Genomic DNA, 121896 nt, shown 5'->3' on the forward strand with positions numbered 1-121896 from the left:
GAGCTGAGGATAGCCCAAATTCACAGACCCTGGATATTGGAGGTATGAGGGGCTCAGCTATGGGGAGCTTAATATAGCAACTGTGATGACCTCAATACTCCTGGTGACAGTTGTCATTGAGTTTTTTTTTTAAATAGCACCTCGAGATATAATTCACATACCATAAAATTCACCCTTTTAAGGTGTACAGTTAAGTGGTTTTTAGTATATTCACAGAGTTGTGCAGCTCTTCTCCATTAGCCCGTTTGGGGAAATCAATTTTTTTCTATTCGTGACAGTAGTCAAACTTTGATTAATGGCTTATTGTTTGGCCATCTCTGCTCCCAAAAGTCAAACCCTGAATGTTCCATCAGCTTCCTCCAGCTTTGGTCTTTGTGGAAGTCATTCAAATGAGCATTTAGGGTGGCTCCCTGAAACATGAGCATTCTTTCATTTTTCTTTTGTCAGCTATTAACTAGCCCTGCCCAGACCTCCTACGGAAAATACATCTGTGAGGTACATGGGCAAGGCTCCACCCTACCCTGCTGGCACAAAAGCATCTTCAGTACGAAACTTTCAAAGAGATTAAACTTCCTGCTTCAATCACTTCTTCTAGTTAAGACAGTTGTTCTTAATCTGAGGCCACAACCCTCAGGTTAACCAAGGAGTTACTGTGAGGGACCTGCAAACCTGCTTGTGAACAAGGCGTTCCCTTTATTTTGAATAAATATGCCTTAAACATATATTTACTACTATTTCTCAAACATACATGGCTGTTGTGATTAAAAAAGCACACAACCTTTTAAAAATGTGTCTGAATTCCTAGTAACTTTTTTCATTATATATTTTCTCAATGAGCAGATACTAAAAATACAACGATTATGTGAGATAAACAAAAAGAGAAAGTTTTGATTGACAAAAGAAGTCATGTGGACGCAAAAAAGTTTAGGAACCACTGAGTTAAAGACAGACCCTTCTACATAGGATACAAATTGTTCATTTGGTAGGGCATCAATTTATCAGCAGCCATTAACACAATAGTCTGAATTAATTGGATTGCTTCAGGGTAGGCCATTGAACAATTCCATACTAAAGGCAGAGTAGGGATCAGAAATGGTCCCAAGCAGGTCTAATGGGCTAAAAGGGTCAGCCTTTGGGGTGCTACATGTGCTTGGGGAAACTGATTCCTTTTGTATTTGTGACAGTAGCCAAACTTTGACGGATTATTGTTTGGCTGGTACCACTCCAAAGAGCCAAACCCCAAATGTTCTCCAGCTTTTTCCAGTGTTGGAAGAAGACACTCAACAGGAAACAAGAGAGTGCTGAGCACCAGGGATGGAGACTAAAAGGGAGGAGGGGGCTGCCAAATACATGAGCAAGACCAAATCTGCCCCCTTCTTAGTTTGTTGGGAGGACAATGGAATAGTAATGTTTACCCCAAAACTTTAGTGGACTACTTTAAACTTCCTTTCCTTTTGAGCTTCTCCCTCCCCTTTGTTCTTTCCCACAATCTCCTTCCCCTATACTTGCTTGGAAACCTTCCCCATCCCATCCAACCCAGAGTCCCACTTTCTATCCAAAGTCATTCAATCAGCTCAAATTGTCTTGTGTTTTTCTGGAGGGGTTCCCTCTCCAAAGTTGCCAGAATGTCTCAATATTCTTGGAGCTTGTCCTCAGTTTCCAAAACTTCAGGGCGTCCCATAGGCCGCAGCTCTGCCTTCAAATGCACACTGACCTTTTCCTTTCAACCAAACACCCTCCTCCTTCCATGTTGCATTGCATCAGAGCCTTCTCAAGCCTGTTGTCTTGCTCCAGGCATCCCCCTGCCTGCGGCTTGGGGTTAATATCTGGTCCTTTCCAATCCCACCCCATGTGATTGTGTCTTTGTTTCAGATCCAGGACAGTAATTATACTCAGACTGGGTCTCCACTAGCCAAAGCGAAAAAGACATTTGAGGAAACAATTGGCCAGTCCCTGCAGAAGAGGTTGAGTTGCCTGACAACCAACTGATTGCCTCAATTCTCCTCTCTGCCTGACATGACCTCAGGGCTCATAAGTGGCTACTTTCCTTGGCACTAACAAGGCAAGTGTACAATGACTTCAGTTGCTTTAGAAGAGGCGATATCCCAACAGGTACTCCAGAGAGCTGATTTTCTTAGAATTACAAGGCTCCTGAGAACTGGGCTGAAAATTTTGTGTCTGCTTTTCTCCAACTCCAGTCTGACTGCCAACTAGTGGCAGGGGTGGGTGGAGGGTAGGAGTAGTCCACAGGGTGCAGTCAATAAGTAGGTACATTCTCTGTAGAGAACTTAAAAACAATAGAACTCACTAAAAATTGGTCAGACATTTATTATCACCATGCTCTGGCAATTCTAAACAATGTCAGTCATAAGATACTTCTCACTTTGGTACACCACTGCCTCCACTCCAGCACCCAAGTGGTTGCCTCATCCCCTCTGGAGAGTCATACTTAAGGCTGACTTTTCAGGTTCATATCCCTTCCCTCCATCAAAATTTTCCGGTCTTGTGTTTGATCCCCTTAGGGCTCTGCTCTTTCCTTTCCTTGGTGGAATCTTTTTATAGGGGAAGACTTGTCATGAGTACCCAGCTCTCCCTACCAGGAGCACCTACGGTGTAACAGGAGTCACCTGAAAAATCAATGCTTTGGTCAAATGCTTGTTCAAACTCTTAAAGCAGTGAAACCCTGTTTTCAAACAAAATATGGTGTGGAGTGCCAACTCCTAAGTCTTCTTTAAGCCTCATCTTCAATGTCATTTCCTCAGGGACATCTTCCTTGTCCTTCCATGAGGACAAGTCCCTATGACCTACACTCTCATAGCACCTTGGACTTGCCCTTTCATACCAATCACCACACTTGCAATTACTCATCCAGTGTCGGTATTCCCTGGGAGACTATAGCTTCTGTGCAGGCTAATACCAGGTCTGTCTTGTTCACTGTTGGAACCCCAGAACCAAGCATAGTACCTGGTTCTCTGTAGGTGTTCCAGAAATGAATGAATGAATGGAAGCCTTTCAGTTACTACAGCCTATAAGTAAATGAACATTGGAAATAGCCATGTCATATGTCACACTGTGAGCTTTTATTGAAATTATGGTCAACAACAACCCTCAGATCATTTTTCAGAACCAAAAAGGTGGTCAACCAGGTTTTCCCACCTTGTAGTCTTGTGATTGCATTTCAAAACTAAATGCAATGGCCACAATTCCCAGTTTCTAGTGGGTAGATTTATTCTTCCTCTCCTTGGCACTAAAATCAGGTCCTCGCTCTTACTAAGACCCGGCTGAAGTCCTGTGGGGACATCCTCTCTCCTTTTTTATACTAGGACCTCCTGCTTTTAGTTATCCCAGGTTGACACTTCCTTCAAAACCAGGCTCAGGTACCACTTCCTGCCTGAAATAATCCAAGCACAGACTGCTTTCCCCCCTTTTTAAACTACTAGAGTTCAAGAACAAACGGTTCACTTAATTAAAAAAAAATGGAATTTACTGTGCACTTGCTATGTGCCTGTCACTATCACGAGCCCTTTACATTATCTCATTTAAGTCTCACAACCACCCTATGAGGAAGGGGTTATTCTTATCACATATTACAGATAAGGAAACTGAGATTAAGAGATGTAGGAAACATGGAGAAAGAGAACGAAATGTGAATTGTTGGCATGCATTAACTCCCTGTCTTCTCTTGGTTTCCTGATGGGAGTGGACTCCTCACTAGGTTTGACCCCAAACTTATTTTATTTTGCTGATTCTTTGAACAGAGGTGAATGTCTTGATCACAGGACTGAAAAAGGCTAAAGCCCTTCCACAGTGTTTCCTCTTCCCCTGATTACCTCTTGATGAAGCCATTTCCCTACGCGGATACATTCCTGAGTTTCAGAATGCCTTTCTGAGCCCCCTCCTAGGGCTAGCCCAGGGCCATGGCCAGGTGGGTGCCAATGCACAGCCGCACAGACAGTTCTCAACACTGGTAGACAAGCAGCCCCTCCTTCCTCACTAGGGCCTTTGCTGCCATGGAAGCTGCCGCTTCCCAGTATAAACAAACCCAAACCTGGGCATTTTAGAGAGGTAGCAGGTTCGGAAGTGAAAGAAGGAGAAAGCTGGAAAAGCAGGAATGGCATTAGTGCTGTTTACAAGGGGCAGAGGCAGGGATTTCAGGTACTCAGGCAGGACAGGTAGGGATGGCTTGCTTACTTGGTGCTGCCTACTTCTTCCAGCTTCCCCAATAACAAACCCCACTCGCCACCCCCAACACACACACACACCCCTCCCACCTACTACCTCCATTGCCAGAGGTTGCGCCCTCTGTCTGTAATTTTGTAATTGGGGAATTCATTTTGAGGGTAATAAAGAGTAATAAAGTCTTTAAAAGTGAAAAGTATCTGAGGGTTAAGCAACTCTCATTCACTTCACTAAACCTGCTTCCTTCCTAAGGCCCAGAGAGCTGCCCCAAAGGGACTCAGGTTCTAATTGTTAAGTGAGCTGCAGAGCCTGGGGGTTTTGCAGAGCAACGCAGGCTTGGGTCTGGGAAAGCTGGCTGTGAAGGGTGGAATGACAGCACCAGGGACCGTAGAGTGCGTGATGAAATGGAGAGAGGAGGCTGTTCAGTACCAACTTTGTCTTCTTTGAGATTTTGCCTAGAGCCTACCCCTCACCCCTCTCCCACCCATCCGACCCAGAAAAGTGAAAGGAAACTCCCTGCCCACTCCTCTCTCCTCACCACCTGCCCTTGCCCCAGGACCAAGCTTAAGCAGGTAGTAATTAGTACTATTTATAACTTGGCTCCACTCAGGGTTCAAGAGGCTTGTGTGGACTGGCCTGGGAATCTGAGCATCAAATGGAATGATGTTTCTATAAGAAAATGTATGCTGAATCCTAATTTTTTGGCCAATACTTCATTCCTAGATTGGGAACTACTTATACGTGGGGACAACTCAGAACTCCTCTGATCTATATTAACATAAAGCCAGGCCTTGGGTCTCTCATATCATCCACTTTGTGAAGGTTCCACACACACGATGTTGAAGCCTAATGATTCACACACACACACACACACACACACACACGGACAGATAGAGATATAAGTATTTTAATATGTACTACAGCTATTCTAAATATTACATTACAATATAGATAGTATATGTAGAAATAGAAATACTACTTATCATCCACAATGTTGAAGTCTCAGCAAGAACTCGTCACAGCCGAGTGTTGCTGTGGGACCTATGCCACAAACGCAGAGACACCGTGCTTTAAGCACACACAAAAATCTACGTGTAAACCCAATACTTATCAGTTAAAAGACATCTCATGGCAAATCATTTGCCAAGAAAACAAGCATTTTTTCATTTGTATTTGTTAGCCCAGATTTTATTAGTTTTCCTTGGAGTGGGGTACAGAGAAAATATCCTGAAGGACTGCCTAGCCCCTGGATATTTAAGTAATCCCTGAACTTCTTTCTTTCCCAACTTGAGAAAGAATCTCATCAGATTGACTATTCACTTGGAAAATATTTATTGAATGTCTGGCAGTGCTGGGCACTGGGTCCCTGCCCTTTCAGAGCTCTCTAATCCAATCAGGGAGACTGTGGCTGAGCAAATACTTCACATTTTTACATATAATGTCATGTAAAAGCCATTGTCGTCATCAATGTCCTCATCTCTAAAATAGGGTCAATAATGGGACCTACCACATAGGGCTGTTGTGAGGAATAACTGAGAAAACATGCATGTCAATTGATTACTTCAGTGACTGGCACAGGGTATGTGCTTTGGTTGTTATTTCCTAGGAGCATGGGGGAGAGAACTAACCGCACCTGAAAGAGATGGATGGGGTCTGAGATGAGCAATGTGAGTTTTAAAAAATGAGTAGATGTTCATTGAGTAGAGACATCAGAGGATGAAAATTCCAGGCAAAGGAAGCTGTGTGCAAAGGCACAAAAGTACTAAGGACATGGTAAGTTCCAGGAGCACGGAGATGGCATGGTTGGAGGATACAGTACATAGGAAGAAAGGGAAAATGGCCACAAACTCCGAGGGGAGGAGGCAAGGCTCCACAGAGGAGGTAACACTTGGACTAGGTCTTAAAGGATGAGTAGGAGTTTGCCAGGTGAAGAAAAGGGAAGAACATTATAGTGGTGGGAGAAGCATATAAAAAGCAAAAAGTTGTGAATGCGTATCAAATGTTTCGGAGGCTGTGTGCTGTGGCTGGAGCTCTGCCTTCAAGGAGTCATCTTCTCCACTTGGAGGTTTCAGAAGTGTCTGAGCTTGTTTGGCAGACTGGTGGGGTGGGCCCCCTCAATTTGCATGAGGGATGTGGTGGGGAATGGAAGCAGTACATGTGCACCAAAGGAGAGAGGGATGAGGAGGACAGTCTCATGTCTGTCTTGGAGGCTTATAACCAGCACAGCCTCTGCATACTAGCAACTGAGCCCTGAGAAAAGAGCTGGAAGTGGAACCTGAAAGACTGGTTGCCACGAAAAACTCCAGGAGACTCTTGGGCGCAGGAAGACCCTGCTTTGGTGCATATAATATGCACTCAAGAGCTATGTGTTAACTGGCTTAATGTAAGGTGGCAAAATGGAACAATATGGGCCAGGAGGGAGTACGGTATTCTCTCCACTTGCTCACAGGATACGGTGCCACGGGGGAACACTGAGGATTCCAGAGCACCACCACCATGGTGGCACTTCTAGGTCAGCAGAAGGAGCACTCACCAGCAATATCACAGCTGGCAAGAGAGGTGACTGTCAGAAGTGTGGTGATGGAGGCAGTCGATGGCTGTTTTTTCTACCAGTGCATATCATAGAGGAGGGCCAAAGCAAGAAAGGAATAAAAGGGTGGGTAACATGTGGTAGCAGGCAGGACTTGTCCTTGAGCCCAAATGGGACGATCTTTGGGGCTTCCTGGGAATCACTGGGGGGTGGAGACCATAGAAAGGAAAAGATTCTGCAAGAGGGGATAAGAGCAAAAGCCAATAAACATGGTCTACATTTAGGAGACCAAATCGATAGGACTTGCTGAAATCTGGATGTGGGGGATCAGGGAAAAGGAAGAGTGTGGACGGCGCTGAGGTGTCTGGTTTGAGTTATGTGTGGTTCCCCCAATGGAGGTGGAGTAATATTGGGATTTATAGCCCACCATTCCAGAAGAAAGTATGCTGGGTGTAAAGGGGGACCAAGCTAACAGAGATGAGGGGAACTAGGCACAGCTAATTCACTGTAAGGGGTTGGCAACCGAAGGCCAAAATTCTGTCCTGGTTGTGGGTCAATTATTGTGTTTCAAGGCCTCAGCATGGGGGCATGGCTTCTCACGAATCTCACTCAACAGGCTAACCCTTTTTTCCCCATTACCTTCAATCTTTTCTTTTATGTAGGAGTCCTCCCTTCAGTATTCAGATATGGCCAAATATCTCCCATATTTAAGACAAAAACTTTCCTTTGACCTCATATCCTCCTCCAGCTACTTCCTTCACCTCTCTCAACTCTCTGTAATTAAGCTCCTCCAAAGAGTTGTCTCTAACTGCTGTCTCCAATTCCTCATCTCCCCACTCACTTCTGGCCTCTGCTCCTATCACTCCCCCAACATTTCATCACCAATGACTTCTGTGTGCTAACACCAACGCATACTTTATTGTCCTTATATAATTTGACATTTCTGCTCTCTTGTATCAAGGCTTCTGTGATAGCACAAATCTAGCTGGTATTAGGGGTTTGAGGGAATTCAGTTTGGATCAACGTATGCGACAAAACTCTCACCCCGCCCCCTATACAAATCTGCCACTGAGCCGCAGACCAAAATCGAGGGCCTCTTGAAACCCAAGTCTGGCCTTCTGTCCCCAATCTCTTAAACATTTTGGCCTAAAGGGAAGCCAGAAATCAATGGACATTTTCAGTGCCATGCCATCTTTGAATATCCATGGTCGTAATCGACCACTCACTATGCACCAGACACTATTCTAATGACTTTACATGCATTGACTAAATTAAATCTCACTGCAAGACTGCAAGCAAAAGGCAATAGTACCAGTAATTATCCCCATTTTATACTCGAGGAGACTGAGAAACACAGCTGGTAAGTACAGAGCTTGGATTAAAACCCCAGGTAATCTGACTGCAAAGTTCCCACTTTTAACCACGATGCTATAGTGTGAGAAGTGTGTCAGGCTGAGTGTCAAACAGTGAGGCCCCCCATCACCTGTTACTAGTCCAAGGTCCATATTGACCAGAGAGTCAATCACTCACACATTACTGCAGATGATTTTTCAAAATTAATTTTTTTATTAATTTAAAAATCCAGAAGTACAGTGACTACATAAATAAGTACCATATTTAGGTACATGTCCTGTAAGGAGAGTGAAAGGGTAATACTGTTATGTTACTCTTACTTGTTTACATGAGTTAACTACAAATGACTACAACTGCTAAATGGTGCTGATGGTCTTTGTTGTTCCAAGTGTTTATGACACAAATAAATACACAAGAAGAACCACATCCATTCCTTGCTACCAACTACAGGCTGCTTGGCCTCTTCTCCCTATGTCCTACTCCCTACACAACACCAAGCACTGGAGGGTTTCTACGTTGGCCTAGCACAGCTCCCTAGCTCCTGCTTCACACAGTACTTTGTAAAGGTGTGTCCTAGCACCTGGGGGCAGGAGTCTATCTAGGGAAACTCTCTGGGTGTTCCCTTAAGGTTGAGCTTTCAGAGAACACCTGGGTGGGAAGGCTTTGGGGTGAGTCATCTAGAAGGGGAAATCAGCTTTTGCTTCAGGATCCGGTTATTCCCACACTATGGAAATACTGCCACCTCGGGGCAGGAGGCAGCAGCTACTTAACACCCTTTCCCCCAATAATGCTCCGTAGCCTTTCAACCCTGGATGTCCTACTTCCCTTTCCCAAGGAGAATGGGTGTGAGGGAGTGAGAGGCTTGTCCCATGAAGGGCCTGGCCACAGGGCTCCAGTGTCTCCTTTATGAGAACAGACTCCTTTGTGCCAGGTTGCCATAAAGACTGGACCTTTTACATTTTTCCCTATTGGTGTCAAATACTCGAGGAAAAAAATGTTCCTCTCACCTATGGTCATGGAGTGGGAAATACAGGAATTCTGGGTCCTTAATATTTCTAAATACTAGACTTCATTCACGCTCCTCAGAGGAGATACATCTAGAAGGTAGGCTTGAGATCCTTGCTGTGGAAAATTTATAGTTGTCCCACCAAGATGATTTCTAAAGCCAGGCCACAGAATGAATAATTTATGCTCTGGTATTGGGCTGCAAATAGACATTCTTTGGAGCAGCCTTCTCTAGGATCCATGATTCAAATCTATGCTTGGTGGATGACAAGAGAATGGTAGGAAGGCTTAGGATAAAGATCTTCATCAGAATTCCCAACTCCCCAAAAGAGCAATACTTCTCCTAACTAAAGAGTCAACATTCAGAAGCTTGTGAGGACTGAGTCCCTTTGCAAAAGTAAAAATCAACTCCTATGATTGGGGAAGAAGGGAAACTGCCCTTTTAAGGAGCTTCTAGAATTTAATCATTAAACCTAAGTGTTTGGACTAGAAAACTACGGCCCCAAGAAAATTAGTGAATATTGAGCTATTAATTGGTGAGTTTTATTGACTTGAAAACACAAAGATGGCCTTGTTGACTTCTATCAACTCCTTTCTTCAACAATTTTCTTATATGGATTCAGTTTCTGCAAGTTTCATCCAATATTAACTTCTTGATGGCAGCCCCATTGGTTCAGGAAAAAAAGAGGAGCGGTATCATTAGGGAAAAGTTATTTACCACTTCAAAGTGAATGCAGCCATCAAATGGTGTTCTTATTCTTCACCCTGCCACTATAGGTGGTGACTTCAACAGTTACACCAAGACCCCAGGGCAGAGCCTTCTGCTCACAATTACTTATTTATCTTCCTGGGTGCCAACAACCTCCAAGCTACTTGGGAGCCAGACAAGGGAAAGAAAGGGAGAGTCTACACTAGCCTTGCCTCAGAAGGAAGGCTGTAGTTTAGTGTGTGTCTGTGTATGTGAGGATGGGGAGTTAATTTTTTAAAAAAACACAAAACATTCTAAAATTCAAAGAGTATCATTTCATACAAATATTTTCTCTGTACTACAGAACTCCTACTAAGCAATTCCCTTCTCTTTCTTTCATTGGAATAACTTTCTAGAGAGAAACCCTGGGGTTTTGTTTACTCTTTAACCTGCAAAGAAATGTGATTCGCCCAGAAACTAGAGCAGTGTTGTGGTGTTCTATCCCTCTTCCTCCCACAAATAATTCAAGACTCTTCTAGCCTCTTTGGAGGAGATGTTTAAGGGCTGACACACCACTCCACATAAAGGAGCAAGTTATGCTGTGCATAGCGTGAATAATTAACTGCATTTGAGTTTGGGGTTTTAGGGCACTGTTGACTTAAGCAAAATAAGCCTGCAGTCCAGCTGCAGCTAGAGTTTTCTTGCTTTACCCTATCCAATACTGTCTGTCTCGTCTAACAGTGGCCCTTTTCAGACCTTTCCAGGTACAAAACCTTGACCAAATCTTCGAGCTCTGTTCTGCACACACGACTTGAACACATTTGGCTGATCTGAGCTTCTCCTTCGGTGAAGATCTTCCACTGGCCTATAAGGCAAACACAAAGTGGCCCAGAGATGTAAGAGGAGAACAGAGCAAATTAGGAGTATCACCAATATACCCCATCCTTATCCACCAACTCACGAACCCACCAGGGGAGTTGGAATACAAATATAAGGTGGTTTCAGCAAAACAGCCCCCAAAACACTTTTCTGGGGACAGATATGGAAAATGGGCCATGGAGTTTTCATTTCAACAGACAGCAATTTGTAAGAATCCCAGGAATAATACATAACTGCCTCCTCATGAGTAAAACCTAAGCATTATTCTTGGAATTTTTAAGTATATTTAGCATTTGCAAAATGCTCCATTATCAGGTTGTTAGCTATTTAGGTGGCTCACTCGGCCCCAATTCAGAGAGGGCACTTTGGAAAATAGTACTTGCTGCATACCGGGGCTTCGCTTACTTTGGGGCGTCCAAATATTGGTTTGGGTTATTTGATTATTTACTGCTCTGCTCTCTTCCTGCTACCCTTTGTTAAAAACTGCTCACCTCTGCTTTCTCCTATGCCCACATACTGTCTTTCCACCCTCTTTAGCAGCCCTCAATTCCCTCCTATGGCTCCTTATAGAATTCCATTCTCATATCCCCCATGTGCTCCCTTTCTACTCTGAGTGAACACGGCTGTATCTCTTCCCTTCCCTGTCGTCTCTGCTCGTGTCCCCTTCCATTCCCTGTTTTCTCTTTTCCCGCCATGGACTCTCCACACTTCCAATGTGTCCTTACCAACTTCTCTATTCCCCATTCTGTCATGCTAACTGAGCATTTTTGAGTGCACACTCTGTGCTGAGCACTGGAAACCACCCCATGTCCCTGGACCATCCCTTTTCTAACTTTCCTGGTCCTTGAGTGGCAAGATCTTCCTTCTCCTGCCCTGTTAAATAACCTGCATAACAAACTGCCCACCCTAGATACCCTCCTTAGGCTTTTTATTCCTGCTCTCATGGTGTTGCAACCTGGAGAACTCCTAGTCCAAGGTCAGCAAGCTCCTCTTAATCCAGAACCTATTTTCTTTCTCTAGCCACATGAGAACATGACCCCCTTCCTTATGGACTCAATTTCTCTCCTCCTTTCTCCTTTGGATTCTTCACTTTCTCCTATTCTCTCTGACTCGATGGGAGAGGAAAGAAGAGTTGGGCAAAGAACCGGCTTTTACTGAAGCTCTCCTGTGTGCCAGGATCTGACAGGCACATTTTACAAACGGGTCAGGCTTCTTCTTCTTTGTCCCCAGGTGACCCTGAAAGATCATCTCATTACCCAGTTCCTTCAGTTGCACACAGTCAGAGGCACACATCATCTACTTCTGTTACACACCCCAGATCCTAACTGCTATGGGCAGAGAGTTTGTTTAAATCATCTTTCAAGTCCCTGATGCCTAGAGCAGTGTGTTGATAACAGTACAAACAAAAATACGTTCTTTGAAATTAATTGTTAATTTAAAAAGTTACATCATTGATCCTGAGATTCTAGACTCTGCCTCTTTTATTATCTATTCACACGTAAGGACTCCTGACTCCTCTATTTGAATTCTCCTACTGTCCAGTTTATTGTCTATCAGTCTCCTGCAGAACAACTCACCTCATCAACCCTATTTTCAGGTGCTTATTGGATAACTCTGCTCAGATGGCCCTTAGGCATCTTAATCTAAACATTTCTCAAGTGAAATTCATTTTTTTACCAATCCCTGCTTATTCTCCAGAATTTCCCATCGGTGAATGGTATTACTATTCACCCAGTCTATAAAGCTGTTAATATTGGAGTCATTCCAAACTCATTTCTCTCTTTGATACTGATCTTGATGATTTAACCTCAGAGATGTGCCTCATGTCCCTCACAGTGACCCCTCCTCCCCTGTCTAACCAACTTAATACAGTAGAATAGCTTCCTAATTCAGACTATCACCAGCTGCCTCACTAATAATCCACCTTTCACTCACACAGCAAACACCTCTTTCTAAAAAACAGATCTGAATGCATCATTCAGTTGCTTGAAGACCTCCACTGGGGTTCCCTGGTCTGGAGATCAAGTCCAACTTCTTTGCATGGCATATTGGGCTCTTCCGAATATGGCTTCATCAAAGTAGGTGCTTAATAAATCCATCTGACAGCTGAGAGACATGTTTCCCACAGCACCATTTTGATATCACTACGCTGATTGTAAATTTGCAGCAAGTACCAAGGCTACCTGCCTTCTATCTGAACTTCTCTCTGGCTTCTTCCAGGCACTCTGACTACTTCCTACCTCCAACTCTTCTCATCTTTCAGTGCACCCTATGTGGCCTTTGTAATTGTTCCTCACCCACACCCACCCACCCACCCACACCTACATTTCTTGTTTGCTCCTGTCTGAGTCTTCTCTTAGGCTGCACCCTCTCTCTGGACTGATTTCCTGACCTGTTGCCCAGTCACACCCTTCTCTTTCAAAACACACCTCCTCCCCGAAGCCTTCCCCGACTAAGCCCACCTGGCTCTCATCTCATTGTTCTTTGCAGATTCCCCTGAGCACTTAGGTATTTAAGTCCCCAGAACTAAACTAATTCATAGTGGAGGCATTTTCATGTTCTGTCTCGCCCATTAGAATTCCCTGTGGATAGAAAGTCTGTGCCTTTTATTCCTTCAGAAGTGCTCCCCCCCACCACCCTCCAGTGCCTAGCAGTCCCTAGGCTCCATCTAGCGTAGAAAGTGGGACAGCTGCAAGTTATGCTTGAGTGCCTGAATGCTTTTAAAGAAACATGACCACCCAGGGGCAGTTTCAAAGAGGCAAACAGAACTTTGATACAGCACGGGAATTGATATGCATCCATTTTCTGTCTCTCATCCCCACCACCAAAGGACATATCCTTCCAGATATGAAGTCTCCACAAATGCACCAGACCTAGAATCTTGTAAGCTTTCTCCAACCCTCTTGAGACTCTGGGTTTAGCAGTTTCATTAAAGATGTTCAGGAAACTTTGACCTGAGGTGGCTTATGCTCAGACTACATCTGGATTTGTATTCACCAGGTCCAAGCTTTTAAGTTCCCATTCAGACACCCCATTCACTGCTAAGTCACCCGGAGAAGAGACAAAACAACCTCTAATGTTGATATTGAGCATTGAGAATGTGCACTGAGAATACAGAGGGACTTTATTTGGGGCTACACTATATTGAAAACTGGATGCATTTTCCACGGAGGAGTAAAGAAAGAGAGGTGGTACCACTTACTCAGGGTTGTCCTGGTCACCAGCTTGAAGTGATGGAGCTCCTCAAACATCCTCTTGGAGATCTTCTCAATATGAAAGTGCTGGAGGATGCCTAGGGCCAAGCAAAAAGTGGGGCAGGTGGTCAGGCACTCTCTATCTGGAACCACCAACTCTTTTTCTCTGCTTGGGCTGAGCATATCATCTCATTACTGGGGCTTAGGAGTATCGAACTGGGCTGTGTAATGTGCTTAACCAGGAACTTGGATGGCTCAAGGGTTATAATTGACTCCATTTGTTTCCTTGGCTCACTGGCCTCCCCCTGGTTCTCCAGAGGATGGAGATAAGGGAGACAGTGCTCCTGACCATGGAACCCACTCCTAGGGAAAGCCACATAGAATCAGGCACGGGTGCTGGCTGAAGCTTCTGTAGCCAAACACAGTATTAGAAATTCTGCCCTTGCCCCAAGTATGGGTAGGCTATGTCCCTGCCAAACCACTGGGCTGCCCTCCTGGCTAGGCAGTGAGAGCCAGCAATGGGATTGCAGGCAGGTTGTTTGTGTAAATGGAGAAGCCATCCCTGTTCCTGAACTCACCCAAAAGCCATATTTTCCTTTGGGAAATATTCACAGCTCCTTTAGCTTTCCCTTATAAAAAATGAGGAGACTTAAAATGATGAGGCTCCCATAGTCTCAACTTTGCCTGAATAGCTTTTATCAGAATAACACAAACAACTGAAAACTGCCCTGTAGTTAAGGAGCAACATGTTACTAGCCCACTTCAATAATCCCCAAGAGGTCTACAGGGAGCAACATAAATGAAGCCTGGGTTTTTCTCTGCCCACCACGCACAGACCTGGATTACGCAGCACCATGAACAAGTGGCTATTTAGACGCTACACTAGCAAGTTGAAAAACATCCACACATCTCTGTGGGGTGAGAGATATGGGGCAATGAATAGTGGGCCCACTGCAAGGGAAGCCAACAGAAGAGCGCTTAGTCCTAAGTGACCAGTTACAGAGGAGCTAGGGAGTTAGAGATGGAAAATCAACATTTGTAGGCATAGAGCAAAAATAAACATTGTGAGAAACATATGTGTGTTCCAGCATATTTTTTAAGGGGTGGGGAAGAGCTCATTCTTTCGAGAAAGAAAAACTGTTGTGAAAAGAGACGGAAAATAGCCCCACAAATACTAGGGCAGTTGGTTCTCAAAGTATGGTCCAAGGGCCACCTGCATTAGAATCACCTGGCTATCCGTTAAAAATGCAAATATTCAGAACCCACCCAAGGCCTACGGAATTGGCATCTCTTGGCTAAGGCCAGGTAGCTGTGTTCTAAACCAGCTCCTTGTGTGATGCTGAAACATACTAAAGTTTGAGCTCTCTTGAGCCTTATGAGGGAGTCAGTAGAAGAGGATGTGCTTTATTTTCCAACTGAAATCTCACCTTGGATTCCTAGAAAACTTGACCAGACTAGATCAGCACTAGGCTGGTATCTATGGGATGGTTTGAACAGCTGTAGGGTCGCAATGAACACAATGTGCCCAGGCATTTAGTATTTTGAAAACCCAGATGATTCTGATGTGCAGTCAGGGTTGAGAACCACTCCTCCAGCCTTTGGTGGTATGAGAAAGAGAACAAACCCAAGGGTCAATACTTACTTTATAGCCCAGGCCATGATTAAAGTTAAAGGCCATAATAACAACTGTGTTACTCCTGCATTAGCTTCTAAGCAATCAGGAGAACTTCTGATGCAAACAGAGGAATAGGAGAAGCAAAATTAGGTGAGTCTTCTCCTCCTTCCCTGTGCCCCCTTACCAAAAAAAAAAAAGAAATTACTGCTCACCCTTTCGAATGGTCCAAACATGGACCTCTACCTGAGGTGGTCTCTCGGTCTCCAGCGCTATTTTTCTGATGGTCTCCCCATCCTCCATGAACACAGACTCATATACAGGCATCGTTTCTTCTCCACAAAAGTAGCTTTTGTTGTCAAAGCTTTGGCCTGGAAGTTCTTCTGGAATCAGGAAGCAAGTAGAGTTCTGTCATGGTTTTCCAAAACTGGAAGCAAACTTCTGCATTTATGTATCTTATTGTTCATAACACCTCACACTCATCAAAAGTGCACAATCAACAAGAACATTCTTACAGAGATAGAAATTCCACCCATATTTAATTGGCTCAGCTTAGGCTGCTCCTATAACAGCCATCAAATCACAAAGGAGCACATGACCTTTATTTTAAGTCCACGTGATAAGAGAATCCATAGTTCTTCAGAACACTGGCCCACAAACTAAAGTGGATCCACCCACCACCAAATAAGTGGACCTTCATGAGGAGGAAGAATGTGGCCAGGTACAAATCTCTTAGGCACTTAAGGGAACATGGGATTTTCCATACTGCATCAGGATCACGGTCTGTCTAGCTCAGTGTTACCAACAGAGACCCAGGGAATGGGCTGACAGAAGGTCTTGGTTAACTTCCCTGACATCACTTAGATATACTTTGAAAACATTTATAACACTCATTTATGCACATATACTTGCCCAACGGATCTATCCAAATTGGCTTGACATTTCTGAATGCTCACTGATATGTTTGTAAGGGGGACGATAATATCAGACCAACACCAGTGCCAAAACCTAGATGTCAGATTAGTCGTATGTATTCTATGCCAAACGAATGGTTGGGAGACACAAAAAAATTGGTCAAATCCCTCAACTATGGATCACTTAAATTATGAACTGTTGGATTTCACTTCCAGGTATAAAGGTACCAACCCCCTGATAGTCTCCACTCTGCTCCACCACCACCCCTTCCCTCAGCTCCCTACCAAAAAAAGTTTCTCCTGGTTGGTTATCCATGAGTTAAATTTCTTTGCTGGCCTTGTAATCAGCACCCTCTTCAGTGGTGTATTTAAAGTGGACACTCAAATCAGAAACAACAACGAGAAGCTGTGGACACCCTGGAGCCATCTGTTGAAACTGTTGAGTGTTGAGTGCTTTGGATCTGTGACTCTGATTAGGGAGACTCAGCGTTAGCCAATCAGATGCCTTGGACCAGATGTAATCAAATGGCTATTTCATGTCTCTTGCCGACCTGATTAGCCTTCAAACCCCCACCACCATTTTGGCACTGTAAGGACAAAATCGATGTCTTCTCTTCATGATTCCCAGTTGGATTACTCAATTTGTAGATTATCCTAGAATCAAGCTTCCTTTATCCTTTTGCCCTTCTTTTTAGTGATTTAATTACTCAGTGGGCCAGTCTTTTTTGGTGATGTGTTAGGTAACTAAGTGATGTGTGCTAGCACTTTTCAAATGGTTGGGTGGGTGGGAGGTCACTGAGTGTACCTCTGTGTATTTAATTATCACCTTTAGAATGAGAGCTGAGTTCATTTACAAAATTTTGCTCACCAGCTTAATATTGGCTATGGCTGTAACTACCATATGAAATCCATGATGGCACTGGAAGTACCTGTAACATGCTAAAAGTCCTCCCAGTGTCCTGAAGAGTTATCCTGCACCACCACCCTTTCCCTCTAAGAGCTTAATTTACTCACCAGAAGGGATCTACAAACGACAAAATCCATTAGTGACTCAACCCTGGCTGGCACTTGAAAATATTAAGAGCAAACAAAGTGTCTTTCAAACTACCTACTTGGCAACATCCTCCTCATTCCACACCCTCCACCTTTCTGCTCACTCCACGTTCACCTACTTTCATTTCTCTTGGAGGAAGCATGCCATCCTTGAAGTCATTTCTGGCCATTCCCACTTCCCATGAGAATGCTCCTGTCCTGAGCCCTCTAGAACTAAGAAATTGAAAAATCATTTCCTTAGGAAGTGGTGATGACTGATGAAAGAGATGTATTACCCCAGCCCAGGGAACTTTTAAGTCTTCACAGGGGCTTTTTATTATATAATCCAAAAGGAATGTGTAATTATGGGAACTCCAGGTACTGGCGTGGTACGGTAGGGGAGAGAGGTGAGTTGGGGAACCTTCTGGAAGTGGAAGTCCTACACAACCCTATAAGTGGCCACTGATATGCAAGGCAAAGCCAGCCTCTACCAGAGCAACAGGCAAGAGAGAGAGGTGAGACTCATACCCTTTATTTTGGCCCTAGTTTGTTCCTGGAGGAGCCTGTAATCATTCGTTATAATGAAACTTTTGGCTGGATCATCAGTGAATTTTATTTCTCTCTTTTCCCTTCTCAACAAGAATAACTGAATTTACTGTTCTTTTTTTCCCCCATCCATCTTCTTCCCTCCTCACCTCTTTGTTCCTTTTCCTCTGTGTCATGTGTTATTTTCTAAGAGGCCGATGATGTCATGATCTTCCCATTTCTCACCCCTTCACATCGTTCAGGACTCTACCCAAATATTACTTCTTCAGAGACGCCTTCCCTGACCACTCTTTTGAAAGTGCCCTCCCCACAATTCACTATCATCTGATCCTGTTTGTTTTTTCTTCACAGTACTTATCACAACCTAAAATTACCTTATTGGTTTGTGTTCATTATCTTCTCCTACTAGAATGTAAGGACCACGCTGGCAAGTAGCCTTTGTCTGTCTTGCTCATCTCTCTATTCTCAGTGCCTGTAACCGTGTCTTGCACACAGTAGGCACATAGTACATATTTCCAGATGGAATGCATAAGCGAGTGCATGTTGCTTGATGCTCGGAAGTTTCTGAGTACCCAGAGCAGGTGCCCTGTCCTTTTTGGAGAGTGACTCTTGTTAGGCAATGTGACTATGAAGAGTCGTTAATTTTGCAGACACCCATGTCTGGCTCACTGAGAGACAAGTATACAGAATGGAACAGAAACTCTGTCCTTCCACGTTGCCCAATAAGTCCTCTATCTCCACACACCTGAGCAGGGTGAGGAAGCAGCTGTTCCAGAGAAACAGGTTTGGTCAATCAGACTCTTGGGTACATTGCCAATTGGATTCTGGAGGGCAGTTTTTTAAATAATAACTTTTATTATTTTTTTTCTAATTACAAAAGGAATATATATTGTTGAAAATTTAGAAAATACAGATAAACAAAAAGAAGAAAATAAGAATTACCCATAATTCAGTCACCCAAAGATAGCCACTATTAACATTCTGCTATATGCCTTTCCAGTCTTTTTTTTCTCTAAGTGTTTTATGAACGCTGTCTTTTTTTAACATAAGAAGTGGGATCATAATATACATATTCTTTTGTAGCTTGCTGTTTGTACTTAATATATTGGAAACATCTTTACATGGCATTAAATCTTGGTCTGCAATGGCTTTTACTGGCTGTATAGTATACCACAGTACAAATATACCATAAGTATTTATTCCCATATCGGTGGACTTTCAGATAGTTTTCAATATTGTAAACAGCATTACAGCAAAAATCCTTGTTTGTATATTTTTGTATCTCTCTGATTACTTTTTTGGGATTCCGAGGAGTGAAACTGCTTAGCCAAAAAGTATGAATGCAAAGGTTTTAATAAATACAGTCATGTGCCACATAATGATGATTCAGTCAACAAGGGTGGTCTCAAGATTAGTATCATCTAGCCTAGGTGTGTAGGAGGCTATACCATCTAGGTTTGTGTGAGTACACTCTATGATGTTCGCACAATGATGAAATTGCCTAATGATGCATTTCTCAGACTGTGTCCTTGTCGTTAAGTGATGCATGACTGTATAACCAACCTGAGAGGCCAATTATTTAAAAAATAATGCCATTTTTGGTGTCCTGTTCTCACACCTTTTCGGTTCGTTCACTTCTTATTTGAATCACTTGCATGAATAAAATCCTAAGCACACAATGAAATGGGATTTTGTCTGAAGGTCTGAGATTCAAATTGGAATATTATATAGTGGAAGGATTGATCTCACCTGGGGTAGTGTAGGTAACTTTCAGTTTTTGTCTGAAATTACCATGCTGTATTACTTATATGACCAGAGGCTTTAGACTCTTGACCAAAGGGAAAATTGTGTTTGTGGAATTACTCGTAAGTGTCACTAAAAGCTTTGAGGATCCAGTGAGATCACAGACTTGGAAGTGATGATAGGTTGTTGTGACTGGGTGGCCCCGTTGTTCATATCATCTTCAGAATGGGCTCTCTCCCTATTCCTAATGAGTACGTTTCCTCATCAATTTTAATGCCCCAATTCTATACTCCAGATCAGATAGCTCCTGTCCTTCCTATCCACACCCTGCTCCATGTTTACTCTGGAAGATGACAGTCATTACATTAAGAAAGATTTTGTTCATTGATCACTTGGAAACAACTGGTCCCAAATGATCGAGAGCAGTTGTTTCCAAATGTCATTCCTCCCTCAACAGAGGGAAAGAAACTTAGCCCACTTCTGTTTGTCTGCCCAACAAAAATGGGAATTATTTTCCAAGAAGGAGAGGGGAAAAAAGGCATTTTTAGACAACCCAAACTGAGTTTGCCACCAAGCTGACCACAACTCACTTCAGACAGAAGTAACAAGATCCCAGAAGAGGAAGATCTGAATACAAGAAGGAATGCTGAATATACACAATGATAAATATGTGGGTAAATCTAAATAAAAATTGATGGTATAAAACAATCAAAAACAGAAAGATTTTGTTTGTGCCATAAATAAATGCTTCTCAAACTTTAAGGCAAATTGGAACCAACTGGGGGATCTTATTAAAACACAGATCCTGCTGCAGGAGGTCTGTGGTGGGACCCGAGAGTCTGCAGCTCTAACTAGCTTTCAGGTGCTGCTGGTCCACAAACTACTTTGAGTAGCAAGACCATAAGCCACCCTGGGCCTACAGCAGTGGTTCCCAAACTTGTCTGCACATTAATATCACCTGGGGATCTTTTAAAACTTCCAAAGCCCAGGCCTACATCTCAAATCAATTAAATTATAATCTCTGGGGATAGGACACAGGTATTTTTAGAAGCTCTCTGGGGATTCCAATGTGCACACAAGTTTGGGAACCATTGGCCTACATGAAGATGCTCAAAAAATATACATTAACTAAGTTCACATTTGCCTGCTACTCATGAGGAGTTGCCTAAGTTGAAGGAATAAATGATTTATTTCTCTGCCTACATTTAAAAATGTTTGGTGTCTCGTCTGTGTTTACAAAAATGCTTTGCAGGTGGGCATATGATAAATTCATGTGCCTGGAAGTGACTCATTCATTCACTCCTAGAATGCTGGAACTGGAAAGGCCATAAGAAATCATCTCCTCTCACCTTCTCATTTTGCAGAGAAGGAAACTGAGGCTAAGAGAAGTCAAGTGACACGTTCTAGGTCACACAGGAAAGCACTGGCAGAGCCAGGGCTAGAATACTTGATTCCCAATCCCATACTCTGTCAACTCCAGTACTACCAACTATATTTTTATCTAGCTCATGTGCTAAAACTACCATCTAAATAATTAATTTGCCTTTTTATATCAGTTAATATTTTCTACTTTCCTGGAAAAGACAATGGGCTGCAAATGACCTGGGTTCCAGGCCTTGGTTTTATTATCCATTTATATGACTCTTGGCAAGTCATTCTACTTTATATTCCTCCATTTTCTTATCTTTCATAGAGAACTGAAAATATCATTATAGGATTTTAGTCTTAGAAGGGAGCTTGGAGATCAATTATTCCAAACTTTTCATTGTACAGATAAGGCTGATGAGGCCCAGAGCAGACCGCCACATTTCCCAGGTCACACAGCAACTTAGATTAGGACCAGAACACATTCTTCTTCCACTACACCTCACCTGTCTCTCATCCTGTCTCAAAAGGGTAATATATGTGATTGTGCTTTCATGAGTTAAATAATGATATAAATGAAAGGTGCCACTATTCTTCCTACTAATCATTATAACCTAATTTCTCTACCATTCAGAAAAGCAAGTTTTAAGTTTGGCACTTGGGACTACATGGGGTCAAAGGTGTGGTAGACACAAGCAAATCCCCAGTCTATTTCCGAGTAGTAAATTTCTTCCAAGCAACCATCATATCAGCCTTTCAAGAGAGGAGAGAATGAAGTTCATTATTAGTAGAACTAGCATCATTACAATGATATGGCAGGTTGATTATGTTTCTGATGTTCAGAGAGCATTGAGAATGACTATGTGGGGATCTCACTCAACCAAAGGCAGGGCTTCCAACCAACGCACCTTTTGCCTTTTTACCTGGACACACCTTGCAGCACTTTCCATCTATTTTTTGAGGATACTTGCAGGGGTATCGATTGGGGCAGTGGATTTTCTTACACTCTTGCTTGGTGACATTACAAGTGCACAGCACACACTCCACAATGCCAAATGCCCGCAGGTTCGGGTGCCAGGACTCCCCATGGGAATAGGTCTTTCCATTGGAAACACACACTGGAAGAGAACAGAGGACTGGAAATTAAAGGCTAGGAAGCTGAAAATGGGCCTCTGAGCTCAGAACCAAAGCCCTGAACCCCTTAAGACATCTAGGATCCTTTGTTCTTCTGATGGCCATAGAGATACGTTTACAGAGCAGCTTCTGTAACCAAAAAAACCATTTGGGCCTTGTTAAACCATCAGCAACTACTCAGGTTCTTCAGCAGTGGCCTCTGGATGCTCACATGTGCCTGGCAGATAGAAGGCAGTCAATAAATAGTTTTTAAAATAGAGGAATGAGGGCCAGCCCCATGGCCGAGTGGTTGGGTTTGCGAGCTCCGCTTTGGCGGCCCAGAGTTTCGCCGGTTCGAATCCTGGGCGCAGACATGGCACCACTCGTCAGGCCATGCTGAGGCGGCACCCCGCATGCCACAGCTAGAGGGACCCACAACTGAGAATACACAACTATGTACTGGGGGGCTTTGGGAGAAAAAGCAAAAAATAAAATCTGAAAAAAATGAATAAAAAAAATAGAGGAGGGGGCCAGCTCCGCGGCCGAGTGGTTAAATTCGCGCGCTCTGCTGCAGCGGCCCAGGGTTCAGATCCTGGGCACGGACATGGCACCGCTTGTCAGGCCACGTTGAGGCGGCGTCCCACATCCCACAACTAGAAGGACCTGCAACTAAGATATACAACTGTGTACAGGGTGGGGTTTGGGGAGATAAAGAAGAAAAAAAAATAGAGGAATGAATGAAATGCATGGGAGCATATCTGTCCTCGGTATATGATAAAGAACCTCTAGTAGAATGTAGCATTAATACCTGCAGTTCCATAGAGGATTTGTAATGGCTCAAGTGGATGTGCTTCTTGCCATGAAAATTTCCCAGAGAGATTTGCTGCTCAGGGAGGCTAGATGACAAAAGTACTGCTCTTTCCAAAGGGCCAATTTTTTCCCCAGATCCTGAAGCAAATCCATTCAGAATATCAAATGCTATGAGAATCTGATCCACCAGCATAGAGGAGTATAAAGCTTAATGGCGCTGGCCTACCCTTTGGCATGGGAAGGAAGGCGCTAAGACAAGATTGAGAGGGAAAGGACCCGCACTTCCCTGGTAAGTGGTGAAAGGTAGCTTATGCCTCTAATCTTCAGGCAATGTCCTCTGTCCCCCACCTCACCATGGCTGTAAAGATCGGGCTACGGTGAATCACTGCCTGCCCTACAGATATCCTTTGGTGGTTTCACATTTGTTGAGTGGGAAATAAAGTCACTGGCTCCATGTTTCCTCAGGGGCCTTGCAAGAGCAAGCATTTGGGCTGCAGGCTGAGGGGCCTATGAAGGGAAGGGACAACAGGAACATCCTTCAATGCAAACCATCCAACACATATCTGGCTCTTACTGTAAGGCATAGAGCTAGGCTCCAGAATAAGAACTGCACAGGGCTGCGAATGGGGAGGTCTGAGAATGAATTCTCTCCTTTTGAAAGTGCTGAGACATTCTGGAGATTTCAAGCCATGACTGGGACTGGGTGTGTTTCTCATTATTTCCATCACCTCATCATACCCAGGGAGACCTGTCGACATCCCAGTAAACAACATCTCTAGGGTGGGTTGTATCACTTAAGGCGGGGCTAGGGTGAGGGAAATAGCCCCACTTTGGGCGTTTCTAGGAATAGACTGATTTGGCTGCAAGACAATGGCCGCAGAAGGATGAATCATTGGGCTATTTCTTTCTCCTCAAGTCCACTGGGTCACATTAGGAAATATGCATGATGTTGATTGCCTTTTCCTGTCCTTTGCAAGAGCTGCTACAGTACTAGGCACTCTAACAGGTCAATCTATGTAAAGATTTCCAAGAACCTGAGAACCTAAACAAGAGAAGCTCCCAACCTTACAGTGAGATAGAATAGGGACTTGATATCTAACTGTGAAGCTCAGGGCTCTGGATAGAATGACATGACAAGACAGGCCAGATGTGTTGTTCTTTCTCCTGCCGTTATCTCTTCTCTCTCCTCCCCAAACAGTGACACTCCTTTCTAGACAACGTGATTAAGTGGGTACATAGTCTGCTTCAAGACAATTTAGGCTGAACTCAAGTTCAAAATGGTGGAGTCCTATTGTCTCTTCTTGATTCTAACAAGGGACTAAGTAGACGTATCTCAGAGGAGCACATCATTAGCAGGAGAGCTGAGGAGAAGGGGAGACATGCTAAGGAGCAGTACAGGCAGGACTCCTAGTGTATTACAGCTAGGTTCCCTCTCCCTAAACATTTGGAATAAGGGAACAATCCAGACTGGGTGAGAGACTGCACTCTGAAGTGCAATAGGGTAAGGTCAATTTTCTAGAGGGAAATGCAGCCTTCTCTCCACCAACCAATTCTCAAGATGATTTTGAATCATCCAGCTGGGGCTTCAGGAGTCGGGGGTGGGGACAAGTGATTTTCCAGTGAATGATAACAGAAAGGTCAGGAGAGAACTGCTGTATCCAAATCAATAGGGGCAAATGAATAAATGTAAACCAGCTGGCCTTTTGTAGGATGTGGAGAAAATCAAGGGACGAGCCTCTGTCCTGAAAATGAAGAGGCCTGTGGACATTATGGGATTTAGGATTTTCAAAGGCCATTTCCCCAGACGTTTTTTAAGGCTTTGAAATACTTTCAGAGCAAATGGAATCTATTGGAGGCAATTTAGGATTGCAAATCAAACTCCATCTTTACCTCACTCCTCCTCTTCATTTCATAAATTCATATCAGAATGCCTTGGAATTTAAAAATAATAAATTTCAAATCAAACCCAGATCGATAGTAAATATTTCCAAGTCTTCTAATACATCACCATTTTTTACTAAGAGTTTTATTTTGAATGTTCTTCTTTTAAGCCTGTTAGTTTCAAAAGCAATTTAATTTTTTTATCTGTAATCTGAAATTTACATCTAACTAGTAACAGATGTGATCAACTAGCTTTGGCTTGACTAGCCTTGTTGAGATTTATAGTAGGAGTCCTTTGTAACGGATTGTTTTTCACCCGTGTTATTCAATCATTTGGTTTAATAATTTATTACTTTTAACCCATTCAGGGAACTGCCTTTGATTTGTTTGTCCTTTAAAGGAAACAAAACATGTTTGTGGTTTCATACAAAGGAACCAGCTGAGCTCTTGCTCTGAAGAGCTGGTTGACACAATGCCTAAAAAAGTAAGAAGCAGTCAATTGTTTGATTGAATTTCTCCTCCCCTCACCCCCGCTACTGGGGGGCGGGGAGTGGACGCCAGAGAACTCTGTGCAGGAAGGACCAGGGCTGTGGACCTGTGTGGGTGCCTTCTGCAGCCAGCTGGTCGGCTGAGTGGGCTGCATGTTGGTGTTAACCTAATCAGTCCTCCTGGTACTCAGCCAGGTTTCTGGAGTTCTCACTGGATCACTCATTTCTAAGGACAATCTCCTCATGGGAATTACAATCTCTGAGAGAGGAGCCTGGAATATGTATCTTTAAGAAGAGCCCCAAGAGACTCTGAAGTGTGAGCATGGCTATTTCTAAAGTATGTATAAGAGCTTCAGAAGCATTTGGCACTGAATACCTTTGAATATTGGGTGCCCTGCTGGAAAACAAACAACCTCTCATTCTGTTAAAGACCCGAGGAATTTTCCCAAGGACCTCCAACTCCCAGGGGCAACTAAGAAAATGCTGGAGGCTGCATTAGATTTACTCCTTTCTTGTCTTTTGTCCTAAATAAGGACAGATACACCTGAAACATAACCTATGCTCTTTAGTCTGTATTTAAGGAAGTCCTAAGAGGCCCCTGGAGTCACTCGTCCAAGTCCATCGCTACTTTCTAGACTTGATGGTGAGTGATCCACATGTGAATGTATGATATGCATGGGAGAAAGGGTCCTTTCTCAGCTCTAGCCCTCCGATGACCAGGGCTGCTGAAGCCCTGACGTGGATAGAATACAAAAGGAGCATGTCCCTTACCTTGTCCATGCTTGTGTTTGTTATTGATGACAATTTGCACGATGGTTCCCGATGCTTGCTGGGAATCCATAAGAGCTCCCCGGTGACTTCTGGCCCCAGGAAAGCGGGGCAGACCTCCAGCCTGTCGGCTTGGTGGAGAATCATAGTGAGAGCGGTGGTAAGAATGTCTCTGTAAAATGACAAGGACAAATTCAGCCCCCAAAATTCACCAGTGAGAAGGCAGAGATAGACTTACATACATTAGAAGCTATTTGATGATTTTTAGTCATGAGCTCTTCTTAGCTGCAGGTCCACCCACACCAAAAGAGAAATAGGGACGTGAAGTAAGAGCAGCACTGGCGACGTGCTGAGATTTCTCTCTCTCCCTGGAGAAGACTGGGTTAGATTCACAGACAAACTCCTGAGGGAGAAAACAACCAAAATGGGTAAAGTGTCTTTCCTGCCCCCAAGAATCTCACATTCGGGTTTAAGAATTAAGGCACTAGCCTGCAACACAAGGCAGAATATGACAGAGGCCACAGGAAAAGTGTAAAATGTTGTGCAAATTAGGATGAGAAAGAGAGCTTCTAGTCGGGGAGGGTTTGTGATCTGGGCTATGAAGGGTGAGGAGACTTTTTACAGGCAGAGTTGGTGAGGAATATTCCAGGCAGAGATTTCCAAGTTAAGAAGGTGTAGCAGAGAACATAGAGACCATAAAAGGGAACAGTTGAAGGATAACATTCCAAAAGTGGGTTGGAGCCAGATCATGGAGGACTTTAAATGACAGGCTAAAGGGTGAGGACTTTATTTGGTAGGCAACACGGGCGAGGGTGTAGACGTCTTTGAGGTTTTTTTTTTTTTAAATAGAGAAAAAATCAGAACTGTGTTTCAAAGCAATGAACCCTGATAATGTGCAGTGTGAACTGGATAGGAGGAAGAGACAAACCAAGCATAGTCTAGATAAGATGTACTGAGACTGGAAATGCAGGCAATGACATGAGATCATAGAGCAGATACCCTAGACGTTTTATAGAGCACAGACACCCTCGACATTTTAGAGAGAGAAGAACTGACTGTGCATGACAGTACTAGAACGTCAGCTCCGCAGAGGTGAGGACTTTGTCCTGTTCACTGCTATGTCTCCAGTGCCTAGACCAGTGTCTAGCATCTAGAAGGTGCTTACCAAATCCTTGTTGAATGAATGAATGAAAGCTGTGATCCCTAATGAAAGCTTGGAGTCTTGTAGTACAAGTAATCCAATCATTGCTCTTTCAGCAAGGGCTCAAGACACATGCTGAGCCCACTATTCTGCTACCCACCCCTCTCCCAGGAGCTGAGGTAGAATAGGGGCAGAGGGGGTTGTAATTAATGAAGAATAGAACCTCAAGGCTTAAAGCCAAGTGACATTATGTTTTAGGGGCATTTGTTAGGGGTAAAGGAGGGGTGAACCCATTAAAAAAATCTTTCACAGGCAATTAAAAAGGAAGATCCTTATACTCAGTGATAGAAATAACAGGGAACAATGAGAAGGTAGTTATAGGGTCCCCTGAACCAACCATCCCATAAAACATTTATTATAGTTATGTTCCATAGACACACATGTTGCAAGTTTAGCTTTGGGAATTATTATCACTCTCTTGGTCGGGTAGAGGCATTGCTGGGAGGAGAGTGAACAGGAGCTGGGGTAAGAGAAAGAGAACATTATTACCTATACTTAAGAAGAGCCCAAGCTGGTGCACCACTATAAAACCTCACACAAATAAGAATTTGCATCAATTTATTATCATGCACACAGATGGGATTCTCAGTGCAAATATTTTTCATTCCCACAATGGCTCATATGTCTTTTTCTGCCATAATCACTCACATTCCACAAAGGCCAATACAGATTGTTCTGTCCTTTCTGGAGTTTGGCAAAATTTTGCCAAAGGAATACAGAGAGGACAGTTTGGCTGGTGGGTGTCCTACTGATGCTAAAAGGAAGGAGTTTAACAGGGCTAGAATTTGAGAGGGAAGCTTGCTGACCCATGATAAGCTGCAAGTACAAGAAGTTCTCTGATTCATGATGGTGAACACAAACTAAAATGCTGTTTTTTGGTACCAGGGACTCAGACTCTGGACATATGGTAAGGGTAGAAAACTGATTCAAGACCAAAAAAAAAAAAAACACACAAAAACTCAGGGATTTTGATCAGAGGCCCTATGATACACCAGTCAGCCCCTCAGAACCTCATCTTATTTAGGTCTTTTGTTTTACAGACAGAGAAACTGAAGCTAGGGAGGAGAGTGGTTTTATTCAGGGTGACAGTGAAGGCTGAGTTTTTGGAGATGGCAGGAGAGTGGGAATGGGGGGAAGGAGAGAGGAAGATGAACAAGAGGAAGAGAAAGTAGGACAGAAAATGTCTGGTCAAACTCAGTGATTCACAAACATTTGGCTAAAAGCTGCTCCAAAGAAAAGTTCTTTCAGATATATAAGTTTGCTACAGTGTTCACAACCACACATGCCACTTGTCTCTACCTCAGCTGCGCAAAGAATCACCCACGGAGGTATGAAAATACTGATTCCTGGGGCCTACCACAAGGAGTCTGATAGAGTTGGTCTGGAGTGTTGGTCTGGAGTGAGGCCTGGGCATCAGGATTTTTATATTCTCCTCAGGGAACTCTAATTTGAAGCCACTGTTGAGAATCACTGACAAAGGATCTTCTGTTTGGGCCTGGAAGTGGGGGTGGTGATGTGTGATTTTGGCTTAAGAGTAAAGGCTCTTTTGGCATACTACCCTCAAGGTCTATCCATGTTGTCGCAAACGGCAAGATTTCATCGTTTTTTATGGCTGAGTAGTATTCCATATATATATATATATATATATATATATATTTATACCACATCTTCTTTATCCATTCTTCCATCAATAGGAAGTCAGACAAAGACAAATACTGTATGACTTCACTCATATGTGGAAGATAAACAAACATACAGATACAGAGAACAGATTGGTGGTTACCAGAGGGGAAGGGGGTTGGGGGAGGATGAAAGGGGTAAAGGGGCACATGTGTATGGTGATGGATGGAGACTAGAGTTCTGGTGGTGAACATTATGCAGTCTATACAGAAGCAAAAATATAATGAGGTACACTTGAAATTTACACAGTGTTATAAACCAGTATGACCCAAGTAAAAAAAAAAAAAGAAAGAAAGAAAAGAATAATGGCTCTTTTAGAGTTGCTCCCCTAAACAAACGGAAAAAGCTTACCAGGGGCCATTCTGACCTTGTAACTTACAGCAAAGGAGAAAAAGGCATTAACGCCTTGGAGTTGTAAGTGAAATTGGAGCTCATCTTCAAAACCAACTGTGAATAGCCTGCTTGAGAGAGCAGGTCAAAACTAGTTAGGTAGGAATGATCACATAGCTATGGTTTATTTTATTCTGCTCAATATTTTGGTATTATTTAATTTAGTGACATGAAGGACTGACAAATATCTCAGGCTTTTGAGGTGGCTCTTACACAGTTCTTTTCTGGTGATGGAAAATTCCCACCATTGTACAAATTCCCCAGGAATTTCTTCCTTACTTGTTCTAAGGCCTAATATATAAGCATTTTATTGGCAGAGACAGGAAAACATGAAAGTTCAGAAACGGCCTTAAAAGTGCCTTCATGGTTGTTATCCTGTTTTATAGTTTTGCAAGAGGTTACCATTGGGGGCAACTGGTAAAGGGCAGACATGATCTCTCTGTATTATCGCTTGCAATTGCAAATAAATCTACAGTTATCACAAAATAAAACGTTTAAGTTCAATTAAAAAATAAAAATTTTAATTTAAATTAAAAAGGTTAATTTAATTAAAAAAATTTGTTCTAATCTACAAAGCCATGAGTACATTATATTGTAGTCACTGGTAACCTACATCTATCCCTGTCTGGGAGACACTTAGCCCAGTTTCCTTCCCAAACCACTGTTCTTACAATGTGAATGAGACATGCGTTTTTATCTGTTTCATATTGTTTTTATCACAAACTCCTCTACTTTTCTAATGGTAAATCTCTGAGTAATCTATTGGGGACAAAAATCAGTTTGGGTGTTGTCCAAAACAAAATTATGGTTGCTTTCATGTTTTGGCTTTCGACCCCGCTCCTACTTCTCTCTCCCAACATAACACACACACACACACACACTCACACACACACATACGATGGTACTAGGATCAATTCATGTGAAATTATGATATAAAAATCAAACGGAAACCATTTCACGCTTTTACAAAGGAGTCATAATTGAACCACTGGTTCTCCTTTCTATGCACTTCATAAAACTTGGTAAAGTGATGGTTTTCAGCTCACTTGGCAAAATAAAACAATCATCTGTGTTTCTGTTGAACCGAGATTTTTGATGGTTCCCTGTAAACAGGAACAGCCTACTAAAGGAACAGTCTACTGAATAGGAAATGTGTTGTTAGGGCTGCCATTTTTCTCCCATGCAGAAAGCTGGGCCTATGAAGGATATTAACAAGGGATTCTCCCACCTCCTAATTTTTGGCTAGTCAAGAGAAAACAAGTTTGAAGGATTTCTCTCTTATTTGGGGCAAATTCCTGTGCATTAATGTTAATGAAAAGTCCCCCCCACTCCCCACCCCCCTATTTCAGTCCACCTTCCACACTCATTCACTCAACACATATTTACTGGGTGCCTACTATGTGCCAGGTACATAGTTCTCCATTACTACAGATGCTATTTATTATTCAAATCATATCCCACAATATCTACCCCTTTTAGAACAAAGGAAAATATTTATTTATAATAAAGTGGAACCATCTGGAGATTTGGTCTACCAGGCCCAAACGTTTGTTTCTAAAGATAGGTCTTGAACTCCTTTGAAAATCAATAACTATTTCAAGGCCCTGCATTCTGTATCTGACCTCTTTTGCTACAGGAAGTACTGGATTAAGTCCAGCCCTATCACCAGCAGCTTAGGAAGAACGATGAGGCTTACACAAGGGATGGAGTTGGGAGCAGCATAAGACAAAGTCAGGAAGGAAGTCTAATTAATGGCATTACCAGCAAAACTGCTGAGGTGGCCACAGTGCTAAGTGTTGGGGGCTAAGAAACCCAGCTTAAGTAAGGCACACAGCTTAAGGTGACTGAGACCTGAATTTGGTTTAAAATGGCATCTGGTTGACAGCAACTAATTTAGCTACTCTCAATTTCCTACCACAATAAAAAATTGGGGCTGAGAAAAAGGAAATTTACAACACAGAAGATGGAGACTGACATCATCTCCTGTTAGGATCTGGAAGGAATCTCACTTATTACAAAGCAGATAGAGCTGGATGGAGAAAATCTTTCCTCAGGGTCTATATTACTCTGAAAACTGAGAAGCCCACCCTCTCTTGCAAGAGAGCTCCTTTTTTGAGACATCCAGAGTATTATTCTCTACTCTACCCACAATCCTTCTATGCTCACTCAGAAACAGCAATGTCTAGAAAATAATACGACTAGAGAATAAAGAAAATATGAGGGGCCAGCCCGGTGGCACAGCGGTTAAGTCCGCACGTTCCGCTTCTCGGCGGCCTGGAGTTCACCGGTTCGGATCCTGGGTGCAGACATGGCACCGCTTGGCACGCCATGGTGTGGTAGGCGTCCCACGTATAAAGTAAGGGAAGATGGGCACGGAAGTTAGCTCAGGGCCAGTCTTCCTCAGCAAAAAAGAGGAGGATTGGCAGATGTTAGCTCAGGGCTAATCTTCCTCAAAAAAAAAAAGAAAGAAAGAAAATATGAATCATTTCACCTCACTGCTGAGGGTGTTGGCAAGCTGGGGACAATGCAAAGCAAAAGTGGCACATGTGATAACTGGGAAGCATGGCCTAAGCAACACTGTGATGTTTGTATTGGTCATTTTATTATGTCCCCTATCAACACCTTCCTCATACCCTCACTATCCTCGGGCCTGCCCTATAATTTCCTAGACTCTTGCCTTATATCCAAAGTGCGTTTAAAACTAACTCAAAAGGTTTTAGAAAATCATTAAATGTTATTTATTACAAAACTAATTCATGTTCATTGCAAAACATCAAATAATACAGAAGACATAAAGTAAAAACTCAAAATCAACCTTTCCTCCTGCCCATTTTCACCCCTCTGACATTACCACTCTTAACATGTTGGTATGTGACCTTCCAGACTTTTCATATGCCTTTACATACATGCACACACACAATCTTTACATAAGGATATGACAAGATAAATTGTATCCTGCACCTTGTTTTATTTACATAATATATCTTGGAGATCCCTCCACTTTACTGCACTTCGATGCACTGCATTTTTTTTAACACTTGCACAGTGCCCCATAGATTGGGTGTATTTAACCAAGCTCCTATTGACAGACATTTAGATTGTCTCCATTTGTTTTGCTCTTATCAAAATAATGCTGCATTGAATGCCCCTGTGCGCTTTTTTTGTACCAGGGCACAATGAATACCCATTTATGTGCAATGAGTGCCTTTGTACATTTTGTATACTTTTCTTAAGTCCTTTAATATGATATATTCTTTGAATCGGAACATCTCCTTTTCAGATTTTAAGAACTTTGAAGTGTTGCTGTACTTAGACACAAATTTGTTAGAGAGACATTCTATTTTGTTAATTACTTCAAAATACAAAGGAACAAGAGATGCTATTACCCTATGTAGAGAGATGCCTACTCATAAAGCTTTTTCTGAAATTAGTGCTGAGAATGGAAATGAGAAGATGTTGCAGGCTGAGGAAGGAGAATCTGGTCTGCTGCCTTTCCGCTCTTCAAGCTGTATGACTAAGAGCTAAGGCTTAGGATAGAGGTTAAGTGGACATGTCTAAAGTCCCTCTGCCAAAAGGATGGGCTGCCCTGCCTTACAATCCCACAGAAAGTCCTTCCTGTTGAGGATAGGGGTAGCGATCTGCCTCCCTTACAGAAGACAAAGTTTTGGCAAGTCATCCTGAAAGGGCACCAACATCTGATCTAGATGAAGGGCTCCTAAGGGCTAAGGCTATGATTTCTCTGTGTCCTGGCCTGCTTACCAATTATACAGTGCATTTAAAAGGCTATAGGTTGGTAATGATGCCATTCGAATTTCTGAGGAAAGGGAAGAAAAATGGTTTTAAAAATGCGCCCTTTTATGGAGTTGCTGGGATAGTAACCATGGAGAGAAGAAAGTTTGGCCTGATGCTGTGGAGCGTTGAATTATTTGAACTATTCACACTTACTGCTTCTCTGTTGGCAGGTTGCCGAAAGATATCACCATCAGAATGTTCCCACGACAATTCTCCTTCTCCTGTTGATTAAAAAGAAATAAAGAAAGAATCATCCATACATAGAAGGAAAAAATATCACCCTTGTGACCCAGTAACATTTTGGTTCTATGATCTCAAAGTTCTCCAGATGTTTTAGCTGTTGTGGCAGTCCTTCAAAGAGCACCACTGAAAGATTTCTCTTTGGGTGTGCCTCATTTTTCAAAACAACTCCCGAGAAAGTTGCCACTTTCTAAAATAGACTTTCCAGCAACATTACACATAATTTGGAAAATAAAAGGGAAAATAATCACTTTCTACTTTAATATAGCCATCATTTGTCACTTTTGCTTATTTTATTCCAGTAACAGTTAAGTATTTTGTAGGCATATTTAACTTGTGTTTAAACTACCCTTAAAAAAGTGAGAGTTTTGAGGACTTGGTCTGTCATGATTTGTTAAATTCACCATTATGTCTCTGAGAAGTTATGACCTGATATGAAAGTTAGGATAAAACTCGCTATGGTTGGAGTGTTTACATAACCAATATCCAAGATGTACTTCTGTTTTTGCCTGCCACAGCTTTCTCTAGGTCTGTAAGTCCACTCTTTGAACAGCGAACCCCTATCATTGCCATCTTCCAAAGTAACTCTTTTTAGGAGCAGGATTCTACTTTTAGCCTGGAGGGCAAAATTCACAAAACAGGTACAGACGTTCCTCAGCTTCCAAGAATATTACCTTGTATTATCTAGGACCAAGCAAGCTGATGAGAAGAGCTTGGTCTTAGAGATGTTTGCGTCACTCTACATGAGTACTATTTATATGTGTGTGTGTTTCTGTGAATATATGTCTTATATCTATCTCTACATCTATCTATCTATCTATCTATCTATCTATCTAATCTGCCTGAGGATAAACCCAATATAGAGTCAATCATATATTTCATGGGATAACAAGGAATAGAAAAAGATATAAGCATTAAGGATTTTCTGTTCTAATGCATCTCTGAAACTTTCAAAACCTAAGTCTAAACAGTAACATGTTACTGGTTCAATCATGTGTAATACTGCTAGGGAAAATTACATAACATCTTTGGCTTTTAGGGCTTGAAAAAGACCTTAAAATTAGTTTGATAGCAATATTATCATTAGACAGTGACATACAACAAAGTATGGCTTTAACTCTCCATGATTCAAAGGTCATCTTATGGAAAAAAAATATGAATTTTGAAGATTTAACTGGTTGCTAGGTTAATCGTCCTAAAACACCACTTTGATTGTATAATTGTATCATTTCCTGATCAAAACCCTCAGTGAGTTCCCAGGCAAGACTCTCTGTAATTAGCCCCCACCTCATCTTTGCTGAGCATCTACCTCCTACCCAACTATCTCAGCTATTATACAATGGGAACCCTTTGACCTCCTTGCTCTTCATTTAAAACGTGGCTCCCATTCTTGCTTGCATGTTTTTGCTCACGTTATTCTTCTTCTGAAATTACCTTCCCACCTCCCACCCCCCAGAACTCCCCATGCCTATGAAAACCATTAAGTTTTTCCTCCTTTACTAAGTCTTCCTCAAGTACTCTTACATATTTCTGATCTCCTGAAGGACTTAGCATTCTATAGCCTTAGAGATGTACAAGCATAACGTTGTCCAACTGCTCTGCTCCATTTAACAGATGGAGAAACCAACGCTCAAAGAGGGTGTATAGCCATTCACAGTCACATAATGAGTTGATGAGCGTTAATACCCAAAATACCAGCTTACCTGGCTCCCAAATAAGTGTGTCCATTCTGCAAGGGCAGGGTTTATTGTTTGCGTTATTCATGGCTGTCACCATCATCTATAACAGTGCCTGGCACATAGCAGTCACTCAAGAAATACTTGTCAAATGATGGAATTGGGAGGCCTTCTCTGACCACCTATCTAAAATTTCAATCCCCTTTTGGTTTTTATTATCCTTCTTTTCTTTTCCTTCTTTGCACTTATCACTATTGTACATTTTATATATTTTATTTATTGTCTGTTTTCTCTCACTAGAATTCTCCTATGAGAACAAGGATTTTTGTCTATCATGTTCACTGATGTAACTCCAGTGCCTAGAACAGTGCTGGGCATGTAGATAGTGTCAATATTTGTTGAATGAATGAATACTAAAACACTGTACAATATTTTTGGCTGTTAAATATTTCCTAAGCTTGCCTTGCTTCCCTAAAGAGACTGTAAATCCCTTGAAACCAGAGACCATGTCTTAGACGCCCCCTCCGTACTGACTACATCATTGGTTCTCAGAGTGTGGTGTCTGGACTAGCAGCATCAGCATTACCTGGGAACTTGTTAGAAATGCCAACTTTCGGACCCTACTCCAGACCTACTAAGTCAAAGATTCCGGGGTGGGGGGTCAGTGATCTGGGTTTTGACAAGCCATCCCAGGGATTCTGATGTGTGCAGGAGTTTGTGAATAACTGGGCTGGAGCACTTTAGCATATTTCTGGGTACACATCAGGTGCTCAGTATATGTACTGAATTGAACTGCAGTCAAAAATACAGAATTAAGTGCTTGGGCAATAGTATACTCGCCTCTTCCTGGTTATTCCATGTCTGAGTAAAGATGGTAGACACAGACTGGATGCAGACTATGTGGAAACTTAAATGACCCTGTAAGAGTGAAGATGATTTCCCCTCTGTTTTTATCTAGAACGTAATTCCCCAAAGTCTGTTAACATGCACTGGATGCTTCTCGAGCGGAGAGCCTGATGTTAAGGCAGGAGGAGGAGAGAACAGGACATGCCCTTGCCCTCAAGACATATACAACCTGTGTGGAGGTGACAGGAAATCAATATAGGAAATAGCCTAAAAACACACACACACAGGGTAACAACTGAAAATACAAATGGAATATATGTGCTTAGGAGATACTGAACAGGTGGAGCAAGCGGCCAGATGTAGTCATGGAAAGCTTCCCAAAAGAACTGTTAAGTCACATTTTTAGAAGCAGATAAATGCAGGGTATAAACAGACAGTGATGTGGGCAGAGGGTATCTCAACTGAAGGGAATGGCATTTGCAAAGGGCCAGAGCTTGGGAAATAGCAAGTCACATACTGGAGACAGCAAGCAAGATGTGGCTTGAGTAGAAACCTCAGATGTGAAAGGAGAAATGGGGCTAGTGGAGAGGGAGGGGGAGAAGGAGAGGGAGAGTGAAGGAGGGAGGAAGGGAGGGGGACTGGTTGTTGAGGTAAGGGTGGTAAATAATTGCTGCATGGACTTCAAAAAGAGGCTGAAGAATTCACATTTGATCCTGTTACCAATCTTTATGTAGAGGTTCTAATGGTAAAAGTGATATTTGCGGAAGCTTATCTTGGCAATGGAGTGTCCACTAGTTGGGGAGCAACTGGAATTTGGGAGGCTGACTAGAAGACTGTCATAGTAATATGTGATAAGCCATGAAAATCTATAAAATAATGGAGAAGAAGGGGCAAATCAGACCACTTCTGATCAAAAGGAAATGATAAGACCCTGATGGAAGATTTGATAATAAAGGAGGAAGGCAAAGGAGAAAACAGTATAAAATGACTCTGGGTTGCAAATCTGGAGAGCTAGGGAATGGCACTGCCCTTGACAGTGACTAAGTGGGGATGAACTTGGATTTACTTATTCCATTTTAGGTGGCAGTGGTGGGTCTAAGCTTTGTCCTGAGCAAACATGAAAACATGGGACCCAAGAGATTTGAAATCAGAAAAGATTCACAAGCAAATGGCAAAACAAAATATAAAAGCTATAGGATGTGGTTTTAAGCCTAATCTAAGTAGGCAAAAAAGAACAAATTACAAAAGAAAACTGATAGAATAGCTGTCCGCATCAAATGTCCTTTTTTAATGTAAATTAATGATTGGGATTGACATGAAATGTTTACTCAGCACGGCCTTCTGAGAAGTTCAATTTATTGCATTTAGACCATGGAGTCTTAAAGGGCTTTTAAATGGTGTTTTAAAATACTCATAGTCCAGTCAGAATCTGGAAAGCAATATAGAAGCATATAATCCCTGTTAAATGAACAGAGGCAAGATGGCAACGTGACGAGGCAAGTCAGTATCAAACGTGGGAGCAGACTATTAATACCCTGTAACACAAGTTCAGATAAATGTGTCACAACCACCTAAGCATTTTCAGACAGTCATGTGTACCTAAATTGAACTATTTCACTTCATTAAAAACTACTGAAGGGGGCCGGCCCCATGGCCGAGTGGTTAAGTTCCTGCGCTCCGTTGCAGCGGCCCAGGGTTTCGCCGGTTTGGATCCTGGGCACAGACATGGCACCGCTCATCAGGCCACGGTGAGGCGGCGTCCCACATGCCACAACTAGAAGGACCCACAGCCAAAAAAAATATGCAACTATGTACTGGGGGGTCTTTGGGGAGAAAAAGCAGGAAGGGGAAAAAAAAAGAACCTTCAAAATAAATCATAAAAAACAGAGAAAAAAAACCCCACACAAAAAAACTACCAGAGCTATTACTTCTGAATATATATTTTCAAGTAGGAACTACCAGTATTTTGTTGCCTTTGAGCTTTCAAAGTTATCAAAATGGCATTCTCTAAGCTTGAATCTGCTATAAATAGCTGCTAAAGGTTTCAACATTTTAGTTACTTCATATAATTTGAACCATAGTTAAACTGGAATTATCTTCTTGGATGTTCACATTTTCTATGGCTATAAGTGGTTCTCTAGGCCTGGGCAGGGTCTGTCTGGACAGCTGAAAATAGGTTTGTCCATTTACAATCTTAGATATTATACCTTAGATATAACTTAGATATATCTAAGAGGCAAAATCCATAAAAGAAGAAAGTAGGCACCAGTACCCTACAAAACCCGTTTCTTTGTTTTTTGCCCCTGATTCACTGGACAAGTGATCATGAGAGGGAGCCTCTTTTTTCAGCCAATGCTTTAAAAAAAAAAAAACAACAGTGATTCTAATGGAGACAGATGGATTCTAGTTAATTCCGAGAAGCAACAAGAGGTAATTTTAACCAATTTTTGAAACCAAAATGAAAAACAACTCTGGTGTACTGTATGTCAAACAATATTCATTTAACCTTAAAAGCCACATGTGTTGTTTATTCAAACCTCAATTATCCTCTGAGTGGTACCCTATGGAGCTGGAATGGCTTGGCTTTCTGGTAATGGGAGAAATGGAGAACAATTATTTGAAAAATGGTCAAGAGCTAGGCTAAAATTCAGATTGTTTATAGCTCCCATTGCTTCTATTAATCTCTGGTTGGCTTAACCAGGTCACAGAATTAAACCCTATCCTCTCAAAAGGACTAAATGTACAATGAGATTATGAGATACCCATGAAGATAAGCCTCAGACAGCAAAACTACGCCAGCATGTGGCCACTTCTGAAACACACACATCATAATAAATAGAGTGCCCGTAGGTCTTGATTTATCTGGGACAACACAGTTTTATGCCTCTTTTTCTGGCAGGCATAATTATTAAGATTGCCCCTCTCACTTTCAAAAGGGTCTCAGTTTGGATGATAAATTATACGGTCACTCTAATCATAAGGCAAATAGAAATTAAATGAATCCTCAAGACAGGGGGAAGTGATCTCTGCGACAAGACAAAGTGATTTCTGTATTTTCAGAAGAACAAGTTGAAATCAGCAGAATCAGGGAAAAGAGTTAAAAGTATTTTGAGGGAAATTGTGAGAGGGCAGAGAGGAAGAAAATGATCGTTCCAGGTTCTGTGGTTGGGCTACTTTATAGTTAGTACTCAATAACCAAGCTGGAGATGAAAGAGGGAGTGGAAGCAGATGACTCTGGGGGGGGCCTATGCCAAACATCTAATTCTCCAAATTCTTTTCAGAGGGAGCAAGTGTGTTGAAATTTGAAGGAAGCTTTGAAGAACACTGGTATAAGGATTCTCCATTGGTAGACACCTGAGCTTCCAGTAGTGATACATAGGACTACAAGAGGTCCTCCAGCATCTTGTGAAGTGGGCGGTCATTTTTCTTAGAAAATACTTTATTGTCAAATAAAGCATTTTATTGTTTGGGCTGTCAATACAAGCTCTAAGCACTTTAAACAAAATATCTGCTTGAGAAACACCAAGTCACAGACAAGGAAGGACTCCTGCCAACAGTGGCAAGCCAAATCTGAAGAGGAGTACAAAAGCATTTATCCAGAAAAATCAGAAATACGTACTTTTTAAAAAGTGCATTGTGAAAGTGCATGTGTTTGCAGGAGGAAATCATGGGAGAGGGAATAAAAAAACTGAGCTAGATGGTGCCCAGGACCCATGCTCTGCTCTTTCAATGGAGATGTGACTACACAGATCCAAGTTTATGGCTATAAATGGGGTCTTTGCATCCCAGAGTAGTCCCGATGAATCTGCTGGAAGTGTTACCATATCTGGCCCCTGGGAGCAGAGTTGTCACAAAGTCTGTTCCTTCAGTAGCCTCAAAGTTAACAAGAGTCCCCAAAATTGTTTCACATCCCCAAGCTGAGATGCAGCATAGCAGTAATGGATAAGAGAACAGCCCAGAGTCAGACTGCCTGGGTCCAATTCCTGGTTCTGCCCCTTCTTACCTGTGTGACTTTGGGCAAGTAAATGAACCTCTCTGTGCCTCAATTTCCTTATTGCTAAAATGTAGACAGTAATACCTACCCTATAGGGTTTGAGGATGAAATGAATTAGTATATGCAAAGAGCTTAGAATAGTGCCTGGCACGCTGTGAGTGTTATGTAAGTGTTAGCTATTATTGCCTCTCCCTGTTTTCCCATCCTTTCCTTCCACTTCTTCCTCCTTCTCCTCTTTCTTTTTTTTTCAGATTTTTCAAATTTTTTTCCTTTTTCTCCCCAAAGCCCCCCAGTACATAGCTGTATATTCTTCATTGTGGGTCTTTCTAGTTATCACACGTGGGACGCCGCCCCAGCGTGGCCCGATGAGCAGTGCCACCTCCGCGCCCAGGACCCAAACCAATGAAACACTGGGCCGCCTGCAGTGGAGCGCGCGAACTTAACCACTCGGACACGGGGCCAGCCCCTCCTTCTCCTCTTTCAAGGGTAGCTTACACACAGGGAAAGCCCAACTTAGGGACTCCCACAAGTGTGCTAGGTATTTAACAAAGGAAAGGATCTAGATTAAACAAACAAATGAAGCCTAGCAGAAAAAGAAAATTTATGCTCATAGAAAGGGAATCATTTTATTTCTAAATCATTACATTTCTAAAGCCAGAATCCTGGAGATACAAAAAAAAATGGCTGCAGAAATTTCTTCAGCTCATTCCTTCTGAAATGGCTTAGATTCTTTCATAATTATGCTAGTCCTCTCCTTATTTTCATCTTTTTAGAGGAGGAGTTTGTGTTTTTCTCTCTTGGTTTAAAATGAGGTTGAAGAAGACAGATATCTGCTTCACTGGGAGGCAGTGCAATTTACATAGTCATAAAGCAGAGTGGTAAAAATCCAAGAACCCAAATAGAGTCCTGCGCTACCACATCCATAAATGGAAAATAACAAGCAGGGTGGAGAGGGAAACTCAGTGATCTACTGATGTTTACTGCCTGTTCAACCCGGGAATGAAAAGCAGCCAGTTTAAGGTCCTTCTTCTTTCTGTGACCATCACTTTGGCTTCCTGGCCCTATCCAAAGAGGACTGGACTACTTGGTGAGAGTAGAGGATGTGGGTCTGGTTTTAACAGCCAAAGCCAAAAACGAAAGTGGATGTAGTCATTCCAGCAATTCGCTTGAATCAATTGGATAATTATAGCAACTGTCCACTTTTTCTGGGCTATGGGGACCTGGGCTTTGCGAGTTCTTACAGTTGTAGTGTAGATAACACAGTACAGCCCACTTATCCATAGGGGATATGTTCCAAGACCCCCAAAGGATGCCTGAAACAGTGAATAGTACCAAACCCTATATAGACTATGTTTTTTCCTATACATACATACCTATGATAAAGTTTCATTTATAAATTAGCCACATTAAGAGAGTAACAACAATAACTACAGTCATGTGTTGCTTAATGACAGGGATATGTTCTCAGAAATGTGTTGTTAGGTGATTTAGTCATTGTGTGGGCATCATAGAGTGTACTTACACAAACCTAGATGGTATAGCCTACTACACACCTAGGCTATACGGTATTAATCTTATGGTACCACCATCATATATGCAGTCTGTCCTTGACTGAAATGTCGTTATGCAGCACATGGCTATAATAATAAAGTTGGCTTTGGGGACATTAGTAAGTAAAATAAGGGTTACTTGGACACAAGCACTGCGATACCGAGACAGTCGATCTGATAACCAAGATGGCTACTAAGTGACTAATGGGCAAGTAACGTACACAGCATGGATACCCTGGACAAGGGGATGATTCATGTCCCACCCAGGACCGAGTGGGATGATGTGAGATTTCATCATGCTACTCAGAATGGTGTGCAATTTAAAACTTATGAATTGTTTATTTCTGGAATTTTCCGTTTAATATTTTTGGACTGCCATTGACCGCAGGTAATAGAAACCACGGAAAGCAAAACCGTGGATAAGGGGGTACGACTGTATTCAAATATGATTCCTCTGCCTGACATCACTCTTCCTTCTCATGTTTCTTTTTCCTCCATTTATACTGTCAGTCAAGAAAGATTAATTTCTATAAATGTTGAGGTCATGAAGACTATTCTAATGAGAGTAGCGGGCATATCCAGCGGTGTGTTTCTGGGCAGTCGCAGCGTCCCTTGAAGTAGTCAGAAGGACAACGCTGAAGGAAGGGTGGCTTTAACCATCCATGAAAAGACCATTGCTTTGAAATGCTTCACCAGGAACTCCTTATTTTCGTTGTAGAACCAGACTCATACACACATGAAAAACCCTCCAACACCACAACAGGATGGGGCATTATTGACCTTGACAGGATATCCCAGATGGCCAATTAGGAATCATTGCTGTTAATTTGTTAAGCTCAGTATGAAAGTCAATGCTGTCTCATCCACTGTTAGAAGGGGTTTCTGTCTAAGAAGAAACATTCTAGACATAAAAGACATGCCAAGAAGAAACATGATGACCTCAGAGGGGTGGGAGTCCTGGGACAGTCAGCAGGCACATGGAGATGAATTCTGAGTGCAAGGGATGGAGAGAGAACAAAAACAACCTGGAAAGTTTCCATGGAAGAAGAAAGCTTCCAGTGGGGATTTCAAAGAAGAGGAGAGGTAGGCAAGGATAGACAATACCTAAGATGGTCCCATATTCATGAACATGAATGATTCACTTTTGAAAAGGGATTACTAAGGATGGTCAGGCTTCCCTAGCCATGAAAAGATCAGTGTTTCAACACATTTGGAAGTTTAGGTGAGAGCATACCAACTCAAAAATTATTGAGCTAATTTTTATTTTTCTAAGTAGTGCTTCTCACTAACAATGTTTCCTTTCTATCATTATGACCAGGAGATGGTAGTGTTTCTGCTGAAAATGAGGACAAAAACAAAAGCAACTCTAGACTGATACGTGAGGATCTATATTTGGAGTTGCTGTTATTTTCTCCAGTTTTCTTTGATTTTGAAAAATTTGATAGAATTTTATGATATTAAAAAATGAAATATCTCACACACCACTTCCCTGGAGATCTCTGCATTGCAGCCGAGATGGCATCTGAGGTGTAATTTTGCTGCTTTTTCGGAAAGAAATTGGAAGTCTTAGGTAAAATGGCAGTTGTCTTGAACACTGACAAATTGCTTTTAAGCAGTTGCTTCCAGTTTCAGTTACTTTGAAGGAGTTAGCAGAAATATCTCGATTTTATAAAGAGACTCAATTTTCTCCTTGGGCTCACTGGAGATGCGTTGGATAAAGGAGCTTGAGTTGAGTAAGTTGTGAGTTCAATCTTTTCTCCTGTCTCTCCAGCCAGCACTGCACTTGGAGTGCTGTCAAGAGCTTTTCCTAACTGTGGCTCTCTTTCCTTTTAATAAATTCATCACAAGATATATGCTCAATACTATTCTAGTGGAAACAGAGGAAGAAGACGGTCCTCTATTTATAGAACTTTCTAGTTGAGGAGCCAAGACCCAGGAAACAATGAACAATACAAGAAAATATTTTTAAATGCTGAACTCTATGAACCACACTAAGCCCTGAAAGTGGTCAAACAAGATCAGTGAGGATTAGAGGGGTTAGGCAAGACTACCTAGAAGAGGTGCGCCTTCAGCTGGGCTCTTGAAAGATGGGGAGGATTCTAATCAGTAGAAGAGGAGGGAGGCTATTCCAAGCTTGTGGGGAGTAAGAGTCAAGAGAAGCACATAACAGCGGTGAAGGTGGGAAGGAACACGGCATATTACAGGACAGAGAACGGCCAGCCTAGAGAAGAAGGTGTGCGTGTTGGTGTCAGAGAAAAGAGGATGAGTATCAGGTTAAGGAAGGGTCAGACTGTTTTACAGAGGGCCTTTAAAACAAGCTGAAGAACTGAAATTGGAGAATATGGTAAGGTATGGTAGTTACTTCAGAAGAAAAGTCCAGACTAGAGTATCATGCAGCATCTATAATGCAGGAAGGACAGTACAGACACTCCTACAGCATGAGGTGACTGGTTTCATGGTAAAATCAGAAGTCAGGAATCCTGGGAGGACAGGACTGCCACCAGTTATCTGCCTAACTTTTAAGTCACTCATCCCTGTGCACCTCCCTGGGGTGCAGAGAGTGAAGAGGAATGTGGTGTGAGTTGAGGCTGGAGGGACAGTCCTAGGAGTCTTCCTTCACCTCCCTAACTAGGTCGACCCCTCCCAATTATGGGCTTTTATAATACCTTTCCTTTGTAGCATGTGACACAGTTGTGATTTTATATCTACTTGCATCATTATGTGATAAATGTCTGTCTTCCCCGCTAAACTCTGCAAGGGCAGGTTCCACGTCTGTTTTGTTCACTATTATGTCTTGAGCAACAGCACAGTGCCAGGTACTTAGTGATTGCTTGACAAATGTATGCTGAATGAAAGAAGGTAGATATTTACACTCGGGCCTCTTTAAGCCTAGAAAGAGAGAAGGGTGGAATGAGGGTGTTCCCCTGTGGTTGGGAGTGGGTAGGTTGAGACCTTGATGGGGAAAGACGGGCAGTGTGGTTACTGTCTTCTTAGGATTATCTGCCTATGCCAATGTGCCACACATGTCCTCTCTTTATTCTCCTGCACTAGGAGAGGCCCTTGTCACACTCCTATGAATAGCTCCCACCAGATAGTGCAAAAACTTGGGACTCTAGAGCCAGGCTAACAAGGTTCAAATTCAAGCTCCGCCACTTACTACCATGTATCCTTGGGAAAATCACTTGACTTCTCTGCCTCAGTTTCCTCATCTGTAAAATGGGGATAATAACTGTTCCTCCTTTGTTGTGAGGATCAAATGAGATATTACACACAAAAGTGCTTAGACCACTGCCTGGCGCATAGTAAGCGCTAGATATGTACACCATCTACCACATACAGGTTTGGCTCTCAGTACAGTTGATAGCCTACCCCAAATACCTCTCCCTTGTCTAGAGTCCAAGTACATAGCCTTCCCCTTTGCTTTGGCAAGATAGGCAGGAGACAGGAAGCAGAAATGATAAACGGGGGAGGGAAGCTGGGTGTGGGTTTGGGTTTGAGGCCTGCTTGCCCAGAATGTGGCAGTCCTACAATCTCTGAAGAGATTTTTTCTTCTGATAAAGATTCCCTTAAGGTTCCAGTGGCTTTTTGAGCTACATTTCTAGTCCAGATGAGGTTTGCTGGAGTGCCAGCAATGACACGCACCCTGCCAACACTCTCCTGACTGTCTTGGCCTCAAAGACATGTCTAAACAACTGAGGTGGGGGCTGAGATTCAATCCACAGCTAAGATTGCCGTCTGACCCAGGAAGAAAGGCACACATTAGTGTTTGGTGACAGTGCAGAGAGCCTGTCTGAATGGGGCCCTTTATATTAAGGTTTGCAAGTTCAGCACTCAAAAGGTTATTTCTTCTGCAGTATTTTGCCTGCAATTAGGGTGGCCAACATAGGGCAGAAGTGTGTCTGGGTTCCCCACTGTATGAGTAATATGCTTATACAAGGTATACCTTTGTAAAAACATCATTTCAGCAGAAAAAAATAACTAGGTGCTTCAAAAATTAGAACTTCAAAGCAGATTCAATCACATTATATACAACTGAAAGATGTAAAGAAATTTAAAGCAGGGGAAAAAAGCAACAATTTTATGAAAAGTGTAGGATTTAGTCCTTATAGGAGAAGATGAAAGAGAATGGTTTATTTAGGCTGGAGACGAGATGGCAGAGAAAGAACTTAATGAATTGTCAAGGGACAACAGAGGATAAGTAATAGCCAGCTTTTATCTGTTGCTTCTGAGGACATAAGAAAAGAAAATAGATTTATTTGTGACAAGAGAACTCTTGAGAAGATGGTTAGTCCTAGGATCTGTTAGCACAAGGAGGACTAGAAATTAGGTTCGGTATATGGAGTTTCTGTATACGGAGATTAAGCGAATCAAAAGGCAAGACTGTCAGAGACAGAAGAGAAGGTGCAATTCTACTTAACCCCAGGGTAATAAATATAGTAATTATTATATGAAATATAATGATTATCACTCATTAAGGAATAACTCTGTACTGGACCTTCTCCTAGGACTCTATGTCAGCTCAGTTAATTTTTACAACCTTTCTATTGGTGGTAGAGCTTAGCATCCCCATTTTCACAGCTGACAAAACTGAGGCTTTAAGTGGTTAAGCAGCTTGTCCAAGATAACATCACTAGGAGACGGTAGCTCTGCAACATCAAATCTATGTCCTTGTGGCTTGTGGCCTATGTCCTTTGCACTGTATTGCCTCTTGGATGCAATAATACATCTTCTTGCAGTTTCCTTTCTTTTATTAATTATTCTTCAGTTTGAATTTCACATACCCTTTTCCCCAAACAAAATAATCTCAGCCTAAAAATTGGATTATAGCAATTAGCTGGTTATAGTAGCAACCACATGTGCACCTCTGCTCAGTACGGACTCTCCCCTTTGGAGCAGACTCAAGTTACGTTGGAGCAAAGGTGGGAACAGAGCTGAGGAACAACATACTCATCTTTCCTGGATGCAACATAACAGCTGTATTGAGGTACGGATACCCACACACTGTGAGAAACAGGTATGGAAAGATTCACAGCCTTACTGAAGCATAAATCAAGTTAGGCTGCAAGTAAATCCATACTGACTTATGAGGGCTGGTACAAAACACACATTAAAAGGGATGAGAATATACTGGTACTCAGAATAAGTTAATTTCTTTCAAAAAATATTAATTATAGCGTCCTAAAGTAGGATGGGGGAGAAAAACAACATGGGGCTCAGGAATGACACCAGGTAATTTCCTATTGACCATGAACCAATGTATAGTCAGTACCATCTACCACAGGCAATCAATGATTCAAAGGAAGAAAACACAATCATAATATTTTAGTAGCATCTAATTCAAACTATGACTAACTTTCTGGCCATATTTCCAAGCTAGCGTGCGTTATTCAAAGAGCACCTATATTCTGTGTCTAGTGCAGTGGGGGGGAAAAGATGAGACACAAATAGTTTCTGCCTTAAGTAGCTTATACATTGGTAGGGATGACAAGACATGAGCACAAATAATAAAAGACAAACATGACAAGGTGATAAATGCTACTGGAGAAGCACAGATTAAGTGCTGAGGGGTCCTAGAGCAGAGGGAAGGTTACTCCCAACTTGCAGGATGAAAAGAACACTTCATAGAAGAGGCGGCATTAGGCTGGCTTTTGAAAGATAAGGAGGATTTAGGGGTGGAGAAATTAAGGATGGAGGTGAGAAGGCAGAGAAGACAGAAAGGCCTTCCAGCTAGTATTTATCAAAACGTGCCTGAGGACTCCCTGTGTTTGAATCTGGGGAAGCTGCATTTGAGCTATGTCTTGACGAACTGGCAGGATTTCCACAGGCAGAGATGGAGGCAACGGATATTTCAAAAACAGGCAACATTCCCTCCTCTCAACCCTTACTGCACATGTACAGATGTGACCTAAGCAGCCATTTGTCTCCTTTTCCTGCCAGTTCCTTATGATGAAACAGCTGCCACTCATTCACTCCAAATTTGGTTGCCATATGGTTGGAATTAGATGCTTTGACCAATCAGAGACTGACATTGGTTACTTTTCTATTGGCTTCCTCAGGTTCCAGACTTTTAATAGGCTCAATTTAAGTGCACTAAACTCAGATGTAAAACGTTCCTTTCAAGCCACCCCCAGTCATCCTCATGATCTTAGGAATGGTTTCTCAAAGCAACAGTCTATGGACGACCTGCATCAGAATGGACAGTGGGGGTTCGTCTAAATGCATATCCCGGGATCCTACCCCAAAGCCACTGAATCAGAATCTCTGCAGCTGTGGCCCAGGGATCAGAATTTCAACAAGTTCTTCAGGTGATTCTGAAGCACACTAAAGTTCAAGAAGTATTGAGGGGCAGAGGAGAGAGCAAAGCTACAAATGTAAGAGAGCATAAGAACAACGTGAGTGGAAGCTGAGGTGCATGAATGGAAAAATGTGGGCCTATAAAGGCAAGCTGAGGCTTGAACATGGAAGGCCTTCACTGTCAGAGTCAGGGGGTTGACATGTATTTTCCTGGCAACAGGGAGCCGTCCCCTTCAATGGCAATGAAATGGTTAAGAGCCTGGAGTCTGGAGCCAGACTGCCAGGATTCAATTCTTAGCTCCTTGACTCACTAGCTACATGACTTCTGGCAAGGTTCTTAACCTCTCTCTGCCTCAGTTTCATCATCCATAAAATGGGGATAATAATCGTACTCACCACACAGGGTTGTCATGGGATTAAAGTGTTTGGAACTATAAACTGTTTAGAACTGTGACTGGCATATTATACTATGTGAGCATGAAGACTTTTGAGTTGGGGTGCAGCAAGGTTAAGGCTATCTTTTTGGAAGATTAAGCTGGCAGTAATGTATAGGAAGTCAACTACCCATCCCCTACCAGCAAATCCTTTAATTTTTTCCTCTAACTCAGTGGTTCTCTTGGCTGCACATTGGGATCACCTACCCCCACCTCCCCAGCCCTGGTCTGCACATAAATTTACCAAGGTCATTCCAACATTCACCCATGTTGGGGATTTATGGAAATGAGGATTTGTGTGGTAGCCACTTTTTATGACTCTCACTAGAGTCTCCCATCCAAACGAAGGAGACAAGCTCACTGGGGTAACACAAAACTATACAAAATGATCTTGAGAAGATGACGATTCCATTTTGGATATAATTTGAGAAAATGATGCCTTCCATTTTACTTGTATTGAGTTTGTCACCATCTTACTGTGGGATTTTAAAAAATGCACCTAAATTTGCCCTGCAGTCTTCAAAATGCTCAAAACACTCTGCAAGGCCCATTCTTCCTTTTAAGGCTGTGCATGGAAATGGGCTGTGTTTTATAATACAATAACCTGGGGACAAGCTAAAAGGGGTTAAGGAAGGAGAGATAGATACTCACTTCCACTTAAGATGACTCCCACCCCCTCTCCTCTGCTGCTCTCCAGCATAGTTTCTTTTAGGCAGTGGCCCTTAAAATCAGAGCTTTTATAGTTTCCTTTTCCGAATGAAAGCACTGGTAGAAACTATGGCTACCATAGAAAATTCCCTTTCCCAAGAACCCTGTACAGGTATTTTCCTCTCTTCTAAGTCCTGCTCAGGATGGCAGCACCCTGGGTCTTGGGATATGGGACACCTACCTCTGCACACCCGGCAGCAGGAATCCGGAACAGAGACTGGAAATGCACAGGTTAACTTGGGGCAAGTCTTGAGACCACAGTACACATTTCCCTCCTGCCAAGGAGAAACAGAATTAAGGTCAGAAGGATCTGGGATAAGAGTAAAGGCTTAGCTCAGTAACTGAGTTGAGCAGGGGCTTAAAACATGGCGCGTCCTTTCCTGCTGCTCTCCCATAGTCGGTTCTAGGTACTTCCTAAATTTTATCATGTATTGTTTGTTTGATACTTCCTACTTCTCCACGCCAGGGACTAAGTCACAGAAGAGCTGGCAATCCTAGTTGGGCATACTGATCTAAGATGGTACAAAGTAGTCAGTGTGGGGGCTGCCACAGGCCTCCAAACCACCAAATATAGTCTCGCTCCTCTCTTCTCTGTTCATTGTCTCCCTTGGTTCCCACACGCCCCAGCTGGATGTTAGGGATTTATGGGAATGAGGATTTGTGTGGTGGCCACTTTTTATAACTCTCACTAGAGTCTCCCATCCAAACCAAGGAGACAAGCTCACTGGGGTAACACAAAACTGTAAAAAATGATCTGAACTAACAGTTCAATTCAGCACGAGGCAAAGGAGAGGATCACATTTACTTGCTGTTATGGCTGTCTTTGCAGAATCTTCATTCTTTAAAATTCTATGTTCCAAACATTATTCCTTAAACCTGTTCTTAATTCTTAGATGCATATTATTCTGGGGCTAGAAGGGCTCCTGAAAGGTCATTAGGAAGGCAAAGCCACAACCAAATTCTCCCAAACTATTGAGATAGTATATTTTTACTAAAAATCCCTAAAGGAAGAGATTCTGTAACTTCCCTTGGCAATCCAGAATTTAATGCCCCTTACAAGCACAAAAGTTGTTTCTACTTCTAACTTCATTCCCTCACACTTCAGTGTAAACACTCATTTTACTCTCCATTTTCTGGTTCAACCTATTGCAGTCTCCGGACTATACAATTAGATGAGGATATAATCCATATACTTTATTCCTGAAGTGCACACAGTTCTTTTGACAAATAAAGTCACAGGAATAATCATGTTTTGTCGAGACACTTGTCACTGCAGGGCACCAAGAACGAACTGGTTAGTAGACTACTTCAGAGATGGGAACTAAGAGACAGCCCATTTTCTTACAAATTGGTTGAGTGACCCTAGATAGTGCCAGTAGCTTTTCCACCCATAGCATTCCCAAGGCTTCAAATAATCGTGTCCTTCAGATGAAGGCTTTGGTGGTATAACTACTGTGAAAAGGAGTGCAGATCAACACCACCAGCTCTTCTTTGCCCAATACTACTGATCTGACCTCTTCAACACAGTTGTTCAGGGCAGATGAAGATCGGGGAGTCCAGATGGGCAGGGAGGCTTATGATTTAGATGCAGTTCACCTTCCACTGAAACATCCGACAGTGTAGGCTCAAACTAAAGGTATAAGTACAGAGGGAGCTCTCTTATTTGGGTAGGGGCATTAAGATGGGGGGTCTTACCGAACAGCTGCACTGGGTGCATTGATTGGGTTGCCGGTTCTGAAACAGCCCTTCGGCCACGAACAGCTCACCATGTTGGTAAGTGGTCCCGTTGTACTCACACGACTTGCTGGTCACCCTATTGTTCGCTTGGGGTAAGGAGTCTTCTGGGACAGGGTGGAGAAAAATCACACCAAGTATTGCCATCATTGCAAAACAGTCAAAGAATTTCAAATCCCAACAGCAGATGGGGCTGTACCACATATAGGGAATTAAAAGACAGTCCCTAATTCAGTGGCTGATGACTTTAGATAATATTAAAGCAGCCAGACAAGAATAGCAGCTGACATGACCATCCATCCATTCTTTCAGTTGTTAAGCATTTAGTGAGTATCTACTATGTGCCAGGCGCTGTGACAGGCACTAAAGAAAGATCAGAGAAGAAGGACAAGGCCTCTGCCTTGGTGGAGCTAACAGTCCTAGACAAATAAGATATTAACCTGCCTGGAAGGAGGGCGAACTTTCAGAAGAGGAACCATCTATTATAACTATTCAGGTAAATTTACCCCTTTCTATGTTTTATATCGTTTGGTGTGTGCTTATATGCTTATTCCGGCCTCTGGGGTTCTGGAGTCTTTGCTTATTTTTAATCCCTCAATCAAGACTGCCCCTCCCCTCCCGCTCTTTTCCATGTATTGAAGTCCTATCTGATTTTGAAGGCTCAGAAAGAGTCCCTTTTCCTCCACGAGGCATTCCTAATAGCTGCAGCCCACGATCTGCACCTCTCAGGGTACCTGATGTCTGAAGCACACAATTTACAATCGAATATTATTGTAACACATATTTGTCAATTTTAGTCACCTAGCCAACAATTTACAAAGAGATTTCTCATACATTATTACAATGAAGCCTCATAACAACCCTATAAATTAAGTAAGATAGATTCTTATCTTTATTTTCCATTTGAGAGTAACAAGTACCTGAGTTTGAATAACTTATCTAAAGTCACAAAGGTAGTGAATGATGAAAAAGGGAATTTAAATTTGGTCTCTTGACCCTAAATTCCATCTTCTTTCTATCAACCTATGTATACATGTGTATGTATTGCTTTTTTAAGACTTGGAATCTGCCTTACACATCTCTTTTCTCCATGGAGTCTAGACTGGGTTGCCATGTAGCAAAAAGTCAATGCACTTAGAGAGTTGATTCTAAGTGAATGGTCTCAAGAAGTCTTCTCATTGGTCTTCCTTAAAGTGCATGCTGCACATGTATACACACACACCCCCCCAAACAACAATGAGCAAGCCCCCAGAATAAACTAATCACTGATGTACAAATTAACAACAGATACAAGCAGAGCTTTGAAAGTGCCTACTGTGGGATAGTAGAAGAAGAGAAATCAGGGGAGTTGTGTGTTTCATTAGAGCGGAGGCTTAGGGAGATAGATCATCCTTTCTTTCCCATCAGTCAAACCTATAATGAAAATGAGTCCAATTTATGGTGGGTAAATTATATCTCGATACAACTGTTTTAGAAAAACAGAATAAAATTATTCTCAGGATATAGGCGAAAATAATAAAGGCTGATAATAATATCCATCACTATCAACATCATCATCATCATCAAACAATAGCTAACACTTATTGAGCTCTAAATAATATGCCAGGCATAATGGTGGGTGCTTTTCCATACATAATCTCATTGGTTCTTACTAATTCTGATGCAGACATTATGATTATACCCATTTCGCTGATGAGGAAACTAAGTCTTAAGAAATTAACTTGCCCAAGGTCACGCAACTTGTAAATGGTAGCACCAGGATCTGAACTGATGTCTGACTGATTCTAGAGTCTTCCCTCCTACCCACTATCAAAGGAGGGTGCCAATCACTTCAAACCTGTAACAAGGAAGGGATCATTTAATTTAAAACCAAAACAAACAGAGTATGAAGGCTGTGTTGTCCCTCTAGGATGTTTTGGTCTAAAATCCCCAGGGGCCGGCCTGGTGGTACAGTGGTTGGGTTCGTGCACTCTGTTTCAGCGGCCCAGGGTTTGCAAGTTTGGATCCCGGGCGTGGACCTAGCACCACTCATCAAGCCATGCTATGGCAGCATCCCACATAAAATAGAGGAAGATTGGCACAGATGTTAGCTCAGGGACAATCTTCCTCAAGGAAAAAAGAGGAAGATTGGCAACAGATGTTAGCTCAGGGCCAGTCTGCATCACAAATAAATAAATAATAAAAGAAAAAGAAAGAAAAAATAAAATACCCAGAAACCTGGGGCCAGCCCCATGGCCAAGTGGTTAAGTTTGTGCACTTTACTTCAGCAGCCTGCAGTTCTCTGGTTCTGATACTGGACATGGACCTAGGCACCACTCATCAAGCCATGCTGTGGAGGCATCCCACATAGAAGAACTAGAATGACCTATAACTAGGATATACAACTATGTACTGGGGCTTTGGGGAGAGAGAGAAAGAAAAGAAAAAAGAGGAAGATTGGCAACAAATGTTAGCTCAGGGCCGGTCTTCCTCACCAAAAAAAAAAAAAAAAACCCACCTAGGAAACTGATATTGCCCTTTCTCTAGCTTCAGTGATTTTGGTAAGTACCTTAATTCTATATTTTGCCATATAAGTTGATCTAGCTTCAATTTATGAGTAACTCACTCACTATTTATTAAGGACTCCTTATAGAGTAAAAGAGAAGTTCCTTAATTTTGCCTTAAAAAGAAGAAGCCTTAGCTCCTAGAAAGAGTTTAAGTCATACTAACTGACCCTTTGGTCTGGGCTATGAGTCCCTGCTCCTGCCCACAAGTACACACAACCAGACAGCTGCAGCTGTGAGACACGAGTGAAACCCACTGGAGAAAGGTCAGGAGCAGGGCCATTTGCTCCCTGGGCTCTAATTATACCAAATCTCAGTTTTTTGTGGTGAAGGAAAACTAGGATGACCTACAAAATAATATTTGCCATGACTCTTACAGGAGCTGGCAGATCTCTAGAATACCAAAAGAAAAAAAAATGTTGGAATTACTTTGCCTTAAAAGAATGTGGATTGATTTTTGAATTGGGCCCTCAACCGAGGGTCCAGTGGTGAAGCAACTGCAGAGTGAGGTTTTCCAGTGGAAGCATGACCTTGAGAGTCTTTCTTGCAATACTCTTTAGAGGAACCTGGCAGGGGAATCTACTAATCCACTCAACAGGAGACAGAGAGAAAACAAAGGAGAGGAAGACAAAACAGAACCAAAGAAAAAGAAACCAGTTATGGTCATGCTTAATACTAGTTTTATGCAATAAAATTACCTTAACATCTTCCCATTTATTTTGATTTCATTCTTCTAACATCCCTAATGGTGTGGTGGGGGGTAGAATTATGAAAATGAGGCTACTGATACCCCAAAAGAATTTGCCCATTTCACACAGCTATTTAATAGGAGAGCCAACTTAGAAATATAGTTTTCCTGCCTTGAAGTTTGTGTACTTTTCACAGAGTGGGTGCTAAAACTTGGGGCCAGAAAGGAAACGAAATCAGTACCTTGAAGAGAAATTTGTGCTCCCATGTTCATGGCAGCATTATTCACAATAGCCAAGATATGGAAACAATCTAAGTGTCCATCGATGGATGAATGGATAAAGAAAATGTGGTGTATATATATAAATGGAATATTATTCAGCCATAGAAAGAGATCCTGCCATCTGCAACAACATGGATGAACCTGGAGGATATTATGTGAGGTGAAATAAGCCAGACACAGAAAGGAAAAAACAGCTTGGTTTCACATATATACGGAATCTTAAAAAGTTGAATACATAGAAGCAGAGAGTAGAACTGTGGTTACCAGAGGCAAGGAGGTGAGGGAAATGGGATGCCAGCCAAAGGATACAAAGCTGCAGTTACGTAGGAGGAGTAAGTCTAGAGATCTAAAGTACAGCATGGTGCCGACAGTTACTAACTGTACTGAACACTGGAAATTTGCTAAGAGAGTAGATTTTAGGTGCTCTCATCACACAAGAAATGGTAACTAGGTGAGGAGATAAGTTAAGTAGCTTGACTAGTAATCATTTCAACATGTGTGGGTGAATATATATATATAAAATCAGCATGTTGTATACCCTAAATATATACAATTTTTATTTAAACAAAGAAATTAAAAAAAAACTGGGAGTCAGGATCACTGAGTCATAATCTCATATGACTCCCCATAACCTTACACAAGCCACTTTACCTCTTTGGGCCTCGATTTTTCTATCTAAGAATAGGACATGGGACTTAAATCTTCCCCTGCATCTTTAGAGGGCCAATGCAAGGAACCACAGAAGCAAGGAAAGCCACTTCGTACTCTACCCTCTCCCTTCTCAGATTTTTGAAGGTGGCTGGGCTTCTAACCAACTATCCTTGGAACACATTCAGTGTTCCTGGCTGAAAACTGGCAGAAAATCAGTCCAAAGCAAAGCTGGCTTCAAGGCCTCTCAGGGGAATCCTACAACAGAAATGACCAGGATGCATGGCTTCTAGCCTCTGCTGTCTCCTGTTTCCAGTCAAATCCCACACAGCACTCTGAGGAGGAATGGAGGAAGGACACTGTGGGGTAAGCAGACCAGCACTAAGCCATCTGACTACAGCTGTGCTGGGAAAAGAAACTGCTTCTTCTCCCATGGTGAGGGATGGTCTTATGTCAAACAGAACTATGATTTCTGGGGTGCTCTGAAAACACTCCCTTATCCTAAATATTTCTTACCTCCTTTTCTCTCACTAGTGACTAAACTGCCATCATTAGAAGTCCAAACCCTTTGGGGTAAATGGTTGCCTTTTTGCAATCAGTTTATAATCCCAAAACTTCTGTGAGTGGCTAGACATTGTTACTAACATCTTAGTGTGAATAACTTTGGCAAAGGCTTTTTTTTTCCTCCCTTCAGAGAAACTGGCAAATTTTACCAAGAAGTCTGTGGTCCTATCCCACTTCCTTTGGTTCACCATTCTTTCCCCTCCTGGCACTACCCTTCTTCCCATCCTCTGGAACCCAAAGTCCTCATGCTGGTTGCTCTCTTCTCCACTCTCCCTACCCTCAAATTTCTGTTTTCTCAGTGGAGCGGTTCTTGGCTAGTCAGAAAGGTCGCGTGTATGTCAGGAGACAATCAGCTCCCAGTGTTTATGAGATAAATGCAAACCTCTCCAGAGCTCCCAGGGATAGGTTGCTAATCTCCTCAACTCCAAGCCCTCCCTTCTTTTGCCATTGCTACTGTTACCTGGGTTCCTACCTTACTTTTGATGGCTGAGCCTGATGCTAATGTTTCCAGTCTGGTTCTCTGTCATTCTACTGGTATAGTCCCAGCACATTAGCAGGCCACTTTGGAGGTTGTGGTAGAGAGGACACAAGGAGATGAAGGCAAAAAACTCGAAAGAAGAGGTTAGGGTTATGTTCCCTTTAATTACCTTGAGACACACACACACACACACACACACACACCCCCCCAATAAAACAGAACTGTATAGTCCAAAGGGCTCGGCCCCAGGTCCCAGAAACATGAGGACAGAACACCAAAAGAACTAGGAAAGGAAGCCCTGTGTTGGGTGCTGTTTGTACACAGTGTTTTTCAGCTCTATGTCTCAGTGATGCAAGTGAAAAGAATTGAGCCTGGTCTCTGGGGTCTGTAAACAGTAGGTGTAAATCTCAGCTTTGGCCTGTCTTTGCTCTGTGACCTTGGGAAGGCTACCTAATCTCTTTGTACTTCGGTTTCTTCATCTTCAAAATGAGTATGCCATCTACCTTACATGGCTGTGAGGTTTAGAAATAATTAATTTTAAAAAGCCCAAAAGTATCTGGTATATAACAAAGTCCACAATAAATAGTAAATAATGTTGGTCTAGAAAGAAGGCACATAGGAGAAAGCTATAAATGTGAAGAACAGAAGGGATTTTCCTTGTTTCCATGGATGACTGGATAATTAATTAAGAAGCATTTAGGGCCGACCCCGTGGCCGAGTGGTTGAGTTCGCGTGCTCTACTGCAGGCGGCCCAGTGTTTCGTCGGTTCGAATCCTGGGCACGGACATGGCGCCGCTCATCAAGTCATGCTGAGGCGGCATCTCACATGCCACAGCTGGAGGGACCCACAACTAAGAATATACAACTATGTACCAGGAAGTTTTGGGGAGAAAAAGGAAAAAAATAAAATCTTTAAAAAGAAGCATTTACTTTGTTCTTTTGTGTATGGTAGGTGCTGTGGGATAAAGACAGTTAAGGCACTGTTGCTCTCTTGTTTCCTTTTTTATTCAACAAACACTTATGGAAGTCTTTGACTACACCTGGCACTAACAGGTCCTTGACTATACCTTGACAATAGCTGGTACCATGCTAGGTTAGAGCTACAAAGGTAAATAAGACATGTCCTGGACTTCAAGGAGAATCCTGCTATCATTGGAGGGGCTGGCACAAGAAGGTGTTAAATGATAACATATTTAAATAACACATAAAGGTTAAGAATGGAAGAGAGGTTAAATTATCACAAATTGCCCAACTATGTCAAGCAGGAAGGAGTACCAACTGTATCATGAAGATTCAGATTAGAAACTAGAAAGTATTCCTGGCTGAAAGGATTATTAGAACTGAAATCACAGGCCAACCAGCCACGTGGGGCAGCCATTTTCAAATTGTGTTCCAGGCTGCTTTGGGATTCTTCAGAAGTGTCAGAGGGACATGAGCCCCTTCCTCACTTCCACTTCACAGAACAGCTCCAATTTTATCAATGCATGTGTTTTTATGATTTTTATGATTTCATTCTAAGAAAGGGCTTTGCTGCTAAAAGACACTGTAAAAACAACTAACATAGAACCTCTTCAGAGATTTGTTACTTTTGGATTAAAATTCTATTTGCCCCTAATATATAAAGAGCTCCTAGAAATTGATAAGAAAAAGACTAATAACCCAACAGTAAAAAACAGGCAAAGAATATAAACAGAGAGTTGACAGAAATGGAACTACAAGTGGCTCTTAGACATTTAAGAAAATATATTCAACCTCACTCATAAGAGAAATGTCAATAACTGCACCAAGACACCATTTTTCTTATCAGATTTGAAAAAACCCAAAAGTTTGATTAATATACTCTCTTGGCAAGCCTGTGAGAACTGATACAAAAACTACAGAGGGTAATTTAGCAATATCTATCAACTTAAAAATATACGTATTTTTGACACAGCAATCTTACTTTTTAAGAATTCATTCTACACATACACTTGCACATGTGTAAACATATATAAAAGTTATTCATTGCAGCAATATTTGTAATGGCAAAAGATTGGGAACAACTTCTATGTCCATCTATAGCTATCTGGTTAAATATGTGATGGCTCACTAATATAATGAAATATTATGAAGTTGTATGAAAGAATGAGTAAGCTCTCTATGCGCCAATATGGAAAGATAAATTATGAAATGAAGAAAATCACAGCATGCAAAATGATATGCATGGCATGCTACTTTTATGTAAAAGAGAGTATATCTTTAAAAGAGTACATATTCATATTTGCTTATATTTTCATAAAGAAAATCTAGAAAGATACATAAGAAAGTACTGAAAGTTATAGGGGGAACTCTGTTTTGGGGGGAAGGTAAGAATTAGATGGATGTGGGATGGGGTGAACTAGACATTTACTTCATACCTTTATATATGTAAATATATATAATCATATATACATATAAGCACTCGTGTTCTTTTTTTTTTTGCTGAGGAAGATTGGCTCTGAGCTAACATCTGTTGCCAATCTTCCTCTTTTTGCTTGAGGAAGATTGTTGCTGAGCTAACATCTGTACCAATCTTCCTCTATTTTGTATGTGGGATGCCACCACAGCACAGCTTGATCAGTGGTGTGTAGGTCTGCGCCCCGAATACGAACCTGCAAACCCTGGGCCACAAAAGTGGAGCACTCAAACTTAACCATTATGCCACTGGGCCAGCCACTGCACTCATATTCTTGAAGGATACAAATTTCTCATTCAAAAACTAAATTGGAAGAGTATGTTTGAAAAAATCCTACTTGAAGGCCAGTGGCCAGACTAGGTGATCATTTTGAGTTCCTTCAAACCATAGCAAATCGATCCTACAAAGCTGGGCATAGAAACCCAGCACTACTCCTGCTAATGGGACAGACCCTAGCTAGGATTCTGTGCTCCTAGTTGACTAGAAGGAGATGGTTCTCTCCTACTGACACTATTCAGCACCTCTGTTTGGGGACAGTGGGGGCTGTTACGTTACTTTCTTAAACAAATTGTTTTAAAGTGCATAAATTTCAGCTGGTTTTTAGGCCTTGGCCCAGATGGAAAGAAAGCAGACAAATAAGGGGGCTGGTGGGAAAGTAACTGTGGCCCTCGGAGGAGCCGTGCTACAATGAAGGGAGGGGCAGCTTGGCAGTGCATCTTGGTCAGGCCAGGTCAGAGCATACAGCAAAGATGCGGTACATCTTGCAGGATGAATGTATCCGAAACAGTGGCTCCCTTCCAAAAGGGGAACAGTGCTCACCCTCCGAGGCCATGTGGGTTCAAATGAGTTTTCCCTCGGGATGCTCACTGAAATCAAAGGTACTGCTTCAAATGGGTCCATCAGCTAAACTAGTGATGCCTATCATTTAGATTTCTTCCTTTCAGTGCTACAACCAACCACCATCACTTCCTTTTGCCCTGGGCCTCTCAAAGTGATGACTTAGCTAGACCAGCTTTCCTTGGGCAGAAACTTATGATTTCCAGATCTTTCCCAAACTCTCCTCCTCCATAGAAACTTAACTCTTCTGTGGCCCATCACATTGAGGTCCTGCTAGCGGGGCTTAGCACTCATCTCATTAACAAATTGATACCAAGGTGCCAATGGAAGACAATGTTTGAAAACAGGTTCTTTTTCTAGATAATTAAATTGTAACATGTATACAGCCTATCCATAATGAGGCTGTACAGCGTAGGGCAAGGATTCTGAAACTTTCCAGAACTTAGTTCTTCATGGGGCAGCTAACTGAAAATACAGCCTCCAAGATCCATCTACTGGGAAAAAAGGCCTTATTTCGGGGTGTCCAAATTGGGCCCAAATTCCAGCTCCACTGATAATTAGTTACCACTTATTAGCTGAGAGAATCACTTAACGTTTCTGAGTCTCAGTTCCCCCATCTATACAATGGGGCTGATAATAGTACCTACCTCATAGGTTATTTTAAGGATTAACTGAGACAATACACATAACGTGTACTGGGTGCATATTAATCCTCAGTAAATCCTGTTGTTGTATTACTATTAGCTAGAAACAATAGGATTTCTGGAAGGCAGAAAGCAAGCTGGTAAAGGAAGAGAGGTGGGGCAGCCCAGTCCTTATAGTGCCTGCCATAGACTGAATGTTGAGGTCCCCTCTCCCAAAATCATATGTTGAAACCTAATCCCCAATGTGATGGTACTTTGAGGTAGGGCCTTTGGGAGGTGATTAGGTCATGACGGCAGAACCCTCATGAACGGGATTAGTGCCCTTATCAGAAGAGACAGGAGAGAGTTGATCTCTGCTCTCAACATGTGAGGACATAGCATGAAGTGGCTGTCTACAAGCCAGGACGTGGTCTCTCCCCAGACACTAGATCTGCGGGCACCTTGATCTTGGACTTCCCAGTCTCCAGAACTTCGAGAAATAAATGTTTGTTACTTAAGCCACTCAGTCTATGGTATTTTTGTTATAGCATCCTAAACTGGCTAAGAAAACTGTCTTTCACTGCTCTGCAGAACTTCTCAAAAATTCCCTGATTCTGAGTGAAGACTAGAGTCACTTCTGAGCCATCACATTCACTCAGAATCCTTTTATGCCTCAGCTCTCAGCTGACACCATCTGCCCCATCCCCCCATCTCAGGGGGGAGCCCACCAGGTGTGATTTCTTTAGCCAAAGATCTGAGTCTGTCCAGAGCCATATACCAAACCCGTAATCTCCTCGGATTTCCTGAGGGCCCAGACAGGTGGCTTTACGGGTCAGAAGGGTTATGAGTGTATTTGTGATTATGAGTAGTCCTAAAGGGCAAAGAATAAAATCTGAACTCAGCCAACTCTCCCACTGCATTTTAGCCACTATTTCCAGCCTCCTCTCCTGCTGCCTGTTTTCCAGAGCTACTAAACAAAAGTAATTGCTTATTGGTTTGAGTTTCATCTTTGTTTTGGGTCAGTATCTGAGCTGCTCTTCGTATTTTTTTTTTCAGTCTAGCCTCTCCACTTCCCCCTTCACCCATTTTCCTTCCCCTCACCCTTCATGGCCCAACTCCAGTCTCACCTCTTCCAGGAAGCCTTGTCTAGCTACTTCCGCACTCAAAGTCTCTTTGGTGGAAGGGAAAACGACTGGTAGTGCAGACTGCTCCTGCTACGGTAAAGATTCCAAAAGTGGCAAGTTTGCTCTGTCCCTAAACTCTCTTCCTCTCTGCTTTGCCAGAGCGCCTGACATGGCCCCAGGTTCAAGCATTAGTTAGAGAGGGGCCCTGCCTTCCCCAGAATTTAATAAGTTCACAGTAATGAGTACCAAAGACTGGAACAGTCCCCAGTAAAGAGTAAGGCCTTGCGAGGGACAAGAAAACACAGTGAGATACCACTTCACACCCACTAGGATGGCTATAAGAATAAAGACAATAATAACAAGTATTGGTGAGGATGGGGAGAAAATAGAACCTTCACACACTGCTGATGGGAAAGTAAAAACGTAAAATGATACAGCTGCTTTGGAAAACAGTTTGGCAATTCCTCAAAACGTTAAACACAGAGTTACCATATGAACCAGTAATTCCACTCCTTGGTATATACCCAAGAGAAATGAAAGCAGGGACTCCAACAGATACTTGTACACGAATGTTAACAGCAATATTAGTGACAATAGTCAAAAGGTAAAAACAACCCAGTGCCCATTAATGGATGAATGGATAAACAAAATGTGGTATATCCATACAATGCAATATAATTGTCATAAGGGATGAACCCTGAAAACATGCTACGTGAAAGAACCAGACACAAAAGGCCACGTACTGCATGATTCCACATTTATGAAATATCCACAATAGGCAAATTCATAGAGACAGAAAGTAGATCAGTGGATGTGAGGAGCCAGGGGGAAGGGAAAATGGGGAGTGACTGCCAGTGGGTATGGGGCTTCTTTTTGGGGCGATGAAAACATTCTGGAATTAGATAGTGGCGATGGTTACAATACCTTGTAAATACACTAAAACCAAATTAACTGTATTCCTTAAAAGGATAAATAGTATGTGAATTATATCTCTATAAAGCTGTTACCAAAAATACTAAACTGCTAAACATCTTGCAATGCAGACACAAAGGCTGAGTATCAGAGTAGGGCAGGTCTGGACAAAGCGAAGGGGCTTTGTACCCTGGTGACTGGGAGGCAGGTAAAGAAGGGAAAGGTAAATGAACAAGAAAGGGAGAACCACAAAAGGGTCAGGGGGTCAATCCCAAGTCATAATTTTGTCCAGTGCCGCTTGGCCCTGCCATGGGCTACCCGCCTTGGGAGATGTGGAGGGTCTGCCAGACAGCTGAGCTAAAGGAGGGGAGAGAGGGGACAGGATTTTCCTGCTTGGAATCTTCAAGGAGACTCTGTGTGGGCTCATACCTTCCTACAACCAGTGGCCTCCCTACTCCCACCCCTTGCCCAACCCCCAGTGGGGTCCCAGGCCGGGAAATTCTTGCAGCAGATTTAGCAGATCACTCTGCAGCTAAACAGACAGACACAACACTCTGTCCCAGCCAAGAAGGTGCCGAGTGAGAGGAAACAGTCATCTGCCGGTCCAGCTGGAGAGAAGAGAGTGGAAGAGGGCGCTGAAAGCTCACACCCCGGGGTAATCCCAGTTCTTCCCCTCCTCAGCCGGAACCCATCTGCGGGCTGTTTTTCATCCCACTTCCGTTAATGTTTCAGCTGCTGTCAGTCAGTAGCTGACCCTGCCTGAGTATGCCTTCTTGTCAGACAGATGCTGTGAAGGATGGCTTGAGGAGAGGATTTGTGTAAGAGGAGAACATGGCTCTATGAAGCAAGGGGCGCTGGCAGACTGGGCACGGGATTTCGGGGGGCAGGGAAGCAGATGTATCCTTGGCTGGGTTGTGCCACTGACTTGCCGTGTGATGGGACTGCTGTCACTTTGCATCTCTGGGCCTCAGTTTCTAAAGAACTTCCTGCATCTGTGAGTACGTGTGTTATTTGTTGGGGGTAATCATTTCACTTGCTCCTACTTCACAGGGACATAGAAAGAACAAACAGGATTACATTTTTGAAAAGGTTCAGGGAGAAAAAGAGCTGTATGCAACACAGGCAATTGATTATGATTATCTCCAGCTTACCAAGTGCATTCCATCTGAAGGCAAAAAGAGATTTATAATTGAGTCTGCTCCAGCGGTCCGGTATCCAGAGCATACTACACCCCTGAAAGGTTCTGCCAACTCAGAAAAGGCCCCTCAGCTTGTGATTTGCTGCCTTTCAGATAGCAATTCTAGCCTTGCAGTGTCAGTCACCTGCCTGTGGGCGAGCATCTGGAGCTGAAGCCCTATGTATGGAGCAGCATCACAGCACAGCTAGGGTAATGAAGCGCATCTCAACGATGCATCCCCTTGGCTAAACAACACTCTACTTCAGACCAGCTGGTTCCTGCCCCCACTATGCTCCTTGCCAACTCTGCCCTAACTAATGCTAGACCCAACTGCAGACTCCCCTTTGCTTACCCATACCCTACCCAGCCCTCACCATCTATCAAATACACTCTGATTTCCTGCAGCAACTATAATGGTCTGACTGTACCCTACAGTCTAGCACCTGATAACAAGTGTACTGCCTGCTAAGTGATCAGTAAGAGCAAAGGAGGCAGGGCTTATGTCTTGATTTCTCTATCTCCTCCTGGCTCTAGCACTGGAATGGAGGAACAATCATTGAAATAGTGATATATGCTTGAACGTTGAGAGTCTATTATTAATTTCAAGATATAAATGTGAATATCCAAGGGTGAAGTGTTTTTTTTTTTTTTGAGGAAGATTAGCCCTGACCTAACATCTGCTGCTAATCCTCTTTTTTTTTTTTTTTGGCTGAGGAAGACTGGCCCAGAGCTAACATCCATGCCCATCTTCCTCTACTTTATCTGTAGGACGCCTACCACAGCATGGCTTGACAAGCAGTGTGTAGGTCTGCACCCGGGATCTGAACTGGCAATCCCCGGGCCGTGGAACGTGCAAACTTAACTGCTGTGCCACCGGGCTGGCCCCAAATTGGTTCTTGATTTAAGTCCTAGAGAGCTGGAGAAAAATCAAGTATGACTTTTGAAGTGATTCTGAAGTGACTTACAGAAATTTGAGTGTATGAGTGTACATGCATTTTTCTGGGAAGAAGGTCTGCAGGTTTTATCAGATTCTCAAAGTATTCCATGACCCAAAAGAGGTGTCCCTACTATTTTAATACAAAGCGAGGGTCCTGTGGGTTTCCCCTCAGCAGCACCGGATCTCTGCAGGCAACTCAGTCCAGTTTCCAGGGCTCTAGGGCTATGCATGCTCATTTTCAGCTTTCTGTGTGCTGAGAGCACGTACTGGTGAAAGCTTCCCATAATCCAATCTTTAGAGGGAACTTCTACGTTCTTTCCTGTCAAAATGTCTTCTTCCACTTTACTGAACAGCTTTATCATCAGCTCCATTATTCAGCTCATGGACCATTTCAATCTCATTACATAAGCCTTCTAGAGTTTCCCATGTATATTTCCAAAAGCAAACTGGAAATAGCCTTCTCTCCTGACAGACGAAAATGAGGACCAGAGCTGCCAAGGCGACACCATTATTTAGTGTCGAAGCAAGGATTCAAACTTAGGTCTCTTAATTTTTGCCTAGAGCCACAGAACATGAGGGCTAGGGAAGCCCACTAAAATCAAGTCCAACAATTGAGGAAGAAGACAAAACACAAAGTCCTCTGTTGTCAGGGGCCAATTCCCAAATCTCAGGTCTTCATCTGAACTTAGACTACATAGCCCAACGAAAAGAACCTCTTCTGCAGTGGATCTGATAAGTTTGTCTTATTCTTTCACTACTATACTATGGGCTTTTAAAATTTCTAATTACCGAACACTGTAATAAATGGACTTGTAGTTGAAATGAAAATGTTAAAGCAACTATTCCACATGTCACCTAATTATTAATGACAGGTTTTGTTGTAACATGTGTCACTCACTGCCTTCCTCTTCTCCCTAAATAAATTAAGAATGAGTTCTACTATTACTTGGTTAGTTCTAATCCTTTGGGAACCAGGCTTTATTTTTGAAGGTCAATGACCCTTTGAAATGGACAAATTAGTCACTACCCTCAAGCAGCATTTACAGAAACAATGCGAGGCATCTGGCCGAGACAGTGCGGAGGGCAGTCAAGCATTCCTTTGTATTGCCTACACCAGCATTTCCCAAGTCTGCTCTGCAGAGCACTACTAGTCCACAAGATGCTCTGTGAAAACAAAATGCTGTGCTGCAAATAAAGTTGGGAAAAGATCCATATTCTATGCTCACAATAGCCCTTTCAGTGTGTTAAAGGATCGCAGAAGTCCCATAGTAAAGAAATCTGCTTAACTACAACCCAGCATTTTCTCTGACTGACTTTACTGAACCACCAGACGTCTTTTTCATCTATGTAACAGCTATGAACATCCCAGGAACACCCTTTGGGAAGTACTGCCCTGCACCTCATCTAATAACTAGATGTTTTAATGATCTTGATATTTGCCATCTCATGGACACTATAAACTACTGAATTCAGGACCCTGCTCCCACCCTCAGTCACTCAACCTTCAGCTACAATCTAACATGTTTCCTCTAGGCAGCTGCATAGCATCTCTTGCATCTTTTCCTTTCTTTTTTTCTTTCATTAGCAAGCCCTGTAAACCAAGAGAAAAATGCCCCCTGTGAAATACTGTATAGTGCTATTAACTTGAACCATACAGTTTGGCACATGGAACAACAACCCAGTGACATCAGGCACTGGGGCTACAAAGAAGTCAAGCCCTGGAGTTTGGATTTTTTCTGTATATGATGAGAAGCCAGTGAAGTGACTTCAACAGTGAAGTTATTTGATGAGATTTACATTTCTGAAAGACTGTTCTGAGATGACCGGACAAGAGACCATGAGGTTGGAGGTAGGACCCGTTAGGAGGCTAGTGAAAAAACCTAGGGCTATCACATTACATACTTTTAAAGGAAGAAAAGAGGTATTCAGTACTTGAGGGTTAATTGAGAAAACTTATCCCCAAACACGCTTTCTGTTGTGTTTGGAAAAGTGTTAGCAGCAGGTTTCAGAAAGTGGTCCCTGGAGGCCATTGGCAGAGGCTGCGGGGAAGGCAGTGGCAGATGAAGCGCTCCAGGCTGCTGGAGCAGTCAGAGCTGTGAGGAAAAGGCAGTCCACCTCTTCCTGGAGACCAAAGGAGGCAGTTCATCTGCCGTGTCACAGAATTACTAGAGGAGAGGAGAAAGTATCATGTTTCTCCTCCTAGGAAATCCTTTAAGATCTGAAGCCAAAGTCCCTGCTGGGCAAAGAGTAACATAGGTAAGAGGATACAATACAGAGAAAGGAAAGGAAGTGTTAGGGGATTGAGATTTAAAAGAACTCCACCACTGATTGCCATGCGATGGTGACTATTCTTCAGGAAATGGAGGCGTGAATAGTAAAGAAATGTCAAAGATTAATGCAAATTTCCCCTTTGAAACTGGGACTCATCTTTTGGCAGCCAGATGCTCATATGATGGCCACTCTCCTCATTTTGGAGTAAAGTTATTAGGGAGAAAGGTGATTGTAGAGGTCAGAAAGTAAGCAAGTAAATAAGGTTTGTTATCATCTTTGGATTTACCAAGTCTGGAAATGCAATATGAGGATCAGTCATTGCTTTGGACCAGTAATTCTCAAAAGGGGACCTCGTAATTCTCAAGAGGACCATGGCCTCTGGTGGGAGTAGTTCCAAGCTCCACACATCAGCCCATCCCTGATTGGGAACCACTGAGCATAATGAGAGACATCACTGACAGGAGTATGGCATATTAGACACTCTTGAGGCAGAAAAGAATTTGACAGCCACAGTTCTAATAATTACAGGGACAGCATCAATACCATTAGCAACTGACAGTTATTGACTAGAGCTTACACTGAGCAGGCTCTGTGCTCAGCACTGTATCTTCCTGTTCATTACCTCTATTCTCCCTACAGCCACCCTATGAGGTAGATATGTTATTATACCTGTTTATAGATGAGGAAACTAAGATTAGGAAGCGGTCAAACTAGAACTTGAACCAAAGTCTCTGGCCCCAGAAGTGGAGCTATCTACTATACTGCTCTTGAGATCTAGGCATTATATGAAACTACAGCTAGGATAAAATAGCCACCCACACAAAATCTTTTCTGTCACTTTAATTGCTTTTCCTAAATTCTGTTTCCTCTGAAAAGGAAACCGCTTTCTCTCTCACATACTCACAGGCATATAGAAGGTCTAAAAAATATAAAGTAGCTCATCAAAAGGAAGTACTTGACTACTTCACCTCCTATTAGCCTCAAATGGTTAGGGAGAGCGAGAGAAAGAGGGGGAGGCTATAGACTTGGGTTGTGCCTTCTTGAGAGTGGTAGGAGGGAATGTTTAAAAACTGCAGATTACCTTCTTAGTTACTGGGCCAATGAAATCATCTTGGAACAGAACAATTCCCTTGACAGAACCTGAAAATGGCGTTGGACGGCCAGCTCCTCTTCTCAGAGACCAACCCTCCACTCTTGTGGTATGGGGACCGGCAGCACTAGTGTCACCTAAGAGCTAGTTAGAAATGCAGAATCTCAGACCTACTGAATCAGCATCTGCATTTCAACAAATTCCCAGTGATTCATGTGGACAGTAAAGTTTGAGAGGCACTGCTTTAGGGCTTCTGGTTCTAGAACTCATTTTATTCAGAACCTTCAATAATACCCCAGAAATGAGTCAGCTTCTCAAAGCTTAAAGAGTGTTGAGGAGGCTTTTTACTCCCAGTTCTGGACATATATATGCAGCGTTTGTTCTATGCTGCCTCATTCTATGCCCCACGGGGGTATAAGTGCAGGCATTCTTAGAACTGTGTTTCCTGCCACCCATAACCTTTGTCTCCAACTCCTATCTCTACAGGAAATGGCAAAATACATATAATTAAAGACCAGGATCCTGGGCAAGTGAGGGTATCTATGCAAGATCACAAATACTTCAGGACGACAGCAGTGGTTCTCAACTGAGGGTGATTTTTTTCCCCCAGGGGACATTTGTCAATATCCAGAGACACTTTTGGTAGTCACAGGTTGAGGAGGGCGCTATTGGTATCCAATGGATAGAGGCCAAGGAAGCTGCTAAACATCCCCAATGCACAGGACAGCACCTGACAACAAAGAAATATCTGGCCCGAAAGTGGTTAAGAAGCCCTGGACTAGAGGAAATAATAAATACAAATGATCTGATCCCCAAATATTCAACATACAGCTAGGGAGAAAGGGAACCTAAAAATGTTTTCTCCATTCTGACCTACAGCTATGGGTTGGACATGAAAGCTCTAGCTGTCCTTGAAGGAGTGATATACTCCTTTGGCTTAGAGAGTTGAGCCTTTCTTTGACCTAAAGTTCTTCTCTAAAACTACACCACGTAAAACCAACTGCTCAGGAAGTCATGATACACACAGAAAACCTTTTCCACAAATACCAATTTTCAAACTTAGCATTAAATAAAACAAGAAACCATGCTTTCAATTTTTCCTTTTTGCAACAAAAGGCATATACCATGAAGTAATTAACAATCAAAACAGAAAAAACCTGAACCAAGAAGTAGCTATAAGAAATACCAACCAGGGGCCAGCCGGGTGGCACAGTGGTTAAGTTCACACTTTCCACTTTCGTGGCCCAGGGTTCACTGGTTCAGATCCCGGGTGTGGATCTATGTACCACTTGGCAAGCCATGCTGTGGCAGCTGTCTCATGTATAAAGTAGAGGAAGATGGGATTGGATGTTAGCTCAGGGCCAGTCTTCCTCAGCAAAAAGAGGAGGATTGGCAGCAGACGTTAGCTCAGGGCTAATCTTCCTCAAAAAAAAAAAAAGAAAAAGAAATACCAACCAATAGAGTTAACATAATTATGATGTTATATGAGCATTAAAGGATTCTGAATGTCCTAGTAGTCAGGGCAAGAAGAGAAAGAAGATTACTTCTATAGTTCCCCTTTTAATTGCTTTCTTTTAGTTTCTAAGAGTGATTTATGAATATTTAGGATTCAGAATGAATTGCCCAGGGTCACTGATCATCATTTCACTGAATGTCAACTCTTTCACTTTCCTGCCCCTAGGACGCACATCTTAAGTCACTGTACAAGCAAGAATGTAATTGCTCTTACCTATGGGTCTAAAGGCCATGTGAAGTACAAAGCAAAATATGAGGTCTAGGGGAATTACACTTATCTTTATTTATAGTACAAGTTCTCTGAGGGTAGGACCAGTCTCTTACTCCATCAAGGCTCATAATGCCCCATGAGCGTCAGACATTTCAATATTGAGAAGATGTTGGTGAAGACTTCAATTTAAGACTTAGCAGTTTGCGCCCTTCCTACAAAAACATCACCTTTGCTTAAGACAAGTATACAGTGGTGCTGTGTGCTCATCAAACCCATTTTCCTCCCACCCTCTACCCCTGCCCTCAACTGAGTGAGCTCTCAGCTATGCTACATTTTACAGCCTCACTGCAGTTAGGTCGGGCTATGTGAATAAGTTCTAGTCAGTGGAATGTGGTGAGAAATGATTCAGGATTTTGTAGTCTGACCTGTAAAACCTCCTGCACAACTCTCCTTTCTTTCTTTTCCCTAGACAGAGGGCTACACGCAGAGGATCTAGAGGAGGACTCTGAGGTCGTAGAGGATAGAGAGGCCGCTACAGTGAAAGGGGCCTGGGACCCTGAATGACTGCATGGAATAGAGCCCTCCCTCCTCACAGCTACCCACCCCCCATTGTGTTTTGCTGCTGAGATATTGGGATTTTTAGAGTAATTGGCTTATCCTATCCAAGTCTTGTGTATTTACAAATATACTCCTTCTTCTAAAATCATGGGCCATAAGTTTCACTTTAGCCCATAATATTGCATTAATATCACCTACACTTTCTACCGTTCACTTTCCACCTCCTTCCTCCATCTTGACAACTGCTCTCCAAAGCACTAAGAGCAGAAACTGCCCAGAGTCAATATGTTTAGAATTTCCTCTCTAGGTCAAATTCCCATTAAAAGCAAACCAAAGTAAAATAAAACCCAGAGGCATGGGAGGTCCACTTGTTCTCAGGCCTGCCGCCCAATGGCAATCAAGCCTAGGATCCAATGGCATGTAGGACCTGGCTCAAAGGCCTAACTTCATATTTATGGTTGGTTTACATAGCATTCTAAGGAATGACTACTATCCCAATGCTTTAGTTCCTAAGCTATTCCCCCATGTGCCAATGTCAATGACCAGCAGGGCTGAGGAAAGCCAGGCAGGGTTGTGCAAAACAGACAATTAGGCCAGATAACCTAAGGGCTAGGCAAGGAAGGACATGAAGAAGAAACCTGGAAAGCAGTTCCTGGAGTGTGTGATAGTCATTAGGGCTATTCATCAATACTCCAGTTTTCCTCCTACCAGGCACATGGCAGCACTGCACTTCCCTGTCCCTGAGAAGTCATAGCATGGCCATGTGACTTGCTCTAGCCAATGACATATGAGCAGAAGTAATCTGTGTCACTTCTGGGCAGAAGTCTTTGAGAGCCAGCGCATAATTTGCTACATTCCCTTCCCATGCCACCGGAACTGAATTCCAGATAGCAAGGCTCTGTGAGCCAGGGTCCCTGGATGAGAATGACACGAGATGGACATGCAGTGTGAGTAAGGAATACACCTTGGTTGGTTTAAGCTGCTGAGACTCGCGGGTTGTGACTGCATCATAATTTAGCCTATTCTGATTGTTATAGAGAATCCAACATTCATATTCAAAATGGGAAAGATGAAAAATATTCTAATTTTTACACCTCTTCCCCCAAAGAATTGAGGGTAAGAGTGGTCCCGTCCCCAAAGTGATACTTGTAGGCACTCTTAACAGTTAAAATCAGGTCTCACCTACTAACTGGACTTAGCCCATTGTGTCCAGAACGGGCAGGGGTCGTGGACCAAATCCGACATGCAATTTGTTTTTGTAAATCAAGTTTAATGGCAACACAGCCATGCCCATTTATTTACATACTGTTTACGCCTGCTTTCACAGTATAATGGAAGAGTTGTTGCAACAGAGACTGTATGGCTTGCAAAGCCTAAAATATTTACTATCTGAACCTTTACAGAAAAAAAAAAATTCCTGACCCCTGGTCTAGAAGAAGCCAAATGAAAAAGGACCCATGGAGTATCTGGAAAAGAAATCCAACATGTACTGCCACTCAGAGTAAAGAGTACATACTCTTGGTAGTTATGCAGCCAAGAGCATACACAGAGCAAGAATTGGTACTGGCAGGATTTTAATTAGTGCTTCAGGCCTTTTAGAAGATAGAGAGGCAAAGGGAACCCTGATACAAATGACTCCCAATAAGCACGTCTTTAAAGCTCTGTTGTTTACAATCTTGTCTCCCTCAGTATCAGGATGGGAACAGGATCTGAACAAAGGATATACACAGTATATGTCAGGATTAATGAACCTGACAGTCCTCAGGATGACTCAGTGGAAAGTTGCTTAAGTGCTTGCTCAAAATGATTCACCGCCTGGAGATTCCATGGCAAATGAGATTCTTAGGCTAAACTGGGCGGTACTGTTTGTCCACCTCCCTGAACTCAGCACAGGGCAGCAGGCAGGCCTAAGCGAGGGAGTAGGCTCTTGGAGGATCTGATGGGGGTCTCAGCCTGCTGGATGTAGCCTCTGATGTGGCCACTGGCTGCCTTCTGGGGGTGGGGGTGTATATGGCGTGGCCGGAATGCTAGGAATGCTGGGCTGGCTTAGCAGGCACTCCAATTGGCTTGGTGCTCCTACATGCTCCAAAGACTTTCTCCAGTGTCCTTGGCATCCAATGACTATACTTGGGCTTAAGATTTTTAGGGCTGGGCGGGTCCCTGGAAGCCTTCTATCTCAGTACCGGACCACTCCTTCTTTAGGTGGTACCAGCAAACGAGCTGGCCATTCCACCGCAGATGGGATGCAGGCCATTTGCTCCTTTGCCTGGGCCTGGCTCTTGGCAGGGTTGCCTGGAGGAGCCAGCTCCTTGGCTGAAACTCAGCCTTTGGTGGCTGTTAACAGGTTTTGCTTCAATTAAGCTATTGCTGAGTTACTGTTGGTTGGCTCTGGGTTAGGGGCAAAGACTTGGAGTGGGAAATAAGAGAGAGGAGAAAGGAGATGAAAGCATACTTTATTCGGACCTGAGTTGAATTGTCTTCCTTTTGGCAGTTGATTCCAAAGTTAGTTTGGACTGGGTTTTTTATCTCAATTTCTAAGTGACCAGTAAGATATGGCCCCCAAGTCCTACTTGTGGTACCTTTAGTTGTAGGTGATTGTGTTTTGCCAGAGAAAAAGTGGAGAGGGGAAAGAGTTATGCCTGATGTTCCTGGTTACCATCAAGTCTACAGAATTCAAACTGCAGATGAGGCCTGGAGCCCAAAGCGCTATAGCATTTTTATCAGCTTGCTAGGCAGCTGATAAACTAGGTTCTCTAGTCTATACCCAAATAGCTGCCCAGGCCATGGCCACATCTGCAGAGGCCCTGTCTCCCTGAGCTGAGACAGCATGAGCACTGGCTGACTCAAATGCACTGAGTGAGACAGAAACAGATTTTCTTGGAAAATATAACATAAAAGAGAACACACAACAGGAAAGCCTCAGAGAATTAATTCATTCCGTAAACATTCGTCCAGAGCCTACGTTGTGAATTGGCACATGAGCAGATAAAGATACGTGGGTTCCAAATTATTTTCAAATATCAGGGGATTAATCTCAGAAGCAGTGAAGAGAGTGGAAAGGAAGAGAATATTTACTCTTTTGAAATTTATCTGCAAGGGAGATGTGGCGAAGCACAGTCTAGGAGGCAGGGAGACCTGGGTTCCAGGTTCAGCTAATTATAATGAGCGCTGTGGCTTCAGGTAAGTGAGAGAGTCTTTCTCAGGCTCTGCGTTTGTCAAATGTGAGGGGAAGGAACTGGACGAAAAATCTCTTCAAGATATAATTTTCTGTGGTTTCAGAATAATATGATTCCTGCCCTCAAGAAGTTTATCATCTAGTTGCAAGACACTGAATAGACGCATGGAAGGTACAAAATTAAATGCCATACCACAGAAAAGTATCCAATGAATGGTATAAAGCCGTGCCATCCACTATAGGAGCCACTAGTCACGCGTGTCTAGTTACATTTAAACTAAGTGACACTAAAAAAAGTTTAAAACACAGTTCTGCAGTCATACCAGTCACGTTTCAAGTGCCCAACAGTCACAAGTGCTAGTGGCTGCCATATTGGACAGTGCAGATATAGAATATTTCCATCATTCCAAAAACTTCTATTGGACAGCACTGGTATGGATGACATACACCAAAGATGTCCAGAGAACACAGAACTTCCCCTCCACGCCTCCTAGGCCTGGGCTCATCATAGCTGTTCACCACTGACCAATGCTGACCTGCCTAGAGTGTGGCTCTGCTGCAGCCACCCTTACTGCCTTGCTTAGGGAGCTCAGCAGCTTCCCACTTCTCCCACTGACTGGGCTCCTTTGATCTTCCCCCAGGGCCTTTGGGAAAGCCAGAGCCATCTAGTCCTCTCATGAAAAATTCCCTTTTAAACAGACCTATGAATAATCTAGATAATCCAGCAATTCATGCATCATTTAGAGGTTCCTGGGCTATCTGCCCAAGAGGTATGGTATGCAAAGTCCGACAAAGACGACTTTGATTGATCAGTCAGCATTGTATTTAGTAGTTGGGAGAAGCAAGCATGGCCAGGACTGAGGAGAAAGTCCTTACATGCTCCCTCCACAGCACTATTAACACCATGAAAAAAAATTATCCAATTTAATCCCAAAGACTGATTTCAAATCAAAACAAAACAAAGAAAGGAAAACAAAACAAAGGAACAGCAAGACAGGCACAAGGGCTCCCCAGGATTCCTCTAGTTTGTGGGGTGGGTGTGAGTGTGTGACGGTGCACGTGAGAGTGAGTGTGGTGCAGTGTGTGTTTGTGAGAGTCACATGTGTGTGAGTGGGGACAGTGCGGGGGTAGGCAGACTTGGAGGCTTTTGGGGTGAGGGCTAAACAAACGTGCTCTGACTCAGAGGAGAACTCTCCGTCTCTCTTGGTGGGGAGAGTGGAATTTAACTTTTGTCAAACAACTTTATACCCAATTCCTCTAAAGGCGGTCAGGGAGGACAGTGTCATAACACAGATAGTGTTAATAGCTGCTATTTTAACAATCTAAACTCACTGCCCCAGGGCGCCAGGAGAAGCTAAACAATCTTACTGCAAAGGGTGCAATTTTAAAAAATCAAATAAATAGCTGAAGGCACACTCACACTGAACTCGTGCCCAACTCAGTGTCAATCAACAAGTTTCCATTGAATGCTGGACAAACCAACCCCTCTTCCAAAGAGAACACAGAAAACATTGTAAGTTCAGCTTGGGGGCAGCTGGATGATCTTATGTCTTCTGTCCTTCCCAGTTTTTTTTCCCGTTTGCTCCTTCTTTCTCCAGCTAAGACTTTTGTTCCCTCATCCAGCCCCTCCCAAGTTAATTTCTTTCTAATGCATCTCCTTGGCTCTAGCCCTAAGTGCTGTGGTTCTTCTATTTCGTGTTCCCACACATGAGGACAGAACTGCTGACCTGGGCCTCAAGGCAGGTTTGCACTGTCCGTAAAACAACAGCTTCCCACCTGCCATGTGCTCCGAGTGGAGACAGAGAAAGTAAACACAAATGTACATAAAATATTGCTATGGCTCCACTTGAGAAAATTTACATCTTGATCAGCCACATGCTAAAAAATTATACTGTCCCAGTGTTAGGATGTGGCCTAGGTACATACTGAAACTAACCAGAGACGGCCACTAAGGTCTTAGCATAAAATCCTCATCTCCATCCTGGCCAGTATGTCCCCACTTCCCAAGACTGAACTCTGGCCATGCATTCTAAAATAATAAAAAAGAGCTTGCATTTATTGAGGGCATACTATGGGCCAGGGATGGTGCTAAACCCCTTACATGTATTAATTCATTTAATTCTCATAACAGTCCTTTGAGGTAGGAACTATTATGATCCCCTCACATATTGGCTCATACATACACAATCTCACCCACTCAGACACACACCTCATGTATGCTCACATGCACAGTGAGTGTGTGTAAACTGATCTTAGCCCCTCTGCACTGTCTCCTCAACACTCGGTTCTTCCAAGTCCCCTCCCCAAAGTCTCTCCACTGACACCTGGAATTCTATCCATAGTGAATTCTTTTAGTTAAGCATTCACCTCTCTGTTGATAAAGAGTGAAAGCCCCTAGAAATGGTAACCCAGCCTCATTCCCATCAGGTGTCAGTGTCTATGTGAAAGCTGAGTGGCTGAGAGAGAGGTGAGGATGCAGGGGACTGACAGAGAGGAAAACGGGTGCAAAAAGATGTCTGGGAGCATGAAAGACAAACTTCACCTACTCCCAACATTTGCAGTGGGCTGGCTCCACCAAACAATGTCTAACTGTAGGGAGGATGAGGTCCTTTGAGACTGGGCCCCCATCAACCTAACCTTTTGAGCCTCCTCCCACCAGCACGGACCACACCCACTGCAGTCTCGGTCCCACACATGCCTTCGCACATGCCCTCCCTCCTCCTCCTCCTCCTCCATCTGGCAAAGTCCCATTTGTCTGTCAGAACCCAGCTCAAATGTTGGCTCCCCTCTGAGGACCCTGGCTCCCGGCTCTTGTAGAGTGTCTCTCTCTCTCCCCTCTCTGCCTGCCCAGCCCCTGTCCAAATCTCTACCAGAGTACTCCTCACATTACGTTTTAATGATGTCGTTATGCCTATCTCCCCCACTAGACTGTGAGCAACTTGAGGCAAGGACTCTGAAACCTCAGCACCATACATGGGACCTGGCCCAAAGCTTGTACTCAGTAAATGTTTGTGAAGTGAACAAATAAGTGAGTGAGTGAGTGAATGAATGAATGAGTAGACTGTAGCACCAACTTCTGGTTGGGAGGAGATTCCCTTCCAGGCTTCTCTGGGTAAAGCTGCTGTCCAGTGTTTCTCAATAGGGTCGCTACTGGAATTTGGGGTGGGGCACTTCTTCACTGCATCATATTCCTACTCACTGTGTTAGCATCCCTGGTTCCTGCCCACTAAATACCAAGGACATTCCCCAATCACTGTGATGATCAAAACAGTTTCCCAACATTTCCAAAGCCCTGGGAGACGGGGGGGACTGATCCTCCCAGGCTGGGAAGCAGCACTACAGCAGTGGCTCCTTTCCCTGATGCCAGTGGTCTGAGACGCTCCCTGAAGTAGGGTCACGCTGTGCTCCTTCATGAGGTGCTGGATGACAGGCTCTAGCCAGAACATGAATTCAGAACAAAGTAGAGACTCACGCAGTGCTGGCCTGCTAACAGGAATTATGGCAACTTAATCAGTACACAACAGTACAGAGCAAAGAATCCTGCTCAACGTTTTTAGGATTCAGGGCAGGGGAAGTGGTCAGGCTTAGCCAAAAAAAAAAAGAAAATCCTCATCAAGCTTTCAAGACAGCTCAGAGACTGTTACCTGTCTCTGAGTACCTTCTCAGCATTACCCCATGTTTCTGCTAAGGGCTCGCTCTGCTTTGAGAAATCAGCTTTACTGGGATGCACACCCACTCAGGGAACCACTGAAAACCTAATCAGAAGGAAATAGAAAGGAAAGGCAGAGGTAATGTCATTTATGTCATGCCTTCTGCCTGACACTCATTAAACTTGTCACCTATTTCCTTTAGACCCCAAACAACTTTTCCCTGAAGCTGGAGACATATGGTCAGCGCCTGGTTATGGGGCTCTGTCATTGGGATCTACGGGAACAAATAGTGAAATGCCAGAGTTTCAGGCTTTGCCCACATTCTCTCTTACTGATGCAATCTGATGACTCGAGATTTAAATTCCTTCTTTCCCCTGCTATACACTGCCTCACTGATAGATACCTCTTTATACTTTTCAAAGCATTTTCCCATATCATCTTTGTTTTCACTGTCAGTACAAACTTTAGGAGAAGGTAGGAATTATCACTCTCATTTCACAAGTTGAGAAAACAGGCACAAAGAGGCTGGCAAGCTCTGTGAAAGTCCCACGGTGATCTGAGGGAGAGTAGGGTTAGACCCCATCTCTTTTCTGGCCCCATGCCTTCCTCTCTCCATGATAGCACAATACAGCCTCACCTGGGGGGGGAAGGGAATGCATACTCCATAGGACCAAAGCTCTCTCTCCTTCCCAAATGTAGTCCTGATTCTGGAAGCCAAATGGGCCCTCTGGTCAATGATATAGACCTGAAGCCAGAAGGCTTCATCCAGATGCCAACATACTGGTACATTCTGCAGCTGGGAAGCTGGAGGTCAAAGCCTCAAATGCCCCCAAATGCCTTCTTACTAATTCCAAGGAGGGATAGAAAGTACATAGCTGGAGGACAGAAAGCACATCCTGCTCTAGGCTTGGGTACTGCTCTGCTTTGTGCAAAAACAAACAAACAAACAAATTTAAAAAACAACCCAAACCAGAACAAACCAAATACCATGAAGACCAAAATAATATAAACAACAAAAATAACAGCCCCTAAATAGCCATATGCACACTTTTCCTTCAACATTGCCTCATAGATTTGATAGTCTGATCCTTTAATAATCTTTCTAATAAAACCATACTGAATGGCTCCAGACATGATTTCCCTTGCAATCTCAGAGGAGGCTCTTTTGGAAATGTACTTCTCCAGATAAAGGAAAACAGGGACACAGTTCTACCTCTATGGATTTCTCCAAAACATGACAAAATGTGCCAGTAATCAGCTCCCAATGGATGATGCTCCCTGAGAAAGGTTAATAAAGAATATGCCTGTCTTTCAAAACCCAGCATTTCACACAGTCATTACTGATAGTTACTGCTTGTCATGGCTGTCACTGTTCAAGACAGCATGGTCTCTGGAGTCTTCCTCACCCTATGAAAAATGTGCTCTGAAAACCAATATTTGTTAGATATTTCTAAGATTCCTTGGTTGACTCCTGACTTCACTTTCTCATCTCTAGGACTAGCGTCTTCTCAATGTCTTTTTCCATTCTCTTCCTCATTTAAAAAAGAAAGACACTACAAAATAGATGAACCTTGAAACATTATACTAAGTGAAATAAGCCAGTCACAAAAGGACAAATATTGTATGATTCCACTCATATGAAGTACCTGGAACAGTCAAATTCATAGAGACAGAAAGAAGAATGATGATTGCCAGGAGCTGGGGGAAATGGGGAGTTGGTGTTTAATGGGTACAGAGTTTGAGAAGATGGAAAAATTCCTGAAATGGATGTTGGTGACGGGTGCACAGTAACATACACGTACAAAACTGTACACTTAAAAGTGTTAAAATAGTAAAGTTTATGTTATGCATATTTTACTGCAATAAAATTTTTTAAAATAAAAAGAGATTAAAAAAGAAGAAAAGGAGAGAAGGGAGGGAGGAAGAGAAACAAACAAACAACGCAAGGAAGAAAGCAAGCCATATTTCCCTGCCCCTCCATCTCAAGCTCCATTTCCCTCCTATTAAAATAATAAAGGAATACACTACATAAAAGGTATGATGGTGAGTGTGGACTCTGATTTGGCCCTAGATCCCTGAGGGCATGATCTTGTGAATGTGGAGAAATCAAAGCTGCCCAAATTTGCTAAAGAAAGAAAACATAGCTTACAGGGACACTTCCCTTATCTTTATGTTTTAAAAGTAACCTCTACTACCAAGTTTGAAGTCTTTCCCTTTCTCTCCAATTAAAAAAAAATCCAACCAACCTCTTCCTTCCCCTCCTGCAGACAACTTTGATTTATCCCTTTCTTTAAAAATATAGTACATATACTTCATAGCCTCTCTCCAATTCAAGGAGTACAACTCTAAAAAAACACTGTCTCAGCAGCCACACATCTGTTGCTGAACCACTTCCCACTCTCTGGGTCTTAGTGTATATGTGGCAAAGACAAGAGACAACACACCAAGACATTTATAAAATAGACTACTTTGATGGTCAAAAATGGAGTCCTGTGAGGAGGTGGATTTTGGCACAGATTTCAACAACTGACACCCTAAGTCTGCCAGTTTCTAAAATCACTTTCAGGGAATAGCTGACAGTGTAAAAATCTAGATACGAAAATCATACAAAAACCATTCTAATAAAGACTATTATTTATCTTAGTCGCTGCAAATAATCTGGTAAACCTTTTGGGTTATAATCACTTTGCATCCAAAACCCTGGAGTGAAACCCTTTGGCTCTAGGCAACAGATAGCAAGGATATTTGGTTACTTCTGGAAAATATTGGTTTTAAATTAACAACCCTGAAGTGAAAAACTTGCGAGCTGGCAACTGATCCTAGAAATCATCGTGTCCTCTGCCACGAATAAAGAACTTCTTCTTGATATTATGGAGGAACTTGGTACTCCGCAGGACTGTGGGGAAGGCAAAGCCTGACTCCCTGGGCTCCTTCTTCAATGCCCCCAGAACTCTTCCAGATACCCAGGCTTGTGGCCATGGGATCTCCCCCACCCACCCATTCAGCCACACTCTCCACCATCAAATTCCACTTTCTAGATCCTGCGTGTAGATTAAATTAAAAATGATTAATAAGAGTTATCACTCTCAAAGATAGATGAATGTATCAGAAGTCAAAGCTTAAATTCACAAGATGAAGCTGTAATAATGATAGCATTTTGGCTATCAGGCAACTTAGCAGGGAAGTGGGGTGGGGGAGGAGGAGGCTGATACAATGCCAGCTGAACAGGTCTAGGAATCACAGGTCACAGGAAATCAAGGTAATAATCTCCTGCTCTACTTAGTCTGAAAGCAGGCCCTGGTTTAAGGGTCATCCTTGCAACTAGGAAGAAAGCTCACTAAAGGACATTTTAGTAATTCTTTCCTTAAAATACCCTAGATGTGACTCTTATTTCAAACTAAGTTGAAAACAGACTAAGCTGAAAACATTGATTTTATTTCAAACTATGTTGATTGCTTTTCCCTTTGAGAGTTTCATTTGTTTATCAGCAGAAATTCCTGGGCTAATTCCGAGAAATGCCATTCATTTCTCGCCAACAACAAGTCATGGACAATGGGCGGGGGTAGAGGCGGGAGCTCCCTACGGAGGGTCCTTCTTTCTGGACACAACAGCCAGGGACTCCAACTGTGGAAGATGGCAGAAGAGAAAGACTTTGGGTGGGAGCTCTGGGAAAGCAGGGAGGCAGTCCAAATGGAACAGTGAGCTCATGTTACTGCAGGGTTGGTCCTGGGGAAGTGTCACACAGTCAAAGTATGTTTCCAGGGAGCCTATGCTCCCCATTATCAGAGAAATAATGCTGTCCTGCTGCCCCCAAGTCCTCTGCAGATGCACAGGGCCTTCTACTCCAAGATCCCACCCAGGACTGCTCTGTGTAGTCAGTGCTCTTGAACTCCTTTATCAAGCTCTCCCCTGCGTCCTATTACTATAGTGCAGTCCCCAGTCCAACTGCATCAGAATTAATTGGGGTGCTTGCTTAAAATACAGACTATCCACTGCCACCCAACCAAATCACAATTGTCAGTGTAGGGCCTGGGAGTCTGCATTTTATCAAACCCCCTAAGGTGATCCTTCAGCACACTAAAGTTTGAATAACACTAGTTTGGAGTCTTGTTCTAAAATGGCCTGCTACACCAACGAACTTCTCCAAATTAAGATACTGCACATACCAATAGCTTATTGCTATCATATAAATAACTTCTGGAAGTTGAATGGCATCATCCAAGACTTTCTAAAACATATTAAAGAACACTCATCCTGCCAAGTGCTCTACAAATAATCAGGCCTATAGCTCAATAAGTTCGGAAAATACTGCATCCCATGCTCTTTTATAGATTCATAATGCACATTAATATATCGAAGGCTCTGAGAAGTCCTGCATTAAAAGAAACCTATTTAGCCTTCTCTAATCCAGAAACTCTCACATTTATTTGACTATATAAATGTTTTCTCTAGTAAATCCTATTATCATCCCATTAAATTGTGTTCCTTGCAACAAACTTTTGGAAACACTGCCTTAACCCAGAAAAGTGATTGTAATGGTAGAGGTTTCTAAAATATAGAAAGCAAATGGAAGACTTATTTGGGACAACTGGGGCTTCTTAGTATCCCTCAATGAAGTGCCACCTTCTTCACCTTCATGTGGGGCCAGCTTTGGTTAATGTCCATTGAAAGAAATAGAAGAGTTCTGCTCTACCATGACAGAAAGCCATAGTCCTCCTAGGAGTTTTGTCCTTACATGACATACAGGCCTCTAGCATGCTAATAGGAAATCACATTCTTTTAAAAGACCAACTAAATCCCCAGGGTTCACCAGAGACAAAGATCACTTCACCTGGCAGGAGGCAAGTTGGGTGCCACTTTCCTACAGAAGGTTTTAACCCTTCACACTCTGCACAGTGTTCAAGGACCAAGTGTATCAGGAAAATAATAGAAATGATGCATGGAAGACAGTGAATGGGGTCTAAGACGTAGGAAAGCAGACAGTGTGGACATGGATGGTCTAGTGATCAATGGTGAACACCTTGTGGCTACCTCTCAGCAATCAGTGTAAGAATACTAACAATGATAAAACAACAATAATAATAAACTAAAACCTCTGCTATGCAGAGACCATCATTCCAGAATCCTCAGGCTTTTGGATAGCTCTGGACCCAAAGAGTTTTTTTTTTTTAATATACCAATCTTCAGCAGGCAAAGATATGGCCCCCAATTGATCATCTTGCATACTATAGCTATTGTAGTCACCTTACCAAAGGTAAAGAATATGCTAATTGGCTGTTACTGTTTAAAGAATTGAACTTTTTCAATAAAATCCAAGAGGCAAGCTAATACTGAATTCAGAAAAGAACAAAAGAAGAGATGAGAGAGCAATGGAGATCAGACGTGGATGATCGCAACAACAGCAATCAGCAGCAACCACGAGGATGACAGGCAGCAGATAATCAAAGAGACGAACCAAAAGAAGATAAGGAAGCTTTAAAATTTGAAAGAGATTCCTAAATAGGTTAAACATAGAATTACCATATGACTCAGAAATTCCACTCCAGATATATACCGAACATAACTGAAAACACATGTCACACAAAAACTTGTACATGAATATTCATAACAGCACTATTCACAATAGCCAAAGGTGGAAACAAGTCAAATGTCCATCAGCTTATGAATGGATAACAAAATGTGGTACACCCATACAATGGAATATTATCCCGCCATAAAAAGGAACGAAGGACTGATACAAGCTACAACATAGATAAATCTGGAAAACATAACGCTGAGTGAAAGAAGATAGCCACAAAAGGCCACATATTGTATGATTCCATTTATATGAAATACGTAGAATAGGAAAATCCATAGAAACAGAAAGTAAATTAGTGGTCGCCAAAGGCTGGAGGGGGGAGAAGGTAATGGAAAGTGACTGTTTAATGGGCACAGAGTTTCCTTTTGGGGTGGTGAAAAATTTCAGGAACGTGATTAGTGGTGATGATTGCACAACACTGTGAATGGTCTTAATGCCACTAAATTGTACACTTTAAAATCATAAATTTTATGTTATGTGTACTTTATCACAATAAAAAATAAATAAATCCCCCCCCCCCGAACTTCTGCCCTAAAAAAAATAAACTGGAGGGAACAAAACAGGCATACCTACTTGATTACTCTAACAATAGAAGTCACAGACATGGACACAGGCATAGAACCAGATCCCCTTTTCATATAAATGTACGGGATGGGAGGCAAGGGAAAAACAATGTGCAGATAGCTGTGACAACACACCAAAAAACAGATTCAGAGTGATCCAGTGACTTGCAACCCTCACTCTACACTGTCAAAGGCCAAATGCCATATATCTGCCTCATCTTCTATAGTCTGTTTCTGCTATAGATTTGTGTAATCCAAACTTGTTCATATGCAAGTGGTAAATAAGAGAATGATGTTGGTATAAAATAGAAATTCCATTGGTTTATACCTGATTTTTCCCAGCATATTAATATTTTGCACCATCACGTGACAGCAGGTGAATGCCAAGAACACTAACACAACTGAAATCAGCAAACCATGAAGGAATACACTACTCTATCCTATTCCCATTCAACCCACATTCTTCCTCTTGGCTCAGTTTGGCCGTATGCTCTGTCTTATAAGTGCTTATTACATGATTCTCTCAGATCTTTGTGTATTTTTCTCATCTCTATAACTCTGCAGGCTCAATCCTTCCTTATAACCTCTTCCTTCAAGCTAATGTCACCATTTTAAAAGGTAGTGAAGTCTATACTTAATGTAATATTCTTGTATTTATTAGAAGTTTAAGATGCCTTTTTAAATCATGCTAGTATTCTATTAGTATAGCTGTTTTGTTAGTACTCTGGTTACAAAGTTGCATAAGTTTTGAGTTGTTTTCTCCAATCCTGCTTTTTTTCTTAAGCCCTGTTATTTTTCAGCGTACAGTTTTGCAGAATGTGAGGATTTTCAGAAATGCATATGTTGCACTATAGGAGAAATGCCTGAATTCACTAGCTAGCTCACAGCCCAACTACTGTCCAGAGAGAAATGCCACAGGGCTTCCAGCTTCTTCTTACAGGAACACAGACTACAGTGCATCACTAGAAAGGTCCTTTCCTTAACCTACCTTGACTTTGAAAGGCTGGGGTGAGGGGTGCCTCTCTTGGCAAAACCACACTGTCACTGTCCCTATTAAAACCATACCACAGAACTAAACTTTTTCACACCTAGCCGAAAGGGAACACTGTGGATTAGGTCTCTGGTAACAGATCAAATTAGATATTTTGGCAACTTTATAACAGCTCTTTAATGACCCATGAATGCTGCAATATCTGTAAGGGAACCAAAATTTATTAATTCTGAGTAGCAAATTCATTAAGAATGGCCATTAAAAAAACTCTCAGATAATACCATGATTTAGGCTCCTGGTCACTATATAAGTCTTCTTTTGGTGATAAAATTATATATAAAGAACAAAAGAAAAGAAGTCATAGTTTTTTCTCTCCTCTCCCCGTTTTACCACTCCACTTTCCCAAAAGAGAAGGTATTGAATTTCATTTCTAGAAATCTCGCATTATCAGGGAATATAGAGAGTCCTGCTTAGAGACTGGGATGGATTTAATGACCTTTCTGACTTCTACACAGTCTTGACTTTTCTATTAAGAATGTTCTAGCCTCCATGTAGCACCAGCCAATTTGGGCCCAGGAGAGCCCTTTGGTATGTGACCAAAATTGACCTCTGCCATAAAGACTTGGGGAAGCGCTGATGAAAGAATTTTCATTTGCTCTTCACGGGCATCAGTATAGATTTCTCTGTGGTGACTCAGGACAAGCAGTCTGCATACTCTGACTTCCCTGGCTCAGCAGGAGCTACAGGAGACAACCTAAAATGCAGGTGGGAACCTTGGAAATTGCAGAGGTAGGGAGTTCAGAAAGCAAGCGCCATGGGAAACACAGAAACAAAGGGGGAGGCAATGGCTCCTCAGTCTCCTCCATTGGAAGAGGAGCTCTAGGCATGGCCTGCAGGCCCCTCCCATCGAGTCCCTCACTATGCAGGTGAACGGTCCCCGAGGTCAATACTGCTATAAGACAGTATGTACAGCCAAAACCTTGGGTATATGGTTTCCTTGTTTGTTTTTTCTTTTTGATACAGAGCTTGTTCATCATCTTGGCTTTAAATCTTCTATTTTTAAGTGAGGACATTTTGATCACAGTGCCTTCCACTGGGTTAAGACAGAAAATTAGAGCCCCTTCCTTTGACCAAGCATTCCTGTGGCCCTGAAGGCATGAGTTTCCTCATGCCTAATAATCACTGGGGTGGAAGCAATACAGAGGAGTCATCACAGCCACTGCCCTGTCTCAACGCAGAACTGTGCCAACTCTATCTCACATGGGTGGCTACTTTTTATTTCCAGAAATATGCAGTAAAGAGATCAAAATTCTCCTTAGCCATTTATTCTAGGATTTTAACAACCAATATGTCCCAAAGTTCATCCTTTTATCAAACTAATTCTTCTCCACTATGGTTTAAATCCATTTACTCTTGTTTTATCTTCAACAGAAAGAAAGAATAGCTGGTTCGCATTCTGGTTCAATATGACAGAGAGAGTATGTGAGAAAACTCCCTGCTCTTTGCCAAAATCAAAGAAGAGAGAGAGATGAAATGTAAAACTAAGAATAAATAAATAAATAAATCTTTAAAACTGCAAAATCATGCTCAGATACGAAAGGAGACCCTTCGTGGAATAAAACATAGACGGAAAGTGCAGCAATAAATGGGGGCCAAAACCATATGGTCCACTGGCATCTGGGACTGGATACAGACAATTGAGGCCAGGCAGCTGCGCAAGAACTATGGCCTGCAAGTGGCTCCCTATGTAAAACTGGGGACTAGAGTCACATTCCTCATATGTAAACAGGGGCTGACACAGTTCTGCCCACCCAAGGTGGTTACCTCAAATGGACTGATTGCCCAAGGTAGGCAGCTGCAGCTGAGGTCCCAGTCCAAGATCACTATCAGGGATTACCACCGCATAAGAAAACAGACGTAGAAACAGATCATCCAGGCCTGAGGGAGCCCAAGCTGAGACAGTAATATATGACCTGGTTTAGAGCTAAGTGATCTAACAAGGCCTGAAACAACCTTCTCACCAAGAAGGAAGGGTTTATGCAAGAGAAAACCTCCAAAGACGATGAGCTTCTAAACAAAAATTGTAGAAAATGAGAGGAAATTCAGAACTAACAAAAGCTGTCAAGAAATCCAACAAAAGTGAGAATTCACACCAGAAAAAATATAGATATTTGAACAATCTGAAATGGGATTATAAGTAAATATTTAAATACTTCAAAGAAATAAAGAAGGGAATAAGATCCTAAGAAAAAATAACAAGGGTTTATAAAACAGCAACATGTAGATATTTTAAAATATAATTCAAAACTTGGAGGAAAATAGTTATTGAAAATAAAACAATAAACAAAACCCAACAGATGGCCTAAATAGTGGGGATGAAAAGGCTGGAGAAAGAATTCATGAATTGGAGGACAGAATTGAAGTAATATATCATTGAATATCAAGAGGGAAAAAATAAAAGAGCAATTAAGAGACACAGGATAAACTAAATGAGCTGCCATAACATACACCAAAGACAACTTTGAGAATGAGAAAAAAACTAGAAGGGGAAGAGGTAATTTTCACAAAAATAATGACTAAAAATTGAAGAGAAATTTGAGTACTTTGGCTGAGCAAGATAAGTAAAAATAAATCACACATCTATACACCTCATTGTGTGCATCAAAGAAAAAAAGAAAATCTTAAAAGCTAGAAGAAGGAGAAAACAGGTTACCCACAAAAGAACTATAGTCAAACAGCAGACTTCTTATCCACAAACAAAGGAAGTCAACAAACCATTTATTAATATCTTCTAAGTGCTGAGGGAAGATAAACATGCACCTATAATTTTATACCCAGCCAAATTATCATTCAAGAATGAGGGCAAAATAAAGACATTTTTGCATATAATAACTAGGGAACTTCAGTACCACTACCCACAGAAAAAACTATTAACGGTTATAGTTAACAAGAAGAAAAATGAACTCACAAGGAAGTGACCTGCAAGAACTACAAGGAAAAGAAAATGAACAGCTGGTTTCTATACTCCACAAAATGGGCTTTTTAAGTCTTCAAGACAATGTGTTTATTTCTTTCAATTTTCTCTTTTCCGAGATTTATGACCTCACTTATTTTAACACTTTCTTTTTCTCTCAAAGTAATTGCTAGCTTATACTTTCTCCTCTTCTCAATACTTGCTTCCTGTTATGCAGCTGGGGTAAATGGCAGCCATACTTCAGTCTATGCTTTTCCACCCTATGCTCTGTGGCTGGGTCATGCCTCAACCTCCTTCCTAGTGAAGAACAATCACTACATAGCAGTTTAGATAAATTCCTATGACATTAGACCACTTTGGAGGCTTCTGGATAAAAAAGCTTTTATAAGGCTATTTGACAAACAACCTGGCAGATTAAAAAAAAAAACTCTCCAGATTAGCCTCTTTATCAGAAACTGCTCCCATCTACCAGAACTCCTCCCTTACCACACCCTTGCAATCCAGTTTAAGTAGAAGAAGCAAATAAACACGTATGAAGATAGTAAGCCTCATTTAGGGATTAATTCCAAAAAACAACTTTTAGGTTGATCATATGCCAAGTCCATCTCTTACATCTTGAAGCATGTATTATCATCACCAATACTCAGGATGACAGACCTGTGGCAGGGCGTGATCTTTTGCCATCTGGGAAAGAATCCCCTGTTTTCATATATTTATATTCAGTATATTTACTGGTGCAGGAAAGTATACTTTATAAAAGTGGTGACAAAAAGGTTTGGGGTTTTTTCTCCATTAAACAAAAACTCCATTCATGTAACATTTAAGTTAACTGAGTTTTCAGTGAACTTCATTCCTAGCCCCATTCCTATCATTTTTGCCCTGACACCTTGGGTTTCTCTCTTATAAGCTCTGGAGGTTCCTTACTACTTAAAGTACCATTTATGCCCTAGACTAGTGGTTCTTCACATCTTTAGGGTCATGTACACGCCCTTTAAGAATACCAATAAAGCCATGGCTCCTCTTTAAAGGAATTCACATGTATACACAGTTACACTAAAAAGTGTGAACAATTTTAAAGGGGTCACTGACCCCATACAGCTCACCTAAGGACCCTAACTCAAGAACGTCCATCCTACAGGGAAATAGAATGGACTTATAGGACTACAAGGCTTCTAATGTCCCAACCCGAAGACTGTCACTTAGCTTTTCCTAGGACAGCTGTCAGGCCCACAGGCATTCTCTGAATCATTCCATGCTTGCACGCTTCTGGTGTGGGAGCCAGGCCTCAGTCAGATGTGAACAAAGTGTCATTGACAGAGCCCCTGCCTCAGACAAACACCCTAGCCGCAAACCATGAAAGCAGACGTCCTAACAGCCTTGTGAAAAAGTCTCCGCCTGCCTCCCCTTAGAGTCGCTCTTAACAATGTGTACATAATAACTCTGCAGTCTGGAGGAGGTGACCATTCAGCAGGCAGGCAGCTTTATACTGTTATAAACCTCACTGGTTCAGCCCCTTTGATTTATGAACAGCCCCTCATCATTTAGAGGCTATGCTTGGATGCAACTCCAGCACTAATTGCGTAGGACACGTGCCACCATGCTACAACTCCCCTGGTGCCCGCTGCTCATGGCAGGAAGAGGCTGTTTATGGCAGAAAATCTCTCGGCCACGATTCCCTTCCCCCAACTGACATCCACCTTCAAATGATTAAAAGCCAATGAAAATCTGTTACTGGGTACCCAATAACTTATTAGAGCCTAGAATGTGCCCTTCTTGGGCTATAACCAGTATTCAGGGGCCATTGCAGGCTGCCTAAAAGTGTCCTATTGTTATTTCCGTGTGGGAGTTTCCTTTCCGGGGAATGAGGGAGATGGAGTGGGTTGGGTGGAAGAGGAAGGAAGGAGAATCGCAACTGGAGAACAAAGATGTGAACTGATTTACCTGGGCAGTGAGGGCAGCACAGATGGGGAATATGCACAGGAGACAGGCAGTGAAGGCTGGGACATCTGACTCGGCTGCAAACTACATTCCCGTTCTGAAAGAGAGGAGATAATATGAAAAAAATAAACGTCTTTCAAGGGTCACTGGGATCATGCCAGTTTGGGAAATAGTCATGCAGGAACTCACCCAGACAGTGAATAACACATTCCCGAGAAGCTGAATGAAATCAGCATTTTCTTTACTTTTCTCATCACTGGCACCTCCACCGGGTTTGTTGATAGCTTACTAGCATATTTTTCTAAGGCTGGGATCACTATTGCTCCAGTTTTCAAAGCCTTCCACTAATTGTGGGAGGCTTCTCCTGGCCTGGCTCTGTGGCGTTTCTACCACTCCCCAGTTCTAGCTGCACGTCTTTTGCAAGAGCCTAGTCTGATTTCATAATCACCTGCCCAATGCCATGGAAGGGAAGGAATAATGAGTGATGGGTCCCCTGAGTTGCTACCCACCCTTGGGCAAGGAAATATCCCTAGCACACAGATCCTGGATTCCGTATGCCTCTGCCCTGGTCCAGTAGGCTGAGTGCCTCCTCTCCTCATTTCCCTTTTCAGTCAAAAATTTTTAAAGAACAAGCTACGGTTTGGAATTGAACTGATTAGCTAGTATGCCTGGGTGGGGCAGCTGGGTCCCTGCCTGATTTACAATTATAAGATCCCTAGCTCTGACAGCTCTCAACAATTGCTAGAACAAAGGAAGACTTTGGAAATCAATTTTGTATTAACATTTTCCATCCATAATTCATTTGAAGCAAGGGTTACTTGTATCTGTCAGGTTCTTGTGGGGGAAGAGGGTGAAGAGGATGGAGAAAGAGAAGATGCCTAGTGCTTGAGCTGTTGGCATTGGGATCATATTAACATTTTCACTGCCTTGCAGAAAGCAAAGCCTCAGCCCCCAAGGGTTAGCTGTCCATTTCCAATGTGTTGGGTCAAGAATCTAACATAATCATGCCATACCAGGCAGTTAATCAGTCCCCAGATGCTCTATTTAATACCTGCTCTGGCCATTTAAAGAGGCAGGCTTCTTTTATCCAAATCTGAATCATCTTACCACAAACCTTTTTCTTTTCTCGTGCACTTTCTAGGATAAATTTTGGAATGTTACATTTAGAAACACCACAGAGCCTCCTTATGTGTCACACTCCTCAGAGCCAGATCTTGAAGTGAGATCACCAAAGCACATCAGAAACCACCCCTCCTGGCTGAGGTCTAAACTGATTCCTCCTTAATGCTTTATGCTGAATTCTGTTCTAGAGTTAACAGATTTATAAAAATAATGATAACCATAATGAGAGTGATGATGATGATGACATCAGCAGTTAATATTTCTTGAATGTTGACTGACCCAGCACTGTTTCAAGGGATTGAAATGGATTAGAGAATTTAATCCTTACCACAACCATATGAAATAGGTAAATATCACTATCCCATTTTAAAGAAGAAGCTGATAGACTCTCAGAGGGGTTAGGTAACTTGTCAAACATAACATGGCTCACAGGTGGCAGAACCAGGGTTGGAAACTTGGTCTGTCTTGACGCTAGAGACCTGCAGCCATTTAACACCACTTGATGTTGCCTGAAGGTTAGGTTTCCACATGCTCAAAATTCCGAAAGCCCAATTTTCTGTTCAAATGGCAAAAGAATCAGGCTCGCAAGTGACTGCTCCTGTTCTACCTGGGGACTAGCAAGGAGTAGCAGTTTTTCCATGAAGTCTGAAGTGAGAGGCTGGTCTTGAAAATTTTCTCTATGTTCAGAATTCTCAAGGCCTTCCTTTCCAACTGGCCTAGGGTAGTGGTTCTCCACCAGGGGTCATTTTGCTCCCCAAGTAACTTTGGCCATGTCTAGAGACATTTTTGGTTGTCACAGTTAGGGTTGGTGGTACTGGCGTCTAGTGGGTAGAGGCCAGGGATGTTGAAACATCCTACAATGCATAGGACAGACCTCACAACAAGGAATTATCTGTCCCCAAATGTCAATGATACAGAGGTTGAGAAACCCTGGCCTAGTATATGATGGTAGAGGCTTGTTCAGAACGATGGACCATAGCTGTGGTCCTGGGGTCAAGGACATGGAAAGAAGATGGGACTACCTGCGTCGTCTATTGCAAAGATGGCATTTAAGCCATCAAAACGCCTCTCTGAGTGACCGGACAGGAACTAAGGCCAAGCCAAGAGAACTCTAATCCTCACCAGGTAAAGGCCAAGGTTTCACAACCTCAATCCTAATTACAGTTATTGGCTGTGACAACATATAATACACTCTCCCAATAAATCAGTGTATAATCTGTCCTAACCTCTTCTCTAAAGGCCAGCCTTGAGAATAGTTTTCAAAAAGGATTTGTCTTGTCATCCAGGCATTATATTGAGCTTTTTCCCCCATTCCCACTATCAAGCTATTCTGCCTCCTCCCACCATGTCCTATATTATATAGCTAAGAGACCATAAGTATCTGTCCATAGGAAATACTCAGAGATCCCATGAAAAGCAAGCCAAAAAGCAATAGATGAAAAAGGAGGTATGTATTTTTCGTGGCGATCTGCTTCTTTACCTCTTTTAGGCTTTTGGCACCCATGCTCCCTGGCCTTCTGGGTACTGAAAGCACCTCTGCATGCTGAGGAGCAAGCTAAGAAATCACACGCATGAGGGACTGTACCTCTGAGCAGAGGCAGTTCACGCAGTAAACCAACCCATAAGGTTCCAGGTAAGGATGCCATCTCTCACCCACTCTGTACTTCTTGTCTTGAAACACACAATATGTCTCTGAATCTGTGAGGAAGGAGATAGAAAATATGCCTGTTAGAAAACAGACCAAGTCACAAAATCCAAAGGCAATCACAGGTTCCATCTGTTTTAGTGTACATCAAGGAAAGAGGCATAGCGAATATTTACAGAACCCCTGCTACAGGCTCAGTGTTTTACATGCTTTGTTTATTTGATTCTACAGTGACTCAGTAAGTTAGGTACTACCATTCATCTCTATTTATTTATTTTTAAAGATTGGCACCTGAGCTAACATCTGTTGCCAATCTTTTTTTTTCTTCTACCCAAAGCCCTTCAGTACATAGTTGTATATATTCTAGTTGTAGGTCCTTTTGGCTGTGCTATGTGCAATGCCACCTCAGCATGGCCTGATGAGCAGTGCTAGGTCTGTGCCTAGGATCCGAACTGGTGAAACCCTGGGCCGCCAAAGCAGAGCACATGAACTTAACCACTCAGCCACGGGGCCAACCCCTATTTGTTTCATTTTATATATAAGGAAAGTCAAGGGTCATATAACCAATAAGTAACTGACATGAGACTCAAACCCAAGTTTGACAGTGAAGCCAAAATCTTGACTACCATTCTGTTATAATGGTAAGATAAGGGAGCATGTCATGTGTCCTTTTGGAAAAGATTGTGCTCCCTTGCTTTGGAAATGCAAGCTAATGTCTAAAATGCTGATCTATGAGAACATTCTCAGAGCTGTCTTGTGTTGGCATAGGAGTGATGGACTAAACACATTGTATTAGGTCCCTATATACGGCTTTGCCCACACGTGCTAACATAATTCAATCATTAAACAAATATTTGGGTACTTACTCTTTGTCAGGCAATATGCTAAGTCTGGGAATAAAATGGCAAGCAAAATTACACAAAGTCCTTGTTCTCATTCAACTTACAGATTTCTTTCTGCGTTAACAACTCCCAATTAACTCAAAAGTTATGTCTCCTTCTCTTCACTAAATCACGTGGTTTGTCTTCTAATCCCATCCTCTTCTATCTCCTGCTTCCCATCACACAAGGTCAAAATAAACCAAGACCCCTTTTGTAGCAAACACATTAATTTCTCCCACACTCTCCAACAGACATTTCCCTGATGATCAAAATTGAAAGAATAAAGAAAAGGTAGGTAAGCAAGAAACTGGGAGAAGATATTTCCAACAAATAAAGTATTAGTATAAATAAAGCATTAGTATCTGGAATATTTTTAATCATTCAAATCAGTAAGTAAAGAATCAACCAATCCAATAGAAAAATGGTCCAAGGACGTGAACAGCAATTTAGAGAAGAAGAAATTGGAACAGGCAATTTATGAAAAGATGTTCAACATCACTAGTAATCAGAGATTCAAATTAAAACTACACTGAGATAATTGTCTCAAATCCCTAACTGCTTGAAAGACCCTCAATGATTCTTTCCAAATACTCACAAGATAAATTCCAATTTACTTTTCAAACATTAATTTCCAACTTATTCAGGATGAGGAACTAGGAGACAGAAAATCTGGGTTTGAGCCTTAATGAGCTCTACCCGTCTGGCATTGAGCAAGCCATTTAAATTCTGCCAATCTCAGTTTTTAACATCTGTGAAATATGGATTAAATGTCTCTCAAGCAGATGTTGGAGGATTAAACGAAGCTCTCTGCAAATTATAAAGTGCCACAAAATGCAGAGTATTATTTTATACTAATTGATTATTTTCTAATTAGAAAAGCAATGCATACTTAACGTAGAAAATTGGAAAACACCTACAAATACGCAAAAAGAACAAAATAAGAACATAAACGTATACAGAGGAAAGAAACATTACACACAATTCCAGCACAAGAAAACAACCACTTTTAATATGCTGGTAACTTATAAGTAGCCTGTGGGTTGAAGAAAAAAATCAAGAGAGAAATTAGAAAGTATTTCATACTAAATGAAAAGAAAACATAGCATATCAGAATCAGTGGGATTCAGCTAAAGAAGCACATAGAGGGAAATTTATATCACTAAATACCTAGATTAGAAAAGGAGAAGTCTCAAACCAATACCTTAAGAAACTAGAAAAAGCAGAGCAAAATAAACCAAAAGCAAACATAAGGAAGGAATAATAAACAACAGAAATCAGTGAAACTGAACACAGAAAATCAATAGGAAAAAATCAATGAGAGCAAAACCTGGTTATTTAAGATCAACAAAATTGATAAACTTCTAGCAAGACTAACAAAGATAAAAAGAGAGAAGATGCAAATTACTGACATCAGGGACAACAGAGAATAATTCAGTATAGATTCTGTAGATATTAAAAAGATAAAAAGGGACTATAATGAATGACTTTATGCCACTCAATTTAACAACTCAGATGAAATGGATGAACTATTTGAAAGACACAAATTACCAAAGTTCACTCAAGAAGGGATAGATAAACTGAATAATTCTCTATCTTTTAAAGAAGTTGAATTTGTAGTTAAAAAGTTTCTCACCAAGAAAACAACAGGGGCAGATGGCGTCACTGATGAATTATATCAAACATTTCAGAAAAATGAAGAGGAAGGAGGGCTTCCAATTTGAATCTTTGCTGTAAACATTATGCTAGCATCAAAACCAGACGAAGACATTATAAGAACAATACCCTACAGACCAATATCCCTCATGGATGCAGATACAAAAATTCTCAATGAAATTTTAGCAAATTAAATCCAACAATATATAAAAAGGATAATACCTTAGGAGCAAGTGGGATTTATCTGGGAAATTCAAGGCTAGTTCAACGTTCACAATTCAGTCAAAATAATTCACCATATCAAGAAACTGGAGATGAAAAAACAATGTAATCATTGTGATAGATGCAGAAAAATCAATTGACAAAATTCTACATCCATTCATGCCAGAAACTCTCAGCAAACTAGGAAGAGGCCTTCCTCAATCTGATAAAGGACATCTACAAAAAACCTACAGCTAAAATCGCACTTACTGGCAAAAGACTGAATGCTTTTGACCTAAGATTAGGAATTATGCAAGGACGCCTGCTCCACCACTCTTAGAGATCCTAGCCAGTGAAACCAGGTAAGGAAAAAAAAATATATATATATATATATATACACACACACATTAGAAAATAAAAAATAAAACTGTTTCTATTTACAGATGATATGATTACCTACATAGAAAAATCCCAAAGAATCTATTAAAAAGTTACTACAAATAGTAAGAATTTAGCAAGATTACAGGACACAAGGCCAATATGCAAAAAACAATCACATTTATATATTCTATAATGAACTACAAATTGAAATTTGAAAAAGTACTATTTGCTATAGTTCCCAACAAACATGGAAACACTGGTGTATAAATCTAAGAAAACGTGTGCAAGATCTGCACTCAGAAAATTACAAAACACTGATTAAACAAATCAAAGAAGGCCTAAAAAATGGAGCGATATACCTTGTTCGTGGATTGGAAAACACAATATTGTTAAGATGTCAAATCTCCCCCAAAGTGGTTTATAGATTCAACACAATCCAAATCCAAATACTAGCAGGATACATTGTAAAAATTAATAATCTAATTAATTTAATATTATTCAAAAATTATATGGAATGGCAAAGGAAGTAGAATAGCCAAAATAATTTTGAAAAAGAAAGCTCCTGAAGGATATATACCACATGATTTCAAGACAATGTAAAACTATAGTTTTCAAGACAGTGTGGTGTTGGCAAAAGGTTAGACAAACATATCAATAGAATAGAAGAGAGAGTGAAAAAGTAGCCCTACAGGGGCCTGCCTGGTGGCATAGTGGTTGGGTTCACGCACTTCGCTTTGGCAGTCCAGGGTTCATGGTTTTAGATCCCGGGTGCAGACATACACATTGCTCGTCAAACCATATGGTGGTGTCCCACATACAAAATAGAGGAAGATGGCACAGATGTTAGCTCGGGGACAATCTTCCTCAAGCAAAAAGAGGAATATTGGCAACAGATGCTAGCTTAGGGCCAATCTTCCTCACCAAAAAAACCCGAGATGCACCTTTATGTGGTCAGTTGAGTTTCAACAAAGGTGCAAAGGCAATTCAATGGAGAAACAATCTCTTCAACAAAAGCTGCCAGAACATTTGGACAATCATAGGCAAAACATAAAATAAAATGAATCTTAATCCATATCTCATACCATATGCAAAAATTAACTCAAGATGGATCATACTGGGGCCAGCCCGGTGGCCAAGTGGTTAAGTTTACGCACTCCGCTTCAGCGGCCCAGGGTTTCACTGGTTCGGATCCTGGGTGACGTGGCACCACTTGTCAGGCCATGCTGAGGCGGCATCCCACATGCCACAACTAGAATATACAACTATGTACTGGGGGGCTTTGGGGAGGAGAAGAAAAGAAAAAAAAGAAGATTGGCAACAGATGTTAGCTCAGGTGCGAATCAAAGAAAAAAAGAAAAAAGATGGATCATAGATAGACTTTAATGTAAACCCTAATATTTTAAAACTTCTAGAAGGAAACATAGGAGACTATCTTTGTGATCTTGGGTTATGCAAAGAGTTCTTAGATATGACACTGTAAGCACAATCCATAAAATAATTATTGTAAAATAAGACCATCAAAATTAAGAATGTCTGCTTTTGAAAGACAGTGTTAAGAAAATCAAAAGAAAAGCCGTAGACTGGAAGAAATTATTTGCAAACTACATTTCTGATAAGGGACTTTTATCAAGAATATATAAAGAAATCTTAAAACTTAAGAATAAGGAAACAAACAATCCAATTTTAAAAATGGGAATACTGGGGCTGACCTGGTGGTGTAGTGGTTAAATTCACACACTCCACTTTGGAGGCCCGAGGTTCACAGGTTTGGATTCTGGGTGCAGACATATACACTGCTCACCAAGCCATGCTGTGGTGATGTCCCACATACAAAATAGAGGAAGACTGGCACGGATGTTAGCTCAGGGCCAATCTTCCTCACCAAAAAAAAAAAAAAAAAGAAGATATCCAGACTGCAAACATATCACTAGTCATCAGGGAAATGCAAATTGAAACAATGATGAGATATTATTACCTACTTATTAGAATGGCTAAACTCAAAATAACCTGACAATATTAAGTGCTGATGAAGATGTGAGGCAACTGGACTTTTCCTCATACATTGCTTGTGGAAATGCCACTCTGGTAAACAACTCAGCAGTTTCTCATCAAGTTAAACATACACTTACTATACAACCCAGCAATCCCACTCCTAGGTATTTTCCTGAGTGAAATAAAAACGTATATTCAAACAAAAACCTGTACATAAATGTTTAAAGTGGTCTTATTCATAGTCAGCAAAACCTGGAAGTAACTCAAATGTCTTTCAACTGATGAACTTACAAACATCCAAACAATGGAATATTCGTCAGCAATAAAAAGAAATGAAAGACTAAGACACACAAACACAGGTGAATCTCAAAGGCATCATCCTAAATGATAAAAGCCAGATTCAAAGTCTACATACTGTATGACTCCAATGATTTTCACTCTGGAAAAGGCAAAACTATAGGGACAGAAAACAGATCAGTAGTTGCCAAGGTCTGGAGTGGGGGAAGGATTTTACTATAAAGGGGTACAGAGCAAATTTTTGGAGTGATGGAGCTATTTTATATCTTGATTATGGTGGTGCTTACACAACACAACGTTAATTGTCGAAACTCACAAAACTGTACTCTAAAAAGGGTGAATTTTTAAATTTTAATTATTTATTTTTTGAGACACAATTGACATATAATGTATTAGCTTTAAGTGTACAGTCATGTGCCACATGACATTTCCGTCAACAACAGACTGCATATATGATGGTGGTCCCGTAAGATTAGTCCCATACAGCCTAGGTGTGCAGTAGGCTATACCATCTAGGTTTGTGTACGTACACTCTAGGATGTTTGCGTAATGATGAAATCGCCTAACGATGTATTTTTCAGAATGTATCCCTGTCATTCAGCGATGCATGACTGTACTAAAAAGGGTGAATTGTGCTGCGTGTAAATTATGCCTTAATAAAACAATAAAGACGAAATATAGAGAGGAAAGAAAAACCACACATAATTCCACTGCTGGAAGATAACCACTTTTAACATTCTGCTAATGCCCCTCCAGTCTTTTTTTTCCTGTTTTTGGATTAATAGATTTTATTTCTTAAAGCAGTTTTAGGTTTACAGAAAAATTGAGCAGAAAGTGCAGAGAATTCTCACATATCCCCTCTTCACCCCACCCTGACTTTTCCCATTATTAGCAACTTGCATTAGTGTGCTATGTTTGTCATAATTAATGCATCAATATTGATATATTAACTAAAGTACGCAGTTTACATGTGAGTTCACTGAGTTTTGTGTAGTTCTAAGTGTTATGACAAATGCATAATGACATATATCCACCATAATAGTATCCTATGAAATAGTTTCACTGCCCCAAATATCCACTATACTCTGCCTATTCATCCCTTCCCCCCTCCACTCCCCTAACTCCTGAAAACCATGGATGTTTTTACTGTCTCTATAGTGTGGTCTTTTCCAAGATGTCATATAGTTGGAATCATAGGGTACGAAGTCTTTTTAGACTGGCTTCTTCCACTTAGCAATATGCATTTAAGATTCCTCCATGTCTTTTCACGGCTTGACAGCTCATTTATATTATTATTGAATAATATTCCATTGTATAGATGTACAGCTTGTTTATCTGTTCACCTATTGAAGAACATCTGGGTTGCTTCCAATATTTGAAAATTGTGAATAAAGCTACTATAAATACTTGAATGCACGTTTTTGTGTAGACATAAGCTTTCAACTTATTGACTTAATACCTAGGAGCATGGTGGCTGGATCGGACAGTAAGGCTATGTTCAGCTTTGTAAGAAGCTGCCCAACTTGTCTTACAAAGTGATTATATCATTTTGTATTCTCACCAGCAATGAATGAGAGTTTCAGTTGCTCCACATCCTCAGCAATATTTGGTGGTGTTTGTAGTTTGTGTATTAGCCATTCTAATAGATGTGCAGTGGTATCTCATTTTTGTTATAATTTGCAATTCCCTAATGACATATGATGTAGAGCATCTTTTCATATACTTATTTGCCATCTGTATATCTTCTTTGGTGAGGTGTCTGTTTAGCTCTTTTATCCATTTATTAATTGGGTTGTTCATTTTCTTGTTGTCGACATTTAAGAGTTCTTTGTATACTTTGGAAACAAGTCCTCTATCAGATGTGTGTTTTGCAAATATTTTCCTTCAGTCAGGGGCTTGTCTTTCCACTCCCTCTCTCTTTTTTTTTTTTTGAGGAAGACTAGCCCTGAGCTAACTGCTGCCAATCCTCCTCTTTTTGCTGAGGAAGACTGGCCCTGAGCTAACATCCGTGCCCATCTTCCTCTACTTTATATGTGGGACGCCTACCACAGCATGGCTTGACAAGAGGTGCCATGTCCGCACCCGGGATCTGAACCGGCGAACCCCGGGCGCTGAAGCAGAACATGTGCATGTAACCACTGCGCCACCAGGCCGGCCCTCTTCTCACTCTCTTAACAGTGTCTTTTGCAGAGCAGAATTTGCTTATTTTTTATTTTTATGTTTTTTGTGAGGAAGATTGTCCCTGAACTAACATCTGTTGCCAATCTTCCTCTTTTTGCTTGAGGAAGATTGTCCCTGAACTAACATCTGTGCCAATCTTCCTCTATTTTGTATGTGGGATGCCACCATAGCATGGCTTGATGAGCCGTGTGTAGATCCACACCTAGGATTCAAACCCGTGCTGGAGCACGTGAACTTAACCACTATGCCATCAGGTTGGCCTCTATTTTGAGTTATTTTTGTGAAAGGTTTAAGATCAGTGTCTACCTTCATTTTTTTGCATGTGGATGTCTAGTTGTTCCAGCACCATTTGCTGAGAACATTATCCTTTCTGCAATGAATTGTCCTTGCTCTTTTTGTCAAAGATCAGTTGACTATATTTGTGTGAGTCTATTTCTGGGCTCTCTATTACGTTCCTCTGATCCATTTGTCTATTCTTTCAACACCACCACACTGTCTTGATTACTGTAGCTTTATAGCAAGTCTTGAAGTTGGTTAGTGTCAGTCCTCCAACTTTGTTGTTCTTCAATATTGTGTCAGCAATTCTGCGTCTTTTGCCTTTTCGTATAAACTTTAGAATCACTTTGTTTATTTCCACATAGTAAATTAACTGAGATTTTGATTGATATTATACTGAATTTATAGATCAAGCTGGGAAGAACTGATGTCTTAACAACACTGGGTCTTTCTATCCATAAACGTGGAATATCTTTCTATTTATTTGATTTCTTTCCTGAGAGTTTTGTAGTTTTCCTCACACAGATCTTGTACATATTTTGCTAGATTTATACCTAAGTATTCTGATGGGGTTTTTGTGCTGCTAATGTACATGGTCTTGTGTTTTTAATTACAATTCCAATTGTTTCCTGCTAGTATATAGGAAAGCAAATCACTTTTATATATTAACCTTGTATCCTTCAACCTTGCTAGAATTGTTTACTAATTCCAGGAGGGTTTTTTAATTGATTCTTTGGCATTTTTCACATAGATAATCATGTCATCTGTGAACAAAGGAAGTTTTATTTCTTCCTTCCAAATCTGTTTACCTTTTATTTCCATTTTCCATCTTATTGCATTAGCTAGGACTTCAAGTACAATGTTGAATTGGAGTGATAAGAGGGGACATTATTGCCTTGTTCTTCATCTTAAGACAAAATCATCTAGTTTCCTTCCAGTAAGTATGATGATAATGGGGATTCTTTGTAGATGTTCTTTATGAATTTGAATAAATTCCCCCTCTATTCCTAGTTTGTTGCATAGTGTTGGATTTTGTCAACTACTCTTTCTGTATCTATTGCTATGATCATGTGATTTTTCTTCTTTAGGCTGTTAAAGGATTACATTAATTGATTTTTGAATGTTAAAAGAGCCTTGCATCCCTGGAATAAATCCCATTTGGTTTTGGATTTTTCCTACACTGTTGGATTCACTTTGCTAATATTTTGTTGAGAATTTTTGCATGAGAGATACTGATTTGTAGTTTTCCTTTCTTGTAATGTCTTTCCATGGTTTTGGTATTAGGATAATGTCACCCTCACAGAATGAGTTAGGGAGTGTTCCTTCTGCTTCTATCTTCTGAAATACATTGTAGAGTACTGGCTTTAATTTTTCTTGAATGTTTGGTAGAATTCATCAGTTCACCATCTGGGCCTGGTGCTTTCTGTTTTAGAAAGTTATTAATTGTTGATTCAATTTCTTTTTATCTTTCTTTTTTTTTTTTTTGAGGAAGATTAGCCCTGAGCTAACATCTGCTGCCAATCCGCCTCCTTTTGCTGAGGAAGACTGGCCCTGAGCTAAAATCCACGCCCATCTTCCTCTATTTTATATGTGGGATGCCTATCACAGCATGGCGTGACAAGCGGTGCCATGTCCGCACCCGGGATCCAAACCGGCGAACCCCAGGCTGCCGAAGCATAATGTGCGCACTTAACCGCTGCACCACTGGGCCGGCCCAATTCAATTTCTTTAACAGATATAAAGCTATTTTGACTGTTTCTTCTTGTGTGAGTTTTGGTAGGTTGTAACTTCCAAGGTACTGGTCCATTTTTTCTAAGTTATAAAATTTGTGGACATAGAGTTGTTCATAATATTCCTTTATTATCCTTTTGATGTCCATAGGATAGCGATGGCCTTTCTTTCATCTCACATATTAGTAATTTGTGTCTTCTCTCTTTTCATCTTAGGTAACCTGGATAGAGGTTTATCTATTTTACTGATCTTATCCAAGAATTGGCTTTTGGTTTCACTGATTTTTCTCTATCATTTTCCTCATTTCACTTTCACTGATTTCTGCTTTAATTTTTAAAAATTTCTTTTCTTTGGTTACTTTGCATTTGATTTGCTCTTCCTTTTCTAGTTTCCTAAGGTGAAGCTTAGATGGTTGACATTAGATTTTTCTTTTTTCTAATATTTTAATTCTATGCTATAAATTTCCCCTAAGCACTGCTTTCATTGCATCCTATGAATTTTGATAAGCTGTTTTAATTTTCATATAATTCACAATATTTTAAAATTTCTCTGGAGATTTCTTTGACCTGTGTGCTATTTAGAAGTATATTATTTAACCACTAAATATTTAGAGATTTTACAGCTACCTTGCTGTTATGGATTTCTAGTTTAATTGCTGTGTGTTCTGAGTATATACATCATATAATTTATTACACTATTCTTTTAAAACTGTGAGTGTGTTTTATGACCCATGAATGTGGTCTTATCTTGGTGAACGTTCCATGTGAGCTTGAAAAGAATGTGTATTCTGGTGGCTGGCCTGGTGGCACAGTGGTTAAATTTGCATGCTCCACTTTGGTGGCCCAGGATTTTCAGGTTTAGATCCCGGGCATGGACCTAGCACCACTCGTCATGCCACACTGTGGCAGAATCCCAAATAAAATAGAGGAAGATTGGCACAGATGTTGGCTAGCGACAATCTTCCTAAAAAAGAAAAAAAAGAATGTGTATTCTGTTGTTGGATGAAATATTCTATAGACGTCCGTTAGATCTGGTTGATTGACGGTGCTGTTTAGGTTAATTATATGCTTACTGATTTTCTGTCTGCTGGATCTGTTAATTACTAATCAAAGAGGGTAAAAGTCTCCAACTATAATAGTGGATTTGTCTGTTTCTTGTTGCATTTCTGTTTTTGCCTCACATATTTTGATGCTGTGTCAGATACATTCACATAAGTTTCCTTGCTCTGAAGTCTGCTTTGTCTGAAATTAGTATAGCTACTCCTGCTTTCTTTTGATTAGTGTTAGCATGCTATATCTATCTCTCTCTCTTTACTTTTAATCCATATGTATTTTTATAGTTAAAGTGGGTTTCTTGTAGACAACATATAATTGGATCGTGTCTTGTTTTCTTTATTCACTCTGATATTCTCTGTCATTTAATTGGGGTATATAAACTATTCAAACTGATTATTGATACAGTTGGATTAAGGTTGACCATATTTGTAATTATTTTCTATTCATTGACTTTTATTTCTTTTTCCTTTGTGTGTGTCCCATTCTTTTTCTGCCTTTTCTGGCTTTAATTAAGCATTTTCTATTATTCCATTTTCTTTCTTCTCTTAGCATATCAAGTATACTTATTTTTAAAACAATTTTAGTGGTAGTCCTAGAGTTTGCAATATACATTTACAACTAATCTAGGTCCAGTTCAAATAACACTATATCACTTCACAGGTAGTCTAGGTACCTTATAGCAGAGTAGTCCACATTCCTCACTGGCATTCTTTATGAGATTGCTGTCATTCATTTCACTTTTTCATAAGCTATAATCGCTCAATACATTGTTGCTATTACTATTTTGAAAAAACTTTTTTCTGTTAGCTCAATGAAGAATAAGATAAACAAAGATTTTATTTTACTTCATTTATTCCTTCTCTAATCTTCTTCATTTCTTTATGTAGATCTGAGTTTCTGACATATATAATTTTCTTTCTTTGTGAAGAATTTCTTTTAACATTTCTTGCAAGGCAGGTCTACTGGTGACAAATTCCTTCAATTTTTGTTTGTCTGAGAAAAATCTATTTCTCATTTACTTTTGAAAGATAATTTTGCTGGATACAGAATTCTACGTTGGTGAGGTTTTCCTTTCAACAATTTAAGTATTTCACTCCACTCTCTTCCTGCTTGCATGGTTTCTGAAGAGAAATCAGATGTAATTCTTAATCCTGTTCCTCCAGAGGTAATGCGTTTTTCCTTTTTTTAAGATGGTCTCCGTCTTCGATTTTCTACAGTTTGAATATGGTATGCTAGGTCTAGATTTTTTCATATTTATCCTGCTTTGCTTTTATTCTCTGAGCCTCCTGGATCTGTGCTTTGGTGTCTGTCATTGATTTTGTAAGATTCTCAAGCAATATTACTTCAAACATTTATTTTGCTCCTTCCTTTCTTCTCCTTCTGGTATTCCTGTTACATACATGTTAAACCTTCTGTAATTTTCCCACAGTTCTAGGATATTCTGTTGCATTTTTCTTCATTTTTTTCCTTCTTGTTTCAGTTTGTGAGATTTCTATTGGCATATCTTCAGCTCACTGATTCTTCCCTCAATCATGTCCAGTCTACTGATGAGCCTATCAAAGGCATTCTTCATTTCTGTTACAATGTTTTTGATTTCTCACATTTCCTTTTGATTCTTTCTTAGAGTTTCCATCTCACTGTTTACACTACCCATACATTCTTGCATATTGTCCACTTTTTCCATTAGAGTCCTTAGCATATTAATCATAGTTACTTTAAATTCCTAGTCTGATAATTCAAAATTATCTGCCATATCTAAGTCCGGTTCTGATGCCTGACTTGTCTCTTCAGACTGTGTTTTTTGCCTTTTAGCATGCCTTGTAATTTTTTGTTCAAAGTTAAACAAGATGTATTGGGTTGGGAGTGGCGCAGTGGTTAAGTTTGCACATTCTGCTTTGGTGGCCCTGGGTTTGATGGTTCAGATCCTGGGTGGGGACATGGCACCACTTGTCAAGCCATGCTGTGGCAGGCGTCCCACATATAAAATAGAGGAAGATGGGCACGGATGTTAGCTCAGGGCCAGTCTTCCTCAGCAAAAGGAGGAGGAGTGGAAGCAGATGTTAGCTCAGGGGTAATCTTTCTCAAAAAAAAAAAAAGTATTGGGTAAAAGGAATTGAGGTAAACAGACCTTTAGTGTGAAGTTTTATGTAAATCTAGCTAGGAATTAGGTTAATTTTACTGTTTTTTGTAGCCAGAGTGTCAGAGGCGAAAATCTGCACTCATGTCCTTGTTTGTTTCCCTCCTGCTGATTTTAGGATTCCCTAGATACTCCTTCTTAAATAGTGTCTGAGGCTTGCAGTTCTTTCAGCGGTAATCACCTGTGATTATATAGGGGCCCTATTGATGTGGTGGTAAATTGTGAGGGAAGGAGAAGCCTTCTATAATTGTATGATCAGCTCTCAGTCTTTCAGTGAGCCTGTTTCCCTGAGCTACATACAACCTTCAAAACTTCTTATTAGCTTTTCTCCCTCCCACTAGTATAGGTGAGACAGGAAAGCTAGTGGAGTTGGGTATTTCTCTCTCCCAGGTTGGTTAAGCTCTGATAAAATATCAGTCAGTTAGGCTGTGGTAAAATCATTTCCCTTGAGGGCAGTCCTTAGTTAAAGAGAACAAAAAGCTCTGGGCTTATTTTAGAATGGTTACTTTTTCCCTCCCCTGCCTGAAAAAGGAAGGAATTTTTCTCCAATCTCTACCTTTAGAACCTGTGGGGCTCTAAGAGATAAAACTCAAAATACTCACAAAAAGGACTTTTCCTCTCTCAAGCTAGTACATGCTTCTTCTCCAGCAATTAGTGAATTACCCTCTAAGTACTCCTACCAGGATCCAGAAGTGGTGATTCTTTGAATTCACCCATCTTTCCAGTTTTCAGAATAAAAAACACAGGGTGGTTTGCCCTGCGACCTCAATATTCTGATGGATTTAGGAGGATTAAGACTGATTTTTCAGTTCCTTCAGCTTTTTTCTTGTGACAATGGGAGTGACAACTTCTATGCTCATTACATGTCAGGTCAGAAACTAGAAGCTCTTTCTAGTCTTTTTTCTACACATTGTGTATAAAAAGGTTTTATTACAAAATTAACAACATATAGTACTTGCACTTTGTAAACTATATTCTAAAATTAACATATCATGAAAATTTTTGTGCCATTAAATATTTCCCCATACCTCATCCCCAGTGACATGATTCTATACCAACACAGTTGAACCATAATTTATTAACCAATCCCCTATTTGGGCATATTAGGTTGCTTCTTTTTATTTCTTTTAAAAAAATCCATGATAAGCATCCTTGTATATATAAACCTCTACATGAAACACTGGTTATTTTCTTAATATAAATTCTCAGAAGTAGATTTATTGGGTCAAAGGTTTTGAATGCTTTCAAATTCTTGGGCTATATTATCGAACTGCCTTCCAGAAAAGCTATGCTAATTTACCATCCCATTAGCAGTGGGTGAGAATGCCTAACACTGAATATTTTGTTTAAAACTTTGCCGATTTGGTGGGGGGGAAATGGAACCAATATTTCTTTCTTTATCAGGAAGGTTGAATATGTACTCATTTTTAGTAACTATTCTTATTTCCCCTTTTATGACATTACCATTATTGTTAACATTGTTATATTAATCTATATTTTTCATAGTAGATGCTCAAAATCATTTATGAAGTGAAAGAACTCAGGAAATAAGAATTACTTTTTAGGTAGAACTTGTATGTTTTTCAGCCAAGTCTTAGAAATACAATTTTCTTGGTATATACACAAATTAGACTTCTGCTCCATGATATTCTAGAATGGAGTAGGAAATATTTTAACAATTCCAGCATCTTTAATTGATGAGAGACAATCCTGAATTTCCCAAGACAAACATCTAAATGAGGCAGCTTTCACTACATTCCAGATGTTGGTGAGAGGAGAGTGATTTTCTCTACAAGTTTATAATCTTACTGATAAACACCTGAGTGATTTGTATTTCACATATACAACTTATCTAGACATTTCAGAAATAATTTGAAATTCTTAGAAGCAAATCCACGAAGGGCGCTACTAACATGTTGTTATCAGGCTAGCATAAACAGCCTACTCGTATGAGTCTGCAACCACTAATACTTGAATGGAGGTAAACTAGAAGTTACTTTGCAGATTTAAATCCACACTGCAAAGTAAGATGGAACCTTGTGTATTATGCATTTGATTCTGGATTATTTTGCTTGCTTGGATTAGCTCCTCAGAGATTGACATCAGATCTACCCACTTAAAATATGAAATTGGATGAGCTTTCACTATCAGCTATGTGATCTGCATAGTTGGGTGATTTACCCCTTTCTTACTTGATGAAAAAGAAATGGGATGATAAAAGATAAAGACCTCTGAAAGACTAAGCAAGCACTAAAATAAGACAAGCTATCAAAATCTGAGTTTCAAAATTTACATATTTTTAAAACTCACATCCAAACTGTTAAAGATTCTAACTTGCGGGAAAATCTCTTTCCAATGGAGCAGTATATACTGATGCCACAAGGAGAGTATTCTTTATCTATCACTTTTAAGCAAGTTGCTATCTCTTCTCTGAAATATCTTTAAGACAGGTTATTTCTTGGACACTATTAAATGGATCCTTTCAATACATCTGAGCTCACCATTATTCATGAAAACCACAGACAATCCAAATAACTTGTTTCAGTCAAAAGCTTCCATTTCTCCCAAATTCAGCCTCTTAAAGAGCATTCTTAGAAAAAGTGTGAAAATTAAGTGAAATGAATTTTCCCTGCTCCAAATTTGCCTCAAAGCCTAAGATGTAGATGATAAGTGTAAAAAGCAGCCAGGAACCACGTCCTAAAAAACATGGAGCCAGATAAGAATGGTGATAATAACAATTAACATTTGTCGAGCACTTCCTCTGAGCCAGGTTCTGTTCCAAGAGTTTTACAGATATGAATTCACTAAATTCTCACAAACACCCTACAAGGTAGGTACCATTATTAGCCCTATTTTACAGATGAGGAATCTGAGGCACAGGGAGGTTTGGTAACTTGCTTAAGTTGGCATGACTGGTCAAGGTATGGAGCTGGGATTCAAAGTAGTCTGGCTTCAGAACAAAGGACTGTAACCACTACAGAATTCTGCCTCTCCTGCTACAAAATTGTAAGGTGCAGGTCACCCACTTTTAGAGCTTGGAAAATAAAGGGCTTCCACACATCCTTGCCTAAACTTTTCTCAAATTACCCTTCTGCTCTATTTTTGATATGCAGCTTTGATTACCTTTTAAAGACTGATTCTTTAAAATTTTTAATTTTAAAGACTGATTCACTGTTGGCTGTAGTGAAGTCAAGTCATACTCAAATAGACTATATAAAATGGTACAGCTGGCAGACGTTATTTTGCATTTTTTTGTATCCATCGCAGTGATAAAGCATAAAGTATAAAATAGTACCCATGCTGTCAAGGGGTATGAAATCTAGTTGTGAAGATAGATTACACCAGCTAAAAGCTCTTTTTCACTCTCTTTAAACCTAACAGCACTTTTCTCATAATATTCACATGGCATTTATCCCATATTCTGGTACCAGTGTCTTGTAAACTATGCTTCTTGAGGATGAAACTATCTTACTCAAACACTAACTTCTGATAGAAATCTGACCCTAAATGCAAACATAATGGTCTTTCATCAAGTGCATTGGTCCTATTATCTCAGCAATATGAGATTTGGCCAATTATGCCCAAACAGACAGACTGTAGACAGAAATCTACAAACTCCTGGAAGGAGCAAATTCAGGAACTGGAGGCAGGCAAGGAGATGAACAGTGATGCCTTTGGAGATATTAAACAATGCGTCTGCAATTGCTGTTTTTTTTCAAGTACATATCAAAAGTAAACACTATAATCTTTAAGATCTGTTTTACAACGGGTGTCCAACATTGGTTAGCACAATTATAGCTGATCGTTCTATGAGTCTGCTGAACAATTATCAATTTTCAGAAACTATGATAAAGTCAATTTCAGTACATGCTAATTCTGAACATTTAAAAAGTTTTTGGCATCACCCAGGAGAGAATTTAATGAGTTACGTGGCATAATCAACCACACTTAAAGTCTCAGTATATCATCTTGGACAAGCACAAGTGAGCTGATCTTATTGAAACAATGATGCCTCCTCAACTTCTAGGAGATACAGGCAAGAAAAGTAAGTTTATCGCTTGCCAATAACTGAGAGATACCAGCTGGAGAATGCATGTCTTATCACTAACTAATGGCATCTGTGAGTAGAACTTGGTCCCAAAGGAATTCCAATTAACATTTGAGATGGATCTTCAACCTGCATCACTGTAGCTGTTTTTCAAATGGTTCAGCTGGCCCTAATTCGAAGTGGCAATTCCTGGTACTTTAGGGGCCGCTGTTAACCAGAAGAAAGATGACAAAAAGTAAACAACAGAGATGTGCCACTATGCCACCAATGTTTTGCCCAATCATTACTGTGTAGCACCCAGGACGAGGTCAAAAGGTCAGTAGTTTCACCACCAGTCTAAAAGCAAGAAAGCATTCCCATGATTGTTTTTGATAAGAGCTATTATTGTAGACACATCATCATGTAAGTATCACAATAATATTTATTTTATTATAACACATACATCAGTGCAAAGGGAGAGATGAATCTTTGCTGTCCATTATATGAGTGGACAAATCAAGTCAACAAATTCCTTTTTAACTATTTTTTTAAAAGGCTGCTATAATAATGAAGAAAAAATTAAACTCATAAGTCCTTCTTTCATTTATTAAACTTGAAACAGAATGGAAGAAGGGCAAGATATAGTAGTTACAGGGGAAAAAAGTCTCCTATATCTCCAGCAATTGGGCTTCTAGAATTGAAGTCTCCAGTAGATTTCCTCAGGGCTTTAAGACTTCACTTCCAGGCTGTGGAAGCCAGTGAAAGAGGAAAGCTAGGAAGAAGTCAAATTCTCCATCCTGTGCATACAGCTTATTCCTTTTTATCCAGGAGCTAATTATCTTATTCCTACTTGTTGGATCATTTGCCCAAAACTAATTCAATTCAATACATATTGAGTAGCCTATGCACAGCATAGCCCTCCCACTACCTGCCCTTTCTACTAGCAGGTGGGCAAACCCAATGAGAAGAAAAGGGTCCATATTTCAAAGAGGTTTGATCGTCGAGCAAGGCGACATAATTGGCTAAGATGAGAACTGGAGATTTTTCATGAAATTTCAATTTATTGTGCCCTTCTATCTTCCATCAGCACTGATAACTGGGATTTGATGGTATTCTTGTTAGTCTTTACTATGAGGCCATGGCGAGATCCTTTTACAGAAAGGCTGCTCAGCTGATGAAACCTGACGTGAATCTTTTTCTGGTTAAAACCGTCTCTTACATCTCATTTGGCATAGGACTTTGGGCAAAAATCAAAGCTCTCGTTTGCAAAAACAAATTGTTCTTCCTATCAGCACCTCAGTGGCACAAGTCTCTGCTCAGACGTTCACTTTCTATTTTTTTTTAAGATTGGCACCTGAGCTAACAACTGTTGACAATCTTTTCTTTTTTTCTGCTTTATCTCCCCAAATCCCCCCTGGTGCATAGTTGCATATCTTAGTTTCAGGTCCTAGTTGTGGCATGTGGGACGCCGTCTCAACGTGGCCTGACGAGCGGTGCCATGTCCACACCCAGGATCCGAACCAGCAAAACCCTGGGCCGCCGCAGCGGAGCGCGCAAACTTAACCACTCAGCCATGGGGCCGGCCCCAAGGTTCACTTTCTGTTTGGTCAAGAACTCAAGTTCTGCTCTTGAACTTTTCACAACAGAATCAACTTGGCATGCCCTGACACTGGTATCTAAAACGTCCAGCTTCACTTCAGACAACATGGGATTTATCTCCCCTACAGGTGCATTTTAGAGAATCAACTGTGAATTGACATAATAAACCAAAGTGGTTGTAAGACAGTGCTTCGTCTTATAAAGCTTGCTTAGGGCATCTGATAATTGACAATCTAGTCTCTAGACCTATTAAACACCCATTTGTTAAACAATTCCATGTTCTAGCCTTCAATTAACCTAGATCATCCAAAAGTACCTGAACCACATTTCCTTATCACTTATAAAAGACCTTTACTGAGTTATAATTTAATACTTGTCCTCTTCCTTTACAGAGGGTCAACAAAGAAATGCCAAACAGACAATTCTTCTATGGAAACAAGGTTATACATGGTGTCCTTATACCACCCACAAGGTGCTTATTCAAACATCCCATGATCAATACTGTTTGAGTGGGTAGGAGAGAGGAAATAAATCTCTGTAGATGAAACTGTAATTTTCTCTTGCCAACAAACTCAAAGTTTCCCTTTCTATCCTTTCAGGAAGCATAAGTCCAATTTAGAGTGCGAATATTATAACGTACTAAACCAAGTATTAAAAATATTTACTCTTTCTACTTTCTTCAGATGGCCTCTATTTTGTTTCATCTTTAAAAATGTTGTCTTGCAACTACTCTTTCATATATAACCTGTTTCTAATCTTTTTAGAAGCAGGCAAGCTATAAATCTTAAGTGAATAAAATACTCTTTGCAACGAACTTGTGATAATGATAAAAGTCCAGGTATGCTCCAAATACCTAAAGCCAGAGCCTTGGTTTCCCTTGTCCTACTTCCCAATTCCCTATTCTAGCATCCTTTCGTTTGCTGTCCAGAAAGCAAGAATTTTTCTCAGTTTATAAATGGAGAATCTTTAGTTCAAAGAGCATGAATGATTCAACCAATACCACAAAGCAGGCAACAGAACTGACCAGAAACCAGGTCTCCTGACTTAAAGCACAGTCCTCTTTCCATTAGACTATGAGGACATTCCAATCCTACTGAGAAGTCAGGGAAATCTAAGAAGCATGGACATAAAGGCACATATTTTTAACCTTCCTCACAAATTTCCTTTGGCTTAGCTTATTTAGGTTCATGAATAACTTTACTCCTAATCTCTGTCTTTTAACTCTCAAATAGTATACTGTCTCTCTCAGGAATTCTGGTTACAAAGTTCTTTATTCATTCACTTGGATCATCTCTTACGTGTTAAGTGGCTGCCATGTGCAAAGGACTGGGCTTCTATTCAAGAGAATGAACTGGCTTTCTCAGAGAATTGCTAGAGGCAATCTGGTGTAGTGAACGCAACACGGAATTTGGATACCTGGGTCTTAGTTCTGGCCCTGGCTTGGATTTGCTGTCTGTCCTTGTACAAAATCACTTGACCTCATTGGGTTTCAAGTTTCTCATCTAAAAATTAAGGGGATAATATCACTTGATTTGCAAGAGAGTTACTCTAATAGCTACCACTTATTTAAAGCTAACTATGTGCCAGCCACTGTTGCAAAGCACTTGATATACACAATCTCATTTATTCTTCAAATGACCATGTTGATGGCCACTGTGTTATTATTTCCCCCTTTGTACTAATAAGAAAACTAAAGCTGGAGAAGTTAAGTAACATTCTCAAGGTACATAAGAAAGTCATGGAGCTGTGGTTTGGATCTAAGCTGACTTTGGAGCCTCCATACTCAACCCCACTGGCTCCCCCAACATAAAAAATAATTAAGAATGTACTTTGAAAACATTAAGCGATCTAATTTTAAGGTATTCTTCCTATATTCTACTTCTACCTACTTAAACTTCTAAGATGTGAATAGGTCTACTCTTTTCCTTGCTTCTTTCTATTGTCAAATAATCACCTCAAATGTCCAAGTAAGAATCTGGAGGAGGAAAACTCAAGCCTTTCTTGTTGGCTTTCACAATAGAGAGGCTCTAGGTAGGCTCCATAAGGCCATGCTTCACATGTCTTAACTTTTCTAAGTATCTTCTTCCTTCTCTTCAATCTTTTGGTGACTCGCCCTTCCTGAGAAGTTCAGAGGCCCATTTTTAGCCAAAAATGAATGTTGGAAGCTTTTCTCCTGAGGATAAAAATGAGTGAAATCTAGTCCCTTGGAAGATCCAGCTAACTCACCTTATAAAGCAGGAATGGACTCCATAAAACACACGAATGACTTCTCTGCCCAGAACCTTTGCCAGACTTGGCACAGGCTGGTCCATTCAAAATACATAATTGAATATTTCTAACAACTCAATTCTTCCACCTTACTTTGATCAAGAGTTCATTACCAAAGTTAGATCTGCCAAAAGAGGCAAACTCTTCAGCCCAATTGTCTCATATTTGCATGAATATTATGCACTGAATGTTACGCTCCTTTGAACTTCAAAAGAGCTTCCTGGCCTCTTTGACTACAACTTTAACAACAGAGCATAATGGAGTTACAGAAAGACCTTTTCCCAGCTAAAGACCTCAAACCTTGCTGATTTTGGACAGTAACAAACTTTTATATAAGCCACAAATGGCTCATTCATCCAATGCAATGCACCATCCGTATTTCCTGGGTTCCTGAGCCTGTCTTCCCTCCTGTGAAAGTGATGGGCTATGGCTAATTAGCTACTAGCAAGTGGCAGCACACACCTCTACCTTTTCTTGTGAAAACAGCTTTCCACAAATAAAGCATTTTTGCCAGACCTCTTCGGATTGTACCTCAACTGAGTGAGTATCTCTGACCACAACAGCATACTCCCTCATTCCACTCTGATGCCCACGAGGAGAGCCAGCAGGCTACAGAGCACCCTCCTTGACCTAGAAGCTTACATTCAAGTCAGCCAGTGAAAGATCAGAAACTTTGGCTTCCTTGGGTAAAATGGTATCAGACAGCAAGGAGAAACATGAAGCTTGATTACCCTTATAACTACACATTTCCTAAAGTTTTCCCAATTTTTTTAACTCTTTTTCCTTTTTCCACATCCATATGTACCCTTCTCTAGAACTGGACAGTAAAAATAGGGGAAATTAGATGTCCTTTTACTTTAAAGGATGTTTCCCTTGCTGTAAAAGTAATACTTGCCAATTGTGGAAACTTTGGAATGAATAGAAGCAGCACAAAGATGAACAAAAATAACAGTCATGAACCTACCACTCAGATAAAAAAAAATTAGTTTCCTACTACACACCATACATGAATATAAATTTCAGATGGAATAGAGAATTATGGGTAAAACTCCAAATTATGGAAGCAGTAGAAAAAATCTAAGAATATGAAGTGGGAAAGACCTTCCTAGGAATGAGAAGAAATCCAGAAGCCATAAAGGAAATGAGTGACAGAGCTGACTACACAAATATTTAAAACTTATGTATGGGAAAATACAACTTAAAGTTTAAAGCGAAATAGCAGACTGGGAAAATAAGATTTGAAATACAAAAGGTTAATAACATTTGAAATAACAAAATGTCAATAAATAAGCTTTTATAAATCCATAAGACAAGCAACCCAACTGAAAAATAGGTAATTCAGTGAAGAAATACAGCTGGATTAAAAAATAATTGAAAAGATGCTCCAGTAATAGGAAAATACCACAGTAAAAGTGAAATATGATTTCCCCTAATACTGGCCCTAAAATACAAAGATTAATAAGACTTTTGGTGAAGGCATTAGAAATAGACACTCATACATAGACGGTGGGAATCTAAATTGATACAACTTTTTCGAAAGACAATTTGACAGTACTTACGAAGCTTAAAACAGAACATATACTTTAACCTAACAATTCCTCACAAATATGCTTAAGTGCCTAAAGGTGTTCATTAAAGCCTTACTTATAATAGCAAAAACTGAAAAAAACCTAAAGAGCTACAAATAGGGACTGGTTAAACAAACTATGGCAAACTTATATAACTGGAAACTATGTAGGCATTAGAAAGAATATGGTAGTCACATTGCAATGTTCTGACATGGAAGGATGTCTTAGATACACTGCTGAATAAAAACAAGTTACAGAAAAAAATATATAATATCCCATTTTTGTAAAAGGAAAAAAACCTATAGATATGTATGTATCTTTTTATAACAAACAGCAAAGAGTTTGGAAGAACACATAGCAAACAGTTAACAATAGTTACCCCTGGGGAATAGGATGGGCGTTGAGGGATACACATTCTTTATAAAGCTCAGATAAGAAATTTAAAAATAAGTTAATACATGCATTTTCTGGGGCTATCACATTTTCAATAAGCAGTGTTTTTAATGGAAGCATGATGGTACATTACATGGATCATTTATGTAACCATTCCCCAACGGATTGACATTTCCACCACTTCTAACTTCTCACTGTTAGAGCAGCAATATAAATCTGTGTGTGTGCATTGTGTGTGTGTGTGTGTGTGTGTGTATCAAGGCAACGTACATAGGGCATATACTTTGAGATTTCCCCTTTAGTGGAGATAATTTTGCACACATCTTCAAGACAGTTAACTTTGGGCACGGTCACAGAGAATGATGCTAAGCTGCTCCTTCAGAGAATGACCATGACATTAGCCTCATTATCTGACTACAAGCCTGAAACACTAGACCAGAACTGGTGCCCTAGGCTATCTGTTACATAATCATTTCGACACCAATTGAATACCAAAAGGGCTTGGGACAAATTCATAGGCAGTAGGAAAGGTTAGAAAGTGATAGTTTTTGGTCTGTAAATAGTTTTTAAGTCATATTTTTCTTTGGTTTGTCAATTAAGCTTTAAGTTGCATGGACAATATTCCTCAAGACTTCATAAATATGGAAGGCTTCCCAGAAGAGACCGTCTTCTAAGAGTTGCAAGCTTCCCCTAGGATGCCATCAGTAACAGGCCATAAGGGCAGTTTCCTCCTAGGAGAGGACGGATTTTAAGTCCAGCTGATTGTGAAGTGAGCTGAGAATGGATGGTCAACTTTTCTACTACATCCCCTTGATCAAGAAGGAGTTCTGAAAGAGGAGGGCTCTGAAATGGATGACACATTCAAATGGAAGGAAAAGGAGGTCCTTTGAACAATACAAGGGAGAGGCTGATCCAAGCTTCTCTGCTGATATTGTGCCCTGCTAAACTTCCTCTCATGGCCCAATCATACTAGATATCGCCACAGATCACTCGTGCTTAAAAACCTAATCAAAAGCACTATTTCTCCAAGGAAGAAGACTAAGTTTACTATGAAAATTGTAGTGGGACAGAAACACACGCAATGATGGAATAGGTTTGACACTGTTCTCTGTCAGCAAGACTCATGCCTGATATATTTAACTTATGCTGATAAAGGAGATAAATGTTTAAGTGATGGGCTTCAGATACTGCTTCAGCTCCTACCAAGAATATTTTCACAGTTCCTTCTCATGAATAAGTTCAGTGGAGCAGAGAATGCCCTTCTTGGACCAGTTCCACTTTGAGCTTCTTTTGATGCAGCCAAAAAGGGGAACTAGAGCTATGGGTTTTCCTTCAAATTTAGAGCAAGTGTCCACCTCAGAGGTGACTGCAAGTGGCCCAATGAAGGTGAGGCTCATACTGTGTGAAGGCAGCAGAATGCTCCCAACAAGAGCAGAGATGTCAATGGTTACTCATAAATCTCCCAAATGTCGCAGCAAGGAGGCTTAATTATCTCCCCTTCTTGCCACTCTGCTTTCTCCAATGTGTTAGCCCATCACACGGATCACTGACTTTCTAGAAATATTCCCTGGCTTTGCGGGTACGTTCCTTTCAATAAATGGCATCCAATTTGCTCATGGTCCCTGGAATCTCAATTTCCTCAAAGGATTTTTCATCTGAATCCAGTTCCTGTGAAGGTTTTTTCCTTCTTCGTTTTTCCGGCATAAGAGAACAGGCAGAGCCGGCTTTACTTTTTCTTTTTTTTTTCCTTTTCTGTGTTATTCTTTTTCATAAACTGAAAACCTTTGCTGAAGAGTCTGAAATTTGGGAAAAAATCCAGCTCATCTGTCAGATATTTCTAGAGTTACGTAAAATGGAATGAGATTTGTACAGTTTAGAACAGGAAAAGGAAAATAGGCTAATGTGTCATGTGTTCTATGAGATGAAAACTATATGATAATCAGAAAAACAGTCCCAAATTTAGTTGGCTCAATTCAAAGCCCTCATTCTTTTATCAACTCATGCATAAACCAGTAACATTCACTTTCTTCCCTTAGAATAAGGGAATGGCCACATTTGGGCTAAATCACGATCCCAACAGATTATAACCAGATTGTCAAAGAAATTACAAGAAAGTATCTTGTTTTTTAAACTCAAGACACTTACGTTTTACTTGTTCTGTTTTGCTTCCTTCTAGGAAAAGAAAGAACAGCAACAAGGAAAAGATGTATTTCATGCCTCCCATTTTCCACTTTTTTCTCATTTTGGCCACTGCAAAAGGCAACTCAAAACTTTCAGGGCCCAGTATACTCAAGCTGTTGGGAAGAAAGGAGAAAAAAGACTTAAAACAGATCCTCTGGAACTGATGGAGATCATTGATGCTTAAGCTTGTAACTTGCTAAGGAAAAAAAAAGTGCTGGGGATTTTACATAAGTGCAACCATTGTTTTCCTGCATAAGAAAGAGAACTTGCCTCTCCTGTCTTGCAAAGATTGTGAGGGAAAATTCAAGCGGATGAACATGCATTCCTATCCGACGCTCAGGCTAAATCCTTACAGGCAAGTCATAGGAAAATAAAAATAAATTTTGAAATCCTCCTTTTTAAGGGAATTAAAGTTGATTTCTCAAGAGATTTTCTTTGGGAGAAAAGGGAAACTGGGGTTTGCAAAACGGCTACTTTGGCAAACAAGATAAAAATAACAGGCATGAGACCCAAACAATTTCTGAAATGAAAGTTAACTAATCTTAGCTTCAAGACTACTATTATTATTTATCCTTCAGGGATGAGGCACAAATTGATCAGTGTTCCTCCTGTGTCTTCTGAGATCTATAAGGATCTTTAGTTTGGCTACTGATGTTGGAAGAGAGCGATGTAATTAGCAAATGGCTGCAATTAAACACCTGAATGATTCAGACATATTTCTCTCACATGAAGCCCATTGTGGAATGGAAATTTAAAACGAGCCATTTTAAGGGAAATTAGGCAAATTTACATAGGTAACATGCTCACATTGGGTCACCATGAAAAAGACAATCAAAGCAACTACAATTCTTAAAAATATGAGACTTGCATTTCCAGTCTCAGGGGTGAAAATCTTAAACTTTTTCAGCCTTAGAACACAGCAACTTTGCCATAGCTCATATCCAGTCACAGGTCATTTCCACAGACTTTACAATTTGCAAAAGTCTTCCAATGGGTGATTTGAAAATATTTAAATATTCGAAAAACACCACATTTCAATCTGGGGCTAACCCTGGATGGGAACTGAACTCATTGATCTTTTCAGAGGGTCCAACCTAAATGCTGTATAAAGAGGTGAAAGGAATGCAAGCAAGGTGACCATTCTGGAGAATTTAATTGTCTTTGGGCAGTGATGTGGATGACACAGTTCCAACTTTAAATGCTATGGATAATTTGAAATCCATTGTTTCAAATTATGAATATGTAACCGAAGAAAAACTGATTGCAGAGAATAATTTGCGCTATCAGCCAGGATTTGCAGCATCCGTCTGCCTTCTCTACCTCCTCCCTGCTCCTTAAACAGGACTAAATTCTCCTAGGACATGTTCCTAGCTTTCCAAAGGCCTCAGTTCTGACGTCTTGGTCCGCTCTGTAAGCTTGTGGTCCACCTTCAATCACTCAGAACATCACGGTCCTTTGAGGGCTACCAGGATCCCTTAAAGCAAATCATTTCCATGAACAATTTAACGCAGCTACCAACCCTAGTAGGCTCTTCCTGAGCCTACTTTAATAAGCTTATCCCCCAAGCCTCCAAATGAGAAACATTTTTTAATCACGGAAATCCAATTCATCACAATCACATATGGATCTCAGGGGGTATTTCTGAAACCACAGTTTTTGGGTCTCCCCAGGCAAGAACCAACAGGGTTGTTTTTCCTGTACAATGGCTGGGTGATTTGGTGAACAGTAGCATTGCTTCATAACTCAAGCTGGCAAGAAAACGGCTCTGAGGATTTTTTTTGCTTTTCTTGGGTCCCAAATAATGTTATGAGCAAATAAAAAAGTTGGTGACGAGAGGGCTATCAATCTCTTTTGGCGTTCCTGTCATCTGTGTGGCCTCCCAGGCTGTGATGGAGAACATCAGAAAACGAATCGCTTTATAAATAATCACTTTTGATTTCAAGATCCTGAAGTCCTGCCTTTGTATTCTGAGCAGAAACATAAACTGAGAAGAGTTCCCTCCCCAGGTCTCCTCCCTGTTCAATTTCTCTTTGTACCTTTAACTTTTTCTTTTGGGGAAAGGGTTCAAGACATTTGTTGGGACTGCAGCAATAAACACAAGCAAGCATTGCTCAGCAAACATGCCGACTCTTATACTTGCAAAGAGCCAAACTGTCCTTAATTTTTCAAATTATACTTTGACCCACTTAACTGGAGTTATTTCTGCATTAACTCTCTGTCTGCTTCACACAGGCTGTTGTGCCATTGAACTTGGCTCTTTTATAGGTGACTTAGAAATGTAGCCATTGATGTGTTTTGGGGGGATCCAGGCTCCAACAAGAAAGCCACAAAGAAAACAAAACCCTGCAACTAACACTGGGGAGGGGAGGAGGGAGAGTGGGCTTTACAAGAGAACAAGAAGCATGTCAGAACCTAAGGAAATGTATCCATTAAGGTGCCTCCATGAAACAAGCATTCACATTGTTCATTTGCATCAAGCAAAGGGACCAAGGGCTCCCTGCCCAGCTGTAAATGCAGGGCAATATGGGCCCTAAGTGTCAGGAGTCCGACCAGTCTCAGAAGAGGTCTCCTGGGTAGAACAAATCCGGAGACATTCCCAAAGGAAGGCTAAAGGATGAGCACATGTCAGCCAGTTCTTCACGCCCCACAGTGTCTCTTTAATCCTCCCTAGAGGCTTGACTGACCTTGTAATCTCACATTCAGTATCATCTGTGGGACAGCCCCCAGGGTAGCAATTCTTTTTCTGACAAACAATAAGAAGATACTGGATCTCAGGCCGTGTCCATCAGTTAAATCCTCTCCCCACTCTATCACCCAACAAGAAAAGCTCAGTTCACTGGTGGAGGGTTACCACCGAAAAATGGCAGTTCTAGCCCAGGGTGTCTCTTGTCAGAGTCGATGCCTTCATTACTGCTTATGCCTGACAAACAATGCCTTGCATTTGGCTGGCAAAACACCTTGCTATCTATCATTTCATTTTATTCCCAACAACTCCACCTTCAAAATGGGCACCCTGGAGCCCAGAGAATTCAACTGCCTGTTCTCACAGAGTTATTGCCACAGAGTGAGTGGTAGGGCCGGGAGGGACTCGAAGGGAGGCTTTCCAGGCCCTAAGCTCAGGCAATAGTGCGTTGCTTCCTGAGCCTAGCGTCTCAAATTCTGACCCCAGTGGTCTGGGCTGGAAGACGAGGCAGACGTCCAGAGGATAGAGAAGCCTGTCGCTCGTCTGCCCTGTTTCATTAACTTTAGCACGCATTAATTACCCACTGGTCCAGAGCACTTCAGCAAGCGAGAAAAGAGGCTCAGGACACACGCGATAACTAAGGGGACTGCAAAACCCATTAGTTAGCAGCTACCCAAGTGGCCTCCCCAAAGCGCCAGAGCATAGAGATATGCAGGCCGAGCGGGGAGTGGCGAGTGGTGAGTTCGAATCCAGAGCCCCCAAGTTGCCTCTGACCGGCGCCCTGGGCCCCACCTCCAGCCGGGCCGGCCGCTAGCAGCTAAACCCGAGAGCGAGTTGGAATGGCAGGTCCCGAGAGCGAGTTGGGGTGGCAGGTCGGGGGAGTTCGAGGCGCCCTGGGGGAACTTCCAGGAGCGGCTCCAGCCAACAGAGTATACCCCACCTGTGCAAAGGCTGGAAAGGAAGGCAAGGAAAGCGGGCACCCGGCACTGCTCACTGACCTGGCCACTGGCCTCCTCCGTCTTCCAAGCGTGCACGCGCTCCGAGCTCCCCGGGGCGCTCCTCTGAGGTCTGGGGCTCGCAGGTTGTGGCGAGAGCTAGAGTGCGTGCGAGGGGGGAGGGGGGACTCAAAAGTGGGTGGGAGGAAAAACATCACCGCCCTCACACCACGAGGGAGCTGCGGCTCGTTCGGCTCCCGGGGGGCAGAGCCAAGGCGCGGGCGCGGCGGCCCGGGGCCACCTGCCCGCCCGGCGCCCGCTCGCTCGCCACTTGGCCCGAGAGGCCGGCTGCTTGGGGCAGGCGGGAAGTCCGCAAGCACGCAGCCGCTGCGAGTACGCACCCCCTATCCGCCCCGGCACAACGGCTTTATTCCTGCTCCCCCGGCCCGAAAGTTAAGAAATCGGGAGAAAGTGTGAGGCTCAGCCGGCGACTTTCCCATCACGCAGCGCCCCCACTGCACCCCCCCTTCTCTGGCTAAGTGAGCGTTGGGGTCTTAAAGGGACCGCACATCTCCTCCAGCCTCTCCTCCCCCTCTGCGCTGGATGCACCCAGGAGCTTCCAGCACTTGCTCCCTCCCGGAAGACCCCGGCTACTCTCCCACTTCCTTGCCTGCAAGGCCGCAACCCATCTCCTCAGACACAACGGCCTTTCTGGTTGCACCTGGTCTGGTCCTGAGCTGGTGCAAGGGAGGCGAGATGAGCTGGCCTGGCAAATTATGCCCTAGCAAGCTGCTTATCATTTTGTGGCGTTTCCCAGATCCACATTGCTGCTAGAAAAGGGACAAAGCTTTGGTGTCCTTGAACGCGGGGTGGAGATTGGAGATGGGTGTCTGTGTGGAGGGAGAGAAAACGACTTTCAAATCTTCCTTCTCTCACAAAGAGGGCTTCCCAAGCCCCACAGAAAGGGGAAAGGGCTTGTACTAACTGTTAAGGGTCTTTAAAGAAAACTTGGAGGGGCCCGCCACAGCCGCCACTGTTCTAGTAGTCGCTGTGATTCTGAGTTGGGCCAAGAACCCAACCTCGAAATCACAATAGCAGTGCTCATGCTTTGGTGAGCCTGAGATAGACTAGTTCAAATTTGTGTTTATTGGAAGAGCGATAGTTACAAAGAATTATCAGAATCCTCCAAGAGCACAGATGCCTTGACAGACAGTGTCCATTTATATTTTAAGCCCCTAAATTTGGAGTACAGCTGCAGGGAACTGGATAATATTGATATTCCTAACATCTGTATACTACTTTATGGCTTACAGAGTACTTGCATATACATCATCATTGCTTTTTAAACCCTCACAACAAACTGTGAACTGTCTGTGGCCTGAAGTGTCAGTGTTGCTGGGAATCTTCTGGACCATTCAGCTCAACCTCTTCGTGTCACAGAAGAGAAAAACTGATGGGGAGAAATGTTGTATCCAAGGTCACACAGCTAGTAAATGATAGATTTGAGATTCCAATTCAGATTTCCTGACTTCCAACCCTCTACTCTCTAATTGTTATCTCCAGTCTATAGATGAGGAAGTTGATGCTCAGGGAAATGGTGGCTTGCCAAAAAACAACATATCAGGAACAGAGAACAAAGGAAAATTAAAACAAGAATGATTGTCCCTGGAAGTTTTCTCCTTTTTCTTTCTTCAGAAGTGTTAATATCATGCAACTAGCCCCTGCATTGCTGGAGATGTTTATTTCACTGTTAACAAAGGAAAGGGGGCCCTTTCTGAAATGTTGCCTTCAGGGCCCAAAATGTCTAGCTCCATCCTGCTGCTTGGGTAGCCATACATTGCCACATGCATTCAATTTGTGCTGTAGTATATTAGTTTGAACTTGCTGATTTGTTGCCTTATAACTCTTCTTATGCCGTTTAAGGCACTGATGTTTTGTCTCACTAGATTGTGAGTTCTTCAAGGGCAAGGACTGGTTGTTCAATTTCCTTTGTATCTGTATACCTCAACCCCCATCATCACTCCCAACATGCTTAGAGAGTGTTCAGGAAAATGGGTTTCAGGGAACAGCCTTGGACAAACATGGGTCCTAGCATTTAAAATCAGTAGACTCGTTGAGATTTAAAAACTTATCTATTTGGCTACAACCACTCGCTCCCCTTGCTTGATGCAATATTCTGATTACTGCATAATAAACCGCCCCAAAACGTACTGGCTTAAAAGCTTAAAACAATTTATTATGATCAAATGGCTCTTTTCAACTGGGCAGTTTTTGCTCAGGATCTCTTATA

The 121896-nt window shown here is 41.6% G+C and overlaps 1 protein-coding gene across 8 annotated transcripts; it reads right to left on the bottom strand.

Moving 5' to 3' along the window:
* Positions 1-8252: 8252 nt before the first annotated feature.
* On the bottom strand, positions 8253-120484 carry CHRDL1 (chordin like 1). Of its 8 annotated transcripts, none has more exons than XM_005614419.4 (12): positions 119670-120484; positions 115953-116101; positions 91108-91220; positions 88404-88497; positions 50601-50743; positions 49087-49180; positions 33317-33384; positions 26104-26272; positions 21949-22158; positions 15656-15823; positions 13837-13926; positions 8253-10620 (listed from the first exon to the last, which is right to left on the bottom strand). In XM_005614419.4, exons 1-12 carry the CDS (start codon positions 119819-119821, stop codon positions 10490-10492), a joined length of 1581 nt encoding a protein of 526 aa, XP_005614476.1. In that variant the 5' UTR covers positions 119822-120484; the 3' UTR covers positions 8253-10489. The 8 variants fall into 8 exon arrangements, with proteins under 8 accessions (XP_005614476.1, XP_070114346.1, XP_014584573.1 ...); XM_070258245.1 differs by having other exon boundaries at positions 15656-15820; positions 119670-120299; XM_014729087.3 differs by having other exon boundaries at positions 21964-22158; positions 50601-50746; positions 119670-120230.
* Positions 120485-121896: the final 1412 nt, after the last annotated feature.

This window comes from Equus caballus, chromosome X, assembly GCF_041296265.1.
Source record: "Equus caballus isolate H_3958 breed thoroughbred chromosome X, TB-T2T, whole genome shotgun sequence".
NCBI classification, from domain to species: Eukaryota; Metazoa; Chordata; class Mammalia; order Perissodactyla; family Equidae; genus Equus; species Equus caballus.

Coding starts and splice junctions, on each gene's coding strand:
- CHRDL1 (XM_005614418.4), bottom strand. CDS start 119,821: ATGTTTTTCCTCCCACCCACTTTTGAGTCCCCCCTCCCCCCTCGCACG. Junction 116,102..119,669: donor CGGAGGAGGCCAGTGGCCAG/GTCAGTGAGCAG, acceptor TCTTCCCAACAG/CTTGAGTATACTGGGCCCTG. Junction 33,385..49,086: donor CTGCTGCCGGGTGTGCAGAG/GTAGGTGTCCCA, acceptor TTTAATCAACAG/GAGAAGGAGAATTGTCGTGG.